The following is a 129,253-nucleotide window of genomic DNA, read 5'->3' as shown; positions in this document are numbered from 1 at the left end:
ATATACCAAAAATCAGACCTCTAGCTCTATTGGCTCGCTCAAAATTAGATATGCGCATAATTAATGAGGTACGATATGTGGCGTCATAAGGTGTCCCATCATACCATACATGAAGGCTGTAGCACTTGTGGTTACTGAGTTATGGACAAATATGTATATTTGAGGTCAAAGGTCACCGAGGTCACGTGACATTTTGTCAAAAAAATTGTTTTGCTAAGTTATCCCTATATACCAAAAATCAGACCTCTAGGTCTATTGGCTCGCTCAAAATTAGATATGTGCATAATTAATGAGGTACAATATGTGGCGTCATAAGGTGTCCCATCATACCATACATGAAGGCTGTAGCACTTGTGGTTACTGAGTTATGGACAAATATGTATATTTGAGATCAAAGGTCATCAAGGTCACATGACATTTTGTCAAAATATCCGAGATATATGCGTGAACGGATGGACTTACGGATGGACGAACAGACGGACATGACCCAATCTATAAGCTCACTGGACTTCATCTGTGGGACTAAAAATTGTGTCACTGCATCCTTTTTGCAATATGAATACGATGAGAAACTAAATTTTTATTTTTCGTGGCCTTATACATGGGAATCTATGGAGATCTGCCTTTTACATGGGAGTCTATGGACGTGTAAACTAAAAATATGCAAATTTCACCACGATTTGCCCAAATTTGGGAAAGGTCACTCCTATGCACTTCCATACCAAGTTTCAAATCAATCGGACTTGTGGTTTCAGAGCAGGAGATTTTTTGACCAAAAATGGGAGAAAATTACAAAAAAATTCATGAAAAATAGCAAGTCCAAGATACTGACCCAAGATGTGCACAATCATTTCATGTCAGCTCAAAGTACTTACATGCTAATTTTTCATGTAATCTGCTCAGTGGTTATTGAGTTTTTTCAATTTTGACTGTTTTTACATTTTTTCACTTAATTTGCATATTTTTGGCAATGACAACTTCATTTGAACAAAATCTCATCTACAGCCCATCATCCATGTACACACCAAATATCAAGATGAAATGTACAGCGGTTTTGGAGTTTTTGATGTTGACGGACAGACATACAGACATACAGATGTACAGACGTACAGACATACAGACATACAGACATACATACATACAGACATTTCCCTAGCCTTTAAGAATAGCTTCCATTGCCATATATACATATGGCTATGGGAGCTAAAAAAATGTCTAATTCTTACATTTTACAAGTGAGTTGATACTCGATCAAGTTGCACACTCAAAATTTGTTCTGGCTCAAAATAAACAGGGGCCTGAAAATTTTGCCTTATCTGACAATATTTCACATTATGCTCAAAGACTGGCATATTGAATGGTTCTACATTGGCCAACAGTACTCTACTGGTACACAGTAATTAGTTCAGCCTTGAATGGTGGAAACTTTTATTCTGTGGAAATTGTGCACAAAAGTTTGTCAAGATCTCTCCTGTGCCTTGTCCTGATCAGGAAACATAATTCTCCCATACATGAACAATTGCTATTTAGATTATTGTGATTTTGATCAGTGATGCAACTCTAACACAATTATGATTTTTAAGAAGTCTCTGAAATTACCTTTCACTGGACTTAAAAGGATGCACAGTCCAACACATGGAAGTTATACCTGGACCAGCAATTTCATCCATCAGACAGTTCCTCCCCAGTGGCGTCATCAATACATAATTGAGGAAAAATAATAAAAGAAGTTACTCAAAAATTTTTGCAAGAATTTGTTGCAAGTCTACTTTAAACTGGGCATTGAAACATTTTTTAATCTGGAATTTTACACATGGCATGAATGCCAAAATTCTGATCAATGTAAATATTTGACGTGTAAACAAAATATGTTAACGCAAATGTTGCTGCTTTTCTTGACAAGTTTCAGTTAACACTTTCATCTGTACCTACTGGTCTAGATATTGAAAAGGAAATATATATATATATCAATTTTTCTCTTTAACAGTTATTTCTCAGTACATCTCTAACATTACCTTTGCTTCCAACTTGGCAGAATGGACAGTCCTGTTATCTTTGTCCTATTCATCTCTATAATGTCACCTGGATGTTACTAGCAGTTTGTCTCAAGTGGCGCTGCCTGGATATAATTGAGAAAAAGCACTATTAGATTATTGCTGACCAATTCCCTCTAGGCCTTTTAAGTAAAGATTGCAAGAGCTATCTGTAAGATGAAGGTCATGGTCTAGTGTAAAATCCCCATTGGTCTAGTGACTAAAATTTATCAGTAGACTGTGGCGTCTGGTGAGTACTGAACAAAATCATTTTTATTACACCCTTCCCCTCCCCCACGCTTTGTTTTAATCTAAAACTGTAATTTGGTGCAAATTTGTCATAAACATGGCCATAATAATGTACCAAAGTGCACAACATCTTGACCAATTTTTTTAAACTAAAGGCGCTTTCGGCAATCCCTGGGATTGCCTTTGTTGTTATGGAGGTGTGATAGCTTTTTGTTTTCCATTGAAATTGTCATCTGGTGGGTAAGGGGTTGCCCATTTGGTTTCGGGGGGAGGGGGATTTTCAAAAATAAAACTGTTGCTGGCCAAATGTTGGAAAAAATTTCTCTGCAGAAAGAAAAGAAAAAAAAATTGCTTCAAGGAAGGCTGCAAAAAATTTGCTGTTATGCACCCCAGGGTGGGAAAACAGCATTCAAGGTTTCTGGCAGTTTTGAACAAGAATATTTGAAAACAGAATTACATTGCAGCGTGTTCATTTTTAGCCGGATGCCGGCCAAATTGACCGGCTACTTTCGTATTTTGGCCGGCTACTTTTCAACACTGTTTCGCTCTCTGGCCCGGAAATTCTGGTTTTGATAACAATAATTAGATTTTTTGGTGGTCTTGCAAGCCGCAGATAATATTTCAGAAGTGCCGATGTGGCTATATGTAGTCTAGCAATTTACGCGGTGAACTTGTTGCTATCACTGTAGTACCGCAATCAGCGAACATGTTGTACTGTACACCGTGACTAGGAATCGCTCTCGAGGTCAACCTCGCTCGCCCGATCACAGCCCGAATTATTCCGACGTTCACATCGGGTATAGCCGAAAATTGGACTAACATACAATTACGTTATGCCCGCGAATAGCCGACCATTTCCGAATGAAGCCGACTTTTGTTTCGCTCAAACGCGGAAGAGAAAGTCGACGCTCGAGAGCTTTGGTTTTCTGCGTAAGAGTAGGGCCTAGTCTGATGGGTTTGGTAGGTTTTTGATCAAATCTAAAGCGACCACAAGTTACTGAGTCTCATTTTTCATACTTTCGAAACGCCACGTCAATCTATCCATGGTCGATCACGATGTCAACTCAAGTCGATCGACATCGCGTTTTGTGGAGGGCCGTGGTTGTGTGCATCGCGGAAGAGAAAGTCGACGCTCGAAACTTTGATTTTCTAACTTTGTCTGTTGGTTTTGGGAGGTTTAGATCAAATCTAAATAAACAAAAAATTACTTGGTCTCACTTTTCGTACTTTTGAAACGCTACGTCGATCACAGTGTCAAATTTCAGGTCGACCGATATCGCGTTGTGTGTACTGACTACCGGTGCTTTGTACACACACGGTGTAGTATAGGCTGGCGTTCATGTCGTTAGTTTGAGGTTTTATCAAACATGAACACTGAAATTTAGCTTTCATTTTCAATTATATTCAACATCAGCAAAAAATAATCAGCTCGCGGATTCGTTTTATTGTGAAATAAGTACAGTGAATTAAAATCACTGAAAATTGTGTTCCTATAATTCATTGAATTGAATAAACTCTTTGATTTTACTGTATCTTCAATCAAGTTTATTTAAATCAGTAAAACACTTTGTGCAGCCAGGCTGGTCAGGATTCTAGCGGATCGTTTTCTGGGTTGTGAAAACCCCTATTCTATGATGTATTTCAAAATGTTTGTTCAAGTCATGAGCTAAACATAATTCTACACAACAGTGTGGTGAAATTTTGCTATTATCCATGTCAACTGAATGCAGTTGACAGGCCCGAGTGATAAGCTTATCAACTTAATTTTTCTGACTTTTTTAAACTTTATCCCTTGAAAACATGTTGTAATTGGCAATGATAATGAATTATTCTGTATGCTGAAATGGTCTTAAATACTGTACAAGAATGCATAAAATTACTCCAAAATGTCATCAAAATTTAAAAATTTCTTGCCCACACACAGGGACGGGGCCCCGTCCCTGAAACCCTCTCCCCCTTTGTGTATGTTGAAATAGCCTTTTATACACTTGTATAAGAATGCATGAAATTGCTCAGAAATGTCTTCAAATTTAAAAATAATCCTTAACACTCTCATGCTGAAATGGTCTTTCCGTACAGTACAATAATGCATGAAATTACTCCAAAATGCCTTCAAATTTTAAAAATTTCTTGCACACAGGAAACCCTCCCCCTGTGTGTATGTTGGAATAGCCTTTTATACACTGTATAAGAATGCATGAAATTGCTCAGAACTGTCTCCCCCGCCCGCCCAGGGATTCTGGTTGCACACAGAAGCTAACCGCCTACTTTTCTGAATTTTCCGCCTACTTCAAAAATTTTTGAGAACCCTGCTTTGTTTTTGGAGCTGCGCCTATGGTGCCATTTTTAAATTTCTTATCTATAGAAGCAGAAACCTCTTCTCAGTAGCATGAATCACAATCACTCTGTGTGGAGTGACCGTGCATACAGAGTGACCATACATAGATGTATACTTGTATTCTGCTGCTGCACTCCCTACTGTACCGTGCAATTAATGCAATGCTGCCATTGTTAGAATAAACATGAGAATGTTTGTCAAGTCTATAAAAGTGATTGAAATCAATAAACAAATCCCATCATAAAGCTGTAACTCTTTATTAATAGATGTATGTCTATTAAAGTTTAACATTTGTCTCAAATTTTACTAGAAAACAAAACAACTGGTGAATGTCAATGTCATGTTTTATGCCATCTGATCAGATATTTCATGATGAAGAAAAGTATATAGATCTGCCAATCATGTCTCAGTAAATATGTATGATTTGTCATATTCATTTGGTGTGTAATTGCTTCAACTTAGTCTTCAGTCGTATTTGTTGACATTGCCTTGGTGGTGTACTTAAAAAAAATGACTGGAAATGTACAGATAAGATTTGTAATCTTCCTGATATGATCAAAATACTGAAGAAAACAAAACTAAAGAAAACGACAAAATAATGAAAAATAGACATTGCAAGATATCAGCTCAAAAGTAAGCAACACATATAAGGTCTAGCTAATATACCATTCACATGTGGCACCTAATTTGCATAACAATAAGGCAATCTTTATGGTAATGGCGCTATTGTTTACCAAAAATTAAAAATTAAATGTTAAAAAAGGCTCAATCTTGCCCAAATTATCTTGTAATTCGAAAAACAAATTTGCTTTGACTCTACTCGTAAAAGCTTGCTTTGAAGCAACCTCTTGAAAAAAAGTTTGCTGCCAGGGTTGGTAAAAAACAAAATTGTCGCCATAGGCCTACCCATTTCCTCCAGCTCCCCTCCCCAGAAATCAAATCGGCCACCCCTAAATTTTCTGAAGAGACCAATCTGTTTACAGACGGACAGATGGACAGACATTTTAGCGACACGGGATACCGTATTGGCCTCTAGTCGACAATCAAAAGGGGGCAGCATGCCACTTGCGATACTTCATTCATGTGCCATGTGCCTGCCCCACACAAAATACGTAATACATACAGACAAGCAGACATAGAAACTTAACGCATTCGTATCGGGTATTCGTATACAATCACTAAGATAGACGGTAATAAACTCACTTCTACTATTAAAGATTAAAAGGAACTCCCTCAGCAACAGTCACACAAGCTGAAAAAAGATGGCGCGTTTGCATTTCGCGGCACAGATGTCATGGTGGCAATGCTATTGTCAGTGACGTACGTGAAATACGACGTATGTTAGGTAGATATCGTCCGCGAGCATATCGACAAATGAACGTGACCCACACTTGGTAAATGACAAATGCTATTTCTGCAAAGGGTTTCAACGATTGAAAGGGTCGCTTACCTCAATGTTGTCATGTTTCCGACGATAGTCTGTTTTGAATTTCGCGGGCCGTATAATCTTTGTTACGCACAGAATGTCATTTTGAAGCACCCTATCTTTGCCAAAAAATGTACAGGTATCCCCAGGGACAAGATCGCGTGCATTACAGTGCATGCCCACAAGGAACAGAGTAATTTCGGTGTTTAATGGTCACATGTTGTCGTTTTTGTAGACGATTTATGCTGTTTAGTGTAGTTAAATTGAAGATCCCAAGTTTTTTCTTTACGGTGATTTATTTGCTGTCTTATCCCACAATCGCTTGTTTGCGCTAAATCCGTTTTGCTCCTTCACGCCCCATAGATGTGTGATACACCGTTACGTGTATATACATACGTCTATGAGGCGCGTAGGCGCAGGGAGGAATTGGAGCAAACGAGCGACTGTGGTTAAGCTTTTAAATAAGTGAAACAAGAAATTTATAAGCTGCCAAAGCTTTGAGATGACAAGATGATGGGAGTGCAGCGTCGTGTTCGTTCCTCTGTTTGGGGTCTACAGACAGCACCGGTGTCTATCCCTTCATGTCTACACACACAGTCGGTGTGTAGGCCTATATAGGCCTATATCCTGTAGGCCTATAGAAAAGAATTTACTGGCAAGAGAGACATCGTGTAAAAGTTTAGCAATCTACTTGCTCTAGCGAGCCAAATGGCTACGTTTCCAAATCAAGTATTAGAATGTCATTCATGCAATTCTCCAAGCAAGTCGCCCAATTTAGATCGCCTTGGCTGTAAATTGAGGAACCTTCTGATGAGATGTAAACCATACAAAGAATGATGTCACTGGGCTGATTAAAAGCTCATGTTTTTTTAAACAAAAGAAAAAGCACCATCAACATTACACATTTTCTCAGCATAATGAAGTAAATTTGACTTTACAAATACTAACGCCCCCCCCCCCCCAGAAAATTTACCAACATTTACAGTGCGCTTTTGAAATGTTGAGAAGATGTGATATCCGGGAGAGAACGAAACAAAGTCTGGCATAGAGGTTGCAAATGTTTCACAGATACCAACTATATCAAAACTCCACCATCTGAAATTTTTAAAGACTATTTGCATTCCAAGAAACTGTCGACAATGATGCATTTGCTTCTTTTGAACGCCAATTGCTTGCATGGCAAACCTGTAGTGGGCCGGCCGAATTCTTAGATATTTACAAGAAATATAGATAGTTTCATCTAACTTAAACCCTTCCCCCTCAATGAGAAGAGTGTCGTATATCAATGTTGCCGTCTTGTTCTCTTCTTTCGCTCGCTGCAAATACGGAAAAAGATATCATAGCTTTTTACGTACCAATGGCGAAAAATCTTCTGTAACTTTGAATTCAGAGTCTTTCAGCAAATATTTTGTTCTCTGCACAATGACCAAACGAATTTTGTGCGATAAAAACTTGACAATCACCCGCCTTTGCTTGTTATTCGTAGTTCTGTCCGGTAATCTGTGGGCTCGCTCGTCATCAGCATTTTCCATGTTCAGTTTTTCTTTCAAAAAGTTTCCTACTTTCAGTTCATACTCATGCCAGGATTCGCTTCCATTCTCGTTTTCCGGATTCCTTGTATAAGCTGAATTAAATTGTTTCTTCCACTCTGTCCCCGTAGTTTGGCGCACTAATCCACAAGCTGTCCTAATGTTTTACGTAACTGACTATTGTCCTCAAGATTCTTCTGTAGGTGTAGCCGTGTTGACCTTCAAACCTATGTATACTTGGGGTTTGGTAGCACAGTGAGATCAACTAAGTTTTTTGATAGCATGAGCTTTCGAAGACTACAGTCTCCTTCATCAGATGCTGAGATGGAATGAGCAGGCGAAGCAAAAGTCACAATATATTAGGGGTCAAAGCAGATGTGTGAAAGAAGCAACAAAAGGAGTGGGAGGTGTGAAAAACTGACAAAAGAGTGTCAAAATGAAAACTCTAAGCAAATCTGAACTGCTAAAAGCCAGTAAGATGGCAGTTATTTGTAATGTGACATGAAGCCATAGTCCCGGTTAAGTCCAGTATTAACACAGTCAAAATTGGTGATAAATAACAACTTAGTTGATCTCACTGTGCTACCAAACCCCAAGTATACATAAGATTCTTCTGGTCATTTTCTTGAAGATTAATGACGGATTCATTGCGATTACCGATATCACTTTTAACCATTGTCAGCTCCGACGGCCTTTATTTATAGATCTCTTCTAATTTTCTTTTTGTGTGTCCTTCAGTATTGCCATTGTCGATTCTCTACGACAGTTTCATCAACTTGGCTGAGAGCGGCAGGAGGTACGGCAGATTGCTTGCCTTCTTGGTCCTGGATTAAGTTCCACGTCACCACTTACTTAAAGGAGACGAGATATGTAGGGATTCGAAAAAGTTATAACTTGATAAATCGTGATGCTGTCTACATTTCGGTATGAAACTTGTCATGAGGTGTAGAAATCGAGTCGACAGCAGAGACAAAATTCAGTGTTGGTGAGAACCATCCTCTCGAATCTGCACACTGCACACACTGATTGAACCCAGCAATGCATACGTGGAAAGTATGACATAGCTGATCACCGTGCAGGAGAAAGTACGCCTGTACAAGTGTTCATTGAACGACGAAGACATGTTGTACGCGACTGTAATGATCAGGTGGTTCTGAAAGCCTGCCTAACCTGCTTGATCTTTGCAGGTGCACTAAATATCTACTATTTACATGAGAAACGTGTTGCTTATAACAAACCTACGCTGTTGTTAATGAACAATTCCTACAAAGATGAAAAATGGAGATGTGTATTCAGTAATAATGTTTTGGTCAGCGTCGCTTCAGAGCACCTTCGTCCACTTTATGAAATCGGTCGTACTGAACTACGCATCGCACGATCGATCATTTGAGGACAAATCGTCTCAATCTTGCATTTTATCGAATTTTGTATTCAATCTGGCACATTTTACCAGTCCAAAAGATAAACTCTGGTGGTATTACTCATGAATTATGCAGAATAAAGTATCACATAAGTTATGATATTTAATATGACTCTTTAGTATTACGTTTTACCTCTCCCTTTATGGATTGTATATAACGGATGTACTGAACGAATATCATCTCAACATGTTCACAGCTATCGAATTTGTGTTCGGTGTCCGGACAAATTTGTTGCTTTTGCGCAATTTCCATTTCGTAAAGAAGCTATATCTTCCAACAAGATAGGAATAAGATTGTCAGAGTAACACAACCACAATTTCCATCTATATTTCGGGAAAAACGAGCCTACATCGCTACCCTTTTAGCTGCAGTGGTTTAAAAATTACCATCAGATGTGTTGTAAACCAGTGACAATTACAATGTAACCAAATTTTCTTCAAACTTCACTTGTTAATGGAGTAAGCAGTTAATGCGGTATAGCCATAATGCTCACATAACTCGAGGTAAATATTTAAAAAGTACTGGTGTATTAACTTAGTGGTTCAGAATCCGACTGAGAGAAATCTCCAAACAGGCAGGACAGTTTTCCTACACATGACAAACCAGTAGGCCCAGAATACATTATGTACTATAAGCCGAACTATCGACTTTTGATTATTACGTTATATGAAGTGTCAATTCTACGTCATTTTGGCATGCATCAAGACAGTTAGGGTCAAAGTGTTGATGATACAAGTACTATCACACAGAAAACATAAGTACCTCTCAGAAACTCACACGTCATATACAATAAATTATCTCTGCTCAATGTTGATGATTTAATACCACGTAATCACTGTTACGACCTTGTTAAAAAAATAAAAAAGTGAATAAACAAGGGATATTAATTCACAATTTTTAAATATAAAAAGTCGCACGAGATTTTTTTTGCTTTACAGAATGTCCCTCACTGCTCTCATAGATAATGACTGACAACCTGCCGTACAAAGAAATGCATAAATTTGCGTGACTGTTAAGTGATGATCGGCTTGGCTAATTGAATATCTGGTTTGGCGAATAATTTTTTAGGGCTTCTAGCCAAAGCTTACACTGCCGCCCCACGAGACTCTATTTAATCTTCACTGGAAAATATGGTTCTAAAACAGCAGCCCATATTTTGGACTTAGTTTGTAAATTGTCAATTTGACACTGTTACATGTGTGTCGGTCTAGAGCACACCGTATGCGAAACGTCGCTTCACGATCGGTGCCGGTCTGTTTCTATCTGTGGTCATGAGAGTATCGCTGGGTGTCGCGACACGTCGCCGTTTCAATTTTACAATCAGGTAATCTGTCGAGTATCGCCTCAGTCGTTTATTTTAAGTCATGAAGAATCGCTTTTACGTGTAACTGAAGTTGATTTTGGTTTCATACGCGGGACATACAAATCACAGTCGAAAGCGAAATAGCGCACGAAAAACCCGGTATCATTCCTGATGGTGAGCAAAAGACTGCCGCAGATCACATGTGAAAACTACAAAAACAAGTGCGACTTACTCGCATTCCTTTAACTTCTGAACTACAAAATGTTTTAGAGCATCGAGAGTTGGTCGTCTCGTATTCGAAAGCAAGCAAGCAAGTGGCGTCCTGTATTATAGGCACAAAATCGGCGCTAAATGACAACCATTTCACACTTTGTACGTGCATAGATTACGGGCTATGAGACCGGAAGTCGAGCGCTTGCGAGCAAGGGAGTGCGCGTCGTCGGCAGAACGCAGACCTGTAAACCATTCCGGCTGTATTTTTTAAAGCTTTTCTAGTCTTGTAACCAGACTCTAACCGTTACCAAACAGTGTACCGTTAATATGATCGATTATAAGCTAGATACGTATTTGACAAACAGATTATGCCCTGGATTATCTTTCTAGTGTTTATCTTGTAAATAGTACCATGGAGGTAGTAGAGATAGTACCCACCGCTTACGCTGACCAGCCTCACGTTTCTACGCACAATTTTCATCATTTTTAGGTGAATTAATGTTCAGGACTTGTCAGAAATTATCAAATCTGATGCCCAATATTTAACCTAGACCCAGATCGAATGAACATTTTTAAAGGCACAAAAATCTGACTTTTCGGCCATTTTGTGTGAAAAATGGGACGTTTACACAAATCGATTTACACAATTTCTCAGTTCCGATTGTTGCTATGTATGCGCACCTTCAAATGAGTGTAAGTCGGCGACGCGTGGGCGGATTTCCCCAATTCTCCGCATGCTAACACTTCATGATTAGACCTGAAAAACTGAGTTTTAGATTTTTGATAACCCCCCCCCCCCTGAAGTGACGATAACTTGACAAACGTGAACAACAGACGACAATTTATGCGAAAATCCGACAGTTCACACTTCGAAGGCTCACTGTGCGGAAACAAAAGCGAATTTCAAAAATCCAAAACACGGTTTTTCCCCTAGTATATCCAGCTGTCTAGTGCCGTTAACAGATCACTCCAGGGGTCTTGCCAATTCTTACTTATACTTTTTTAAGTGAAAAAACTCAAAATCACATGTTTTTGACTTAAACAAACATACGGATGCATGTTTTGACAACTTAACAAAATTTTTACCTTCTTCAAATATAGACCTAACAGAAAATGTACCACATGTTAGGTGTGAGACCCCGTTTTTTATGTAAAACTGTTGATTAAAAATATGTGTCCACGAACCTGAGTCACTACCATTTGAAAAATGAACGGAATGAGTGTATGTGTATATATTGTTACATGTTGTATATCAAGCATTTTACTCAGTGTGAAGGCTCCCTAAGTGAACTGTATACCATGTAAACGCTACGGCGAGAAAACGATGGTCGCGTGTCAAGTCGCATGCCAATGATGAAACGTTGACCTTAAATGAACTGTGCATGTCGTTCACTGCAAACAATACCAGCCGAAGCTTCTTCGCTTGTTTGAAGGGCTCTTCAAACTGGACCATGCGTACGGATATGGAAGTTGCCCGAAGAGCAGATATTCATGAAATTCCAGCGCTAACTTTGTACTTTTTGTCTATCAATTCTTAAGTTCTGCCATTATCATGACGATATTTTGAAGGGAGAGGGTTGCAGAAAATTGAAGAAGTAAGTTAGTACTTATCAGATGAACGTCGTTAACCTTGTTTCGGAAAACTAAACAAAGCCACTACGCGACGATGGTCAGTGATTGCACTGGTGATCAAAAAACTGTGTCAAGTCATTGAACAATGTCTAGGTCAGTCTCGTACATCAATTCCATTGTCAATGCGAGATGAGCCTTTCTAATTAGCAAACTCGCTCGTTTCTCTTCGGATTGCGTGAAGTCTGCAAGTTTGAACTTGGGTCATACACCAGATGAGTAGAGTTGGTTATCTACATGCATTATTCACTGATCTCTGACTTGATGCCAGTGCGCATGCGTCGATTTAACTCATTCGTACCTACTGCTCTTGACGAGGTTACAATGTCATCGTTCATCGCCTTCGTCTACCTGTTGCTCGGACCAAATTCCCTCAAAGATTTTGAGGCAGACTCATCTCGTGCGAGTTTTGTTACGTACTTGACGGTGTCGCTCCAGCAGACTTCAGACATGTACCTGTTAAGCCTCTTCTCAGGAAAACATCCTTGAATCACGACATTCTCAAAAAATTGTCCTGTGTAAAATTTGTTGTTTTTAATAAAGGTATTGGAATTGGATAACATTGTTGGTAGTAGGTTGGCAAATCATGTTAGCCTTTCATTGGGTGATCCATCACAATTTGCAGATAGAGACGGCTACAATTGACACTAGCACTGGACGCAAAACATGATGTTTTCCTACAGCGAAAAACGAGATGGATGAACAGTCTCATATACATTACATTACTTTTTTGTACGAAACATACAAGTTTTGTAGATAACATCTTAGATAAAAAGAACCGACTCATTTAAGTGTCTGGATAGACCACACAAGGGAGTGCTAAATTACTTGTCGTGTTGATTGTAGAGACTGAAGTTAATTAGGACAGCACTCTGGCACTCTGGCTAACCATAAGACGTACTGATGCCAAGCTGTTTTTATAGACACACAAGAATAAACCGTGGAGTAAAGTGTTACTTAGACGTCTGTCAAGTTTTACTTCTTAGAAAATGCATGCCCTTCAACTCAATACATGAAAGCCAATATGTTGTGTGGTATCCATGGATCGGTGTTTCATTGAAAGTCTTTTTATTTAAACTTGCATATGACAGAATAAAAACCAGCATTCAAAAGACATTTCTATCTGACATGTGGTAATCGCTGCTTCATTCATTACTCTCAGAGTCTCACTATGTATCCATGTACGTGTCTCGCAAAAAATCCTAATCAGCATTTGTCTGCATTCATCGTATCATGTTTCGTCTACCTAGAGTGTTGACATAGACCGACAGCAAGCTGTTTAGATATCATCAACATGATAAGTATTTCGGCACCTCCGTATCCAAACACTCAAATGAGTCGGTTCTTTTTATCTACAATGTTATCTACAGAACTTGTGCGGGACGTACAAAAAAGTAAACGTAATGTATATGAGACTGTTCATCCATCTCGTTTTTTGTAGTAGTAGTTTTACTTGATCTTTACAGCGTTTGATACTGTGAATCACACTATTCTACTAAATCGTCTGAGGGACCGTCTAAGTATTTCAGGTAATGCTCTCAGCTGGTTTCAATCGATCTTATCTTTCAAATCGCACTCAGTGTGTTGTTGTTAATTCTACCAAACCATCGTTCTAGTCACTTGATACTGGAGTACCCCGAGATCAGTTCTTGGTCCAATGATTGTCAATGTGTACCCATTTTGAAATGTTACACTTTTATATTCTTTCCTTTAGCTGTTCTGTACTTGTGAACATTTCTCATTTTACTTGCGTCTTTTGCATTATACATGTATACATGGAGCCCACAATTGAATTGTGACAAGTATGGTCATTCTGTACTGAGACTATACACTTCGGCCAAAACCCGATGTTTTGCGGCCTAAACCCAATAGTGATTGAGGACCAGCTTGCAGGGCATGGACGTGAACACATTAAATTTTATGAACGTGGTGTGACCCAGCAGCATCATCTGTTATTCTCTCTCTCTCTCTCTCTCTCTCTCTCTCTCTCTCTCTCTCTCTCTCTCTCTCATCACTGAGACGGAAGCTGGGTTGTTGTTTATTATTACACCTCATGTATTATCTAGGTACTGTGATTAGCTGAGCATCACTCTCGTGAAGTAGAACAAAAAATGATAGAACATGACTTAGGTGATATAGCCGGCTACCACGTTTTGGAATACCGCGCGTCCTTTGTGCGCGTACCACATCATATTTATAGTTTAAACAGTCATGTGTTTTAATGAAATTGTTGACTTGTCAGTTTTAAGATAGGAATTTCAAAGTGTCAATTTGAAAGTTTGAATGAGCTATGAATGTATTTCACACCTTCTATGTTTAACCAGACCAGATGTTCAGAACTGTTGTACAGAAATGGATGTTAATAATTAATATCAAAGAGGAAAATGCAGTAAATCAAAAACTTTTGATTGGTGTTTTGACTTGCAAGCCATCCAATTAAATCTCCTGAGAAGCCATAGAGAGCTATTTTACCAAATCTGATGTGTGCAGTGTCTGACAGGAACTTTTAACATTGAAACCATAAAAGCACAGCTTATAATGGCGAAAACTGCCTTTGGCGAACTGTTATTTTAGTCATTAAAAAGCATCTTTTTTATTTGTGCATGTTGCTTTCTCATTCTGAATTCTCATAGAGAAAACAGAAAAGTATCAGGAATTTGCCATGCTTTCCATATGAACTGCAGATTTTATAATGGTACACTTTCACTTAGCAAACATCGAGATATCTCTGACATATCTCTGATTTATATGTATGATGGCGTCCGAAGGGCGCGCCGAAAAATGTGAAACATCTTGATATCTCTGATATGGGCCTATATGTCTGATATATTAAAGTCATGCACCGGAAGGGCGTGCTGAAAAATGTCTGATATGTTAAAGTAATGCGCTCGAAGAGCGCACTGAAAATTATTGAACATACATATATCTCTGATGTATGTGTGACTGATATACTTAAAACCAGAGCTTCTATTGCCTGGCAATTATTTCAGACTGATAACTGTTGCTGCAGGTAAGCGGCATCGAACACTGCGCCATTTATGTTGCAACCTGTAGTTTTGGTCGTAGCCTAAGTAAATTTACGCAATCGCATAGTAGCTGCAATAATTGTCGCCCACAGACAGTGCGCCGGCATTTCTCCGTGTAGGCTGTTTACCGCCGGCCTGTACCAAAGGCCGGCGCAACACAATTAATTTGCGAAAAACCGAGGCATTGCCCGTGGGTTACAATATTGCAGCTAATTAAAAGAGTTGTGTTTTCGAAGTTGCGTTATTTCACAAAATTTAATTTAAGGGAGCCGTCATTATTTACGGTCTGGGTCGGAGGAATGTGGGGGGGGGGGGAAGAGGTCACTCAAAATTTTAAAAAACTTGAAGGGAGGTTGTTCAAAATGTAGAAAGGAAGAAGGTGGTACTCATTTTTTTATGCGAAATAAATTGAACACCTCTGAGATTGCACCACTTCACACATCAATTTCTCAAAATTTTCGTGCTCTCCTCTTGGGGTGTTCTAACAGTTTTACTACTTCAAAGGACAAATTGAAAACACCTCTAAGATTGCACCAGAGTGCAGCATTGCACACATCAGTCTCTCAATTTTTTCACAGGGTCAAGGAAAAAAATAACTGTTGAATTCATCCTTCATTATCACAGAAACATATACTTCAGTTCAATAACCATTTCGACAACTAACCATACCGTATTCAGGCTTTAGAAGTTGGCTGCTGGAGAAATAACACAAGGAGGTCACAGATTTTTCATTCCTGCATATTCTTTTGTCTTCAATCTCTGGAAAAGTGAGAACTGTTTTTCACAAAATGTGTTGTCATTGTTTGGTAGTTGAGTATTGTGACTCAAACACTGATTATGCAAAAAACGTGACCAACAATTTTAGTGTTCAATGTAATTTTACAGAGTGCAAAATAAATTGACACACCTTTCAGTCTGCACCATTACACATTTCAATGTCTCAAAATTTTCATTACCAGAGGGGGAAATCACCCTCTCGTGCTCTCCCCTTTGGATGTTTTAGCAATTTTACTGAGAAAAAAGTAAAAACACCTCTCAGATTGCAACATACTGCAGCACTGCACATATCAATTTCTCAACATTGTCCATGCAAGATAAGGACAGCCCCCTCTGACGCTTTCCCCCTCAGCATCTCGCATGTTCTCCCTCTGCTGGTTTTATTTTGTATATTTTACAAATACATGTGTTGGTATTTAACTTTTCTAAGGGACTGGTCAGTTTCTTCGGCCTGGGGGGGCGGTGGATTATTTTTTGCCGACGTCAAAAAGTGGCTGACCCTCCTATTCCAAATTTTGAAAACAGGGTGACCCCCCGCACGCGACAACTGTAACACAAAAGGTGGACATAAATTTTATATATATATATATATATATATATATATATATATATATATTATATATTTTACATACATTCATACTTTAACAGTCATTCTGTGTTTTAATGAAATTGTTGACATGTCAGTTGTAAGATAGGAATTTCAAAGTGTCAATCTTAAAGTTTGAATACAGTACATTTTGAATGAGCTGTGAATGTATTTCACACTTTCTATGCTTAACCAGATGTCCTGAACTGTTGTCCAGAAATGGATGTCAATCATTAATATCAAAGAGGAAAAAGCAGTAAATCAAAAATTTTCACTTGCCAGCCATCTAATTAAATCTCCTGAGAAGCCATAGAGAGCTATTTTAGCCAAATCTGATGTGTGCAGTGTCTGAGAGGACCTTTTCTTGTAACATTGAAACCATAAAAGCAATGACGAAATAATGACGAAAACTGCCTTTTTTAACCGTTATTTTATCCATAAAAAGCATCTTTTTAGAGAAAACCTGAGACACAAAGGAAAATAGTTGCATCAATAAGAACGAAAGATATCTTGTCATTTTTCTCTCTAAAATAAGTCACTGTATCAAATATATATATTGTGAAATATTTGTGCATAATATGCTTTCTCATACTGAATTCTCATCATAGAGACTACAGAAAAGTATCAGAAATTTGTCGTGCTTTCCATATGAACTGTAGATTTCATAATGGTACACTTTCACTTAGCAAACATCGAGATATCTCCGACTATATCTCTGATTATTAAAGTATGGCGCCCGAAGAACGCACCGAAAATATGAACATCCTGAAAGTCATGCACCGGAAGGGCGTGCTGAATTATGTCTGATATATTAAAGTAATGCGCTTGAAGAGCACACTGAAAAATATTGAACAAACAGATATCTCTGATATATGTGTGCCTGTTATGTTAAGTCGGGTGTGCTGAAAAATATCTCTGATTATTAAAGTTACGCGCCCGAAGGGCGCGCTGAAAATGCAACTGAATGATATGTGGCTGACGCAATGCATTTTAGGCAATGATGAGCCTGTGTCAAAATTCAAAAACCCACTGACCCCCCCCCCCCCCATTGGGCATTTCAAAAACATGGTGACCCCCCTATCACCAAAGTCAAAAACAGGGTGACACCCCCCCATGAATCCACCGCCCCCCCAGCGAAGAAACTGACCAGTCCCTAATGCGCCCGAAGAGCCCATGTAAAATATTGAATATACAATATCTCTGATATATGTAGGTCTGAAAAATATGTCTGATTATTAAAGTAACACGCCCCAAGGGCGCACCGAAAAATGCAACTGAATGATGAAATTTGCTGCTGACACGATGCATTTTAGAAAAGTGTATGGCCCGTGTGGAAATTCAAAACACTCTGACCTCTATTGGGCGTTTCAAAGACATGGTGACCCCAACACCAAAGTAAAAAAAGGGTGACCTCCCATGAATTCACCGCTCCCAGGCGAAAGAAACTGACCAGTTCCTCAGTTTCTACTGGTACACAGGACGACTGCATTCATACGGCGAGATGCACTTTCGTTAAGATATAGAGGGCGCTAAAGAATACCATTGGTGTAAATTTTTCCAAGGCGTCAGACATAGTAATTACCGTCCACAAGCAAAACTTACGCGATGTATGGCCCTAAGGCTCGATGTGAACGTCGTTTATCTTTCAGAGTCAGTGATTACTGTTAAGTTGGAACGTATCACTGAAAGTATCCACGGAACATTTCTCTGTGAAGGATAATTGTTTTCTGAGCCAGAGACTTGCAAGGAACTGACGAGAACTGCACGCTTCATCAGATCCACTGCCGGGCTTCCTCTGTACTGTGAGTGACGGACAAGATGGCGGTGCATATTGACGATATTCAAGTGTATATACAGTGCACTGCGTTTCGGATATGGCTAGGAACGATCCAAGTTACCTCCCGAACATATTTCATTTAATGTGGAATCATTTTAGATATATCGTGCGACCAAACAGGAGTCGAAGGTGAGTCACAATAACAGTTTCCTTTGTGGCAATATAATGCTCAGTTTAAAATTAATATCTGGGCCATCGCTCTCAGAGTTAGACACTAAGACAGTAAAATTTCACAGCAGATGCTCCTGACGCAGCCGCTTATCGGCTAGTTAGTCTACTCCCCTCAAACGCGTACTCTGTGATTTAGGCTTTAAAGTAATATTTAGTTAGGACAGAGGGCAGAATACCGAGTTCAAGATCGATTGATGGAGCAGACGATCAATCAAGCAGACTTCCATACCCACAGAGTAGCTATGGCTCCTCGGCGTATGCTTGTTGAGAATACTGCAGCTCGCCTTAGCACTCCAGTTATACTGAATACAGCTTACTGACGGCCGTGCTTAGCTTGGACTCCAATCATTCTGCACAGCTGACTGATGGAAAATTGTAAGCTGCAACAAAGTAGAGTCAGAAGTGATAAATGAATGAAAATGTGTTTTTTAATAGTTATAAAAAAATATGAGAGAAAAATATCTGTAAGATGCTGTAAATGGTAATTATTGCATTCTTCTACTTCATGTACGCTTTTTTTCTTTATTAATTCTGTTTTGTTTTTGACTTTATACTGATTTTGCCTGTCTCTTACCTAGGCTTAAAACTCCTCATTTTCCAATGCCAAATTAAATTTCATACATTTAATTTCTGTTTGATAGGAGTTGCACCAGACCATTCTATGACAGCAATCAACCCTTACATTGTATAACATGTACTGACTTTGTGAAGAACTCAACCTCTCACAGAGAGCTGAGACTTTGAAACGTGACCTTGACGATCTGATGCAGAGTTGGACTAAAGTCATCTCACCAGTCAAAGAAATGAAAGACACACTGGACAAATCTGTGGATGATGTCAAGCAATGGCAGGTAAGAGGTTTAACCCTTTCACAGCCACATACATTAGCTATGGTAAAAGATGGGAAATACATAACACCTCAGGAGTGATAAACTAAGCTTTGTTTTTTCAGAGATAAAATTGATTGTTGATTCAATTATCAGTTCATTAAAATGTGATTTCAATTTACAATTTTAAACTATGTTTTTAATTTTCGCCGTTTAATTTCAGGTTTGTCTGATGATTTGACGGGATGTACTGACAAGTGGTGCATTTTCATAAGCTGTTGTAGCTGCTGAAGTTTGTCTGGCATCCTGCTGTAAGTTGCACCCAGCCTGTTGAACTCTGAATGCACCCCTTCCATTCCCTGTTCTCCATGGAGGCCACATCCAACACCTCGTACTTCCATCCATGGTAACACATGATCTTCTAGGATGTGCATTTTAGGTGTGACACTTTCGTTGGGGAACTTATTGCGGAAATATCGCATAAAGTCTTCTACGTTATGTCCTAAAAATTGAATATGGATAGTTTTTCTGAAAAAACTAAGGTTTTATACCCCCATCCTATAATCACTGATGAAAATAAAACTGAAATGTGTAAAATGAGTTTGTGTGATCTCATGATCATTTATTTCTTTCTTACGAGAAGGCCATTTTGCATGAGATTTTGTCATGTGTAGAATTACAAGGGAAAATAATCAAAGAAGTCTTGTATAAAACTCTGTTTTGGACTTAGAGAAAACAGGATGACATTTTTACAACCTAAACTTCTGAAATTGTATGCCATGCTATGTGGACTAGGGCTTCTATTATACACCTGCAATTTGACCTTTGGGCCATATGCTTTTGATGAAGTGACCTTTAATGGTGACCGTGCATTCGTCTGATGCATTTTATATACATACAATTTGAACTACCAAAGTGCATCGATTTTATGAAAGGTTTTCAGGTCAAGTACCTTTAAAATTATTCAATTATCACAGGGTTTCTTACATCAGCTTACTTACCAAACTCACTGATCTCACTGGGGGATAGTGGTCTACTGACGCTGTACAGAGAGTGACATCTACTGAATTTGAGCAGCAGAGGCTCAAACAAGTCATGGATCTCATGTGCCATGTCAATAAGTGATGGGCACATGGACTGCACACAGTTAACCACAGTCGCACAAATCTTGTTGATGTTCTTGGGCTAAAATAGAATTTATACGTGTTAAGGTAGCATATGTCCTATAAATGAAAGACTTCAATCTTAAATTTGCTCTGAAACTTTCCTGAGAGAAACTTGCAACCGTACTTTCACCAATTTGAGAAGAATTAAGAATCATCGGTCACCTTGCAAATTTTGTACTAGAGAAACAAATTACACTCAATGTTTATTGACACTTGAAATTTGAAATGGATAGAAATCCCTTTGTTAACTCAAGGAGGAAAAATACATTTTGAATTTTCACAAAACCAAGCCAGTGAAAACAATTCATACCCACAGTGCTTCAAAATAAACCCCACTCATGGTAAACCAGAAAAGAGTTGTAAAAATATGAGTTCCAATCAGGAGAATTTTATCAGAAGGTAGTGTCATGAGTTAAAAACAATGTTGTGGCAACAATGTTGTTTCCAAAAGGCCATTATGATACCAACCTTTAAACAAGTATCTACGTGGTTTCCAATGAAGCTCTTTCCATGATATGCCTGACGTTTAACATTAATACTCTGCAGTGTCATATCAATGGCCTGGATGATATAACCAGTCTCACTTGGCAAGCTTTTCTGTTTTGTAGTAATTTTTGTTTGCTACAGGAAAAAATAACAAGAATCAATATACTAGTACTCTGTTATAACTGTATAATCCATGTCATAATGCAATGTACATGTAATCACAAATGCATTCAATCTTCTATGCTAAAAAATGTATTGCATCAGCAGCAAGTAGTACCAAATTTCCTGAGAGTGAATGTCTTTTTCATACTGTATTTTCATCAAAACATGACTGCGTAGTTGAATAGCTAGTATCAAAACTGAGAATGACATTAGCCTACTAACCAGAGTTTGTAGCTCTCTTTGTTTTTCACATTTCGCAGCCTGCAACCAATTCATGTCTGTGCTAGTCTGTGGAGAGTCTGATTCCTGTTGGTCATCTAACATGGAAGAAATCATCTGACCATCTATGTCCAACAACTCCTCATCGATCTTTGCCATGGTATCTTTTAAAGAAGCTATTTCAACTGCTAGGGCCAGATAGGTGTTAAAATCTGCCCGGACCTGTGTTGCAGGTTGAGAGTTACTGTCAGGAGTGTTCTTGTGTATTTGAAGATACATTTGAACATCCAGAGGTATGCAGTAACTCTCTAGCAAGTTGAATAGCTTCAAGAAGATTCCAAGGCTTAGATGCAATGCTGGTGGGCAAACCTGTCAAAATATGCAAAGATGATAAAAGCATTATTTTCATTGTTATGTATTTGTTATCATTGACTGCTCTTAATGGAATACAGTACTGTACTTAAGTTGTTTTATATTCACCTGGCTAATTGGAATCATCAACATTGGCTGATGGACACAGTTGAAGTATTTGGATGCATCTTTTAATCTGGCTCCTGCTGCTACAAAACTGTTATTGAATTGGATGATATCTTCCACTGTTCGAGGACATTGTTTGCCACGCTCAGACAGAGGTTCCTTGGCCAGATCTTTATCTATGTTGCACCACAGGCAGAATGTTTACCTAAAATGAGATATACACAATTGGCACTATAATTTGCTTGACATGAACACAAACAGTCAGAATATACTTCAATAGAACAATCACTGAAATACCTGCCAAGATCAACAGACTGCATTAGTATATGCCCAATCACTTTATTCTATAGTAGCTTTTCTCTTAAAATTTTGATCATATTCAGATGAAAATATTAATTACCAAACTTACCAGCAGCGCCAGATAAGCCATACATCTTTGTCTCATACTCATAGTCACCACACATAACCACCTCTATTGTGTATTTGCTGCAAAATATCGAACAAATTGTTGTGTTTACATGTACATATAGCTTTGATTGAGATTACATTGTTTGCGCTCACTCAACTGAAAATATTACATAAAGAGGTAATAAAGGAGGTGGATCAATGAAGTTCATCTTTGAAGTCTGCAATCTGGAGCATCCAAATGCAAAGGAAAACACTGTATGCACAAACAACTGCTAAATGACTTAAAAGTGATAGACTTTGGAAAATATTTAATCCTTTGGCTTAACTTCACATAGAGACACCTTCATCAAACGGCTGAATCACAGTTACTCAATGACATGGCAAGACCAGTGTGGTATATTTTATGGATAATTTGCTTCAGACTTACTTCCATTTGTGTCCGTTCAAACTGTTGACAACCTGGGCATAGTTCTCTAGTGCCACTGTCGTGTTGTAATGACTGTCACCGGCCTCAAACAACAACCACACTACAGTGTTTTCCTTTGCATTTGGATGCTCCAGATTGCAGACTTCAAAGATGAACTTCATTGATCCACCTCCTTTATCACCTCCAATTTTAATTTGGATGATGTCTTCAGGGATGGTTCCACAATGCCAGGTTAACCTACCAAGTCTGAAATGCAAAATTATCTTCATCCCATTAAAAATTAGGCAGGGAGAATGGATGCACATGTGAATAACACTGACACGCTATGGTGAATGTATATTCTAAAATACTGATCAATGACAATGTAATTGTGTGGCATTGCTTTGCACATCTCTCTCTCTCTCTCTCTCTCTCTCTCTCTGTCTCTCTCTCTCTCTCTCTCTTTCTCTAATATATTATGGTACCTGTAAGATATTTTGTATTTATCTGGAAAGGCAAACTATTTACTCACTCATGATTGGCTGCTAAGTGTTGCTCAACCAGAGCAAGCAAGTCATCACAGCCAACCAGTGGTGCCAATCGTATTTCCATCTTTTGTTTGCCCGTAGATGTTTTGACAGGAAATGTAAATGGAAGGTATTCTGCATACAGTGATGGTGTAAGGGCAGCAAACTCCTTCCTGTCATGCACCTCACTTCTCAAACTCAGCTTCCATTTTCTCAGCCACCTTGATGAAAATAAAATGACCATGCATTAGTAAGTCAAACTCCACACAAAATATCACACAACCCTTATAGAATATATATTCTGTCAAGTCAATATTGACAACGTGTTTTTGAAAGAGACATACAATGTAAAAATGTTGCTGAAGCCATGAGAGTATGTTAAACTAATAACACAGACAGCAGTTACCACATGATTAAAAGTTCAATATATCAGATTTAGAGATGCTGGTGTTGTCACTTCCTAGAACCAGCCATATGGAAGTTCTCAAATATTTTTCATACTTGAATCAAGTTTTTACAAGTTTCAACTGTAAAGTTAGACATGTACTGAAAGACTACTGAGCTGCTTTACTCACTGTTTCAGTTTTCGGAATTGATACCAAGTCAGACGCATGTCTACTTTCATACTGAGACCATCACCAGCTTTCATGTCTGGGAGGAGACCAAGATTACTAAGGACAGCTGCCCTCTCTGTCTTATCAAGTGTCTTGATATCACAGGAAAACTCTTCACACAGTCCAGAATTACCACCACTGACTTGGTTCCTAAGTTGACAGATGACTTTACTTCTGTTTAACTTGGTTCTGGAGTCACTGATGCACTGTCTTTCCTTGGCTTCGTTATGCGCTGCATATAAATTGGCTGAAGAAATAAAAAGTGCATAAATGCCACTGCTGATTATCCCCATACCTTGTATTATGTGTATTCATATTAGGCCAGAGAAGAAAAATCTTGTTCATCGGATCTTTTGGACCAAGGCTCAGGAGCGGCGAGCAAAAAATCTTTTTTTTAGATATTTTTCCCTTTAAGGCTAACCAGAAATATCACAGACAAGATACACTGATACTGGTTATTGAATTCAACATTATATTTCTCAACAATATCATAGGAAATTACATATACAGTTGGTGTTTGCACACCATAATGTATGTGCTCACAGTGATATTGTTTTTCTTTTAATGGAAGTTATTAAGTAAATATCTGAAATTTCTGTAGTTTGGATCATGCAGTATTTTCTGTTACTTTTCATGATTGGTTTTGCTCACATATTATCATCAATCTACAAAAAGTGAGACTGATCTCAAAGAAGTGACAATAAAATCTAAAACTTACAGGACCACCTGTTTTAAAACGCACAGGAGCACCACTTTGTGAATTTGGTGTGCAGTCCACTTTCTCCTTCAGACATTTAGTGGCAAGGTCTTCAAAGCCAGGAATATTAGAAAGTGTGACGCCAGGCCTCAAAAGCACAGAAACTGCATTTTCGGTCTCACTCGGGGTCGTTGGTTTTGAAGCCTCAGCAGGGTTGACATCACTACACTTATGCGATTTTAGTTGACAGAGTTGTAGGGTATCCTGACAAGTTGGACAGGTCATGTACTTTTCCCCAAGACAGGTATTGAACGGGATGGCGCATCTTATTATACAGGTAGGTGAGGTGATTCCAAAACGACAAATGGGACATCTACTGACAGTTGTTGATGCCGAAACCCATTCACGGAGACACTCACTACAGTATATGTGACCACATACTATTTGTACTGGCCCATCGAGCACCTCTTTACATATTGGGCACATAAATTCAGTAGAAATCTGGTCAACAAATATGCTAGGTTGGAGACATATTTCACTGCCACCTTGAAAGCTCTCAGATTTTTCACTTTCAATTTTCATTAATATGTCATCTATGTTTGCTGACTTTTCTGAAGGGGGGCACTGTTGAACAGATTTTTTAAGTTCATTGGCAGAGCTTAGAGATGATGATGGTTGAGCTACATATTTGTGGGGGGACTTCAGTTGCTTCCTAGATCTGCCTCCCTTCTGGCTGGCCACTAACAGTGAACAGATGCAACACACCCCATTCCGCGGATGTTTAGACCAATGAAAAGGCTCTCCATTGAATTGATAGACCTTTCCCAGCAGTATGGCTTGCTTTACATGCAACAATTTTCTGTGACAGTTGCCACAAAAGTGCAAAGGATGAACCCGTTTTCATCGCTCGTAACATCAGTACTAAAAGTAACCTTGATATCTCCGACAAACTCACGTACTCTGTACCTACGACTTCCGGGTCTGTTTACATTGCCACAGCAAAGTCTACATCGTAACTCGATCGCTTTTTGATGAAGTTCGAGGTCAGCCACAACTGACATATTGATTAGAACTTCGATGATTGAGTTTTGTACCGACCGTTAGAAATATTAATTGGCGTAACAGGTTTAAAATCGTCGAAAATTGTAACATTTTTGAACGTCGTGCCCCGGCATCAGAGACTACGCCCGGACATATACCCATGATCAAACTTTGCTAAATTCAGCATAAAATACATAAAACTCATTTCATTAATGTTTAAACTCTGAAAAAATATTTATTCTGCTCGACAAATATGACGATTTTACAATTGTTGTGAAATCATGCCATTTACAGGGCAAGAAATTTGCGTCCGTCTTCAACGGTCGTCAGTCAACTATGGCATATGGTGCCGTTGAAATTTCTATGTAAACACAGTGAATGACGTAAGGGTATTCCCCAAACTCTCATGTGACATCACCATATAAGGTTAATTTATTTAAAATGGGCGGGAAAAGTGTGAAGAACGTTCGACCCCCCATGCTCTAAACATTTAAATATTCCAAATCACGAAATATCACGCGTGAGAATTGCGATCTCGTTTACCGCGTATGCGCACACTGATTTTCCGCGATCGACCGCAAATAAACAGACGTGCATAATATGTAGTAAAGCCCCCCAAAATATGCAAATGTATGCAAAATATATGCAAATATTTATGCAAATCATTCCAAAATGGCCACCATTTTTACCTGAATTTTGGAAAAAGACATTTTTACACATTTTCTACATGTTATTTCAATCAAAAGTGATCTATGATAAAATGTATGCACATCATGAAATAACTTGGAGAAAATTTGAGAAGAAAATATTAAATAATGTAAAAGCTATAGGTAATTTTTGAAATGTATAAAAGCAAGGCAAAAGTGGATGTCAAGCAGTCTTGGCCAACTGCGACATGTTTTTGACATGACGGTTTGCTTTTTTCTGTGACATATTGCCCGTTTCAATAATTTATCATATAAGTGTTCTCAATAGTTGTATTTTGTTTTACATTCCGTCCTTTTAATATGCACTTTAAATTATTCTATGCAATTATATGCAAATTTGTTTTGCACTCTCTTAGGAATAGGTTGGGATGCAGTCGCCCTTTCCACGAGAGCATCTCAATATCAAAGAGTATAGGTTTTGTTTGTTTAGGCAAATACTTATATGACATCACAAAAATTTAAGCACAGTTATGTCAACTCACAAACCCTATAAATACACAAACATTTGTACATACACATGTACACATATATACATACACAGACTATGGTATACATTTTATAAACGGAGAAAGATAAGTTTAATGTACCACTCTGGTAAAAGTGGAAACAGAAACATGATACTTCGCTTTTCTCATTAAAAAAGAAAGAATATCTTATAATATTTCTTTGTTTTCCTTATGATATGAACAATGTATTTGTTTTCCTGAGAAAAGATCTAAAAATATTAAATATTTACAATGATTCATTATCCAAAATTGGCACGTTCATGGGACTATGTCCTTATTTCTAACATGCATGTCCATGCAAACACAATTTAACAATGAACTTACACTCATTTTGCTGCAGTTGTAAAACTTAAAATTGGCTGAAAGTCTCTTATAAGAGAACTGCTTAGAAATCCCTGAGGTGAAATATCCTTCACCAGTATAGGTGCAAATTGGAACATAAGAATGTGTTTCAATGTTGAAATTCAATAATAAGTAAATGAAATGGCAAATGAGGAATATAAATAAGACTGGAACTTATACATCAATATTCATATCTGGAATTCAAAGACTCCTCTGTACAATCTTGACATAAATATTTGCATGTTGAACTGGCAAATGTTTCACACATAATAAGGATGACCAGCAAATAACTATAAAATACACAGTTTGTTGAAATTATGACCTGTACACATGTATGATAGCTTGATTCAGTGTTAGTACATTATCAAATCTACATCAAAACATATTTCACTGCGTTCAAACTATGATTTGTTTTGTCAGTTATGGGCTTGCAGATGACCTATGACCTTACATCAGAAGGGTTGTACAATAAACTTTGAACTACATCAAAACATATTTCACTGCTTTCAAACTATAAATTTTATTGGCAGTTGGGCTTGTGTGTCTGTGGCAGATGAACTATGACCTTATATCAGAAGAGTTGTACAATAAATTTTGAACTACATCAAAATATGTTTCACTGCTTTCAAACTATAAATTGTATTGTTAGTTCAACTTGCAGATCAACTATGATCTTACATCAGAAGAGTTGCACAATAAATTTTGAACTACATCACAATATATTTCACTGCTTTCAAAACAATAATTTGTATTGTAAGATCAACTTGCAGATCAACTATGATCTTACATCAGAAGAGTTGTATGATAAATTTTGAATTCCAAATCAAAACGTATTTCAAAGAACTCCGGATCATGTCAATCATCCATATCACATTTGAACATACCAGTATCATTATGGTATATGAAACTTTTCCCCAAATTTTATTATCTTTATAATTTATTTATTTACATATTTAAATGATGCTCCCTCTTTCAGCTGTGAGGCAAAGATGGATATTGCACACAGTGCACTTAGTTTGACATTTTATTTCCCTGCCCTGTGAAGCATAGCAGTGTCTACAGTTTTTTTCTTATATTTTCAATAAATGGCAAATGCATTTATTATTATTATTAACATTATTATTCGTGTTAAGTCTTGGTAATATGGGATTCTCTGAATTTTTCTCAAGGCCTGCAAGCTGTCTTATCAGTTCTTCCCTAAAGTCAAGTTGACTATAATCCTAGGGTCTCCTCAATTCATCATATTCTGGGAACTCCTCCCGAAACTGTTGAAATAATTTCCACCATTTTGTACATTTATGCACAACTCAATACATGCCTATCAGCTGATCTGATAAATCAACACCCCCATGTACTTAAACTTATTATAGTCTCTTATTGCAACTGGCTGGTTCACTTCAATTCTCTGAAACATTCCCTCCCTAGATTTTGTACGTCTCTGTACTATGGTATGTTCAGATGAAGTATGGATGGTTGACATGATACACACTGCCCTATTGTCTTTCCATTGCAAAGTAAGCATATTGTTTCATCCCTGTACCATCGCATTGATCCCCTTTCTGCAGTCCTTTCCCACCTGGCATCCTTCATACAAGCTGGAAAACCCCGTCGATTTTTTGTTATTGTCCCACACGCAAGAACACCTTGTTCCCTCAAATCATGCAATAACACTGGGGAAGTATAAAAATTGTCAAAATAAACATGGTAACCATTATTATACAAATCCCTACAAAGACCCATGACTACATCATATCCAAACCCATTCCTTGATGTGTTTGTTCCCCTCTTCCCTAAATAAATATCAAATTCAAAGGTATAACCTGTTGCAGCATCTGCAAGTACCCATAACTTAATTCCAAATCTCTTTGGTTTGTCCCTCATAAATTGCCTCACAGGGACCCTACCTTTTGCAGCCACCACACGTTCATCCACAGACACTTGCTGAAAATATTGTTTACAAATGTATTTCATATGTGTGTACAGTTCCTCAACTTTAGATGGTCTGTTCTCTGCATCTTCATGATCTGGGTGACTGATTTTCAAGAAAGCCATATAGCTTTAAATCGTTGGCGAGATGGTATGAAGGATCTTGCCCAGCAGCCGCTGTATAAAGACTGGACACTCCAATAAGAGTCGTAGTTTGGTAGCCTTACCAGACCCATAAAAATCAGCAACCCGATGAACTTGTACAACTCATCTGGTGTAAGGTCACTCCAACTGCCATCAGCTTCTCCATACCTTGGGTTTGAGATGACATTGTGATGGCCGTATATGTTTGTATATTCACATATACGGCCAATCACCTCCACAGTGAAAAACAGCATAAAAAAATTGTATACTCGAGTCATTGTGTGCACTCCCCGTCTGGTCAGCCGGAATCTAAATGCATTTGGGGCTGGGCCACCATCATCTGGCTGATTGTATCCAAAGTGAACCCTAGAAATAGAAATAAATGAGAAATAAATGAAACATGTTGTCTGCAGCAACTTACAAATAAGTGTATACATAACATTTTCTAGTACGTAATTCAGAACTTCGCCATTACAGTATGCAAATTCGAACACTTCCGGGTTTGCCATCCCACACAACTTCAGTGCGTAAGTACAAGTTTTAGATGTTCTAGAGTTCATCTGCCATTTTGCCATAGCCATCAGGATTCAGCTGCACAAACTAAATGAGACCAATTCATTGTCAGACAAGATTCTGTCCAACCTTCAAACCGAGAAATACTATCTCAATGGGGTCAACATGTTGTGTGTGCGTATTTGTTTACATCACACATAGCTTTCATGCTGTGGCGGTAGTACAGCGGACAAACATAGATCGACTTGAAAATACTCACTGCATTCAAAAAATAACTCTTAGCATTGAAATATCGGTAGTACCGGTAATTTAATTATTACATTGATATCGATTTGAAGCAAATTGACAGACAACGTTTCACCTCTAAAAACGTGTGCATACTGAAGTTGATAAAATAAATGGCGTCTGCACAACGGATTTCATTACGCTCAGCTAATGGCTGTCATTGAGACCCGACCTTGCAAAAAATTCCATACCAGCGTTGAAAACAATAGAACGTTGACTAAAACTACAAAAAAATTATTATGAGATATATTACAGATGTACATCTTTAGAATTTGACATTGTTGTTTTTAGTCAGTTTCCATCGATAAATTTAGCATTTGTTAGCTCATTCATTGATGAGGCAATGTGTAGGCAGACTAATACAAAAATACTGAGACTTCTTTCCCGAGTGTCTGCATGCAAGTACATGGGTCACATTTGTGGAGGGTGTCAAACAGTCAATTTTTCCAAATATAGCTGAAAAGTGACAACTCAGTATTACACAAATGCACAAATGACAAAAAAAGAGTTTGAAGTGATGTTGAATGAAGTATTACTAGTTTTCAGATTACTGTCACAATAATTTGTCTTGTACAAGATATACGGAGGTCAAACTCAAAGGTCTAATATACTAATTATATATTGTATACTGATGGATACCTCTCATTGGCTGTAGGATTTCGAGGGCCCTTGAGAATTGTCTATTCCTGTGCTGGGAAAAACTAATGTCACCAACAGGGGCAAGGCGATATTTTTGTGATGTTGGTAAACTTTAACAATGATGAATTGACTAAGTCTGGAATTGACTAGATGACATGAATAAACATATATTCCACAACAAAAAAAAAAGGAAAAAGGTTTCTTTTTTGTAGTTTTGACCTAGCTCCCATCTTTACTTCTGCATTCATCCAAGTATAACACCCCTGTTCATGTATAAGCCGCTCCTCTTCTTACATTGTATTTTTTTTTAGTTGAAAATCCATCTATTGGATCAAAACGTACGATTAAAATCTGTGGATTTTGTTTAAACCATGTCTACAAAAGAGTTGTGGGGACTAAAGGTCTCCGGTGACCTCTGTATTCATTTACTGACAGGATCTTTGAGAATATCTGTGATAGTGTACCGGTATATCCATTAAGTTTTAAATGACCAAATGCTCATTCATATCAGGATATTTTGTTTTCTCCATAGGATACTATACTTGTCAATCCTTGCAGCCTGACCAATCCCTGCCAGAATGGTGACTGCACGTTTTCTGTAAATCCATCACCACAGACTCTTACAAGAGATACACGTACATTTGGCAGTGTATAGGTTGCTGGACTGGTCCTACATTTGTGAGTACACATGTACATGTAGCAAACTTTTTTGTCACATTGTAAGAGTGAATCATCTACCCAAGTCCAAGGAAGTTCAGAAATCTGTTCAGTGATATACACTCTCTAAAACCTCAAAGATTTAGAAAAGGATGTTATCTGAGCAGTGTTTTATGTTAAGTTGAAAGGGCACTTTGTGTGCCCCATTCATCAAAATTAGGGGCAGACTTAACATTTTAGGGGGTAGTCGCTGTTGATGTTGATATTGCCTTGTGCTTACCAATACATCACAATTGTCACAAGTTAAGTTGTGTCATCTATGTTGCATGCAGCACCGTTGAACATTGATATCATGATGTTTGTCAGCTGTGATGAGCTCGGCTGCTCTCCATCTTCTGTGGATTTGTCACCCATAGGTTCTGACTCAGAATTGAGATATTTGTTCCCTTGGACACGATTTGGTCTGAATTATTGGGTTAAAGCCATGAAATTTGTGCCAATCAAACGATTGTGTTTGGTTGTGATCAAGATCGATTGTCACTGCAGCATGTCTAACAATATGCTAAAACTGGAATTTTAAATAATGTAGCCATTGATACAGTGTCTCAAGTTCTGCTTTCGAACTTTACCACTATCAAAACATGAACATCAGATTGCACTGGTATCTATGGAGACTAAACCACAACTGGGTCATTGGCTTTTCTTTTTCCATGTCATACATGTCGCTTAAGCTGAATGACAGGCGATAACATATTTCCCTGTAGTTTTTGGTAAAAAAATATCCGAAAATGTCATTTCTGTAAGTCTCTGCATTCATACTATGTGCCGATCAAACGATCAATGGGCAAGTACAGTAGGTAGCCATTGTTGTTTTCATTGTCTTCTCACTGACTCACGCCTGAGTATAATCAGGAATCGAGAAAGACATACGATCATAGAGGGCGCTATATTTCTTACTGCTGATTTTTAGTTATAACCTGTTCATGCATGCGGTGACGCACAGCATGTCAACTTTTCTTCAATTTGGCTCATAAAACAATTTTTACCTGCCCTTAGAGGGCACACTGATGGACATCTTTGCTTGCTGTGATTTGTACATGATTTCCGTGCTATCAGTAACTTTTTCAGGGCAGACAATGGCTAATAATGTGTAATTTGCAGAACTGTATACCCTGATAGAGAATCTCTATTTACTGACAGACAAAATGTTTGTACATATAACAAGGATATGTATAATGGCTAAATCAAAATATTTTCAAACCATCACATTCCTTGCAAAGTGTTTTTCCCAATGCAACATTCTAGCATCTTTTGACACAAAATTGAAAACAATGTCCCAATATAACAGACATGTAAATCAGGACTAGAAATTCACCGTAGTCCAGCATCCACAGATAGACTACTACTTTGGGGAACCAAATTGCACACTTTGTAGGCTGGAGCTTCCACAGACAGATTAAGTTTTTAGGCTTCCAAATGACACACTCTGTAGGCTGGAGCATCTAAGGACAGATTAAGTTTTTAGGTTTCCAAATGACACACTCAATATACTACTGGTACTCATGTAAATGTTTCATTTTGAGCCAAACATGTCAAATTTGATTTATTTTTTTTCATATGGAAAAACAGTTACTTTCTGTCATTGTTTCATCATGACTTCATTAAAAAGCCAACCATTGTGTATCCACTGGCCCTAAACACAAATCCAATGCTGAGACACATATTTAGCCCCACTCATTTGAGAATTAATATTGTAATATGATATTAACGGGACATAAATCATTTAAAAAGAACTAGCTTTTCACCTACGTTCCATGGATAGTGAAACAGTGAAGCGAACTTTATATATCACCTACTTGAACATAAAACAGTTAACCTGAGTACCAGGCTACGGAGTATCAAATTATACCTGTTGGTGACACAGCACACTGCATTGAGCATAAATGGAAATGACTGCACATGGATTTGGTCTGCCATCTTCACTTGCCATTGAGGTCTCTTGTCTAAGTAGCTTGATGCTCCCCAAAATCAGACCTTGGCAGAATGAGTCATTAGATTGATGTGTGTTTTAAAGTGCCACCACATGGTTGTATGTGACCAGAAATTGTGACACCCATAAGTGACCTCGAAGAATGTATCGCAGGCATCTTTTCAGACCAGAGTTTGACTGAAAGTCTAAAGAATGCAGAAAGAAAAACAGTTACTTTGTTACAGTTGACATGCATCGTGACTTTATTACAAAGACTTTACATCCACTGGGCCCTGTACTGGGACACAAATCAAATCAAATGCTATGTCATGTACTGCCCCACTCATTATAGAATGCAATTTAAAAAGGACTAAATTTTCACAATATGGACAGTGAAACAGTGAAGCAAACTTTATTTATCACCCACTTGAACAAGAAATTTTTTACCTGAGTGCTAGGATATGGACAATCAAAATGTACCTGCCAGTAGTACAGTACACTCTGACAGAAATGACTGAAAGTGTATTTGGTCTGCTGGAAGCTTCTGACATCACCTAAAAATATCAGCAATCCTAAAATTTTGTTTCAATGGTTTGTCGTTTGGTGAACCATACAATTATTACTCTAAGCCACCCATGCAATGTTCTTGTAGCTAAAACATCATCACATCTATTGGCTCGTCGATATGATATATTTTATTTATTTCTTCAGTAAAGTTTAAGTTGACAGCAGAAGTAAATATCATATCTACACACCACCAGAAGTGATGATAATTTTTGGCTACAAGAACATTTCATGGCTGTTTGGCCATGTTTGTGAGATTATTAAATGGAATTGAGATTTGCATTTCCTAAATGTTTGCCCAGTCAACTTTTTAGTTCCACTGTCAACAACACAGAGCTATTCTGATATGAGGGTTGATTGTCCTGGGTCCACCATCAACTTTACTCTTCTTCTCTGAAACTGATGCTGAGAAATATTTCATATGTACTGGTACAGTTCTACAATCACTCAGCCTGGTTGAACTTTGATTTGATCAAATGATGTGGAAATTTACACAAATGATTTACAGCTTTTTGTCTGACACCTGTGCAGGTTTTGATGTGCAGAATCATAGAGATGCCGTTATTTTAGTTATTGAAAAACACTTCAGAAACAGTCAATATGGCAGCCACACAGTGAGTGCACTCGGGTCAGTCACAATCAGGGTGCGCTAGATGATTTTCATTGTTATGGACATATAACTGCTATTCAGACTGATATTATATTGCTTATTTGTTTCTAATAAATAGTAATAGTTGTAACTAACTTGGTCACATAAAGAAATATTGCATATATTGTGCAGGTTTGGTTGTACATCCACAAAAATGCCTTTAAAAACTGTAAAAAGTAGCGTTATGCTGTTTCACTTCAAAATGTACTTAATTTCAAAATGTTTTTTGGAACACAGTGTTAAAATTGTGGAATTTTTAGCTTACATATGTTATTGCAGAATACCTAACCTTTCTTTCACAAGTTATTTCATGTGATTATGTGCATCGGAACAGAAACTGTGGTATTTTTATACCAAAACTGTAACATCGTTATGTTTTTTGTGTTTTATGACCATAAGTACATATGCCTTTAGTTTATATGTAGAAAAATGGATAAAATATTGTAATATTGAATTTAATTCCAACCTCAACATCCATGGCAAGCATTTTATACACCAAAATTTAAATAAAATTCATATTGTATTGTTTTGTGAATAAATGAAAATGGAGATCGTTGTGGTCGGAATTTCTTGTAGCGTCCGTGACACACTCATATCTTAAGGACAACAGGAGTTATAAAAGATCTGATGTCACAGGCCTAAGTGTCAATAGTTGCCTACCTTAAATAAACAAATTATATATTTACTCTCCCTTGCGTTCACTATTAATATTCCTAAAATATGGAAATGTAGCATCCGTGACGGTGTAGCGTCCGTGACGATGTTTACTACATAGTCATAATTAATAACTATTTAAAACATTTTAAAGCAGTTAATCCACTGAAACATATAAATACTAGTGTGTATTGTGTGTACATACATGGAGTTGGGTTACAAAATGTTTTCAAGGCATAAAATTGTAAATTTGCACAAAATTTATTTTTTAAAAAGTAATAAAACACTCAAAAAGTTATGTTGAGCCTCAACTGTAACACTTAGATTGGTGTTTTTTAAGAATGCAGTAATTATATTGAATATGTTATTAGAATTCTAGTGAAAAGAACAATGAATTCTGTGCTGTATATGCATTTATTATTGTGTATTCCATTTCAATTCATTATGTCACGGATGCTACAATAAAATGCAAACATTGTTTTTCAGATTATAAGCCAATCTAAATGTGAAATAACCACCACATTTTATATAAAGGAAAATGAGGGCAACTCCACACATCGGCTCTACCAAGATTGTTTTGTATTTCGATATGGTGAATAAGAGGATCATTCCATTTATTTTGTGTGGAATACATGGCGAGACACCGGTGAATCAATAGTGCTTTGACCCTAGTCATGTGATCTGGGTCCCCAATAAATCGGTTTGTTGATTGAGTGATTTGTCTTAATGGTGTTTCGGGACCAAAAATGGGGTTCCTTCATCAGTCGCTCTCTTGTTTTGTATCCCCTCCACTTGGTTATGTGATGAAGTCATCTTCGTCCTCAAGGAGGAGAAGCCAGATACGTTATTGAGAGAGTTAGCCTATTGACTGACTCTATAGTGAGCGATCCAGTGTGTGGTGTCATTATAATTAACATGACCCAGCATCGACCGGAGTTTCTGGGTGCTTATAAGGATTTTTGTTTTAGGACATATTTTGAGCGTTGCTAGTGCTCGTTATGTTAATATAAAATGTTGTACTAATCTGACAACGATTGCTTGTTTTAGGCATTTAAATTGATTAACAGAACTTTTGGTTTTGTGTCAATTATTCATGGACTTTGTAATAGATTCGGGTCGATATTGGTGCCTGCTTTACGATGTTTGAAAAGCATGTTGTGAAAGGCTGTTTCAAGAAATAAATCTTATTTCTCTGTATTTAGCCATTCTCAGGTTTCATGGTTTCGTTAACAATATTTGCTGTAAACGGCCTTTGAAATCGGTTTGGTCTGAGGAGAGTATTGGTTTATTTAATTCGTGCCGCCAACTTTGATTACTTATATGGCAGCTCTTTCAGTTCTTTATTTTCTTGCCAAATGATGTTTTCTGTATTGCTCAGCAATCTTTTCAGTTTGGTTGATTGTAGTACCAATTCGATGACAGATTGCATCTTGGTTTTATACGATAAGTTGTGGCATAAAATGGAGACAAATTAAAAAAAAATTCATTTTCCCCGTTGTTGAAACCGCTATCGTGAAACCTTTTAACTGTTTGAGCGATATGGGCAAAGTGTGTTTGAATTAACTCACCGGACTTTTCGGTTGTCGTTTCGGATATCGACAGACTGCTTACTCCTTCACATGTTGGTAAAAGTTACATAACGAGCTATGATTTTGTAAGAAGGATTTGTTTTTGATGCTCGTTTTATAGACCATGAGGAGTGTCGTTAGAAAACGACTCGAGGGTTGATCCCAGAAGTAAGCTCAGCTGCAGTGATTTTTTACTCCCACTGATTTTTGCAGTAGTTGCTATAATCGCTTTCTTGTTCAATTTAAAGAAATTGTCAATGTTTTGACAGAATTTTCACAATTTAAATGTTTGATAGAGAAAGGTTTTGGAGAAAAGAGAAAGAAAAAACCAGATTGTTAATTGCTTTTTATATTTCAAATTGACCTAACGTTCAAGTTTGATTTTGGTAGCGTCCGTGACAAAATTACATGTCATACTAAACAGAAAATATTTCAGAAAGAAGTTCATTTTGATTAGACTGAATGGTATTAATATTGTTGCTATAGCATGGTTACTTCATGACAATAAAACTTTTAAGTACGGTATACCAGCGGAAGGACATAGAGAAGTTGAAAGTCCTATTAAAAAATATGATCAATATTGTTGTATTTCTCACTAAACTTGAGGTTGTGTTTATTCATGGAAAATTAAGTACATCATACCAAGTATAGCTTATTTTAATGCCAATATGCATCTTTTATATTGTAATAACATAAGAAAGCATTAACAAATCATTCTTTAAAATTTTATTATGACATTTGTGTTTCATGTACAACATTTCTGTTGCGTCCGTGACACTGCGTCGACCATATAAAACAATGTGCACTGTGGTAAAACTAATGACGTTTGCTTCACCAAATTTTAGGAAGATACGCCCCATACCATAACCTTTCAACATATTATTTAACTGGACAGTTATCATGAACTTGAAATTTTGACCTAAGTGACACACTCTAGCGCACCCTGATTGTGACTGACCCGACTGTACTTGAAATATTTACACTTATTGACTTGCATTTTATTGTGCAATCATCCCGGTAAGCAACAAAGGAAAGTTAAATGATATTTGCTGAAATAAGTTAGAGCCTGATAGAAGCTGCTATGAGGAAATGATAAAATACAGGACAACAGTACTGTAGTCTAGAATGTCTAAACTTTCAGCAATGTGATTCTCTCTGTCATGCAAATATACAGTTATTGTCCGGTATGTTGTATTTGTTGCCGCTGACAACAATACTGAGTGCAATAGTTTTTTCTTCATGCAAAGTACCAAACAAATGTTGTTGCAGACAACAACTTTCTGTTTGTTTGGAAAAACTAACTGTTCACAAACAAGTAGGTAAGGTTTCAAAGTAAATAATCGCAATCATACCAATCCATAATCCAATAACACTAGGTCAAAATTTGTAAGACAGTAGTTGTAAACATAGACACAAAACAGCACAGAACAGACAGTAAATAGACGGTACACAAACAAAGTCAAATTCATGAAAGAAAGATATATGGACCTCTGGCCAAAAGACCAAGAAGTGATGTCAGGTGTTTCGAAAATAGTAAGCGCATCCTGCCCCACGTTATTGGCATATGTTGTTAGGCTAGTGGTACATGGATACACTCCAATGACTAATCCATCTCTAACACGTGGTGGACCCTTACACAGCTAATACTAAGTATGATTTAAGGGGATATCCTGTAACTAATCCATCTCTAACACGTGGTGGACCCTAACACCAGTTGTGAACCAAAGCTTGGATTATCTCAAAGATGTTGATAAAAGGACGTATAACTGCATCATCCACATTGCATTGAGAACTCATGGAGATTCACTTCCTACAGATGTATTTGCTGAAGATAAGAATTAATCTGAATGTGCTTGAAGCAAATAAAATAACATTTTCCCCTTATATTTTCGCACTTCATTTGAAAAAATGTTGTTTGACATTACAAAGGTCTAGGAGATTTGGGTGTTGACCTTTGTCAGATTTAAAATAAAGTTCATTAATTATAAGTCATTTTAACCGAGGTACCCAACTGATCACAGATCACTAGATATTCACGACTGTATCACAATTCACTGTGACATAGATGACTGTGATACAGTCTCTAGGACAATGACTTCATAGTTACAGTTTTCCTGTCTTCAATGACATGATCTCGGGAAATTTGAATTCATTGCTGTCAATGGAGTAGCCACTATAGTGTTCTTGCAACAGAACGTCTTTTGTTAAAGTATATGTTGTTGATTCTGGTCTTGGTTTGTCTAATATGCTGTGAACATTTAGGGTATTCTGTTATGTAAGTGTTTAGGTGTTCATTTCATTAACCCTTTGAATGCTGTAATTTTTCCCACCAAAATTTATTGTAACATTTTTCCAATTTTTATTATTTTTTCTGTCATATTTTGATAATTTTGGACCAAATATATATCACATTTCATTGACTACAGTTTTTTATCAAAATTTTGGCAAAAATCTGCAAAAAATTGACTGTGGTATATTTTATAAAGGCAACAAATATTGACTTTGGTGCTCAAAGGATTAAAATGGATGGTGTTGAGAGCCTGTACTCAGTGTAATGTTTAATCATGTCTAACAACCTAAGTAAATTCAACATAACCCAATTTCTCTTACAGAAACATAATGTATGTGTTTATACTGCTCTGATCAGTCTTTTGGTGTAATTTTGAATTGAAATCCAACTAGTCAACAATGGAATTATAATACTGCAAATATTGAGATTAGCAACAATATTTTACAACATTTCAATGTTAGGGACGATTCAGAATTTACTTCCAGGGGGGGGGGGGTGGAGGATTTTCAGGGGGGCCACCCATTTTCCCCAAGAAAATTTAGGGGGCCAGACAAAAATACCACAATCTTTTAGGGGGGCCAAGGAAAAAAATCATCAATTCAATATTTGCCCAGAATTTCTGATCTCTACAAAAGAGAACCATAGATACTACCTGGGTGACAGATAAACTCAACGTGTTTAGTTAAACTCCTTTAGCTGCCAAATTCGGTAATATTCACAGTGGTTTGTTTTATGCATCTACTGCAGTATCTTGTTCTCCTCCCTGAAGCGTCATGAAATGTCCAGTATTTAGCATGTCAACACAAACCATACAGTAAACAGTCGGGGTTGTTTTTGTTGAAAAGAGATCTCGAATCAAGTCCAGGCTAGAATTCATTTTCAACAATAACAATGGTCATTTATGTTCACACTGGTATGTTGCTAAATACAGCATTGGGTGTTCTATGTAGTGATAGAATAACAAACAAATGCTGATACACAGAGATGAACATTGAACAAATGCTAAAAATTACAGCAAATATTCAGCATCATCAGGTTGGGTTTACCTTGTAGCTTGTAAAGCAGTGTAAAGTTGCATGATAAAGAAGTGTTAATTTGTGCAAATGTATGCAAATCACCCGATTTCTTGGCTTCTTTTGCCTCCCAATTTCAAAATTTCCGAAGAATATAACTCCACTCCGACTGGGTCAAATTTTCTGAAATTTCACATTATGTTTTTTAAATGCTATATAACAAAACGACTATCAATTGGTTTTGTTTGGCAATAAAGCTCTTACATTTTTAAAAAGAGGCATTTTGAATAAGAGGCATTTTAATTTTGCTGATCATGATTTTAATCAATTATTAGAGTGTCAGTCTTTAAACCCCTACAATTTTAAAATGAGGATGGATAATGCCAAATAAAATAGTCGTTTTATTCTACATATACTCTCCTTTCAAGTGAAATACTGTCTAGTTTTTGACTTAAATTAATTTTTATCATTAATACCAAAATTGAGGTTTTTTACCCCAAATATACACCCACTTCATCCTTTGAGTAACTACTGCTACCATACTAAACTTTAGAGTCTCTGCTTTTTGAAAATATATGGTATGAGGGTGTTTCCTTGTCATCTTTGATGAGAAATATTGCTTTGAAAAAACTGTGTTGGCAACATGCAGCTCCACCTTAATTCAAAACAAAACGACTTGCTACTCTGCCACTTCTTAAAGTAACATGGTCACGTTGGTTCTCTGGGATTTCGTCAGTTCAGTGTCTGTGTCACTATTATATTCAGAACCAACACCATCATCATCACTCTCAATGACTCCATTGACAGAGATTTCCAATTCAGAGTCACTGCTATCTGACTCTGACTCATCTGTGACATAAGTTGTTACATCTTTCCCTGACAGTTTTCTTAAATTGAATGAAGGTTGTGCATGTATATGTGCGGTTATAATTTGAACTTTTTCAGCTTTCAATTTTTTTTGTTTTGGTAATTTATGTTTATCAAGGTAGTTATCTAATTCTTTTACGTTTAAATTTTTAAGGTTCCCACTCAAGAGCAACTTTAACCAGTCATAGTCCTCGTATTTTTTATCCTCTCTTCTTTTCTGCTCCTTTTTCTATGTTTCATTCTCATCAATTTTACCCTTTCTAAATTTTTTAAATGTTCTACATAACTTTTTACAGTGCTTACATCTACAATAAAAGGGTTGATTTTCCAATAATCCTGTATGTGCATCCAGAAGATCATGTGGCTCTGCATCAATGCTATGGTGTCGGATTGTTGAAATATTGTGTACACAAGAAATTTGCTGTAGTCCAAGAAGTGATCTCAGTGTGTATGAGGCTAGGAGAAATATGGATAGGCTTACACATTGTGTATTGATGCTAATACTTTTGTGTCCCATTCATTCTGATATGTATAATCAAAGATTTCTCAGTGGCGGCTGGCAGAAAAGGCAAAAAAACAAATTAATATGTATTGTTTCACGTCATCTGAAACATGCGCATCATGACTATTTTAAGATTAAAGTTTGTTAAAAAATTTGGAATATGAATGCTCTGTCAATTTTGAAAAATACTGCTGACAAAATGTGAACTTTGACTTACACAGGGTTATCTGCATTTTAATATGAACATTGGATTGTTAATGGAATGAGCAGAATAACATGTGAATTCATGTTTTTGATAAGGTGTTTTGTTCAAGAAATGATCTAAAATATTCCTCAGCATTGTTGCTTTCCGTGGCAGCTACTTGGTTTTATGACAACCAAATTAGAAAAAAAGAGAAAATTAAAAACAAGTTGGCTTTCACCAATTTTAATTCCTAATGTTTAAAACTTTCACCGTGAGTCTGCATTCAGCATCATCAAATGAAAACGTATGCTGAACTTGTGCATGTACATGTACATCTTACTTTCCAGAAATATCTTGATATCTGCAAATGATGTACAATTAAACTTCTAGATATATATCACTTTGCCAATTATCTGCTCCTCTGATTTCCTGTTCACCATTTCTAACTGACATCTTTGCTTGTCTTTGTGTGCATCATATGTATCAGTGAGATATAACGAAAAACGTATTCATATTTAGTAATTAACTTTTCTTCAGAAATTTACAACCAGATATGTTTATTGCTACCCTTTCCAAAAGTGTGCCACTTGCAGTCCCTGCAAATCATTCTTTTTATAGTCACATAACCCTGAAATGATTTGTTATATCATCGATTAAATGTCCACTACAGTTCCTGCAACTTGTTAGACTGGATATGTCTATAGTGTATAAGCATGCATGTATATATTAGGGGGGGGGCCATGTAAAAAAAACACGAAAGATGAGGGGGGGGCCATAGATTTTTTCTATAATTTACTAGGGGGGGCCGTGGAAAAAAATCACCCAGAAAATAGAAAATCCTCCACCCTCCCCCTGGAAGTAAATTCTGAATCGTCCCTTACTGTAGTACTTTCAATCTCCAAATAGAAGTTGCTGAAGTACAATAGAGGGCGCTCTTCAAACAAAAACTGGCAAGAGAAATTGCTGTTTCAATAGTGTGTACTGTTTGAAAATTCAGTTTGTTTACAAGAAGTTTCTTTGGTATTCTGAAGTGTTATTACAATGGTTATTGTAATTATATAGCATTTAAAAAACTAGTACTTTCAATCTCCAAGTAGAAGTTTGCTGAAGTGCTATATTTCTTCAAAGAAATTGGCAAGAGAAAATGCTATATTTCAATAGTGTCTAGTGTTTTGTTTGATAGTTTTCAGAAACAAGTGGAAGATATTTGCCAACAATATTCAAAGTTTATACATTTAACAGAATCTCTTGCACCAACACAGGTACACCACATGCAACTACCAAAATAACAATTATGATAGCAGGAATCTGTACAGCCTTGATGTCATGGTTACTAGCATAATTATGATGGCTTTCTACAAGACAACAAAATCTGGTGAATTGTAATTGGTGTACAATTTTACAGCCATCACATATTTCCATGATTTGGCAAGATATCATAAATCAATGTCTATATGTAACGTAATAGTGCAACAAATTCACCCAACAGACCAAAAAAATAAAAAATTGTTTCCAGTCTGCATGTGTATCTCTTCAAAACCCCTGCATTAACTCCCATTAGGGTGTTTCCAAAGGTTCAAAGTTTACCAGCAGTTCCATTAAACCAATTTCCAAAAATATTAGTTGGATACTTTGTGCAACTCATTGCACACCAAGGGGAGGGTACTGCCACAGCAAGGGTATGTGATTTTGTAAAGCAGATTTGAAACTCCACTTTTTTCATCATGTAGGTAGACTTATTGACCAAGGAAATGTTGATAAAATGCTGACTTTTGACCCCTATTATTCCTCAAGGATGATGTTGACCAAAAATTTTGTAGAAAATGTAAAGTTATATTGCCAGTATTTGGACTTTTAAGTAGACTTTTACCCAAGACTTAAAGTAGAACATGCCTCAGGCACAGATATTCAGGCTCTCAAACTTTTACATTTCTTTTCTGATCTACCACTGGGGGTGGTGGGGGGCCTCTTTTTAAAGCTCTTGGTGTGAGAAAATGTTTCACCGTCTTAGATTTTCGAAAATTGATAATTTTATTTTTCTCCATAGAGTTAACACAGGGATGTTGGCCATTTTGAATTTGAAACGTTGATAAATTTAGGTAATTTGTTTATGTGATACCAAACTTTGCACGGTGACCCCTGATTTTTATTCTGGATTTGGTGAGAGAAAGCTCAAAAGTTTCATTGAGGAAAGTTTAAGCAAAAGTTTAAGTCTTTCACTTCTGAGGCACATACTACCTTAAAGAAAATTTGAAGAGTTTGTGTTTCATAGTCCACTGGGCACACCTCTACCTGATTTAAGGGTGAGTGCCCTAACACCAAAATTACACATTTGTTATTATCAGTGAAATTGTCTGCCCTAACATTACTCATGTGCCAAACTACAAGCAAAGTGTATACCTTCCCTCTTGAAAGCATTGCACATAATGGTGACCGTTTGCAACCTATCTAAACTAATTGCTGCAGGGTAAACATATAATCAGTAGCATGTAAAACAGCATGTAAAAAGTGCAGAGAGTGCTATGTCAGTGGTTTATGCTTGATACTGTATACTGGTATTAAAGGCCCATGAGCTACAACTCTGTTAAATTTGTCTAACCTGAAGGTACCTCCAACTTCCTCAGACATTTAGGGACTGGTCAGTTTCTTCGGCCGGGGGGGGGAGGGGGTGTCACCCTTTAATATATCAGACATATATATATCTGAGACACCTGTATGTTTAAAATTTTTTGGTGCGCCCTTCAGGCACATTTCTTTAAAATATCAAACAACATTTTTCAGCATGCCCTTCAGCTGCATGACTTTCATATATCAGATATGTATATATATCAGATATACCTGGATGTTTAATATTTTTTGGCGCGCCCTTTTGGCACAGTAAATTAATATATCAGAGATATATGTCAGATATATCTTATTGTCTGTAAATTGAAAGTCTGTTTTGCAAAGTGTACTAATCATTATGAAATCTGCAGTTCATATGAAAAGCATGACAAGTTCCTGATACTTTTCTGTTTCCTCCATGAGAATTCAGTATTAAAAAGCAACATGCACTAATATTTCACAATCACATTTTTCTTACAACAGTTCTGGACATCTGCTTATGCATAAAATGAGTGGAGTACATTCACAGCTCATTTAAAATACTGTATTCAAACTTTAGAATTGACACTTTTAGGTTCCTATCTTAAAACTGACATAGCAACAATTTCATTAAAACACAGAATGACTGAATGTTTAAATTATATATATATATATATATATATATATATATATATGTGTGTGTGTGTGTGTGTGTATACACACACACACACGTACACACACATATACGCACTGAATAATTCAATTTATATTCCACCTTTTGTTTTACCTTTGTCGTGCGCGGGGGGGGGGGGGGGGGGGGGGGGGGGTCATCCTGTTTTCAAAAGTTGGAATATGGGGGGTCAGCCACTTTTTGATGACGGCAAAAAATAATCCACCGCCCCCTGGCTGTAGAAACTGAAGTGTCCCTGATTGCAATCTGCAAATTGAACTACATAGTCATTAACTATGCCTGAACAACATTTCCTTGTATCAGAATAGGCAAAAAGTTGAACAATTTTGTTCATTTTCAAATTCCTGCCATTTTCAAAATTTTGCAAAAACAAAAACGGAAAATTTTTTGTCAAAGTGGAGTGAATCCCTTTCCCATCCTTTCAGTCGGTTGCACCATGTTGTATTTGTAAAGATTCAAATATGTACATGCGTCATTTACGCTGTTTATCAAGTAGTTGTATGGAGGCAGCCATATTTTGGTGAGGCACCCGTTTGTTATTTGTCTTACTGAAACCTCCCCATGCAGTCCCACTCAGAGGATAATTATACTAAGAACATGTCTATGAACTCATTTTAATTTAAATATAGAGTCATGAAAAAAAATGTCATCGTAGATGACACAGTCCCCACTTGTTAATGGGTACTTTGATTACAAGTCCTTAAAGAGGATAGAGTCCTCTTCATGAATTTGGTCTGATGTCCTTTTACTAAGTTTGAATAAAATCGGTGAATAAAATCGGTTGAGACGTGCCCTAGTTTGGCTAAGGACATGAAAAAATTGTAACAAAATGGCTGCCATGCAGCCATATTGGATCATATCATGAAACAAATTGACTTACATATGTATGACATAGGTTAATGTCCTTGTACCAACTTTGAATAAAATCGGTTGAGATATGCCCGAGTTATGGCTCTGTACATGAAAAAATCATAACAAAATGGCCACACAGCAGCCATATTGGATCGTATCACAAAAACAGATTACCGTGCATATGTATTACATAGGTCAATGTCCTTGTACCAACTTTGAATAAAATCAGTTGAGATATGTCTGAGTTATGGCTCTGTACATGAAAAAATCGTAATAAAATGGCCGCCTGGCGGCCATATTGGATCGTATCACAAAACAAATCAATGTGCATATGTATGACATAGGTCAATGTCCTTGTACCAAATTTGAATAAAATCGGTTTAGATATGCCTGAGTAATGGCTCTGTACATGAAAAAATCATAATAAAATGGCCGCCTGGCGGCCATATTGGATCGTATCAAAAAACAAATCGACGTGCATATGTATGACATATGAAGTAATCTATGTACCAAGTTTGAATGAAATCGCTTGAGGCGTATCTGAGATATCTGCGTGAACGGACGGACGCACGCACAGACGGACGCACGCACGCACGCACGCACGCACGGACATGACCAAACCTATAAGTCCCCCCGGACGGTGTCCGTGGGGACTAATAATGTCATAAGTTGCAGCTCTTGTGACTTCAAGGGCTAGTATCTATATCTTTCTTGTTTTTAATGTCAACCAGTTTCTTGTAGTTGTCTCCAAAGCATAGGGAGATTGATACATTGATATACATTGATACATACATATGTAGATTGCATTGCATTATTGTTGAAAAGTGAATTCTTGTCTGGACTCTAATTCAACTATAAACAATAATAACTGCATGTTTTGCTTATAGATGCAGTGTTTGCAAGTTAAATGATGAGTTTCAACATGCTTTGGATAGTAGGACATGAGCCTGTGATTGGCAAGAAAATTAAAAAATAGTTAAAAATTCATCTTGTCAAAGCTAGCTTCTGGTCCTCACAGACAAAATGTGACAGCAAACTATTCCAAAACCATTGAAAACTCAGTAAATCAGTCTGTGTCCAAACCTCTCCTGATATCATTCTGTTATAGTAGTCCTAAATTACAAGGAAATGCTGAAGTGGCATATAGAAAAAATAAATGTTCTAACTGTGGCTGTTTAGGGCATAACACGTCCCAGCCATCCTTGAAAACATTTTTAAGTACAGACACCTCAGTCAGCTCTGTCAACAAAATATGTAATAAATTTTTAATTTAATGTTTCCTTTTATACAAAGTTGAAAGCCATATGTACATGTAAATAGTGCCTCAGTTTTATTACTTTTGAAATAAATAAAATAACTTTAGATTCTAGTTCTTCCTGGTACGCCTCCTGCTTGTACTTTTCTTCCTGCATCTTTGCAATCACTGCACTCGTATTTACCCTGGGGTATCACTTGTAGTTGAACACAAAATTGATACAACCACCTCCCCTCACATTGAATACAGGCAATTGGGCTAATTTCTGGACTGTTGTTTATTGTGCACTTTTCATTCAAGTCACATGGTGCTGGACGCATACCTTTGGTTGTGAATACAAATATGTGTTTTTTTGTTCCCCCCAAACTCAATATACATGTGCTGTCCAAGCAGTGAAGGGTGGGCCCTGCACTTGCGAAATTACTTGGTGCCTTGTAAAAATCTTTTTTTTTTTTTCAGGGGATCCAGAACAACATGCATGGAGAGGATGGATGTGGAATGGGACCAGGTTCTTGCATCAATTCTGTCTCTTGACTGTAGCCCCCATATACCATTAGTTTTGTCCTCAAATGCAAATGCCCCTTACATGGACAAGTAGTGAGGAATGGTCTCTGGTAAATGTACAGATCTCACAGTGCAATTGTTTCTGGAATCTACACTGAACAGTGTAGCTACATCAACTGAGTGTCTCTTGTAAGGATGCCCTTCCCTAAAGGTAACACCCCCCCACATAACAAATTGCAGCTGCAGTCGGTATATAAGTGGCTGAATGGAAACCATGTGGCTCTAAAGCTGGGGCATCCACTGTTTCCCAAGTGAGGCTATCTGTAAGCAAAAGATACAAACTTCCATCGATGGTGTCCTGAGTAAACTTTGGTATTCTAGAGAATTTATGCATCATTTCAATCCCCCCGAATAAAATTGCAGAGTTCTCTCTCCCGGTATTTTTGTCAAAGTACAGCCACAGCTTTGGAATGGTATTTTGCCATTTTGATGGAGTTCTCCAGGAATATGGACACTGTGGCCATAAGGGTCTATATATATTAGGTAGGTTGCTGAATTTCCCCGTACGTCAATTGTCACTGCCTCGTTTGTACAAAACAGTGATGTCAGATTGTAGCCACCCCATACCAGAAACTTTGTGTCTTCACCTAATAAGAGATTCACCATTGCTTTACTATGAAGGGGTGACATCATTGCACCTTTTCCTGTCAGCCTTTGTACACTGGTCAAGTCAGCATCATTGTCATCGACCAAAAAATCCAGCCTGTACAGCTCTTTTGACAATGGCCAAACACTTTCTTCCACCCATCGACCTCCTCCTATAGTGTATATTGACATCATACCATTACCTGAAAATATTAGAGAAATTATTCAACTACTTGTTTGATTGATTGATTTCCAACTAAAATGTAAGGGAAGTTAATACTACATATAAACAGCAAAACATGAAATTGAATGTAATGAGAAAAAATAGACCAAGTACTAGATACTGATAATAATAATACAAAAACATTAAAAACCTTTCAATAATCTCCTCTGTTTTGAAAAAGTCCATTATTTCATAAATTTTTCTCATTCTAAGTCTTTTACTTTTCTAATCTTGGACTAAATTGGAAGAAGTTAAACATCACATTTCAAGTACAACATCACTTAAGGGAAATCTCACAGAAGGGAAACATCACATTTCAAGTACTAGTTGCATGTCAAGTGTTTTGAAAATGCAGAAAGTAGAAATAACATCTGTAAGAAAAATAAAACAGCTCTGGAATTCAGAAAAGCCTTCATTATATTGAACGCATAAAAATGTATGCATATAATTATGAAAACACTATCACGTAAGTCTTTGTTTGTTCAAGTTCATGGCGTGAAAGAAAATTACAGATCCTTTGTTCCAAGGGAATGCATAGAAAATGAACAGAAGAAGTTGTTAATGTCTTTCAGTCTACTTAATAGCATAGTCTTTCTTTTGTCAAAACAACTAACTCACTCACCATTATCTCTGATTGTACTCATGTGTCATTCTGCAGGATAATACTGCATTTCAAAAATCTTTTTCAGGTCATTTTCCTTTGATCTCCGGTGCCTTTAATAACCGGGATAAAACGATATGTGGGAGAGGTCAGTCGTCATAGCTGTACACCAAAAATCAAATCCAATTGTAATGTACAAGATTTGAAGTAGGCACTCGGTAACTTGCTTTCTCATGCAAATGATGAATCTAAATAGGCAGGAATTCAATTTTTCATGTATGCCAAATGGCCACTGCAGCAAGCCAGGTACACACGCGATGGTCTACGAAAGGCATATGCTAAAAACGTTCTATTGTAAGTCCAGGAAACCAAACTTTAAATCTGACGTCATGGTAACTTTTGCGCATGCGTGAATCCGCCATCTTGGATTTTTACATTTCGCTTGTCAGAATGTGTTTTATACTTTTAAGAAAACCCAATAAAATTATTAAATACAAAAACCTGTACAGGTATTGAACAAATTAGGAAAGAGATGGTAAAGAGGTAATATTGGGGTTCAACAGACTTTGCAATGTTTATCTTCTACATGTACTTCACTTTTGATGCATGGATTCCCATACTAAAAAAGTATTTAGAAAAAGATAATTACTTTTCTACATGTAACATAAGTCTCAAATTGCCATTTTAAGTCACAGGGATCACTTTGGGGCGCGATAACGCAATATTTACGCTAAAAAATCAGAAAAATCGCATTCAGAAAAATCAATTGGGCAAAAAAGTCGCGCCGATAATTCAAATGGAGCATACGTGATACCTTTACGCTATCTAAATTCATCGGTAATATTTGGCAGGTTTTCAGTACAGAACCACTCATTGTGTCGCCGTAGAGAGCGCTATAATTACGCTAGAAAAAAGCTGTTGCAGAGTTACCCGTTTCAACTGCGTTTGTGATTGGTTGCAAACAGGAAGTTTTGCGTACATTGACAAATCATTGGAGTCGATACAGCAAGTGTTCATTGCTGATGTACAGTGTGTTGTCGTCGCTCAAAATGGCGCTTTCGAAGGAATATTCGTGTCCAGTACGAGTGGTAGTGCGAAGAAAAAATGAAAATGCACTATTCTGGACTACTGTACTTCCGTTACTCCTGCACTAGAAAGTATGGATTCGATCGCCTCCGATTAAAACTACACTCAGTGTGACAGTTTTAGGACAAGGTAGTGAATTTCGCCTAAAGTCGTTTCATAAATGACGATCACAACAAAATCTTATTATCATACCTTTCGAAACTTCATTGTGTTTATCCTCAAACTGTTAACACCGACAGAAGTGGCATTTAGGGGGTCATAGTTGCCAAATTGTTGCCCCCATGTTGAGTGCATGTAATTGGACTGCTATCGCAGTAATCGGACGTCATATTTTAATGTGATAAGGGGCTCAATATTGATATTTGGAAACTTCGAACGGCGAACCCCGATTTTCAATTTCGATGTGTTTAGAAAACTATATGGAAATATTTCTTGATAATTAGTTACGTTTAATCCATGGACGACGCAACTATATTTCAACGTGTATAGCGCTTAGATATCGGACACGGGCTGTCCCTGTGTGTTGCGTTTGACACCTCGTATCGTACGGTGTGGCTAACTTCACCAAGTTTGTAGCCCGAAATAGCTTCTACCAAAAATTAAAGCTGCAAGCAGCGTTGGCGGTGCCCAAGCCTAATATTACATATACACACAAAAATTGACCTTGAAATCGGCTATTTGAGAAAAGATTTTTATCGATAGTACTCCTCATGTACCAAAATTCGGCCCTCTTACCCTATTTGTGAGCCTAGAATTAGATATGCACATAGTTAATAAGGTCTGGGCACAATTGAGATTGGTAGAGTCTTTTACTTCTTGTTAAGAAGGAAATTGAACATGATTTCATAGTTACTGTTGGTTTTACTAGTAAAAGTAAGTTTTACGCAAAATCCATTATGGCGGCAAAACCGCTTGACAGATCAAAATGTCTTTTGCAAGCATGAAAGAGATCACTTCAAGGATGACATAAGTAAAATTTCGACTCAATCGGTGGTTTAGTTTTGGAAAAGTAGATTTTTGAAGATTAAATTGGTATTTTTCGAAAATCCAATATGGCGGACAAGTCACGTGACCGATCCAAATGTCTTTCGCAAACTTGAAAGAGATAACTCTAAGGATGACATGAGTAAAATTTCAGCTCAATTGGTGTTTTAGTTCCGCAGAAGAAGATTTTTGAAGATTAAATTGGTATTTTTTCGAAAATCCAATATGGCGGCCAGATCACGTAGCCGATCGAAATGTCTTTCGCAAACTTGAAAGAGATCACTCTAAGGATGATATGAGTAAAATTTCAATTCAATCGGTGTGTTGGTTCTGGAGAAGAAGATTTTTAATGATTAAATTGCGATTTTCGTAAAATCCAAGATGGCGGCCAAATCACGTGACCGATCCAAATGTCGTTTGCAAACTTGAAAGAGATCACTCTAAGGAAGACATATGTAAAATTTCAGCCTAATCAGTGTTTTGATTCTGGAGAAGAAGATTTTTGAAGATGAAACTGCGATTTTTGCAAAATCAAATATGGCGGCCAAATCACGTGACCGATCGAAATGTTTTGTGCAAACTTGAAAGAGATCACTCTAAGGATAACATGAGTAAAATTTCAGCTCAAACGGTGTTTTGGTTCTGGAGAAGAAGATTTTTAAAGATTAAAAGGGTATTTTTCGAAAATCCAATATGGCGGCCAAAGTCACGTGACCGCATGCAATTTTATTTACAAAATCTCAAGACCTTAGGTCATGCTTGCTATGTACAAAAATTCAAATTGACCAGACCCCTAGATCATCAGGAGAAGCCGTTTAAAGGGTTTTGGAAAATCCAATATGGCCGCCAGGTCACATGACCAATAAAAATTTCAAGGGTCAGGTGCACCACTTCTCATTGGCCCCCATCATTGTACCAAGTTTGAAATGTTTAGCATAGGCGTTATTCAAGTTCTAGGCTGGCAAAAAATTGACACAAGAAGAAAGAAAAATTCCAACGAAACCAATAGGTGCCCAAGCTTGGGCTTGGGCACCTAAAAATCCAAACGAGACGGCAGCGTCACCTGACTTAATATGCTGTAGCATGACTTGTAAAACGCTATCAAAACTGAGCAAAGTGAGTATAACGAACAGCATGTCATTAAATGTCTGAAAACTGAGGTCGTCCGAAAACTGTCTCACTGAGTGTATTGTTATGCAAATTAACCAATCTGCAGAAAATCAGGGAAAGTTAGGTCCGGTTCCCACAGACTTTGAAATTCTCCCACAGTTTTTTTTCATGTGCGATTTTATCTCATGCCGTTCTTGAGTCAGGGTAATCCCTGAGTCAGTCAATAATTTGTATTCAGGTGAACAATGTTTTCAGCTGAAATAAACCAGTCTGAGAATTCTTTATTATCTCACTCGTCATTGCACACGATTTCTCAAGCATATGCTTTTCTTAGAAGTTAATAAATTCGGCAAGTCAATATTAAAACAAGTAATCCATTGATCATCTGATGCATAGTTGTTTGTTTTTTACTCAACAGGCTTGTTTGGAAAGACAACTAAACATTCTGGCTGCAAACTGGTCAAAACTGCAATGACTGCCTGTCTATTTGAGCAATACATGTACACCATTATTGATAGTCTGAATAAAACATTCTGTCCTGATTCATAATGAGTCACAAGAATACAGGCAACCCTTGGACTTTACTTACACAGGGGGGCCCTGCTATCAATCCATTTGTACAGATATAAACAGACAAGATATACCATTTACACAGAAAAATGAGAACGAGTGAAAAACCCTTAAGTGTATTCGTTTAGTTATGAGCTCTACCACTTTGGTCTACAGGTAGACATGCAGAGATGGATATAGACAGATGGACAGACTGACAGACTGAAACGCACAGAGACAGCAAGAGTTATGACATTGGCCCCATAGTGATTGTGTCTTGTGGCCTGGTGACTTTTTAATCTTTCATAAATCTCTAAATCTCTATGTTGTAAACCTGGTAATATGTATGTGCATTTTCCTTTATCCTTCCTTTCCTATTTCACTGATCATGGAGATATACTGTGCATACTTTCTCAACATTTACAACTTTGATGAATATTGATATGTTCTCTGGACAAATTCCAGGAGCATGCACATTCAGACAATGGTTCTAATTTTCTGCAATATTATTAGGTGCCCAAGCCCAAGCTTGGGCACCTATTGGTTTCGTTGGAATTTTTTCTTTCTTCTTCTTGTGTCATTTTTTTGCCAGCCTAGAACTTGAATACCGCCTATGCTAAACATTTCAAACTTGGTACAATGATGGGGACCAATGAGAAGTGGTGCACCTGACCCTTGAATTTTTAATTAGTCATGTGACCTGGCTACAATTTTGAAATGAAAATGTTTTTTACTGTCCCATTTCCATAAAATTTGACCGATCCAAAATCTTTTCGCAAACTTTATAGGCAATACTACCTAGATGCTATATATGAAATTTCAAGGAAATTGACCTGGCGGTTTTTGAGAAGAAGATTTTTAAAGTATTATTTTTCTGATTTTTCAATGACCTTTGACCTCCCCTATACTTCTGCAGCTAAGCTATATCGATGGCTTATTCTGGCCTATGTAAGAGTCATATCTAATTCTGGGCAATCCAATAGACCCTGAGGTCTGATTTTGGTATATAGGGATAACCACGGAAAACAATTTTTTAAAAAAAATATCACATGACTTCCATGACCTTTGACCTCAAACATACATATATGTCCGTAACTCAGTAACCACAAGAGATACATCATTCATTTTGGCATGATGGCAGACCTTATGATGACACATCATGCACCTCATTAAATATGCACATATCTAATTCTGAGCCAGCGAATAGAGCTAGAGGTCTGATTTTTGGTATATAGGCATAACTTGACAATACAAATTTTTTGACAAAAAACGTCATGTGACCTTCATGACCTTGACCTTGAATATACGTATATGTCCATAACTCAGTAACCACAAGTGCCACACCCTTCATATTTGGTATGATGGGAGACCTTATGACACCATATCCTGTACCTCATTAATTATGTGCATATCTAATTCTGAGCCAGCCAATAGAGCTAGAGGTCTGATTTTTGGTATATAGGCATAACTTAGCAATACAATTTTTTGACAAAACGTCATGTGACTTTCATGACATTTGACCTTGAAAATACGTATATGTCATAACTCAGTAACCACAAGTGCTACACCCTTCATATTTGGTATGATGGGAGACCTTATGACACCACATCCTGTACCTCATTAATTATGTGCATATATAATTCTGAGCCAGCCAATAGAGCTAGAGGTCTGATTTTTGGTATATAGGGATAACTTAGCAATACAATTTTTTTGACAAAATGTCATGTGACCTCGATGACCTTTGACCTTGAATATACGTATATGTCCATAACTCAGTAACCACAAGTGCTACACCCTTCATATTTGGTATGATGGGACACCTTATGACACCACATCCTGTACCTCATTAATTATGCGCATATCTAATTCTGAGCCAGCCAATAGAGCTAGAGGTCTGATTTTTGGTATATAGGGATAACTTAGCATTACAATTTTTTTGACAAAATGTCATGTGACCTCGATGACCTTTGACCTTAAATATGAATATATGTCCATAACTCAGTAACCACAAGTGCTACAGCCTTCATATTTGGTATGATGGGAGACCTTATGACACCACATCCTGTACCTCATTAATTATGCGCATATCTAATTCTGAGCCAGCCAATAGAGCTAAAGGTCTGATTTTTGGTATATAGGAATAACTTAGCATTACAATTTTTTTGACAAAATGTCACGTGACCTCGATGACCTTTGACCTTGAATATGCGTATATGTCCATAACTCAGTAACCACAAGTGCTACACCCTTCATATTTGGTATGATGGGACACCTTATGACACCACATCCTGTACCTCATTAATTATGTGCATATCTAATTCTGAGCCAGCCAATAGAGCTAGAGGTCTGATTTTTGGTATATAGGGATAACTTAGCAATACAATTTTTTTGACAAAATATCACGTGACCTCGATGACCTTTGACCTTGAATATACGTATATGTCCATAACTCAGTAACCACAAGTGCTACATCCTTCATATTTGGTATGATGGGAGACCTTATGACACCGCATCCTGTTCCTCATTAATTATGCGCATATCTAATTCTGAGCGAGCCAATAGAGCTAGAGGTCTGATTTTTGGTATATAGGGATAACTTAGCAATACAATTTTTTTGACAAAATGTCACGTGACCTCGGCAACCTTTGACCTCAAATATACATATTTGTCCATAACTCAGTAACCACAAGTGCTACAGCCTTCATGTATGGTATGATGGGACACCTTATGACGCCACTTATTGTACCTCATTAATTATGCACATATCTAATTTTGAGCGAGCCAATAGAGCTAGAGGTCTGATTTTTGGTATATAGGGATAACTTAGCATTACAATTTTTTGACAAAATGTCATGTGACCTCGATGACCTTTGACCTTAAATATGAGTATATGTCCATAACTCAGTAACCACAAGTGCTACACCCTTCATATTTGGTATGATGGGACACCTTATGACACTACCTCCTCTCCCTCATTAATTATGGGCATATCTAATTCTGAGCCAGCCAATAGAGCTAGAGGTCTGATTTTTGGTATATAGGGATAACTTAGCATTACAATTTTTTGACAAAATATTACGTGACCTCGATGACCTTTGACCTTAAATATGAATATATGTCCATAACTCAGTAACCACAAGTGCTACAGCCTTCATATTTGGTATGATGGGAGACCTTATGACACCACATCCTGTACCTCATTAATTATGCACATATCTAATTCTGAGCCAGCCAATAGAGCTAGAGGTCTGATTTTTGGTATATAGGGATAACTTAGCATTACAATTTTTTTGACAAAATATTACGTGACCTCGATGACCTTTGACCTTTAATATACGTATATCTCCATAACTCAGTAACCACAAGTGCTACAGCCTTCATGTATGGTATGATGGGACACCTTATGACGCCACTTATTGTACCTCATTAATTATGCACATATCTAATTTTGAGCGAGCCAATAGAGCTAGAGGTCTGATTTTTGGTATATAGGGATAACTTAGCAATACAATTTTTTTGACAAAATGTCATGTGACCTCGATGACTTTTGACCTTAAATATGAATATATGTCCATAACTCAGTAACCACAAGTGCTACACCCTTCATATTTGGTATGATGGGAGACCTTATGACACCACATCCTGTACCTCATTAATTATGCGCATATCTAATTCTGAGCCAGCCAATAGAGCTAGAGGTCTGATTTTTGGTATATAGGGATAACTTAGCATTACAATTTTTTTGACAAAATATTACGTGACCTCGATGACCTTTGACCTTAAATATGAATATATGTCCATAACTCAGTAACCACAAGTGCTACAGCCTTCATATTTGGTATGATGGGAGACCTTATGACACCACATCCTGTACCTCATTAATTATGCACATATCTAATTCTGAGGCAGCCAATAAAGCTAGAGGACTGATTTTTGGTATATAGGGATAACTTAGCAATACAATTTTTTTGACAAAATATCACGTGACCTCGATGACCTTTGACCTTGAATATACGTATATGTCCATAACTCAGTAACCACAAGTGCTACACCCTTCATATTTTGTATGATGGGAGACCTTATGGTACCATATGTCATGCCTCATTAAATATGCACATATCTAATTTTGGGCAAGCTAACAGAGCTAGAGGTCTGATTTTTGGTATATAGGGATAACTATGGGATACGATTTTTTTCACAAAATGTCAAGTGACCTCGATGACCTTTGACCTCAAATATACATAAATGTCCATAACTCGGTAACCACAAGTACTTCATCCTTCATATTTGTTATGATTGGAGACCTTATGACGGCATATCATAAACCTCATTAAATATGCACATATCTAATTCTGGGAAAAACAATACAGCTAGAGGTCTGATTTTTGGTATATGGGGAAAAGTATGGGATACAATTTTTTTTTCACAAAATGTCACATGACCTAATTGACCTCCAGAACCAACACACCGATTGAACTGAAATTTTACTCATATCATCCTTAGAGTGATCTCTTTGAAGTTTGCGAAAGACGTTTCGATCGGTCACGCGATCTGGCCGCCATATTGGATTTTCGAAAAATACCAATTTAATCTTCAAAAATCTACTTTTCCAAAACGAAACCACCGATTGAGTCGACATTTTACTCATGTCATCCTTGAAGTGATACATGACGAGTACTATAAGATAAAAATCTTTTCTCAAATACCCGATTTCAAGGTCAATTTTTGTGTGTATATGTCATATTAGGCTTGGGCACCGCCAACGCTGCTTGCAGCTTTAATTTAGCTTTACTTTACCAAGACAACACAACACTATCTATTCCTATGAGTTAAAGAGCAACGTTGTGACATTAAGATTTTGCATGGTTTAATAGTCAATGTCAAAACTACTTGTTTCAACTAAATTAGCATTTCAAATGGGAAATTATTATCAACAAGACATGAATACTATAAGTACCATGATGAAGAGAAGTTTGGGCCTGCCAGGTAACTCAGAAACCCTACCGGCACAACAAAATGCATGCGCAGTGCTGTGTACACATAAACTAGTACATGGCTTCATTTGGTTGATAGTCAAATGGATCTCTCATCATTGCAGAGAATTGTAATTTGAGATTCACACTTTTAAATGGATCAAACAGAAATGGCACTGCAAAGTGGTTGTTTGGGAACACTAGCTGGCAAAACAACAACAGCAAAACAGTGACTACCTATGCAGTGACTGATTGCACAAGTTCATTAACAGCCACACCAGTCTAGCTGAAACTTTTGAAGCATAAGAAACATTTGAATGCAGAAACTGACAGAGACAATTCAATCAGTCTTATGATTGAAACTGATGGTAATATTCAGACAACACTTGAAGAAAAGGTTCAAAAGTCGCATATACACTACGAATCTCCTTGAAGACATTATAACATAACAGTACAGATGGAATCTGTACACATTGCATTGAAGAGTATAACAGTAGGGAGATTGAAATCTACCAAACAACATACCGGTACTGGAGGGTATTCCATGAATGAGAAAACCATTTGAATAACCACCGTTTGGATAAAAGAATCGGTCTTTAAAATGAAGTCATGAGACTGCCCTCTACTGGGTGTATGTGAGAACACTGACTTGGAACACTGAACTGTCATGACCCTAAGAAATGAAATGAACTGAACATTAACTTCTATTATATTATACCTGTATATTGATGTCCCAAATACAGCAATCTGATTGGTTGAGACGCGAAAAGAACCATGGTATATTGGCGATATCGGCTGGCATGCCCGCGAGCTCTCAGCGTGAGCAAAAATCCATTTTTGACGTTCGACGCCAGAATTTCAATATACTATTATAATTATGATATAATAGCAATAAATCACACCCAGCTACAGTATGCCACTCAATTCATGTCATATCGCTCATGTATATATGTTGTGAACTGATCAAAATCTACCATCACTGGGTGTGCTTTATTGTGTAAATATGTGGACTGGCATGAACCCTGAAAATGAACTTGGAACTTTGAACACTGAACCGTATAATCAAAAGAGCATGAGTTTTTTAAACATGAAAGTTAAAGCAGTTTTTGATAGCGTGATATAATGTACTGGTGAAAGTGTAATTTTCAATTATTTTATTTGGAAAAGTCTGGAACAACTATCTTAGCAAGATAGATTGAGTGTACAAGGCACACAGAGTAGTTAACAATGCAAACCCAAACTTCTGTGTGTCATAATGTTTAAAAGTCACAAATTTTAGAATGTATTCTAATAAAGTCTCTGGCTGACATTTGAACTCACTGGTAGTGTTAATGGTTTTGTAATCAATTGGCCAGAGCAACTGAGGAGGTCAGGCTGTGATATCAATTTTCTCCAAACTGTGCTTGCCTTTATTAACATGAAAACTGACGCCTTCCAAAATCAGAGACATTTCTACCTTCAGCAGAGACACTTCATGTCACTGGACTCCATACAGATATTGCACTGTCTCTCACCTTAGTGTTATGTTTCACTGTATGTAGCTAGCCAATGTTTATTATTTGACTAAAGTCCCAATTGAAAACTAGCCGTATATTCTATAGAATTTGACAATTGTGTCTCCCGACTGCTTGCTCAGACCTGGTAATAATTCCAAACATAATTGTTGAGCTGTACATGAGCTTTCACTTTTAACACTACACTAGGAGAACCCTACAGCTTATTGTGTGATTGGATCAGTACCGGTATACTTTTCAATAGGGGTTGATTGGTAGGGCAAATCAGCTCTGGCTAGTTATAGTCATGAATATTTCTTTATGTGGTCAGACCTATGGGTATGTGGCAATGGTATTTCAAGTCACACAGAACCTTGAAAGTTGTTTACTTGTTCAAAGAATTATCAGGTATATGCAAAGCCACTGTCACCATTACAGAGCTATTATTGCTCTCTAACATTGTGACTTCATTTAAATGACACAGTGTATTGTAGACTGAGTGCACTATGGTATGCCTACAGTTTGCATTGCCTACAAGGTAGCATTATAAATGTATACTGCATTAACAGTAAATTTACTTTGTACTTGTACACACAACATTTTCTCTACCAAAAAATTTCTAAATTCTCTTGACTACTTCTCTGGATCAAGTCAGATTCGCTAAACATTTTCTTATCATATGATTCCACAGCAATAATACAGAATTGGTCAGAGGTATGTTGTCAACTGAGTCAATCTCATGACATACATGTACATGTACATCCGCGATGTCTTAATTTGTTGCCTCAACTCTATCATTGGTGCTCTGAAGTCAAACTCGCAAATTTTTGTGCCTTCCATTGTTATCACCATCAGATCATTTATCACATCTTCGCTCAGACAACTACCGGTATACGTTTCGATGTTTTAATCGTGTTGTGGGTACTCGCGAACCCACATTCACATGGGACAGATGAGACTGATATCACGGCTGCAATTCTGGCTGACTTTGTCGCCATGGAAACATGGAAACGTTGAAACATCACTGCTACTCGATGCCTGGCTAACGTCGCTTGATGTTTTTTCTCCTTCCACATTTTTCGATGGTGCAAAGAAACTGTCGACGGTCTTACGTTTTGACATATTTTGGAAGTACTGACTAAACTGTAAATAGCAGTTGGAAAAACTATCGTACCACCCTGATCAAAAGTGTAGGCCCAGTGTACGCATCAGGCACAATGGAAAAAAGAACATTTTTTTGAAATAAGGACAAACTCTATTGAACATGTTAGATTGTTATTGGTACAGCCTTGAAGGAAACAATTGACGCCATGTGATTTACAGGATGTAGGACAAAATGTTGCAAAATCATGAACATTTTTTATAAGCAAACATTTAATTTTTAGTCATAGATAAACTACGCATAGGAGGGAAACCACGTGTCCTTGGCATGTCTTTGTTATGGAGACTGCGTTTTTTTCAATGCGTATTGGATTCTGCAGACGTCAGTTTACTTTGCGTACTTCAAAGTAATTATGTGTGAAATACGCAGGATTTTGTTTTATCGGAAGTTTTTTGTCATGGTATCATAAATTTTGTCAAAACCTCCAGAAATTTATCATTTGTTTTATACTTTTTGAAATTATCATTCTGTAGGTCATCATGCTCAATGTTTCACGATTCAGCTAAATGTACATGTAGCAAGGAATTCATATATTTCACACTCTCTCAATATCACCCTTTGGGGCGCTCTTCAAATGGTTGGAAATGACCTCATTGACCCAACTGGCTTTGCATTAGCTCTATCAGCATAACAGATCCCAAAGGTCAGCTGACGTATTTACAAATGATAAAAAATGATGAAAACATGGCAGAAAATACGTCAAATCAATTTTAACCCTTTGAGTGCCAGAGTCAATTTTTGTCACCTTTATAAAATATAACCCAGACAATGTTTTTCAGGTTCAAACATGTTTTTTTTAGATTTTCCCCAAAATTTTGACCCAAAACTGGCGTCTATGAAAAGTGCTGTCAATTTGGTCCAAAATTTTCGAAAGAATTACAGAAAAATTCATAAAAATTAGGAAAATGTAGCACTAAAATTTTGGTGGGCAAAATTTTAGCATTCAAAGGATTAACAACTTGACAAGGATTGTGACATCAGGTAAGGAAGAACTCAGTGCCACCACAGACTTTCCAAAATGCATCATAAAAATGTAGCATCAAAACAAATGGATGCAGCTCTGTGCAATATGTTTTTAGTTTACTGTAAGGTCGTCATACAACTAGTTCAAGAGTTTCAATGTCAGGATTCCTATAACACTGGTAGTTTATACCTTTTATGTATGTCAGTAATCTTCAGACTTAATTCTAGGATGCGCCATTACACAATTCGCGCAATAAAATCTCGAATCTACGTTTGATGCGCCACTAAGGGCGCAACATTATATGAATGGGTCGATCACGCAGAATTTACGTAGTTCATATATTCGCGTAGCTCCCTGAAGGTCATTACCTCAGTCCTAGTGTGACATGTAAAACAATTCAGTTACCCATCAACCTTTGCAATTAAATACCCACTACAGCATATATGGTGGTACATAGGAAGCTGGGTAGAAAGGACTAATGTAGGGGCAACGGTGTATTGGAGCCGTAAGCATGTTGCATGGCTGATGAATGTAAAACAACAGTACTGGCCGCTGCGTAATGGTGGAAAGCTAGTCGCCACTTGGATTTTTAACGCCAGTATAGTTGATGAACCCAGGATGATCGGGCAGTCCCTTAAATTGAAGCGTTTGCAACGTCTACCATCCATACAAACGAAACGTTGAACACTGCAAGGAAAACATCCATGATCGTTTTGAAGAGCAATACATTTTAGGTCGGACACATCTCGTTTTCCAGAGTAGCAAGGTCTTGGCATAGAACAACACTGCTGTGTAAAACCCTTTTTCTAATACATACGAGTTATGTTTAAAAGTTGATGTTGACTTTATTAAGGTCGTATGCAGTGTTCGCGCTAGGATTTTTTTCAAATTAGCCACGGTCTGCTGGTGTGGCTAATTGATGCAAAAAAACATTAGCCACAGCGAAAATTGATTAGCCACGCAAATATTTTACTAAAAACACAAAGATGTGCAACTGATGTGACTCTGTTATTCAAAGTAAACAATGTTTGTGGTCTGCTTTTTCTGCAGTTTTTGCGTTTTAAACCGTTTCAAAGGTAAATAAATAAATAAATAAATAAATAAATAAATAAATAAATAAATGTTGGACGTCACTGGAACATTTCTAAACACACTTCATGAGCAAATCATTTTTTAGTCATAAACTCACTTGTTCCCGGGCAAGAAGACAAAAAAAATTGCTAGCACAGCCAGTTTCAACTGGCCTGCCTGTGACTTGAGGTTTCACTGCCTGCTCTTCAGCTGCAAAATGTGAGGGAAAAATTGCGTCTGACATGAAGATTTTTTACATAAATTTACGAAACTTGTGTACCAAAAACTATAGCAAAATACCACAGACTTTTTCCTCCTTGTCTTTGCAGATACGAATCAGTCTTTTTTTTAGCGTAGAGCATGACCGTTTACACATGATATAACATTGCAGTACCTGATCTGATAACAATACTATGCTTTTGTGCTTTCCTACAACCTCGGGAGCTCCACGTGAATTTCTGTGTGAATACAATACCCTATGCATTGGAAGCATTCTGCTCCTTGATACCCATGTAATAATTGCGGAAATAATGAAAGTACAACAACAGCAACAACAACAAAATCTACACAAAATAGCATGTCATGCGATCGCAGTGTCCGATGCGACGATGGTGGTTGACTCCCACATGCATGTGTTGTATTCAAAAGCATGGACGGTCATGATGAGCGCACTATTTGTTGAAAGGGGTTAGTAAATATCACAGACTTTTACAAACCCATTACGTTTGATAAGATTACCTTACTGATGAAAGAAAGCAATAGACGATAAGCAAGTAATGGAGAATGGAAGTTCAAGTGACGGAACTGCGAGTAAAACCAAACTTATTTGTGGTATTTTTAATCCTCGGTCCCTCTTCCCTAATAGAAGAGTCCTTTTTTGATGTCATATCCGCCATACCTGTATGCCAGTCCGGTTGTCTCAACGTGGCGATGCGCTGCGATGGACGATTATTTTCTTTCTTGACAAGAGAGATTTCATGTGTCACAGCACGATCCGAATAAATGACCCTTTTATTTGAGGCATTTCGCTCATGACTACAACAAATTTCATTGTTTATTTTTATCTTTGAAAGGTCTGTATTTTTGCGTGCTGCTACGGCCAGATCACAGTGCATGCATGTACTGTAGACCCACCTCAGTTGAATTTTTACGGAGCTTGACGTCAAATCGTATGGTTTGTTTGTCTTTTTTCCGAGATTAAATTCAAGCTGCAATTTCCTAGAAATTCGTCTTCTTCATCCCAGAATTGCATACGTTCTTTGAAATCGAACTTGGATGAGAAATTTCATGTCAGTTACATAGGCTCAGAAACGTCCGTCTCTGTGTTCATTTTGCTGCAGGCAATGCGTTTCTACATGTCGTTTGCTCCCGATCGACTTTGCTACTCTCCTCAGCTGTCTCCTACATTTCATACGCTAGCCGATCGGGCTAGTAGAGATACCAAAAGTTACTTGCCCGGCGGTAAAAACTGCTTGCCCGTGAGTTCGGGGTAGTGAATTTGCTCACCCCTTATAATAAAATATATACATTCCTATTCTGGTGAACGGAGTATTGCGTCGCTTCCAGCCAGCACCCGGAAGTAATAGTGCGGAGGCGATCGTAGTTGAGTGATTGATCCGATGATGTGTCCAAACAATTTTGGGGCGAAAAATTCAATTCGCAAGCGTGGCTAATGACTTTCAAAAAATTTTCGCAAAATGAGAGTTTTATTCGCATTTTGCGAGTGTGGCGAGCGCTAGCGCGAACACTGCGTATGGGTTACACTCTCGTGCTGTATCACTATCAGTGTATGAGTAATTGTCGATGCGTGCAAATCAAGGGCCACTCACTTTGATGCATGTTCATGTAGTTCATCAGGTTTGTAGCTTTCCAATCAAGACTTTGCCAAATACTGTTTGGTTGTGTCTGTACAGTCACCATTTTAAAATTTTGGAATCTCAAGAGATGTTAATGTTGTGTATGGGAACAGACTTGTTGTATGGGTCCAATACACCCAGCCACAGACTGGTTGGCACCCTCCCTTTAAACTTCCATGTTGATACTCATACTGTTGACAATGCAGCAGTTTTAAAAAACAATATCAAAAATATTCTTTCAGAATACTTGAAGTTGAGAGATTATATGAATTATCAAATGATGATACATGTAATAATTGAGTTCATGGCTTATTCTTATTATTTAGAGTTTACTCTGTATGTATAAACTTACTTTTGACATTCATGCAGAATATTCTTTTCTGATTTCTGGAGCTATGTTGTGGACCAGCTTTACGAAGAGTATCCATACCACTTTTCGTAATCTACAATATTCAAAAGGAAGAAAACTTTGTTAATGAGAATTGGAGAATTAAATGGCATAATTTTGATCAATCAATTCACTGCGTAGTGTTTTTGATTTAATATGCACTCTCTTCATTTTGTAGCAGCTTCATCCCCCAAAACTAAAGACTAAAACTTTGCTCAAACTTTCCTCAGACAAACATTCAACCATTCTCTTTCAAAATCCAGAATAAAAACCGGGGTCACCATGCAAAATTTGGTACTAGAGCTACAAATTACCCAATATTTTACAATATTTAAAATTCAAAATAGCCACCATCCCTGTGTTAACTCCATGGGGAAAAATAATATTTTTGATTTTTAAATAAGGTGGTGAAAAGTTTTCTATACCAAGAGCTTTAACCCTTTGAGCACCAGAGTCAATTTTTGTCACCCTTATCAATTATACCTCAGTCAATTTTGTCAGATTTTTGCAAAAATTTTGATAAAAAACTGAGGCCAATGAAATGTTGTGTTAATTTGGTCCAAAATTATCAAAAAATTACAGAAAAGTTCATAAAAATTGGTAAAATGTTGGACTAAAATTTTGGTGGGAAAAAATACAGCAATCAAAGGGTTAAAATGAATCCCACAATTGGTAGATCAGAAAGAATTGTACAAGTTTGAGAGTCTGAATATCTGCCCCCCCCCCCAACATTTTTGTCGCATTGAGTATTTTACACAAAATACCCCTGAATTCTAAAATGCTAGACTTTAGAAGGGATTTTTTAACCTTTTGCGTGCCAAAGCAGATTTTTTGTCACCTTAAAAACATGTTACCAAGCCAATTCTTTTGATTTTTCCCAAAACATTTGATCAAAAACTGTAGTCAATGTAAATTGATGTCCATTCAGTCCAAAATTATCAAAAAAAATTACAGACATAATCATAAAAATGAATAAAATGTTACACTAAAATTTTAGAGGGAAAAAATTATAGCACTCAAAGGGTTAAAAATGGGACCATGTTTATATTTAGTCTTGGCCAACAATTTTATTTGGAAACACTTCCCGGCGGTGGATCTGAAGAAAGATCCCCTCCCCATGATGATTTTATTGATACAGGCCTTTAAGAGCAGCAAATATGAATTCAAAATTCATCAGCATTCACAGGAATAGGAACCACCAGTTGAAAAAGCTTGTGATTATGCATGTAATCACTAACTGAAATGGCGCATATGTATTATTCCACACTAGGCGCTTTGCTCGTTGCTTCTTGAAGCCCTATGTGACTGAATTTTCTTGTTTGACGCTCAGACGCACGAGAAAATGAATAACAATTAGTGAGATCCTTACAAACGAATGCAAAGGATAGTGAACTTATACAAAGCTGCAGCTGTCTTCATTCATGCAAACTCATACGGTGTGGGAATGGTGTTTTTTAGGTAAAGTGGTCGAGATACCTTTGGCACAGCAACTGTAGCTGCAGTCAGTAGCTCGAGGTTTTGCCTGGGTTTTGGGTTGGACGGCAAAACCCGTATCTGGTTGCTGTGCTCGGTAAGTACATGTGTTTTTACTGTAAATCGTATGGTTTCCGACTTTTGTCTTCGACTCGGACGACACCGTGATTCATTGATCTATTTTCGCGATCTTTAGGAAAAGCGCAGTGTCAGTATTATAGTCCCTTTAGACTTTCTCATCTCAAATGATTCGCTTACAGCTTCTAAAATTGTAATGAAAAGGCATATATATGTATGATACATACCGAGTAGTGCACCCTCGCTCTGAAGTTTCTCAAAGTGACGTGACAGACACTACAGCCCGCAGAGTTCTGGCTGATCAGAACTACATGAATTTCGGAAGATCATCGGCTTACAGAGGGTAAACAGGAACATTGTAGAATTGTGAATTCATTACAGAGTCCACCATCACCTTTTCAAGTCTGGGAACGGATCTCTCTTCTCCGTAACACAGTGTGAGACACGATAATGACAGATTCACACCTCCTCATGCAGAACAGTATGAACTTTATATACGGATATACCAGCGCATGCGCATACTATATGCTCGTAAAATGCGCTTGCGCGTGCAGCCATAGGGGTTGCTTAAATATCCGTCCCCAGGGGTGGGGCATGTTGGGTGGGGGAAGGGGTGTCTCGGTCTCAGCGAAGTCTTCTTCTTGCTATCGCAGTATGAATTCTACCTCAGACAATCAAGAAACAAATAATAGGGCTCGTTTGTCTTCGAAAACGACAAAGTGACAACCTCAGGTGCAATTGGGTACGAGTTGCTGCGCATCTTGGACGAATGGAGCATGTCTAAGGCCAATAAATAAATAAATAAATAAATAAATTGTGCTGTTCCAACATGGTTTTCAAAAAAAGGGTAGGTAGGTCGGCAGGATTTTTTTTCCAACATTTTTCTATTTTTAAATATGCATTTTTCAGGCGTTCAGGGCCGCGGTCAAATACTGGCCTACAACATTTCCAGAAAATGTATCACACATATAAGGGGGGGGGGTGATAAAAGACATCCTCGTTCAAACAAAAATCAAATGCCAAGTAACGAACGCGTGATTTTACGGGCTTTTTCCTTTCTTTTTTTACTTCCGTGTTTACGTAGCTCTAAAAATTTTCGGCAGGTAAAAATGGGGTAGGTCGGGTTATCGGAAAAGCACAATTTGTTTTTGTTCGGCCTAAGCTTAAACAATACGCATATCGAGGACATCGCCATCGAGAATTTATAAATAAGAGAGCCTTCAGTTATTATGACGGAGTGCCGGGTGGGAGGAACTGAGAGTGATCATCCATCAGGTAAAATGTGGATCCCGACCCCCCCCCCCCGTTGCCCCTTTCTAAAATATGACTTTCCCTCTGATGCCCCTTTCAAAAATGAGACACCCCCTCCAAACTCAAAAGTTCGAAATGTGTATATATTAGCTTGATAGAACTACTGGCTTTGTTATAGGGCCAATTACAAGTAAAGATATTAATATAAGGCCATTTGCTGTAAACGTTTGTCATACGTTAAGTTTTCTTGTGCTGTGAATCAAATGCTGTTTCCTGTCCAACTCCATAGCATGTGTATGTCAACAAAGCCTATGCACGTATAATGACTATTGTTATTGTTGACAAATGAATTCCAGTCCGGACGTGAATATGATTATCAACAACAACACTGCTGACTGTACTATGCGGTATAATGGTAAAGTGACACCACGCTTAATATCCATCATTGACAAAAATACAGAGATGATATATCTTAAAGGAAAGATTCATAATAAGATAGAATCCATGATGTGAAAGGTAGACTGAAATGCCGGTATTATGTATTAACGAATATATGAATAGTACCAAGTAGTTTATATACGAAATGGTAATTAACCTATACTTTGCTAGCCTGATTCGTGAACAATTATGTACAGCAAACCATGGATCTTTTTACCTCCATATTAAAGCAAACTTATCGGTGCAAGACAAAATATATACGTCATGAAAGAAGTCCCATCAAAAAATAAACTGGCCTTGAATGTTAAAAGTTATAAAAGACTCATGTCAGAGCCTCCGGAGGTGGGAGGCGGCGTAGCCAAAGCCGGACACTCTCGCCATACTCGTAGCGCTGGGTACAAGCCAGAGTATGTCCTGTAAGTACCTAACATAAGATCCTTACGGCCAATAATAACAGTATTATTACACTGAGTAGAGTGCTAGGCACAAGGCTAGCCAGAGTTTGTCCGGAAAGTAGTATAAGATCCTTACGGCCGCCAATATGATTACACTGAGTAGAGTGCTTGCGTATCAGATCGTGACCGGACAAAGGTAATTAGCGCCTCGAAATGAAAGACTTAAAAATTTTTTCTCAAATTTTCCTCAAACAAACTTTTTACCATTCCCTTTTCAAAATCAAATATAAAAACCGGGGCCACCATGCAAAATTTGATACTAGAGATATTACCCAATTCTTTCCAATATTTGAAATTTTAAATTGCCGCTATCCCTGTGTTGTCTCTACCACTAGTGGAGGAAAATAAATTGATTTTTACAATACTAAGCCTCTGTGAAAACTTTATTTACTCCATAAGCTTCAAAATAAGCTCCCGCAAGTGGTAGGCCAAAGGAATATTTTTAAAGTTTGAGAGTTCGAATATCCGTCCCCGAAGCGCGTTCTACCATAATAAATGCAAATATTTGCCGGCTCAAATAAGTCAGGCCTCTTGTTGCGATTGCATATACATCTTCGACTGTGTACACTACTGACTTCTCGCAAACTAACAATGCGAATGTTGGTGAAGTTCTTCGTAGCTCCACCAACTCTAATTTGTATGCAAGGCCAACTACGGCCAAGAAACATCGCCTGCACATCAACTATGAGCTACGATAGGAAAACCTCGATAATGTCCCTCAATTTATTCGAAAGTCCAGTCGTTATTAATAGCAGCCAACAAAGATTGTTTGTCTCTGTGATAGCATTTGTTTAATAGAGCCCGCCCTCCCTAACAAGCTAAGTGGTTATAGCTTGCTGCGATGCATGTTGATTGTTTGCAAATATGAATAAATGACGTCACAGGTCTCGTTGAAGTTTATGTGAACTTTTCTCTCGTAATTTAACGGTTCTTTTACTTCCGCGCTAACGACAGGCGTTAGAAAAAGTTTAGGGTCGGTTAGATGGGATATCGGAACCACATGATTTTCCCCCGTATAGGCCTAGTAGCCTCATTGACTTTTAAAATTTCTTCTGCTTGTATACTCATGACAATGAAGATCTGCGTGTACAAGCAATGTATATGCTTCTTACTAACGTGTGAAAAATGCCATTTTTGCAAAAGGCGCATCAGAATTTTTGATCAATTTGCCCCAACCCCAGTGGTTTACACCGTAAGCCATCGAAACTATTGTTTGCTGCCCTCTGCGACGAATCACGTGACTGTGATTGTTCTCTTGCTTTCATTCTTCGAAGCTACTTCGTTGAACGTACGTACGCTATGTCGTGCTCACTGTGGACCGTAAAGAAAGTCCGGATTGCCAGAATGAAGAAAGTCACTGTGAGTAATGAACTTGTTAGACATTTCAATTTCCTAAGTATTTGTTTGTTTAGTTTTTTTATCGGAAAAGTTTTACGTAACTAGAGTTACATGTGCAGTCTTGCACTCTTATCCTTCTGCGGTTCCTATATTTTCACTTTCCCTTAGCCGTCAAACATTCATCTTAGGCCTAATAGAGTTATTAGTGTAGAAATGATAATGACATGTCCCACATAAACATAAAAAGCGCATTCTTCAACCATTTATCGAGTCTCCTTGTAGAGGGTTGGCTCAAGCTTAAAACTTTATTGAAACGCTTACGGTTAGAATTTCACTGTCTTCGGGTGACAGCTTTGACTGGCGTCTAAGACATGAACTACGTATCCTGTGTTGTTAAATTAATTTATCGATAGTAGCATCGCATATTGTACACAACACGTTATGTTGGCAAGACTAAAATTTAGCATTTCAACAGACTGTAGGCCGATTTTAAGAATAAACATATACTTTGCAAATTGATCATGACGAAAATATTATCCAAAGTCACGGCTGTTGTTCCTGTATTAAAGTTGGACCGCGCACCGGGACAGATATTCAGATTCTCAAACTTTTGAAAAAAAACTGTCCCGGTCCATATCTTGTATGCCCTTATTTTTAAGTTCTTGGAGTGAGGATTTCACTTTTCTTTTTAACTGAAACTTAATGTAGCCCAAATTTTAACACTGAGATAAAGGACATTTTGAATTTCAAATGTTGGTAAATGTGTAGGCTAATAGTTTGCTTGTCTAGTACAAAATCTATCCGATGGTCCCCGGTTTATATTCTTGATTTTGAAAGAGAATGGTTGAAAGTTTTTTGAAGAAATTTTGACTTTCAGTTTCGAGGTAGGGCCTACATGCTAACTTAAGGCAATACGCGCCTTGAAATTGAATTGCTTAAATTTTGATGAAATCTTCTTCCATGAAACCTTCAACCATAATAATGAATGAAAATAAGCTTAATCAAAGAATTAGAGGTAAGTTTTCATGTGAAAATTTTGGTACTAGAGAAACAAATCAGGCTCACTGTTCTTGGAAATTCAAAATGACCGATATCCCTGTGTCAACTCTAAAAGAGCAGCAGTGTTGATTGATACTAGTAATATCACTGGAAGGAAAATTTTTAGTGTATAGGTGATACAACATAACTTTCTTCAAGTACAAAAAGTAATAGTATGTATTATTTGAGTTTCATAAATCTTCTTAAGTAATTTACGGTAGTATTATTATTTATAATGCTCTGTTTTTAGCATCGTTCACAGTAATTTCCCCAAGAGGAAATCTGTATGGTAATATATATATATATATATATATATATATATATATATATATATATATATATATATATATATATATATATATATATATATATATATATTCGACTGTGGTTTCTCAGGTTGTCCCCAGTGTTGTCGGTGGCGTGGTTATGATACATTCGTTTATAGGGTATTACACACGTACCAATCTGCTGGTTCAAATATTTTATTATATCTGCACAACGTTTCGTCCTAAAAGTAGGAATTCCTCAGGTGCTACAGAACAAAAAGTTTCAACGCGGATTGAGTTACAGTGGTATTTTTCGTAAGAACTCCTATATTTTCACGATACCGTCCCATAGTATTTACTCTGACATGTAAATTTTCGTACGAAATATACCACTGTAACTCACTCCGTGTTGAAAGTTTTTGTTCTGTAGCACCTGAGGAAGTCCTACTTTTAGGACGAAACGTTGTGCAGATATAATAAACTATTTGAACCAGCAGATTGGTACGTGTGTAATACCCCATAAACGTGTGTGTGTGTATATATATATATATATATATATATATATATATATATATATATATATATATATATATATATATATATATATACATACACACACACACACACACACAAAGATATTCAAATGACAGCTTTTGTATAATTTTGTCATGACAATTAAGCTTATATAAATGGAAGGAAAACAAATGTACAACTTACATCTTCCAGAATGTCGTCGCACATCTCATCATGGCCCCTCTACAAATTTGTATCTCACATACAGCCTACGTAATTGTGGTGGGACCGCATTCCAATACCTATACCTGTAACAGTGATTTTGAAAAGACTATGTTTAAACAATTTTTGCGTAACACATTCTCGGAAGTGCATATATATACTGGGCCCTGTGGGATACTAGGGTCACCGTGTGCCAGGTACACGTCTATGCGTGTCGCACAGAGCATGGATGTAAAAATAGACATCCATGCACAGTATCTGCTGGCTTGATCACACTAGTTTGACAAGCTATATCGGTACAAATCTGTGATGCCTTCGTTGCTTGCGTGTATATGGTTCTATAAGCAACACAAACTTCGTCGAAATTTGTGAACAAAATCGTCGTTTCTTCGTGCAAGGGGAGGTTTTTGGGAATATTTGTCATAGACCTTGATCGTGTCTGTTTGTTCGCTTCAATGCTTTATAAATAATTTTTCCGGCCCTATTTCATTGTCTGTGCTTTTCATTCCTGATTACAGAACTTGACAGGCGACGTGAAATTCTAGTATTTACATGTTGTAGAATCCAAAACGAGTACTCGATCTGTCCACTTTTGATCAAACTGCTGAATATAGATCGTTCATGGAAAAAAGTAATTCACGTTATTTTGTTCGAATGTCTCCAAGAATATTTCTTCATACAAGCAAGTTTTCTTTACCCCAGACACTACCTTAAGCCAGGGTAGAGTAATCGTCGTGTGCGAAAAGAAAAGTTTTCGGAATGTTTACCCCCAGATGCTGATCGTCTATGGTTGTTTTGACGGTACAGTAATATCATATCATATCATATCATATCATTTTGCCTCATTTAGTATCTCTTTGCTTTCGACATTATCAGACTTGCAGACGATACGAAATTCAAGTATCCACGATATCTCGCTATTGATCTGTTGTCAATCTCGTGGATATAGCAGATATAGGTTATATCACCTAAACGATGTATAGGGTGATCAACAATCTTGTTCACTTCACATAATGAGAGAAGAGGTGCAAACTCAACTTTTGAGATTATCGATCTTGTGAGGACGCCGTTTTGCGGACATTAATAGGGCCTAGATCGCTTAACTTTTGCTCCTTCGGTGTACAGTGTATTCGGCGTAAAGTAACATTAAAGAATGCGGTCGTCGGAACTCTGCTCAAAGGTTGCCAGAGACCCCTACGATCGATGCAAATACTGTATCTAGGGAACGTTGGCGTTTATGAAAGTTAAATATGTTTGTTGAAAATGAATATTTAAATGTCGCAGGTAAAACTTGAAGTGATGCACCTAAATATCGTGCACTAAATTGTTTGTGAACAAGTAAGTCGCACACTCGCAGTTCCGATGATTGCCTCCCCTCGGGCGCCTGTATCCACAGCAAGGCCCATCTGCCATGACAATATTGATATGCAGTTGCAAACAAGTATGCTCGAAACTAACGCGTAAATTGCCATTCGAGAATGGTGCTGTAGTGTTGTTCACTTTTAAACCCTCTCTATCCAGCTATCCCCCCCCTCCAATAACAATGGTTTAAACTCTGTGTGCGTCATCAAAAGTGAACCATGTGACCTGATTGTTTACGGCCCTGTATGGTGTTGCTTTCACTTAGCTTGGTTGAAGCATGATGTCGAAGACTAAGCGAGTTACAGGTTGTCGCAAAAAAAAATCAACGATGAGACTGTAAGTTGTTGAAATTTAACATATTTTAAATTGTCTTTGTGCTTTTTGTTAGAGAAGATTTTTATAAGAATCCTCATCCGATCGATTCGCTTGACTCCATCAGTCACAGGCTCTTGACTCAATGCAGGCGAACCGCTAGCCGTCACAATACAATAAAAAAAGATTTTTATTGTATCAGTGACGGCTAGTCGCCTGCATTGGTTCGCCTGCATTGATTTTTATTGTATCAGTGAAGGCTAGCGGTTCGCCTGCATTGAGTCAAGAGTCTGTGGACTCAGTCACCTTCTGGATGTCTCAAGTTTCCGGAAGATGTTTGCAGTTTAATCCCCTTCGAGTCCGGTTACTCGCCAATTAATTATTGATGAATCGCTGAAAGTCGACTGATCGTACAGTTTTGGCGCTTTGTAACTTTCTGCCGTGTGTTAAACAGGATTCACAATTTTTCTGGGCCCGAAGCGTTTGTCGATACGGCATCTGTACTTTTCTATCGCTGGGCTGTACTTGATAGATTAATATTGAAATCATATTCGCATAACTTTCACATTGATGACTTTCGGTGCATGCTGTCACTGTGTTGACCTTCGTCGTCGCGATCGGCTAACTTTGATCAAATTGTTGTCGTGAAACAAAGTGAAACATATTTCATTGACCCTGTTTATGCCGAGTCACATAATTATGTTTTATAGATTCTCAGACTGGAGGAATTTGATCGAGTGGTTGTGTGCGGCAATTTCATGTTTGGGTAATTCGGTACTGTAGTGCAAACTCCGTGGCAAAACAAAAAGTAAAATGTAATACTTTGATAATTTCCTTCTGTTTATCAACGACATCTCCTTATCCTACTCGTTATCAAGCTAGTACAGGCCTTGGCACAAATCTTACGAAAAATGACGTTGGAAAAATGATCACAAAATTGTTGCTGACATTATCGATTTAGCAAGTTCCAATTCAAACGGTATTACCGTTGTAAGGCATAAGAATCTCATGCAAATATGTCAGTGTTTTCTGTATGTAAATGTATTCTATGAGAATAATCAATAACTCGTGTTTTTATGACTACCGTAGACATATTTGTACTAATTCACTTTACAGCCACCTTTATACCGTCTAGTGTACGTTATCAATTCAAAGGTATGAATAATGCATAGTGCCTGCTTTGTCATCAAATCAAGTGACTTTCAATAGAACCTTCCATCCAGTGATTGAAGTTTAGGTCATAAATTTTAACTCATGACCCAGAGATGAGGTTTATGCCTATCACCCCATTTCCCTCTCTAGAGCCTAGAGGTCATACTTTGTCATAGAAAACAATGGGATTGGTTCAAACCACAATAGCGAAAGGATCAATAATTTCCTATGTTCACTTTACATTGGTTTCAGACAGATTACAGTACCTGTAACTTTTTAAAACATTGTTTCCACCACTTCATATACAAATTATTGAAGTGGAATGGATTGATCAGTAGATGACTAGTGATCACACACATTTATTGCAAAAGGATATTTTCCAGTGAAATCCTTCTTGAAATTGGAAAGTGAAGCCTGTATTCCACAGGAGCAAGAATTAGTTATATTGAGGCAAAGTAAAATATGTATGTTTTGGTGCACCCAAGCTACCCTACATACCATCCTCTATTTTCTTTTCTTAAAAATCCAATATAATTTTGCCAAATGTTCAACATGTCACACTATATTCAACATAAAAAGTAAAATATGTTCCTAACCATGTATTCTTCCTATGTTCTGAAGGCATGTTGATGGAAATGCACATAATTTAATGATGGCTGTAGCTAATAAATGATAGGCAACAATATTGTTTACCAATGTACCAATGGCATAAACAACAGCCAATAATATTAGTGTGTTTATCTATCTACCTGTCTGTTTGATCAGTAGATTCATTAGGGAAGGATGTTTTCAGGAAAAAAATGTATTCTATGAGAATAATAGTTCTTTATATAAAGCCAGATAAAAAAATGTGATTTGGTAACCCAACCTACTCTAATTAAAATCATCTGACTATAAATCTAATTTTGCATCTTTTAAAAAGATGTATGATTTTGACAAAATTTTTAATGGGTGGCACCCAAGTAAAACAAAAAGCTGACAACCAACATGTATAGCTGACTTTGTCTGCCTGTCTATCTTATCTGCTGTATGTGCTATTGTATTATAGTTTTGTCAATACCAGTGAATTCTGTGATGTTATTGCTCCAGATTATTACTAAAAAGGTATCCGATTATCCAGTATTGTGGCCTCAGATGCTTTCTACATCTACAAATTCACTGGCAATACTAAAACTATAAAATAAGAGAATTTATGTACTTCTTCCTGGCCAATAATGGATTTTCAAGAGCAAACTATGCATTCTATGATGTGCCTTGTACATTAATCATCCAATGTTTGCTTTTGTTAATTATGGGCCGGGGAGGTGATATATTATTGCATCAATATCTGTCTTAGATTCTACAAGCACACGTCTCTCTGTCCAGCCAGTGCATTGTTCTATTTCTCCAACCATTCATTCCTTTCCATAAGATTTAATTGTTGTAGGGAAAGTAGTTTCAGCTCAGCCAAACCCGCTTTAATAATATAGCAATTTAGCAACTCTTGGTGTATGCACTGTTCTTGTTCATCTTCCAGAAGTTACACACTGAATTGAACTGATGTTCAACATGGTGGATGTTGAATCAGGTTCAGAAACTGACGCCATCCAGCCAGTCCCTTGGCATGCCAAGGTAAGCAAATGTACTTCTCTGAACTTTTTGAACCATTTCACCCCCCATCCCACCAGAATACAGATCCATGATCACAATTGTAATCAAGAGAATAGAAAACATGATAGTAAATGGGTTAAACTCATACATGTAGAAATCAGAATGGTAAAAGTCAATAGAGACACAGATCATATAAGATAAACAATTATAGTCGTTTATTAAATACATTCTGTATGTGTTTGTTCAGTTAAGACTAAGAAAAGTGACATTATCTCCAGGTTTCTCAAATCCAAACAGAAGTAAATACTGTCAGTCACCTTTTGTTTAACTAAATTTTCACATTTTACATCCATTTTGTAAACAGTCACAAATTTTCATGATAATGTGTAATTCATATGTTAAGCCGTTTATCAACATTGTTTGCACTGCATAATCAATTTTGCACCATGTTACTATATAGAGGTCAAACCCCCAGACAGAATTCCATAGGATAACACAGCAAAATTTGTATTGATGACACACGTTTGCATAATCCTGGAGGATGGTTTGTAAATCTACTGTAATTTTACTCCACACAGGTATTGGGATGGATCAGAAAGAACCAGTTATTGGTTCTGACAGTTACCGGGGTGGTGCTTGGCATCATCCTTGGACTGTCGCTGCGAACAGTTCAACCATCGGAGACGGCCATATTGCTCATTGGATTTCCAGGGGAGTTACTGATGCGTATGCTGAAACTCCTAATATTACCCCTCATAATATCCAGCCTGATTACAGGTATTGTTAGTTTTTTTTATTATTACATGTAGCTTGTGTACTGCTATGTACTTGAGTACATCTATGCAGCCCTATCTCTATAAACACATTGATTTTCTGTCATTCAATATTCAACAAATTCAGCACAATACAACAAAATAGGGTCAAGTTATTACAAAACACATGAACAGAGAAAATTATTGTGATGAGACAATACACAAACTAAATTATTCTGTGATGCCAAAATTATAGGTCATGGAAAGTATTCCAAGGATATCTGAAATGAAATTTGGCCATGACTAACACATCAGAGTTCGCTTTTAACTTTCAGTAGAAAAGTTTTCCATGCTGGCAACTGCATCTGTGAACAGTGCCCTCTACATGTATGTACAAGCACGTCAGTAGTGGTCTGGTGGTTGCAATGACAATTTTCTCTGCAGAGCCATAACTGTTAGGCATTAAAGCAATACTAAGATGTGAATACAGGAAAAAAATTGCATTATGATACATAAACACTCCAATCGTTGACTTGAGTTAAAGTTTTGTAGTGTATGACTAGTGCAATAGGCAGCAAGATCCCGAATTCTTTTTGTGTTGTGCTTGTCTTAGGTTTGGCTCAGTTGGATGCCAAGTCCAGTGGCAGAATGGGAAGACGTGCCTTGGTCTACTACTTCTGTACAACTCTGTTTGCTGCCATACTGGGAATTATCTTGGTGGTTTCCATCCATCCCGGCGACCGTGAAAAGAAAGAACAACTGGACATTGAAGAAGGAGATGAAAAGAAAGTGGACACCCTTGATGCCATTTTGGATTTATTACGGTATGTCCAAGATTTTGATCCAAGAAGTACAAACATAATTTCACAAATATGGCTGTTGAAAAAATTTTCATAAAAAGGTCTGTTCTTCCAGGCAAAATTGTTTGCAGAGATTACTTATGGCAGGTCTCTCCCTTAGCAGGTTTCAAGGGGGCTATTCTGATTCTTTTGATAAATCTATTGATATGTTCATAAGCATATGCAATTCTCTATTCACACTAAGGCTAGTCTACAATCTGTGTGGATCGGTTATAAGGCTTATGGTAAATGTCTAATTTCATAGGAAATATAATAATAGAGTCAAGATTTATGAAATATGATATAATAGTCAAGATTTGTGAAATATTATAATAGAACAGTAAAGGTAATTTGTTGTTGAAGATGAGGAAGCTGGCATCATATCAGCTATGTTGTCTTGCATTTCCTTCCAAGACTTTATAAATCCTCAGAAGAGTTCAGAAATTATTGTTTAACTGCATATAGCTATTTATTTTCCTTTTCAGAGCAAATTGCATTTAATAATTGAAAGATTTGTGTATACTAGTTTTATTACGACAATGTGCTTTTTCACATCACTCACGTCTTAAACTTGTCTCTTGCAGAAACCTGATCCCGGCAAATTTAGTGCAAGCTTGCTTCAAACAGGTGAGTAAAAAGAAGTGCTGCTGAAAGATAAGTTATCTATCCTTATGTGACCCTTGAACCCTACCCATACCAAACTTGCCGATCTGCACTTAGCTGTCACAGATCATTTTCAGAGCTGTGGCAGTTCAATGCACCTCAAATGCTGATCTGCACAGAATATTTCGAGCTGTTATGTGTCTGCTGTAGACTCAAGTATCTCCAAAAGACGAAATTCAGCTTTGTGCAGCTCTTGGCAGATTGAGCAACAACCGTGCAGCTTAAAAATCATCTTAGGTACAACTTTGTCGACACTACACGTATCCACAGATCATGGCAGCTCAAAGCGGCTCTATGCAGCTCACTGGCAGCTGACAGCGAGCTGGCAGAGGTGGCTGATGAGTTCGTATTTGGAGTCTAAAAGTGAGGTACTGGTATACATGTATTGAATGAATTCACTCCATTCACAAATGGAATTTCTATGTGTCTGTTTTTGCAATCTCAGCTCAGAAAATCAATCGTGAGTAAATTGTGAATCCACGTAAAATAATCTGCCGCGTATATAGCATAACGCAGGAAAGCCGAGCTAGCTACAGTAGCTGTGTTTAAGTTAGTATCAGTGTGCTTTCCTTCAAACAACTGTTCATTCTATGTCAGTGTTTATATGAAAAGTTTGCTTCATTTTACCTTTTTAATTTGTAGTTTCGAACAAAAAGCAATTCATGACAGCTAGGTACTTGGTCCGATGGTCCGGACATTGGTGTACACACATCGTGCATGCACCAGTGAATGTTGACGTGTATGCAGTCAGTAACAGTGACATCGTGCTCGTGACGTCATTTATCATGTGATAAATGACGTCGAAATGAGCACAGGTTACAAGATACAACAGTTCAAATGTCTGCCAGCTTCCGTGTTTAAGCTGAGGGACTCAAGATCAATTCAACCGTCTGATGGTTAATTGGAAATACATATAACTAGATGGACATGAACCACAAGTTTGTAGGCCCTCACAGTCTAAAAGTTAGCAGTATTTTGTTTTTGTAAAATGTGGTCCATCATCAGTCATTTGTCTGCCGAACATGAAGTTTTACTGTTTGACTTTGCAGACAAGTAAACTCTCAGCTCTGCTTGTAATTGTAAGGTTAAAGCCCCAATAGCTGCTAATTTTATGCATTATTTTTATGATTTTATTTTCAAACCAAAGTTGGTTCATGTGAATGCGCTAACTAAAGGACGTGTATTGAAGTATCACTGCTCGCTGATTTTGACCATGCCTACAGGTTTTAACAGGTTTAATAATAAACGGGTGCCGCACCCATAAAATGGGGCCCCTGCGGGAAAATACAAAAAACAATATTTCCTGCACATACACATCATGATCATACCAGAAACAAGCATGATACTATTTACCTGAATGCACAACACACGATGGCCAACATTTTGTTGTTGTAATCTATATTTTTTCTGTCATATGATTAGTTTTTGAAAATGGCGGGAAATCTAAAGTGACATTAAAACCTTTGAATGTACATGCCTATTTTGACACTCATGGCAGCATTATACACTTTTAGCTACTATAGACTATAGTCTATAGAAGCTATTGGGATGGGTATCCGTCCGGCGTCCGTCGTCAGTCTGTATGTATGTATGTATGTATGTATGTATGTATGTCCGTTTGTGAGGCGTCCGTCCACTCAAATATCTTGAGAACCGCAGTACTTACTGATTTGATATTTGTTGTGTAGATGAAAAATAGGATTTTGAGAAACTGTTTTTTTTAATTTTTTGATATTGTTGAAAATAGGCAAATTAATGCCAAAAAAGGCGTTTTTGGTAAAAAATCTTCTTCTTCATAACCGCTGGTCAGACAGCTTTGTTATTTGATATACAGGTCCCTAGGGATAACCCAACTTAGATTTGTTCAAATTGTGATGAAATATGCAAAGGTGTATTTTTAAGGAATTTTTTTGTCATTTTTGGTCAAAATTTGACTTACATTGTATGTAATTCTTGTACTGTATAAACCCTATCAATTCACCCAGAAAAAAATAATTAATATGATTTTAAATAATTGAATTAATTGGGAAATCATCAAAGCCAAAATAATTTTAGTGTAGAATTATCAGAAAGTTCAACTTTTTTTGACAGTTCATAGTGAAATGCCTACCATCTTGGAGGATTAAAACATTTAAAGGCAACTTTCCTGAATCCCAACTTTGACATATTCTGAACCAACATTTATTGTGCCATGTATGTTATCTAAAAGAAATTGCTCATAATAGTTTTGTCATGATAGGGTGGTCAAATAAATAGAGATAGAGAAAGTTCTAATTTCCATTTATGGTTGACTTGGTAAGGATAAAATAAAATTACTCTCTGAGGAAAAAAATAGAGTGGTCAATTAAAAGAGTGGTCAAAGTGATAGAGTTTTTATGGTAAAGCTGGGCTGTAAGATTCCTCATGTGCTATTTATAGCAATTATGCAATCTATGTAAACAGTGCAATGAAAGTGTTACATGATTCCTTATAATGCTTTTGATGACCTTGAACTTCTTAAGTTTCAAACATTTGTCTCTTCAGTGTGCTTTCTCTGAGTACATACAGTCTCAACTTATTCAACAGAACTTACTTACAATGTTAATTTGAAAGTTAAAATGTGCTTTGTTAATAGGATGGAAATACTGATAAAGATAACCAGCTTAAGATTCTTTATAACCTGACAGATACATATATGCTGGTTTTTTTTATGTAAATCTTGATTTAAGCAAGTCTTGTTTACTTTGATTAGAATGTAATTAACTCTCGTTTATTAGCTACTATAGACTAATATAGTCTATAAAAGCTATTGCGATGGATATCTGTCTGGCGTGCACCGTCAGTCTGTATGTATGTATGTATATATGTATGTATGTATGTATGTATGTATTTATGTATGTATGTATGTATGTCCGTTTGTTAGGCGTCCGTCCACTCAAATATCTTGACAACTGCAGTACTTACTGATTTGATATTTGTTGTGTGAATAAAATATATGATTTTGAGAAACTGTTTTTATTAATTTTTTGATATTGTTGAAAATATGCAAATTAGCACCAAAATTTTTGGTAAAAAATCTCCTTCTCCATAACCACTGGTCAGACAACTTTGTTATTTGGTATACAGGTCCCTAGGGATAACCCAACTTAGATTTCTTAAAATTGTGATGAAATATGCAAATCTATATTTTTACGGATTTTTTTTTTTCCATTTTTGGTGAGGCCATCCTGAAATGAGCTATCAAAGATATCCACCTTCTTCATCAATACAATATGTGTCACAAAAGGTCATTCTCTACATAACGCAGCAGAGCTCTGTCAACTGTTGAGTTGCTTGTTTTTTCAAAACCGCTGGTCAGACAGCTTTAATATTTGGTTTACAAGTCCCTAGGATGACCATAGTGAGATAATTTCATACAGTCATGTATCCATGTCTATAGTAGCTTCAGGGACTTTGGCCCTATGTTTTTAGTCTCTAATAGGTTTTATTCAAAGAAAACTCTTGGAAAAGTAAGGATATTTTGGGATCGGTTTAGTAAGCATTTGCAGCTATTGGGGCTTTAATGATGTAAAATTAATGAAACACTTTGTAAAAAAGTTCCTCTATATATCTACTGGTGGCTGTTGCTTTTCTGTGAACTTAATTTGCAGTCCAGCCATGCTGCGGATGAATATTTCTCCGTATTTTCAACTCAACAGACACAAACTACGTTTGAACCTGTCCCCATCCTTGCACAAAGGACTATCAACGTGACACTTGATGAGACAGCGGTTGCAAACTTGACGGACTTAGACAGACCTGGAGTATATCATATCAATGGAACAAACATCACATACGTTGAAGAGACCATCACCTATGTAGTTGGTGAAACGACCAAACGGAGCCTTGTTTTATCAGACGGAATGAACGTGCTCGGTTAGTATGAGTTCCAAACACTGTAAAATTTTTGGTTGAAATATTAGAAAGTTCAAGTAGCATACAATATTTGTCATCTTTTTTCTGGTATGTTTATCTTGCTTCATATGATCTACTCCCCAAATCATTTTAAAATATTGTTAATTCAACTTAAATCAACACAGCCTGTATGTTTGAAGCATTGTTTACCGCCTAACTCTAATCTTGAGTGTAGTACAATTTCATAAAATCATATTACACATAGTGTACAATGCATTCTGTTGAAGGCCAATAATTTGAGGAAAACAAGAAATTAATCCGTATGTACTTGTATTCAGAGCACAAGCAATGAAAATATTACTGAAAAAATCTGTAGCTTTTGTGCTTTTACTTTTCAGGCATTGTCTGTTGGCACTCATTTATTCCTCTCTGGATATGTTATGGGAGAGGAGGGGAGAGAAACTTTATTCAAAGTTTAATACAAAGGGCAAAAGGTCTACTCTGCTTTGCTTTGTTTTTCAGCACTAGCTGCAAGGAAAATTTGACACATGTTTGCAAAGTAATATACATCTCTATGATACCCTGAATGATGAACATTCTATGGACAAGTCATCGTGATGATAGACATCTTGATTTATTGAGAAAATGTTCCATTATTTAATTTTTATGCTTCATTCTATCTAAAAAGAAAACTGGCAAAATCATGATTCTTGTGACTTGCGTATTGATTTTCTCTTTTTTCTAGGATTGATTGTGTTCTGCATCGCCTTTGGTGTCTTGATGGCCAAGATGGGCAAAAAAGCACATGTTATGTGTCAGTTCTTTGTGATCCTGAATGACATTGTCATGCAGATGGTTCTGATTGTCATGTGGTATGTACCAAGAAGAATTTTTATGCTCAGCTGTCAGCGACATGGGGCTTGTCAAATACGTTGATTGTCCATCATCGTCTTTCAGCAATTGCCAACTTCTCTGAAACTGTATGTCCCATTGCTTTGAAATTTGATATGCATTTCCATTGGGTATTGTTTCTCAAGAACTATTCATCTGATAACTTTGATATTTAGTATACAGGTTCCTACAGATTAAATATATATGATACATTGGAATTCTGATGAAATCAGCAATTTTGTATTTTTGGGGCGATTACTCATCTGATAGCTTTGATATTTGGTATACAAATTTCTAGAAATGATCAAAATATAGTGAAATTATGATAAAATCTGCAATTTTTTATTTTTTTTTGGGGGGGGGGGGGGGGGGGGGGCGGTTTTTGCCATTTTTGGTCAAAAAATTGGTATCTCAAAAACCATAGCTTTGATATTTAGTATACAGGGCCCTACTGATTAACTTAATGTAAAGTATTGAAATTATGGTGAAATGTTTAGTTTTGTATTTTGGGGCAATTTTTGCCATTTTTAGCGACAAAGTTACGTAACTGAGGAAGCTTATAGAGTTGGGAGAAGCAAAGTTGACGTCACTTCCATCAACAACTTCTGTAAAAATATTTTGTCACACCACGTGATCAGTGTTATCTAACGACTACAGCATACCATTCACGCTGCACACTCACTATCAGCGAAAATAGTATCGTGTTGGATTGACATTATAATTGAACCTAGAGCGTACGTGTGAGTGTATTGGCTTACATGAAAATGCGATAGACAATGATGCATTTACGTTAGAACGTCCATGCTCGATCAAATTGTTTTTGTTCTGTCGGTGTAAATTACGAGATTGGTGGATGTGGATGGACATCTTGCGTGCGTTTGGTCTTTGTCTGACATGCATGTCGTTTCGATCTCCTTTTTACTTTGCAGGGGAGAATGAATTATGTTTGTCATGGGTTTCAAATATGTAAAAAAAATACGAAGTTTTGAGTGGATTTACGATTTCGTTTGCAAAATTACGAGCGAAAATTTCAGCTTCCCATTTCATCGGCGCGACCGTGCAAGAAACCTCAGTCTCCTACTACCTCCATGATCACATGTTGTACTAGCCCTGCGTACGATGCTGTGTGTTCCGCTACAGCTAATCGCCCGCTCACCACAGCCCTGCAAAGACCCGTACGTAGGGTCGGTGACTTCAAATCCATTTTGGGACTTGACGTAAAAAGCCAAATTACTGCCGAAATTCAGCATTCTTGGGCCCAAGTCGTATCCCAGCCTACCTCAGCTACTCGATCGCTTCCAAAAATGCCAGTCTTTTATTCACTTCTCGTAAATAACCGTCGATGTCGGCAACTCTCTCGCTAGCCCTGCGTACGATGCTGTGTGTGTGAACTACACCTAACAATAAAATGTTGTGAGATGTTGAAACAGTTTACCCTCCTTCCTACAAAGTTGCAATGTATTGAAACACTTTACTCTCCTTTCTACAAAGTTACAAATCCCCTGGTACGTAAAACAAACACTGTTGCTGTTCGATACTACAATACATCATGAACGTAACGTCCATGAATACACTGAGGCCTGCTTTGCCTCTGTGAGTCCTGCAGGGTCGTCCTTGAGTCTATCAAAAGTGTTACCTACTTTGCTGTATCAAAATTTGGCCTGCAACTACTCAGTTTGATAGTAAAACCATTATTTCAAAGGAAACTTTCAAAAATAGAGTCATATACAAAGGAAAAGGAGAAAAACTGAGGTTATCTGAAAGGTCAAGTCTAGGTCATCTCATCATGTGATGTCAGGCATGAAGACCCCCTAATTACGCAATTATGGTTCACAAGAAACTACCTACGGTGGTCCAATAGGTGAAAGGTAATTTTGCTGCCTTCCAATTTAAATGGCATTTTGCTGCCTCCCAATTTAAATGGCATTCAGCTTGATTGACTCCCATTCGGCCTACTTTCAAACTGCTATAACTTTAACAAGAAATTATGTGATTCTGAATGATTTTAATATTATTGTAGATTCCACCAGTTTAATGATCTAGAAGTGAACATCACCAGACATTTCTTGATGATATCAAAATATCAAATGAAATATATCTGGGCTAAAACTTTTGAGACTGAATTTGTAAATTTACCAAGAATTTTCGGAAGCTAGAGGGGAAACAGACATAACAGTGTGATGGGCGGACCAGAAAGTCCATGGAAATCAAGCAGGTTGTTCTTACATGAACATTGCTGTTTGGTGTGTTGATTTGTAACATGTACACTATGCTAACATGTTTCAACACCCAAGGAAACATTTGCAACTTTATAGTCAATGCGACATATTAATAAAATTATTTTAATTTTGTATCGGAATATCACAAAACAATGTTGTGATCATCGCAGTCCAGCTGTTATGAGTAAGCATGTGTACTTGGCTGGACCGATCAAGTTTCTGCAAAAAATCATTTCACTGTCATTGACAAGCTAAAGTGACGTCTTTAATAAATGTGTCCAGTCAATATCCAAAGAAAATCAAGGCCATCAATGACACGAAGAAAGTTTGTCAGTCCCCACGGACGAAGTCTGGGGGGACTTATAGATTGGGTCATGTCCGTCTGTGCGTGCGTGCGTGCGTGCGTGCATACGTCCGTCCGTCCGTTCACGCAGACATCAGACTGAGACATGCCCTGGTCAGTTTCTTTCAAACTTTGCACAAGGATAGTACCCTACCCCATACAGATGCACGTCGATTTGTTTCACAATGCGATCAAATTTGGCCGTGTTAGACTTGGAGGACTTTTTAGTTTACACCTCCATAGACTCCCATGTATAAGGCAGTCCTCCAAAGACTCCCATGTAAAGGCAGTTCTGCATAGACTCCCATGTATAAGGCAGTTCTCATAGACCCATGTATAGTCCGTAACGCCCATGTATAAGGCCAAGAAAAATTAAAATTTAGTTTCTCATCGTATTCTAGTGCAAAAAGGTGCAGTGACACAGTTTTTAGTCCCCACGGATGAAGTCCAGGGGGCTTATAGATTGGGTCATGGTGTCCGGGTCATTGTGTCCGTTCGTCCATCCGTTCGTCCATCCTTTCACACAGATATCTCAGACATTTTGACAAAATGTCACGTGACATTGGTGACCTTTGACCTCAAATATACATATTTGTCCATAACTCAGTAACCACAAGTGCTACACCCTTCATATATGGTATGATGGGATGACGCCACATATTATACCTCATTAATTATGCACATATCTAATTTTGAGCGAGCCAATAGAGCTAGAGGTCTGATTTTTGGTATATAGGGATAACTTAGCAATACAATTTTTTTTGACATGTCACGTGACCTCAATGACCTTTGACCTCAAATATACATATTTGTCCATAACTCAGTAACCACAAGTGCCACACCCTTCATATCTGGTATGATGGGAGACCTTATGACGCCACATACTGTACCTCATTAATTATGTGCATATCTAATTCTGAGCAAGCCAATAGAGCTGGATGTCTGATTTTTTCGTATATAGGGAAACCTATAGGATAGAAATTTTTTGACAAAATGTCATGTGAACTTGATTATTTACCTAAAATATACGTTTATGTCAATAAATAAGTCCCACAAGTGCTATGTCCTTTATATTTAGTAGGATGGGAGACCTTATGACAACACACACTTTACCTCATTTATTATGCACATATCTAATTCTGGGCAAGCGAATAGAGGTAGAGGTCTGATTTTTGGCATATAGGGATTTATTAGCAATACATTTTTTTTCTCAAAATGTCACGTGACCTCAATGACCTTTGACCTTGATTATACATATATATATGCATATCTCAGTAAGTTCTATACCCTTCAATTTTGATAGGATATTAGACCTTAAGATGTCACATCTTGTACCTCATTTATTATGCGCATATGTATTTCTTGGCTGGCCAATACAGCTACAGGTCTGATCTTTTTTCCCAATTTAGAACAATAACTTAGACATGCCTCATGTGTTTCAAATTGGGAACAACGACATAGACCTATGTGCCCATAGATCTCAACATATCAATCCAGTGATACTTCTTAAAGGCAGGGGGAGCCTATAAATACCCCCAATCTCCCTGGGCATTTATAATCCAACATGAGTGGCACATGATAACAGTGTCAACGAATGCTCCCGAAAATCTGGAGCTTTCAACAACCATGGTGTAAATTAAAGCATTGTTCCAACATATTACGTTTTGTGAATACTTGTGGCATCACCTTGTTGGCGAAATTCTCTCATTTTTCCATTTTAAGTTGATTTTTGATGCCAAAACTGCTTCGATGCTGTGTTCGAAGCGTCCAACAAACAATAGATGAAAGCATTCAAACAGCTGCCAATCACGAGGGGACGCGCAAAGGTGCAAAACGATCAAACATTTGTTGTGTACATCCGCGGTAGGAAAGGTCAGTCCACCATCTGTCAAAGTTGTTGATCGGAAAAATCTTCACTGTTCACAAACTACATGAGTGGCTGTTATAGTTGTATACGTAGTTCCATGAGCTTTCCACTGTCCCTTGTTACGAGCTATGTTCAAAGTGCGTCAAGCTACGAATATTTTCATGTATGGAGTTACAGACATCGGTGAAGTACCGGCTACATTTTGTTCAAAACCCCTGTCTGTTTGTTCCTCGTGTTGTTTTTTGTGTCCCTAACGTCGACTGGCTCTATGTGCGTACAAACATAGCAGTCGGGATTAAGATTTCCTGGATAAATAGGTACACTCATCGTTTATTCCGCCTCTGACGCAAAGATACACACTATTTTACATGTACCACTCCTAGGCCCTGGGATCGATTTCCATACCTTTAATGACCATATTTCCCTGCCCCATCAAGACTAATACTCCTATTACTTTGTCATTGTCAATGACTTGTTTAGAATTATATTTTCGTTTTAAACTACAGTTCTTTGATGCAGTGTGGTCGTCTGGCAATCCATCATCACGGCAGATGTAGTGCATCCAATACACAGTCCACACTGTCCAATCATGCGTGCATGTTTTCCTGTTATAATTCAATAGGGTCAGAATTTTGTAGCAAGGAACATACAAAATCTTGCAGATAAATCAATTTGGATGATCTATGTACATCTATGCAAATTCCAAGTTTGGTGGACATGTGAAAATTATGTTTTTTGCCTTCATGTACAAGATGGAATGTTTACCAAGCTGGACGCTCACTGCTAAAAACCAATAGGTTTTATTACAGTTTCACATTTCAACCCTTTCTTTGTATCTTTCTCAGCAACATTCCCCAAACCTCTCTCCTTGCATCCCTACCGCTAAATGCACTGAGGAGCACAGTGTCATCATTGACGCTATTTTTTGTCAAAAAATTGGTTTCTGGAAAACCTCTTGTCTGATAGCTTTGATATTTGGTATGCAGGTTTATAGGGATTATCTTAATGTGATATATTAAAATCATGATGAAATCGTTAATTGTGTAGTTTTACAGCTAATTTTGCCACTTTTATTCAGGCCATCCTGAAATGAGCTATCAAAGATTTCCACCTTCTTCATCAGCATGTGTGTCACAAACAGTTATTCTCTTCATTAGACAGTGGAGCTCTATCAACCATTGGGTTGCTTGTTGTCCCTGATATATGAATAATAAAAGTTGCCTAAGATTTTTGACAGCCTGCATGTGTTTCTGTGCATGCCCACTGGTGTCTGTAATACACTGGTGCAAATGAAGTAACGAATAACAAAATATTTGTTGTGTCTTGCTAAAAATTGTATAGTTTTACTGTAAATATCTTATCATATTTTGTTTATCAATTTAGAAAATATATCTACTGGTGTTAGCTTCTCAAAAACCTCCCAAAATATTGATCAAGTATTCACTTCCTGCAAATTAATTCATGTTCAGGGCCACTTGGTAAGATTCCAACTGTTGTATAACACAAAAATATCACTGCTATTTTCTCATCTCCACAAATCAGATCACTGTATTTTTGTTATTAATACACTGGTCATCTCCAGAGGAGATCAGAGTATTTAGGCAAAATTCACACTTCTTTCTGGAAAAGATGGTCTCAAGATTACCTCAACACATTGCGTGAAAGAGATCGGTGTAATATAATTTGGTTTGGAGCTCACATTGACACAAATGTTATTTTCCTGTAGGTATTCACCAGTTGGTATCATGTCCCTGATTGCTGCAAAGTTGCTATCCATGGGTGATCTGGAATCTGTACTGGCCCAGCTTGGCATGTATATGTTGACTGTGATTATTGGACTCGTCATTCATGGATTCATGGTACTTCCAGGACTGTACTTTGTGATGACCAAGAAAAATCCATTTGTTTACTTTTTTGGAGTGCTGCAAGCATGGATAACTGCCCTTGGCACAGCCTCCAGGTGAGTTATTTATCAATTTGCACTTACAATAGAAAGTCTTATGATGTCTCGATTTTGTGAAAATCAAAACTTGTATCCTAGAGTTACCATGTAGTAATTGGCAGCCATTTTTAATTATGTAGGGCTAATTAGACCTTTTGGTCGCATCAAAGGTTAAGATTGGAAATTTTATTTCTATCTGAAGATGTACAAGCAAGGCTGACATGGTCAATGATTGTATTGATTCATGATTAGTAATAAGATAGAATAAAATAGAATAAAAATAGAATTAATTGTTACTTGCTATACACATTAGTAGGACCACTATGCATTGTGTAAACAATTCAAACATCAAGTTTATCCTCTGGTGCGAGCAGCTCACATGCTAAAACCTGGGCAGGTATATATTCTGTTTAGTCTGTCAAAAAGTTGGACATAAATTTGCAATTTTTACCATAATAGCAATTAACTTATAGTGTCACTGTTTAATAACGGACGTGACGTATTATGCTATCATTATCATGTTGCAATAGCAACTGTACTGCCAACTTCCATGAGCAAGCTGACAACCAGCGTTTAGTATAGGAACTGGCAATTTTTGCATCTAGCCATTGACACAGAGGGCGCCCTTCAAATTCAATCCCAGCATTCTTGGTGTCATTCCCTCATTCATATGCACAACAGATTTCTCTCTCTTTCTGTTTTTAAGGCGTGATAGTAAAGATATTTTGTTATCAATTACAAGGTGGAAAATAATATTTACTTGCTAATAGTAGCATTATATTTTATCAGAGTGGAGTTAAACAATAATACTTTGCACATTTCTTATTTGTTTCTTTATATGCACCCAAAAAACCTGGCAGTGCCCATGAATTTAATTGGGTACATTGCCGGTTACTCGCATAATATATTGAACTGGTGCATGCGTAGTCAGCTGCTGGCGCGACTATTAATATTGAAATTTAAGGTAACATGTTTTTTTAATTTAATTCATTGGAACCCTGTTTTCATTCTTGATTGGTTTAAAGAGAATGGTAAATTTCCTCCAGAAATGTTTGAGAAAAAGTTGGAAAAAGTTGGAAAAATTTTTCATTTCAAGGCACCTAACTTGTAAGACCAGGTTTATGTTTGATTAAGAAACAGTATTTCAGCATTGACTTAAAGCCCCAATAGCTGCAAATTATATGAATTTTTTCATGATTTTATTTTCAAACCAACGTTGGTTCGTGTAAATGTGCTGACTGAAGGACATGAATAGACGCATCACTGCTGCCTGATTTGGACCACACCTACGTATTTTAACAAGCTAAATAATAAACGGGTGCCGCACCCGTAAAATGGCGCCCCCATAGAAAAGTATAAAAAATGCAGTATTTCGTGCACATACACATTGTACTCATCCAAGAAACAAGCATGATGCTATATACATGAATGCGCTCACACGATGACCGACAGTATGTTGTCGTAATCTTTACTTTCTCTGTCCCATGATTGCTTTTTGAAAATGGCGGGAAATCTAAAATGATGGTAAAATGTTTGAATTTACAAGCCACTTTCGACACTTATGACAGTGTTATATACACCTTTTCAGTTTTTAACTGGTCATATTCAAAGAAAACTCTCGGAAAACTGACGACATTTTGAGATCGGTTTATTACACATTCGCAGCTATTGGGGCTTTAAATGCAAGAGAAATCAATGATTCTTTCTGTCATATCAGACATTAGGTACAGGATTTGTTGAAATTGAAAGAATGAAAAAAATTAATATTGCCATGAAATCTTCAGTGTATAATTATAAAGATTAGTGGTGGTGGTGATGAACATTGATGGGTTCTTTACAGATTTCAGAGTTGATGCTAACATGATGTTAATTTTAACTGTTGAATAATTTACCAATGGCTCACATGGCCACCAGCAATACTGTAGAGGTGATTGCTCAGTATGGGAGATGAATAATTCTATTTTGTACCTGTATAGTTCTCCACCTATTCTGAAAACATGGAAATCTGAAAGTGTTTTCTCTTCAATCTACACAACAAGCTACTCTCTGCCAGCAATTACTCCACAATGACTTTATAAAAGTAACACACTGTGTTCATACAAAGCAATCAATAATGTTCATCTTTTTCATCTCACACAAGTGCGGGTACTTTGCCGGTGACATTCAGATGTCTGGAGGAGAACAACAAAGTTGACAAACGGGTGACACGCTTTGTCCTTCCCATTGGTGCCACAGTCAACATGGACGGTACTGCCTTGTACGAAGCTGTAGCGGCTATTTTCATTGCACAGATGAATGGAATAAATCTTAGTGCTGGATCCATCGTAACTGTAAGGTGTGTATTAACTATACAGACAAGCTTTTTATTTTGGCTGGTTATGTTTTAATATATATTTATTTGAAGAGATTTATTCCAAATGAGATCAAACACAAAGAGTTGTGTCAATGAAATTCAATTGAAATGAAATACTTAGCACGTTATTTTTCTCTTTTCTGTAGTTTGACTGCCACCTTGGCAAGCATTGGAGCTGCAAGTATTCCAAGTGCAGGATTGGTTACAATGTTGCTAGTTCTGACAGCAGCTGGATTACCCACTGGTGATGTCACTCTTCTTTGGACAGTTGATTGGTTACTGTAAGTGTCAAAGATCATGACCTATTGACCTTAATGTTTATCATGCTTGACTGCAGAGTGACATCAGTAGGTGAAACGTATGTGAGCTAGGTGAATGAGAGATCAGATACAGAAGAGCAAATGATGCAGAAATTGTGTGAAAAAAGCAGAACTAAAAGTTTTGTCATTTATGTATGTTGAAACTTTGAATATTGGTTTGGTGGTTAACAAATACTTACTTCAATTGTTTTCACTCACTGCACTGTGATGCAAAAATGACGTGAGAACCTGCAAGTACCCAGATGGCCACGAAAGAGAAATTTTGCTTCTTCCAAGTAATTTCCCAAAGCATAAGCTTAATGTAGAATTTAATGTGAAAGATTTAATTTTCTCAAATTTTCTGCCACAAAACTTCCAACCATACTCTTACCGAATCAAGTGTAATAATCAGAAGTCACACATTTTGATGCTAAAGAGACAAAAATACCTGACATTCAACAATATTTCCAATTAAAAATGGCTGCCATTGTTGTGTTAACTCTAAGGGGAAAAAATAAAGTTTTGATTGTCACTAAATTGCAGCAATTGAAGTTTTCCTTATGCTCAAGGGGCTTCAAAACAACCCCCCACCCCTAGTGGTAGATCAGAAAAATATTGTAAAAGTTTAAGAATCTGCATAAGTGTCCCAGAGGTGCTATTCTATTTTAACCCATTCATTACCATGGTTTGCCATAAACCCATTGTTATCAATTGTGATTCCAAGCCACTTTCCAGCGAATTGTAGCTGAACAGGTCAAGAGGAAAAAGCTGTACTTTCAAAGTATGTTCCTTTCACAATTAACCAGAAAACCAGAAAACCTTTCCCCATAAGGGTATCTCTTGTGTCAATAATAGAATGTAAATAGCTATGAAGGGATTGTTGACAATGAATAGGAACAAGCTGACATATTTTGCTAAGTAAACAATCATTAACTGAAATGGTTTGATATCTTGATGTGTTTCTTCTCAGGGATCGCTTCCGTACTTCAGTGAACGTGTTAGGTGATTCCTATGGTGCTGGGATTGTTGCTCATCTGTCAACTGTTGAGTTGAAAGACATGGATATGATGGAAATGGAGGAAGGCATAGACAGTGATAGAATTGCCGACTCAGATGACAAGTCCAAGTTACAGCCAAGTGTCAGCAAGGGTGACTCTGATGACAAAGTCAATGGTATTGTCAATGCTGAAGATCAAGAGTCCATCACCTTTATCTCAGAGTGATATGAGTGAAAAGGCATGTCATATTGTAACGATGCCTGGCGTTACAATAAAAAGAACTTGAAGTGGCAGCCTAGTTTATGAATAAAATTCCCCCATTTCATGAACAACTAGGGGTTCCATTGTAACGATGCCTGGCGTTACTTGGAAAAGAAGTTTAAAAAGAGCTAGCTGTAAGTTTTATAGAATTTCCCCATTTCATGAACAACAATGGGTTCCATTGTAACGATGCCTGGCGTTACTTGGACAAGTTTAAGAAGTGCTAGCATAGTTTTGAAGAAATAAAAAATGATTAATGATAATATTTTGGTCCAATGTGTGTGTGACTAATGATAAAATCCAAGACTACATATAGAGTGTCACTTTAGTGGATTTCAGACCTTGATCATGTCTTCATAATTTTAGAAAATGTTTGAAATATTTGGAAAAGGGTATCAGTCTTGTACTGTGTTTCATTTACAGCGAATGTTTTGATAAAATGACATTGACATTGTAGAAATTGTATACATGGAGATAGAAGTGTAAATTTGGCCACGATGCACAGAAATAACATTGATGGGTCATTTTCTGGTAACCATGTGACCATCATGTGACCATGGCAGCCTCCTAGTGATAGAATAATATTGATGGGTCATTTCCTGGTAGATCATGTGACCATCACGTGACCATGGCAGCCTCCTAGTGACAGAATAACATTGATGAGTCATTTTACGGTAACCATGTGACCATCACGTGACCATGGCAGCCTCCTAGTGACAGAATAATTTACCTTTATTGCAACAAGTCGACAAGTTTTAGCCTTCAGAAAAAATGCATAAGAAGCAATTTGGATTAATCCCTCTACCAAATTTTGTTGTGTGGTAAAAAGAGAATTTGGGGGAAAGGGTTTTTATATGATCATTGGCAATCATGACCTCGCTATTGAAAATGGCGGACAGTCTCCAGAACCCTAACATCTGTATGATACTGTTACTATGATGAGGATTGTGAAAATGAAATACAGACCCTCTCACTCTCAGACTGTTCAAAATATAAAATTCAAGGACACCTCTCTCTCATTGAAAGTTTGTCCAACAAAACACATCAAAATCAAGTTATTTTTTGGGTGATGGGAAAAAATGCCATAGTGTACATTTATGTGTATTTTACAAATTTCTTTTTATTGCAAGAGATTTATTTTACATTTATTCTTGTATTCCTTGATTCTTGTGTAAAAGTTTACCACAAATGCAAAATCTTGTATTACTGGCAATTCTCATTGTAAGTATTAAAATTGAGGTCAGAAAATTTATAAAATGTAAATTAAAGTGCTATATTTTTATGTAAATTATTGTTATCATTCTAAACTATTAATGTTTACTTAGATTTATATTTTAAATAAAAGTATATTTTTAATACATATCCATCATAACTCATATTTACATAGTCAGTTGAGTATGTCCCAGTAGGTTAGAGTATATGATAAGACACCATCAAATCTACCTGGTTAGACACGTTTTGAATGCTACACCACATGATTGCAGGTATCCATGAAATATGGCATAAAACTTTCATAATCTAGTGTATGATAGTTGTCATGACAACAAGCAGGTCTTTCAGTAGCCATTCATGTTTCCGGCTGGAGTGAGGGCTCTTTATTGTTAGTTCACAATGTAATTGACAAACCTGTTACAGAAGGCTAGAATTTTTATTGCAAACCAAAGTAAACAAAAAAGTGATTGAAAACATTTTCATTCATTTCCATTATCACTTGTTCCAATATTTTGTCTTACACTTGCAAGTTAACAAATTGCCATTATTTTCATCAATACCACATGCCCAAGCAGCGCTCTCACTGACAAGATGTGCTGCAAACAACCCAAAATGGTTAACTGGGACACTTCCAACTGTGGTGGCGCTCTCACTATGAAAGTGGGAATGACGGTAAAATTTCAAAAAAAAGATATACTTTCCAAGTTGATGGGCCTTAAGGTAGTACACGCCTCGAAAGTAAAAGACTTAAACTTTTGTACAACTTTCCTAATTGAAACTTCAACCAGTCTCTTACCAAATCAACAATAAATCGGGGAGGGGTGGGAGAGGGGTCACAATGCAAAGTTTGGAACTAGCGAAACATTAATAACCCAACATTTTGCGATATTTGAAATTGAAAATATTCTCCACCCCTGTGTTAACTCTGTTTGGGAAAATTGAATTTTCGATTTTCGAAAAACTCAGAGAGTGAGAATTTTCACAACACAAAGAGCTTTAAAATAAACCCCCACAAGTGGTAGATCAGAAAAGTTTGCACAAGTTTGAGAGTCTGGATATCCGTCCCCGAGGCGCGATCTACCTTAAACTCAGTCGTATCCTTGAATTGCATCATTGACAATATATTTATTCTCTTCTCAAAGACCGTCTGCTTTACAGAACATTCCTTCGTACACTTTTTGTTTTCTTTCGTACAGTTATGTAGTCTGCTTCTAATACATGTTGATAATGGATATATCTACACCTATACCATCAAAAGTTTATTGGCGAGTAAAATTATCGTACAAAAATAAAACAAAACGTGGGAGTACAAATACACAGAATAGTACATCGCCCGAAGTTCATGAGTCTGCATGTTTGGTCAAAGACACATACTAATGTCAAGGCTACACATGGCTCAAAAGTTTATGTTGTTGGGAGCATATTTGCGTACCAGTGTGTTTATGATTCATTTCTGCAGTTGAGGAAACAATTGACATTGTAGTAGTTTGTGGTGAAGTTTTCGAAGTGTTGCAGTTTTCTACAACACGTAAGTTGGAAAATGGAATCATGACAGTTGTACTCCTTTATTTTTTGTTCATGTTTCTGTAAGGCCCTGGTTTTGATTGCCCACTCCTTGACATATAAGCATTGTCGAATCTAATAAACAAGTTAGTAATTCTGAATTGACAGTTTTCCACTGTTTGGAACTAATCTGTACACATAGAGGAGAAACCTAAAACGAAACGTCAGGGTGTTTGGATTTTCACCCACTTTACCCACGTTTGTTCTGACGATGCCGGATTACAATTATTATTATTAAACTTTATTTCAGACAGGTACAAGGACCGTCCAGAACCACAAAAGCTACACAGTACACCAAAAAGTACAACACCAAACTACAAGAAAGTACAAACAGATTACAAACACACATTAAAAAACAGGAACCCTGAGAGACAATAAAAAGCAATTCTAAGACTAACGATACAGAAGCTGTCTACAATAAGATTGCAATCCAGAATACCTACAGTCTGACAAAAGTAAAACTCTTAGAAGACTGTTGTCGTTAATCCGTTTACGTGGTAAACTTTTTTTATAAATCATTCATTTCGGAGTATTATGCATATTCAGTGCAGAAAGGTCAAAGTTAAACAAAACCTTCATAACAAGAACACTTGAAATATAGAATTCTGATATTCGGGGAGTACATTGGAACCGTCCGTCGAAGGAATTGGTCAGAAATTAGGTGGGGGGGGGGGGGGGTGGTCAGGTGTTTTTGAGGTGGGTCGCCATTTTTCCAGTAAGCACTTTAAAGGGTCATGAAATTTCATGCATCCCTTTTGGGGAGGGTCATCTTTTTTTTGTGCAACTATCGCAACAATAAGAAGGCAAGATGTGGCCGATATAGTGCTTCACCCAAAATTCATTGGAATATACTGGGCAAAATATTAACAATATTCCCAAACAAAACACGCCATATCTGTACATTTATATATGTTTGACAATTTATGAAAATGTTCTTTGCTTTAAGTAGGATATAAAAAGTGCGTGTGTGTACAAGAAATTTAATTTTTGGATTCCATCAAAAGTGTTGATTCACAATACATGGTTCTCTAGAAAACTTTTCATAGACCTCACATGTCAGCCCTGATTGCGACAATGCCCCTGCCAGCTCTAAAGGTGTATCCCCTAAGGCCACAAATCCATCAATATCAGTATAGTATGACCAATCGGTGAGGTTGGAAAGATTTATGAAAAATTCCGCCGGTAAATAAGCTTATTCAAATCACTTTATTTCATTGCTGTTAGTACTATATCGCAAAACAAATCGAAAAATGTTAGTCTCTCATATTCCCATCCCTGAACACAGTCTGCAAAGGAAACCACGCAATCAATATTGCTGAAACATTCTTAATTTATAATATTTCGTCATAGGTTATGAAATACATTGATAATGTTACTTATTGACTATAAAAACTTCTTTATACATTCTTACATAGTTCATACTTCTGGAAATACATTCGATCAGTTGTCTTTGTCACATGATAACCAGACGTCGCGTACGTGTAGCACAAACGTTCGGAACGTCAAACGACACTTCTTCGTGTAATAATAATTACGAGTAACATTTTTAGATATTCTTGATTGTTTCTGTAAATCTAGACACGCAACCTCGTAAAGTATCGTTGAAATTTTGCAAACATCTTTGATATCAGAAAAGTTGTAATTCTTTTTAGATTAAGAAGTTATGTACCACAACATATTTTAATTTTACTATACAAGGCTTTCATTCAACCCATTCTTACATATGGTCTGGAAGTTTGGGGTAGCACCTACTCATCCTACCTTAAACCAATTTACATCACCCAAAAATGATTGTACGAATCATCACATTCTCTGGGTTTCGAGAAAGTAGTTCACCTTTATTCAAAAAATTAGGTTTGTTAGATATATATAAACTTCACTCGTTACTTTTAGGAAAGTTTATGTTTGATTTACATCATCATAATTTGCCACAAAGCTTGAGTGACTTCTTTGAAAATGTAGATCATTGTCACAAAACACGTTTCAAACAAGGTTCAAATTTGTATCTGCCAAAAATGCGTACGAGAACTGGTCAGTTTGCAATTTCGTACGCAGGCGCCAAACTCTGGAATAATTTACCACGTAATGTAAAAGCAAGTACTTCAAGAAATGCATTTACACATTCCCTAACAGAGCATCTTTTGAATATGTACAATATCACGTAGATATCTGTCTATTAATTTCTTGTGTTAACATGTTGTATCTTTACCAGTAACTGTCTCATTTAAGCCCTCGTATTATATAATGCAATGTAATGAGAGATGGGGCCAGACTCGATTAGCTGTAAGCTATTACTTCTGGCTTCCAATATTGCCAGTGTTATTTATAAATGCATATCGGATTTATTACATGTTTTGTAAACAATTTAAATTGGCAATAAAGTAAAGTAAAGTAAACATTTCGTAGAGTTTGCACCAGTACAAGAATTACTTGCTATAATTTCCTTACATGAACGAAATGTTGTAGTCTCAGTCCACTTTTTATCTGACGCCAAGACAAGATTTGTTTAATGCCCATGAATACTGTATAAAATAAAATCGGTACTTTTAATTCGAGGGTACAACGATCTAGTACCAGATATGAACTGAAAATGCTCACGTGTTTCATTATATATTGCAGTTATGTGTAAACTTGAACCTTTGCCACATGTTTGCAACTTCATTGAAAGTATTATGATCAACATAATGAACAATAATCACCGTCGATTAGGTCATGAAGTATACAAATATGTAATTAGCTGGAATAATGACTTTCAATAATATTGTATTATAGTGTCATTAATGTACATAGCAAGTTTCATCAATTTTGATCAAGTCAATTCAGATAAATATCCCTAATTATGAAAATTTATTTAATATGCAAATTAGGAATTGGCTGAAGTAAAAATGTCTTTTGATTTTCAATAATGTTATATCACAGTATCTTTGATGTATATAGCAAGTTTCAACAAGTTCAATCAAGTTAATTCAGATATGTATCCCTAATTGGGAAAGTTTATTAAATATGCAAATTCGGAATTGGCTGAAGTAAAACTGTTCAATGACTTTCAATAATGTTACATCATAGTATCTTTAATATACATACCAAGTTTGGTCGATTTTGATCGAGTAAAATCAGAAATATATCCCTAATTAGGAAAGCTCATAAAATATGCAAATTAGCAACTATCTTTCATGTCACCCCTTAATGGTCCCCACTGCTGATATATTTTGGTGTGATCAACATTTGTAGCAAATCTCATCAAATTGTGTGAAGTCGTTTTTAATGTATATCCATTTTTTCTAAAATCACTAATTATGCAAAGGAGCAAAAAGTATGCAAGCAACACCCACCAAAAACTAATCAGTTCTTGCCATTTGCTAACTGAATCTATGTACCAGATTTGATTCTGATCTGATCAGCCGTTTTAGAGATATCGGACCAACAGACAGACAGACAGACAGACAGACAGACAGACAGACAGACAGACAGACATCGCTGCGATGACCGGGTTTCGACACAAGTGGCAGCATTAGAGCAAAAGAAAAATTAGATCTGCAACTACCTAATGAATAATTGGCACATTTGTTAAAATGGTACTAAAAGTCATCCTTTCAACCTGGTAGTTTTGCATAAAACTTCTATCAAATACTTATGCCAGTGTACCAAATATCAGACCTCTAGCTCTATTGGCTGGCTCAGAATTAGATATGCACATAATTAATGAGGTACAGGATGTGATGTCATAAGGTCTCCCATCATACCAAATATGAAGCGTGTAGCATTTGTGGTTACTGAGTTATGGACATATACGTATATTCAAGGTCAAAGGTCATCGAGGTCACATGACATTTTGTAAAAAAATTGTAATGCTAATCTATCCCTATATACCAAAAATCAGACCTCTAGCTCTATTGGCTGGCTCAGAATTAAATATGTGCATAATTAATGAGGTACAGGATGTGGTGTCATAAGGTCTCCCATCATACCAAATATGAAGGGTGTAGCACTTGTAGTTACTGAGTTATGGACATATACGTATATTCAAGGTCAAAGGTCATCGAGGTCACATGACATTTGTCAAAAAATAATTGTATTGCTAAGTTATCCCTATATACCAAAAATCAGACCTCTAGCTCTATTGGCTGGCTCAGAATTAGATATGCGCATAATTAATGAGGTACAGGATGTGGTATCATAAGGTCTCCCATCATACCAAATATGAAGCGTATAGCACTGTGGTTACTGAGTTATGGAGACATATGTATATTCAAGGTCAAAGGTCATCGAGGTCACATGACATTTTGTCAAAAAAATTGTAGTGCTAAGTTATCCCTATATACCAAAAATCAGACCTCTAGCTCTATTGGCTGGCTCAGAATTAGATATGCACATAATTAATGAGGTACAGGATGTGGTGTCATAAGGTCTCCCATCATACCAAATATGAAGGGTGTAGCACTTGTGGTTACTGAGTTATGGACATATATGTATATTCAAGGTCAAAGGTCATCGAGGTCACGTGGCATTTTGTCAAAAAATTGTATTGCTAAGCTATCCCTATATACCAAAAATCAGACCTCCAGCTCCAGAGCAAATAAAATTCCAAGTATTCCACAGTATAACTTAATCGGCTGAAAAATTTCTTTCAGTCACTCGAATCCGAAACCGAATCCGAAACTGAATCCGAAACCGAATCCGAACCAAGTCTAACTTCAGCATCGTTCTAGCCAGAGTGTAATTTGGGGATAGCGCCCTCAAACCACAGATACCGGCTTCCCATAGACTACCATGTATCAGAAAAATTAAAACTGTGATAACTTCATTAATATGCAAGCCACGCCCACCAAACCTTTTCAGTTCTAGCCATTTGAATTCTGAAGATGTCTACCAAATTTGACTGAAATACCTTCAGCCGTTTTTGAGATAATGGGGATACAGACACACACACAGACAGACATGGCTAAACCATATGCTCACGTGTGTGAACACGTGAGCAAAAATGAGAAAAGTCCTCACGTAGAGAAATTAACATTTTGTATGTTTCGCTTGTTTCTGATAAAACATGCAGCAAATTTTTCGGGAACGCACAACTAATATAAATCAAACAACTTGAGTCTCACGTAAGCGTTGGCTCGTACTCTTGTGAACAGCGAGGCTAGGTCTGGATGCGATGCACTTTAAAGGAACATTTGAAAAAACTACGCTGAAAGAAAATTACCCTGCATCCTGAAGTCTGGAATTTGTCATATCTTACTATGAAAGCAGAGGGTATAGGTGTATTTCCATACGTTACAACTCCAAAACTCGGAAAGGCTAAATGTTTTTATCATGTTTCTTATCTACTAAACTCAACCAGCATATCACATTTATAAAGTATGTATATAGATACGATGATAAGAACTTTAATTATGGTGTAGTCCTCAAATGTAAATATTGAGCAAGTTCCGGATGTACCAATCTGCACAAAGTTCGTAAATGTAGTATACGAAGAAAAAAAACTGGGAAGCTTTGTAACATCATGCATATTAACTGATATATCATTTTCTTCTTTCATCAAATAAATAATACAGAAAATTCCATTTTTTTAAATATACAATGGTGAGCAAACACTTTGATAAGAACGAGTGTAGTTTTTTAATCTTAAGCAATTTTAGCAATTTTTGTATCCTCTTCTGCGTACAGCGATGCAAGAAACGGTCAACACCCTTCAAGTCTGCTGTACTCAAGCGCCACCCAGTGTGGCACTATTATAGTTTTCTGATGTATCGTTAAAGCCCCCACTCAATTATCAGATTTATCTAATATAAATATTAGTTACTTGATGAAATATTCAATGGAAAACAAAAGAACGACAAACTGTTAATTGGCTATTGACACATTCGCTAATGCGAGAACCTGGGATTGAGAAGGGCGCCTTTAAGTCAAAGTTTGGACATCAATATTCATATAGAAATGACGAGACTCGTCATTATAAGAATGCTTTTGATTTTCTAAATTGCATTGTGGGTAATAAATATTGTATGGCCAAGGTTAATGCAGAAATGTACTTAGGAATTCTATCCAAGAGAAAATCTTTGTGTTTTAGTAGAAGTTGATATGAATTTTAAATCAATACAGGTTCCTTTGAAAAGGATAAAACAAGGCCGATTCAAAGAGCGTTGTCAAGTGATACAGGTGAGTGTCCATAACTATCCATTCGGCATTCACTGGTCACAGTGATGTTAGCCCCGGGCTTTTCCTAGCGTATTTGTATCACTAGATTGTGCGTCTCTCTCCAAACAAATAAGGCGTTTGTCAAAGCCGCGGGCTACATTACTACTGCTAGTCAGAATACAGATACCAAGATTTATGAGAGCTTCTTAAAGAATGCGAAAACAAAGAATAGATACCGATCTTTTTGAGAAACCTATAAAACTTATGTACACGCATGATTTTTCTTACCTTTTTACATAGACTCTCGAGTTAAAACGAGGGTCTATGTTGTCAATGTCTATGTCGATTGCCTATGTATATATATATATTTTATATAACACGTGATTCCATGACCACCTGGGTAATGTTGTGAAACGTTTGGCAATAATACAAGGGAAAGGAGGTAAATGGAGTTTAAAGATAATATCAGTTTCATTTCGTGATCTGCATAAAGCCAGTAGAATATTTCGCGATATTGACTTTACTTTCGGTCCTGGTTACGTACGTATCACTGCTGCCGAAGAAGTTTGCAAAGTGAACTAACAATTTGAATTTTTAGAAATTTCTGCCGACTTTCTTGTAATTATTTTCATGATGCAAACTAAAAGAATCAGATGAGATGTGGCCTGTGCATGTATCCCCTTCATTTACTCATTGAATTCGATGTGATTAGAATCCAAAGATAATTTCAAAGGGCAAATAAACGCACGAACACTTTTATTTCCATACAACTCTTTTTAAGTTTACACTTTTGTGGAAAAAATTGTATCTCCAGCTGGATTTTGATTTCAGGTAAGCGTGAGAGATATAGATTTATAGCTTTAATATATGCAGAACACCTACCCGTATCTGATAACACATTTCTTCGCGTGTGTTTTAACAGAGCTATAGAACTCAATAACGATTATTTTTGGTTAATTCACTTGATAAAAGGAATTAGAAATTTGTACATCATTTTTTGTTTTACTCAGTCTTGCATAAAATCGTACGAAAATGATAAGACAATGCTGTTTGTAACTCATCCCATCTCGCGCAATTATTCCATACACCTTCGATCGCGTACGAAGGAAACAAACAACAAAGGCTTGACAAATGACATGTCAACATTTATTTTCCTATGTGACCCTTTGAAGGTTCTGAGGAAAAACAGTAACTGCAACAACACAAACTTTTTCGTCATTTCTGACTTTTCGTCCCGACATTTAGGGTTCTTTTCCCTTACTCTTCGTTGTCGAGTTGAACGTTGAACACGCTTCGGCACCTGTAAAACACAATCAATTAAACACGTGAAAACTAGTTAGTTTCGCAGGGAAGCTTGACAGGGCAACTTTGTTAGTGTAAACTGGAAAATCCCTAAGTGTGAGTTTGAGTGATAACTGGAAAATTGAGAAAGATATGTCTGCAAGTGTTTTTAAAGAGATAAAGATGCTGAGAAGTTTGATGAGGACAGAGTGTGTACCACAGCAGGAGACGTGTAATTTTAGGACTTTATGAACACTGAAATATAAGAACTTTTTTGCCTAGAAGTTGCATTTGTTTGTTTATTTGCTTTTTTTCGTTCACTTATTCACTTATTGTTTTTGCTTGCTTTGTTATTTCTTTGTTGATTGGATGTCTGGTTGGTTGGTTGGTTGGTTTGAATTTACGGTTGGATCTACGTCGTACCAGTGATAGCTGCGATTGAGCACAGTTAAAGGGACAAAGTCGGCCATTTTTCATGATTTTTATTGATACAAGATACTAGCTACTCATATTGTTTGACATGTTTAAAGATAATGAATGGGTGACCATGCATATATTTGATCCCGGTTTTAGACAAATTGAATGAAACTATCGCAAAAATGAATTAATGGTCATGGCCATTAATTCATTTTCGCGATGGTTTCATGTATCGTGTCTAAAACAGAGGTCGAATATGCATGGGCACCCATTCATTCAGTATCTTTTAACATGTCAAACAATATAAGTAGTATCTCGTATCAAACAAAAATCATGAAAAATGGCCGACTTTGTGCCTTTAACTGTAGAACAACGATCACAGTGGTCAAGACACGACAAAAATATCGACAGGAGAGAGATAAATAGTACGAAGCTATCCGCATGATAGTACCTGTTCAACAAGTCATTGATGACGTCGGCATCACTTATCCTGGTGACGCTTATCATAGTTACAATGAATACATGAAGTAATAATCTAGCACACTCGTTGATAGTGGTGTCGACCTCAGCGGGAAAAGCATCAAAGTCAATCTCGGTCAGCCAGCAAGGGTATGTCAATGCAACCAGAACCGTTGAATTGTACGCCATCCTTGATACATAGGCAGCAGGCATGGTCAACCTGCCACATGAACATACACATAAATTGTCATGCCATGTCAGTAGTCCGTAAGACACAGAGCAAGAAGTTTTAATAAGTCGGAAATTGAGAAAATTTGACAAAGGTTGCATAGATGCCTATAAAAATACACGGCACGAAATAAATATTAGGCTATTGAATACTTGCTATAATGATATATTGATCCCAGTACAGAACATCATCTATTGCTTTATATTAGACTTATAGCACTAAGAGCAGCGATATTGCTACTACGTTACTACTATTACTAATACTACTATTGTGTTTGTTGCTATTTATGTCCAGTTGTTGTCATCGTTATTCTTGTTACCGTCGATATCGATTGTTTGTCAACAATGACTTTAATTACTGATGCTGCTCACCTAGACATCAGAACTTTCCCCAGGACATAAATAATCGGAGAAAACGTTCCAACCAGGTTGAAAATTGCTTGTTTCGCACGCAGTAAACGTCCATACCCACTTTTAGATTGGTGCTTTTCTATCATGGTTAAGAAAGGAGAACAAGTATTATTCAGACGTGGTCAAAATACACCTTATTGCGCCCTGTTTTCAAAGAGGGGAGATCAGATATCATTTGTGTTGTTCTTGGCGAAGAAAATCGAAGAAATATCGTGTTCTTTTCATTATTGTTGTTAATATTATCTATGCTCTTACTTATATTTGATGATTCAATGTAAGTTGTCGTTGCAAATGCATGTTTTGAAACATTAAGCTCATCAATGGGCCACCTTATCAAAAGCGCCTTCTATGGAGGAATATGGTATATTATTACACCTCACTCATTCAGCGTGCACTGCCATTGGTTAAACACGACTCACGTGACATGTAAAAGAACGTGATGATGCCCTCTGCGAAAGTGATGATGCCCTCTGCGAACTTGATGATGCCCTCTGCATTTGATATTACATGGATGACGTCAGTTTACTTACTGCGCAACCTTTCTGCGCGTAACAAATTGTCGTTCGCTTGCAGGCCTACTTGCAGTCGGCAACTATGGCTGCAAAACGTCATGCAGAGCTGTCACCGGCACAGTTAGACGATATTTTGATGCAAGTAAACAGCAAACGAACGAAAATAGCAACAAGGAATGCAATTTCTGTGTTCAGCGACTATGCAAGCAACAAATTTGGATACGCCACCGAAGAGATCGGCAAACTTTCAGCGGCAACCCTAGACTTGGCACTGACAACATTTTACGCTGAGGTCCGGACTCATGCAGAAAGGCGAACTGTACTCGAAGAAGTTTGTTCGGTGTAATAAAAATAATAACACATGAGAGCGAGGGCAAGATCACGATTTTTTGCCTGCCCTCGGGCTGGTGGTCATGATCGAAATATTGATGATGCCCTCGCCTACGGCTCGGGCATCATCAATATTTCGATCATGACCACCATCCCTTGGGCAGGCAATAAATCGTGATCTTGCCCTCGCTCTCATGTGTTATTATTTAACTGTATCCTTTTCTCGCACGCGTAAGTTCCTGTGCACACTCATGGTCCCCCTTTCCACGTACAAAGAATGTCAGTGCAAAGGCGGAGAGTGAAGTAAAGAATGATTAAGATCACAGAAAAATCACGGTACTGGTCGACAGTGATAATGATACACAAGTAAAAAATAGTGTTCTTGAACTTGAAATCCCGACAACAACGATTTTGGAACGTGAAGCCTGTACTGTGCAATAAAGGTCCGAATGCCCTAGAGAGAAAACTAGAGCGAGAAAGGTCACCAAGAGATGAGAGAGCCTGGAATTACCTATTCTAATACTATAGGTGTTGCTGTAAAACAATTATGAAAAGCACGGTCCCTCCACAAAGGTGGAGGGAACGTGTGAAAAGTAACAACAAATAGATTCAATGAAAACAAACACTGATTTACGGATGCATTGCATGACTCACCCAGGTTTGTAATTTTTGTGGCGATGTAGTCAGTTGTTCCCGCAAGAGACATTTGTAGAAACGAGGAACATGCCGCTACAGAGATCGGGTATCCGTCAAGGTCAAACTCAAACTCCAAGAAGTCTTCAAAAACCCTAACATAGGCCAGAAAGGTCATCGCCATAGCCATCTATTCGAATAGATATCAAGGAAGCAAATTATTGCATTATTCTTTCATTAGAGGTCCACTATGTCAGCGCAAACATGATTATGCCAATCCTAGAAAATTTATTGGCAAATTACTATACCTATTCTTCTAGCGAAGACATCAGCGATTAAAAAACCGTAGACTTACGTTCAGTTAACAAACGCATACTAACAAGTGCAGAAAAGCGGTAGAAAGTGCCCGCTGTCAAATTGTTTAGTTAAGTTCAATCTTCACACCACTCTTATCATACAGTGATGAGAAATACATAATTGCGATGATAGACATTGTCTTCTACCTATCAAAACATACTATTATCATGATATGATATGATATGATATGATATGATATGTATGACATGATGCGATTCGATATCATACGATATGATAAGATATGATATGATGAAATATGAAATATTGTTTTGATTATTTTGTCCAATTAGATAGCCTACATTTTCGAGCGAGGTCAGAAATGCAGAAATTGTCACGAATAAATTAAACTTACCATCATGACAAAGTGGGCAAAATAGCTGCACAGTGTAGAAGGCAAAACACGTGCCCATGAGATTTTTTCAGTCAGAAGTCCGGCTGCCCGATGGTTCACCAAGCTGTCATCAACCTTCAACTGGTTAGCCTGGACGACATTTTCACCATTATGAACACTGTCATCAAATCTAGTCAACATGCAGCGAGGAACAAAGCAATCTGCCTGGAGGCTTTCCGCAGAAGACTTTCGGCGAGGAATTTGCTTTGGCAGGTCGGGATATGACTTGCATTTTGCCATCCTTATGTTTATGTTTATGACAGTAAGTGTTTTCAGGAGGTCGAAGTCTTCGGCTGACAGTTGGACACGGGGCACAGAGTAGCGAGGTCCGTAACCATAGACCCTTAGATGGGGCATGGACGACTTCTTACGACCAAAAGAGGGAAGCTTTGCTCGTTGTAGGTAGGGATGGGATTTGGATTTTGGCACGATTGGGAGAGCATGATAACGTTTGGCGCTGACGTCACTCTTACCGACGGCTTGGTCATCATCATAAGTTTCGTTCACCGGATAGTCCAGGGCTTCGTCACAAACGGTCGGGGAATCAGCGATGCGTTCCAACACAAAGTCAATCAGACCGCTTTCTCCGACCAGCTGATCGCTCTGGTTGTTCCAAAGAGCAAAGGCACTGACAAGCGGAGTTGGCTCGTGTCGGACAGAACCACCAGCGGCAAGGACCTCCAACTGCCTGTCCAACGGTGAACCCTTAAATTCAATCGGCAAAAGGTTTATAAACGGCAGCGGAGCTGGAGGCCTGACATTTTTCCTTGGTCGATCGACTCCAGTTCCTGACCGTGGACTGATGATCATCCCATGTTGGTCACGGGGGAGGAGATGCAAGTGAATCACTTCAACTTGTTCATCCGCGTCCCCTTGGTCTCTGGAGCGTACCTCCAAGACGGTACTTCCAGCATCTAGATCGGGAGGGAAATTAAAGAAGTAAAACACATTTGAAATAACATGATATACTTCAGAATGATTATAGCAGTTTGTGCCGTCGTATGAAAATTTATCATTCGGGCTTATAGATATTAATAATGTTCCTCTAGGCTATTTCAAGGTACATGTAAAAAACTGCAGAAAAATTGCAATCACAGTGATTCATATATAAGATACTACTTTTAGTATGAGTACGTACAAATTAACTAAAGGTTTTATTCGCATAGCAAAGTCGGGTATACCACACCGGAACATCGAAGCGTTCCGATAGGAAGTGTCATATGACAAGATTGCGACTTACTGTCCTGTACTGGCCATGGCTTGCCAGTCGTACGATGAAAGAGAAAGGTAAGATAGCTGATGATAGTGAAGAGACCCATGTCTCACACTATTAAAATCATCAGTGACTTAAACGAGATAAAGCGGAAGGCGGTCATCCTTGGATGAGAGCACGTAGGCGAATGATGCTTTTCGTTGCTGTAGAACCTTTTCTATGCTCATTGTGACGTCGAACGCGCGGACACAACGCGCGCGTCTTTGTGACGCAACCAATAATTCGAGTGGTGCATGATGCCTACAGTCATTATCAATGGCACTGTGACGGATACCATCATTGTGCATCATCTCACGAGTTGTCACTTGATAAAACATATTCTAAACAGTACCCGTTTCTGTGTAAATCTCGATTGTTACGTTTTTATACAATTTTCAAACAAATTAGTTTTGAAAATTCGTTCCTCGTCCCTTTTACAACGCCCTATGAAATATTTTTGACAATGCGATAGTCAGAGTAGAATTAAGCAATAACCCCCGCCGCAGGAGGCTATACACGCAATTTTGGTACAATGCGCGACATATAGCACGAGCCGATAGGCGAGTGCTATATGGAGCGAATTGTACCAAAATCGAGTGTATACCCGACTGCAAAGGGGGTTATTGCTATTATATTATATCAACTTGCGTGTATTTGTTGTCTTACTTGGGTATTTCAACAGACAATGTCTCTGTCTTTCCCGTGAGGCGAGGTGAGGTGAGGTATGAAGTATACAGCTCCAGCTATATCATAACATCTATTTTTTACACATATGGTCAGGCCGAAAGTAGGAGTTATACTTGTAAAATATTAATTTTAGTATCACTCAATACAGCAAGCTATAGGTAGTCGTCAATCGAGCGAAGTCTTACGCCGAAATGGCTTCGACCATTATCAGCCTTTGTGCCAGGTGTTGGCACAACGAAGCCTCTTTTCAGTTCTGTTGTACCTAAGTGGTGTCAGACGTTGAAAAATCAATAACTTTCACGAAACCACAGTCCCTCTTGGATGGACTGAAACGAAACTAATATTCAATCAAACTTCACAGGGGAGTCACACACTACCTTGCATGCAAATACTGCTGTAGCAGTTTGATTTTGGTATTATCGGTGTCAACATGATTCGCAACGTCCGACTGGCGGGAATTCTGGGGTTCCATATATGGCGAGTTAGCATCGGTGAAGTTGTAATGAACAGCTCTGATCAAATTTCTGCCACATGATTGCTTCTCAGTTTTTAGTAGGACCGCTGCAAAACTACACTACACATACAGTACACGATCGGATGATTGGCAAAGCCCGATAGAAAGGGTGAACTTTCGCGTCTGACGTAAACACAAAATTGTTCGGGCTTCGCTCTATGGGCAATCACATACACGATCCCTCAGACAGGAGACACTACAAAAGTTTTTGTGATCAGTTTATTGATTTCCATTTTCACAGATCACGGTTCGAGCGCCTGAATAATACCACTCCGGTCGGGAGCCGCCATATTGATTTAAGAAAGCGTGCGCAAAGGACAGTGGTATCGGCCGAAAATAATTCGAGCAAACACATATAATTAATTCGCCCAAACACATAATTAATTCGAGCGAACACACATAATTACTCCGACCGAACACAAAATTAATTCCAGACACAGGTAGAAATTAATTCTAGCACACATTAAATTAATTGCAGCACGTGAAAACATTTTGAACCCAAAATTAATTGAAGGAATTAATATATTAAATCTAGACTACATAAAATTAATTCCGGCACATAAAAAACATATAAATAATTTGAAATGTAAGCAAAATTAATTGTAGACTACATGAAATTAATTACAGCAAAGATAAGCAGAAATAATTAATTGGAACACATAAAATTAATTCGGCATGACTACACAAAATTAATTAAAGCATATAAAAATTAATTAAAAGAAACATACAAATAATTCGAAATGCTAGTATTAATTCCAGTCTACATAAAATTAATTCTAACATAATAAAATTAATAAAACATAATTTTGACCAGAACGGGCCCCCATAGAGTACAACTGTTACAATAGTATCCTTGAATATCAGGAAGGGCCAAATACTTGAACTTTTCAATATAGAGTAACTGGGCAATTGAACTAACCGGAAACTGCGACTTACAACTATACCTATGGTGCAATCAATGGATATAAGTGTTAGTTGTATTATGGCACGGACATTTGATTTACTTTCTTCATTTCACGTGCGCGAATCTCGGATATTTGACACAGTATCTATCTCTGTGCCTCATTGTCGAGGTGGCCCTATTTCGTTTTAATTTTATCCCATCAAGATCTGATCATCAAACGTTTGCGGAAGAGCAAAATGTGTCAGTCACAGCAGGAAGTGACGTACATGATGATAAATGTTAGGTATCCTAGCGAATGGATGAGGTCGGTTGCTATGCCTACACAGACTTGTTGTTATCGGTCAGAAATGTGATCGCTGATTGGTCAATGAGGGAACGCTACAACATTGATAGTGACTTGGTCGGAAATATACCGTTAAAAACCACTTGGTTTGACAAGATCAACACCAATTTACTATTACGCAATCGAGTCAATATCTTCAACAAACGATATCAGTGATTTAGTAAAATTTCAGTCCCTTTCTAAATGTGTTAGGCTACGATATCTTGTCGGAGAATACGAATTGCCATGCGACACCATTTACCGGAGAGAAGATGTACTTCTGTGTAATGTGCGCGTATCTGCCTTTAATAATACATGACAAAGCAAATATTTAGGTTTTATGATTTTGCCTTTGACACATCATGACGAAATAGGTTGTAATTTTGTGCCGCGTTCAACATAGACGCAATGTTAATTAACATGACACAAAATGTTTTATCGAAGCGTTGTAGTTTGACATGAGGGAAATGGTAGAGTACAGGGCCATATTTACACCTTTTCATTGATTTATCATCAATGTGACCAGTGTCATAGAAACAAACGCAGCAAAACGTAAGTTCTCACCCTGGCGTCATTTCACTCCACGTTTTACTTTCAAGCAACTGGGTAACTATGGTTGAAAGTATAAAGGCGTTGGCATTTGTATACAATGGAATGCGAAGACCAGCACGCCATCAATTTTAAATAGATGTCTTTTAGTCATCTCAAAACCACTAATATTGTCACAGTTTTAACTCGAAACTTTGATTTAAAGATCAACGTGACGCAATACAGAAAACAGATCTAGAGCGCTTTGAAGGGTCTATTGTACTCTAGCTGCGCATATCAATAAATATATTGGATAAGTTTAAATATATGTAACCTCGGCGGAAATATAACGAATAGAGCATCAACACGGGGACATAAACATGTATGTGGAACTTGTACTAGAATAGCTTAAAGTACAAGCTTGGATCTATGTGGAGCGTTATAAACACGAAAAATTGGAGATTTGTCCCTTCTCACAACACACATTCCATTCCGAGAGGAAGCAACAAGTCAAATTAATAACAAAACGTTACTATCATCATATATTAATTGCCTGTTTCAAGTGCGATACAATTGCCAAATATAATCGAGACTTTATTATTATTCAATGCACTGTAAACCTCGGCCGCTCACACTGAACGACATGTAAACGCTGCCAGGGGGAAATGACAGCAACAGCGATTACCTACTCCCTCCTGATACGATGAACCATGTCAATAAGATAATGGATGTGTAAAGACATGTATTTACAATAAGTACAGGTTAGTTTATGGTCCGCAGCACGTTTCTGCCTTTTATGGGTGAAATCGAAAATGACAAAATATAATAAATTTAACCAACTCGCGTGCACATAAACATCATCTTAATATCTATTACAAATCCAACGATGATATCTGGACATTTGAAAATGTTCGCAAGATCTCTTTTCCAGCATACAGTTATTCATTTATTCTCTCTCTCTCTCTCTCTCTCTCTCTCTCTCTCTCTCTCTCTCTCTCTCTCTCTCTCTCTCAAAGACATAAAATTAATGCAACAATTACAGATAATGGAAAATAGATCTTTGTTCTTTTGTGTGTAGATAACTCAGTGAACGCTAACTATTGTCTAGGAAGCGCGGCAAATGAATTATGAACGGTTTATTCTCACTCAGACAGATTGAGTTAATAGTCGATTGGCTCATTAAAGGGCAGGGTAGTCGTTGGCGTGGTTCGCGGTATAGTAAATGATTGGGCGGATGTCACATCTTTTACTTTTGTTCATGAAAGAAAGTTAAGATGTGATGGTAAATAAGTGTGCCCTGTGACGAGTATTTCAATACCATTGGAATTCAAACAAAACACTTTACAACACGTGCGAAGGTTAATTTGATGTAAATAAATATATTGAAAGACTTGAATGTTGATAATGCAGTTAGTGCCCTTTTTTCTTCATACCGACATCTCTCGAGCTCAGTAAACCACACTACCATAAACGATCTACAATAAGCTTACAAACTGAATAGATTTTGTCGTCACAGACATGCGCTGTTCAATCACAGTCACCGTAAACTTAGAAATCGAAGTTACGTATACACAATACAGTCTTGTCAACGCATGGATTCAACAGAGTGCTGACTTCATAATAACCTTCACAGACGTTTCCTATCTATATTTACCGACAAGATATGTCCACTGCGGATGGAATTTCACAAAAATTGCCCCCACGCAACAAATACCGTAAATGAGAATAAAAATCAGTAATCACTATAAATAGTTTCAAATTCCACTGACTTAAAATTCCTTGTCACATACAGGCAGTGATACACCATAGCTAGACTCAACACATTCTTCAGTGATTTTAGAGAGACACATTTCAGAATAATTAGAGAAATTGACACAACCCCTTTCCTCTGGATCTTTGCTATTTCGTTAAATTTACAAAATGTATATTACTCATACATGCCTTTATGTCAGGATGGCAGTCCAAAGAGATCTACTTAGTCAAGTTAAAACTGTTGTCAACGAATCACAACGTCTAATGTACGAGAAATTTGAAGAAAACAGGAAGATCACGTATTGTTTTATAGTTGGATGACCCTTTTTAATAGGACGAACACGAGTCATTGTCAGCCAAGGCACAGGGGATAGTTTACATGTCCATCCCCAGGGGTTGGGGTATCAGGTGTCTTGATGTTAGGTTTCTTCTTGCCATTGTTTATTGCTATTATTTTATTTTAATACGTTTGACTATGATATGATATTGCCTATAAATATTATACTACAAACCTTGTGTCTTGATCTTATCTCTTTCACTGTGTCATGTGTTTGTCCTCTGACAATCTTACGCGAAGTTTTATCACTGTGTTGTCTGTTATCCAATGTGTTTGATTACCTAATGCGCCAAAGCAAGCAAGGGTGCGTTAATAATCTGTGCCCGTGTCACCAGATAACCACCCGTTTAACGTTGACAGAGTCAACAATGAACGAACTTGCAAGGGTATGACCACAGTCCCTCTTTAGAGGGACCATGGTATAACAGAGGAAATAATGGCTGTCAGCTGTGCAGATCGCATCGTTTTGATTTGTCTCTCTGTGAAGTAATGGTCGTCGGAAACATATTATAATTATGCCATCCACTATGATATTATTTTTAATCTAGAAGAATCGAAATGTCTTACGATTATTCCAGTTGGGTTAATATCCTTCCTATCCCCCGTGTTTACATTGATGAAACTAGTTTTTCTTTTTCGATAAGCGTTTCTATCTTGGAGTAATTATAGATTTCATGGGCGATGATAACGATGACATTAAGCAACGTATTAGGTCTTTCCATGCTAAAGCGAATTATTCGTGAATTTTAAAACTGTTTTCAGCTTAACTTGTCAAAATGACGCTGTTCAAGCTTATTTTTAGTCTATATATCATTCTCACGTATGGAGTATCTTTACGAAGAATACATTGATAATGCTCGCGTTGCTTTATAGCAGCGTTTTTCGTACACTTCAAAGTGTCGATCGAAAAAGTCATCATCTGTAGTACTTATTTTAATTGTAATATAATTACTTTTGAAAGCAAACAACGTAGGTTTGATCTGATATCGAAACAAAGTGAAAGTATCGTAATTAGTGCTGCTTTGTCTATGTTTGTGCGTGTTAATAGTGCTTTTGAAAAAAAGATTTTGTAAAACTTGCGCTTACAGTGTTTTTATGTATATTTTGTTGTTTGCAGTCTTGTTTTTCTTTTTATTGTTGTCATAAGAGCTCGTACTCGAATTAAAGCAATATTGCGATTGCTATGTGACAAACTTGTCTGCAAGTGGCTGTTCACAAGCATGGCATAGAATAACAGAAATGTATCAATTATCAGTCACTGAACCCTACTTAATTGTATTTCGAGCAAAAATTCCGGCAGAGATATTACTCTGTGATCGATATAAAGTAAATAGAACTTGAACTTTAAAAATCTATTCTTGGCAGCATCTGACATCATCCGAAAATAGTACTGTACTGCTAGACTACTTGAAAAAAGAAACCTTAGCTCCTTGCGCAATCCACTTTTCGCGTAGGTATATCACTTATGATCATATCCCGGACGTTGCAGGTTGTTTGGTATCATGCTCGGGCGCCCAATGCGGGTCGCGCGCTGGTCATCTTTTTGGAGCAGTGTCTGGTGCCCTGTCTCGAACTGACCGTCTTCCGACCAATACGCTCCTTGCGCTCTATCTACCGTTCCACACTATCTCCCCACCGCCACCCTATTTTTTTGCTTTATTTATACTTATGACAGCGAGAAAATTATTCACAGTGAAAACATGTGCAGATTTCCTATCAAAGGAAACAATGGAGTGTGAAAATGAAACAAAAGACGCGTTAAAGTTTGGAATAACTGCAAACCACACATTACTTGCAGGACAGTTTTTGTACTTTGCAAGAGACCCTGGTAAATGTTGTCAAATTGGTGATGATTTTCACTGTTGTTTTATTGTTTATCGCTTTTCGACACCGATAGATGTCGGTATACGCAGTTTCCATTATATCTGAACCTGAATTTCATTGTACAAACTTGCGAATTGGCACATGACTTGGATATATTTTTTGTGATTACTTTTGTCTGAGCGAATATATGTCGTGCACGTGAAACCATAGACGGTAGTATGGTGAAACAAAGCATAACTTTGTAGAAATTACAGCGAGTGGCCTGAAATGAAATTCTGGCAATTTTTCCTTCGAAAACGAGCACGAGGGCGCTCCCTGCCATCGAGGGAACCGATAGCAGTGAACGCCCAACCATACCTAATACGATTGAATGGTTAAAGGCGGAGCCTCCCTTTAAAAGGACGCCAAGCTATGGCGGCGTTCATTGTGTAAGTGGACACCAAACAGGCAACACACGGGCACACACTCCAGAAAATGCCACTTTTTAGTTTTCTCCGGCTGCCAAAAACACAGACAGACTGCCAAGCGGTCAGCTCAAAGTTGCTGCTGATCGAACTCTGTGGTTATATTCAAGGTCTAACGCGACTGGAAGACAATTTTTTAGGAAATTCGAGCGTTTGTGGTGGGGAATCAATGACCGTTGGCGATTTGAACCGACCGTCAATCAAAAGCTTGCATAAACTCTGTTTGCAGGATTAGCAAAATGTGACAAAAGGTTGAGATCAGTTTGTGTAATTAATGTTATAGAAATCAAACATCTTACTGGCCAGGTGTTTGACTAGGAGGAGAACTCCACTAATGCGAGAACCTGGGATTGAAAAGTGCGGTGTACATATAGGGAAATTAAAGCTACTGGCCAGCGTCTTTAGGAACAGCAGGGCATCTCCGGCATGAAAACTGCTGGTCTCGGGCCATCGGGTTACCGTGAATTTCGCACGCTGGCAATAAGACATTAAATTAAAGCTGCAAGCAGCGTTGGCGGGGCCCAAGCGATTAACATGGTGTCCAATTCTTGCACTGATTACATTATGTGCAAAATTTTAGCTTGAAAACAGTCAAGTTCTTGTAAAGAAGAATTTTGAACATCATCTCATATTTGTCTGTTTCATGCAAAATACGATATGGGGACAAAACCATGTGACCGATCCAATTGCCTTTCACAAACTTGAAAGAGCTCTCACTAAGAATGACAAAAGTGGAATTTCACTTCCATCAGTGTTTTGGTTCTGGAGAAGAAGATTTTTAGAGATAAATTGCGATTTTCGCGAAATCAAATATGGCGTCCCCTGAGCACGGTGACCTACCAAAAATTTGTTTCAAAAGTACAAGACATATATGAATTAGATGCTACTCAAAATTGACAATACTGGAATTTAAAATATTCCATCAAATGAATGTATTCATCTCTGAAATTCAGGCCGTAATAATTGCAAATTTGGTTAAAAATAAATAATTCCATTTAGTCATATATTTTTTCATTTCGTCTTTACTGTCCAAAGTTTTACCTTTGTATAATTTTATGACAAGACTGTGAAAATTAGAATATCAAGCATGGTGACCCTATCTTTTGTCTTAAATATTTGATTATTCTCATATGCCAGAATTCAAAAATTTCCATGTGTTCTTCCTCTCTGGCCTGATCTTGTTTAGGTAATGTTTCACTATCATGAACGTCATTTGACACAAACTCTTCTTCAACTACCATGTATATCAGAGTCAGAGCTATCTCTGTCACTGCTCACGTATGCAGTAACAGTGACACTACAGTAGCAGGGCGGTATCTGATAGTGACAGTTGCCAATAGGCAGTAGCTGTATTAACTTTGATAATTTTGACAATATTTTTGTTCAGTTTATTATACAACTGTGTTCTTGTTCTACTCTCAACAGCATGTTGAACTGTCCAGTATTCAGCTTGCTAGCACAGCCTGTGTATGTGTACCATGCATCAGTGCTGACAACTGACTGTCAGTCTGGACTCTAATTAAACTATCACCTAATATATTTTATATACAGGCTTTGTCGACAAACTGAACATTGTGTGTTTGAGCTGCTGTAGGGACACCGCAAGAAACTGTAGTTGACTCTATTGGATAGAGATTGCAAAAATCATCAACGGTTGCAGCTTCTGCCCTGTTACTAGGCTCGTTTGATTTTTTTTACGACAATCACACATGTTTAGATTTTTTCGAGATAAAAGTCATGGAATGTGACAAAATGGTTGTAGATTCTGTTAAATTATTACTAACATTACAACATTTGAATGACATAAAGATGGTATTCATTTTTCATTAAATTACCTACAAAAACTTGGAATCGGAAAATGTAAAACATAAAAGGACCACTAAATTTTTAAGTGCCCCCCTACAGGTAGAGCACAATTTTCAAACTCCATGAATTTAGCAAGCGATGCTCGGACAGCGCACAGCGTATCGATGACACTTGGGTCAGGGGTCATGACCAAAACGTCAGTGCGTATTCACGGCCAGCTTGAATCATGCCACGTATCGCGGAAATCACGGATCATAAATCCAAATGTTCATGTCTATTACTTAAACAGAACCCTAAAATATAAAACACATAATGTTTTGATATGGAATAACATCTTTTTGTTTCACTGGCAATCAAGTTAAATGCTCAAATATCGCGACAAGACTTGCGCATTTGCACGACATGAATGTGGATCGTACCGGTACGTCGACTCGGCAGATGAGCGAGCGCCTTCTTAAAAACCTGATTACGATATCACATCACAGTACACTGAAAATTCTTGCGAATTCATCATTAAGGAAGCCAATTCACACATGTTTGTAACGTCAGTAAGGATATATGCTTGTTGGCAGCAATACACCACCAACATTTCGCCGTTCAGGAGTGCCTCACTCGGTCTACGTTGTAAAAAAAGCGATATGCTTTTGCCGTGACCTAACTTTCCAAATTCACGGTAGACTTTCCGCAATAGTCGTTGGAGATTTTGTTCAATATATCATGCGTGGTGGAAACCGCAATATCCATAATCACACAGGCACCTACAGCCAAACACGGATTTCCAAACTTATCCGTAACTTGAACAGCCTCTTCGAAACAGTTCAGTGGCTCCAACCTGTTTGGTGGGTCAACGATCACATCAGAATGATCGACACCCGTTGCACCATAGGGGAAAGAAATCAGTCCCCTGGGGTGGGGAGGGAGGGTTTTTTTGTGCAACGGTTTACCTTATTTGATTTTATTAATTTTGACTGTGATATTTCAAATAAAGAGTTAAACTCCACACCGTCTGTTTTCTTTATTGCTACAAGTAATTTTATTAATTTTGACTGTGATATTTCAAATAAAGAGTTCAACTCCACACCGTCTGACAGCTTTATATATTACCGACAAGTCCTTATCTCCTCTCCAACTTGTGTATACACCGCTGTAATTACTCCGAAAACATTGCCAACTTGCTAATCCGCTGTCGGTATCAGCGGATTAAGTGATTGAGTCAACACCACAGCCGTCCCACACGCATTAAAATAAGGAAAGGGTTGAAGATCACAGACACAGTGTCACGATGTCGTCCGTAAAACTAGTGGACGCTTAAATATTCATGAATTCGTAAATAAATAGGAAGGTACACAACTTATTATTCATAAATAAACGGTAAAGGAGCTCCCTAGTGACCGGCCATTGAGAGAGCAACAACCTCGCGACCGGTCGTGTAGACAAATGTTGGCAAAAATTCCACACTTAACACTTACAGCCACGACCTCACGATCGGTCACTGAGAAAAATTATCGGGAAAAAAAAGAAAAAAACCTGAAAGCCATAACCTCATGACCGATCATTGAGAAAATTTCGGGCTAAATTCAACTCTTTATAGCCACGACCGGTCGTTGAAAAAAATTACCGGGGAAAAAGTCAAAGCTTGAAAGACATAACCTCATGACCGATCGTTGAGAAAATGTCGGAAAAATTTAACACTTTACGGCCACTACCTCAACCGGTCGTGGACAGAAAATGAAGTCGAATACCTGAAAGTCACGGTCGTTGAGAAAAATGTCGTGAAAATTCAACACTTTACAGCCACGACCTGGCGCGATCTGTTGTGGAGAGAAAATATTGGGAAAAATCGGAAACCTGAAATCTACGACCGTGGACGCTTAAACTATTCTCGTTCAGAGAAATTGAAGCCCTTTGTCTGTGATGAAATCAACTAGGCTACCGTCCGACCGATCAGGAGAGAAAATGTAGAAAAGTTAAAAAGTCACTAACAACAGCCATGTGGAGAGACAGCTCAGAAAAAATTAAAATACATGATCTGGATTGCCTGAAGGAGAACAGCAACGTTACAACATTTTTGATGACATAGGTTAAGTTCCTGACTACATTTTCCTATACCCTAGAACTTTAAAAAGCTAAGTCCATCCTTTCAGTTCATTCAGATTATGTGCTGTCGTCGTTGAGTTGCGTGTTTGAGGAATGATAATGGTGGAAAGTGCATAACAATACAGCGAAAATATATAAAAGTCAGCGTGGACCCTCTGTTGTGCCGCGCATCAACCTAAACGCAGCCGCTGACGTTTTTACAGACAAATACACAGACAATGTGGCGAATACCATGAAATCGTTTTTATTGAAAAGGCGTGCTCACAGTACCGGCAAAACTGAATAAGAAGTTAATGATTTTATCCATCTAGTTCTCGGGAACTGAAGCGAGGGCTGTCCGTCTTTTTGGGAAAATACTATAAATTACGCTACACATGGACGCGGAAGTGAAAAACACACTAACATTTTAAAACGAGAACGGGCAAGAAAATGTCAGTAAATTCGTAATCCTGGTAATAATTGGGGTTAATATTAGGAAGTCTAATCGTGTTCCTTGACATTCAAGATGTTTTGTCGATACGATGTGCACATTGTGGAGGTTCTTTTGGAGTACGTGTAGGTGAGAACTTCATGGTACGGATTCTTGCTGATGTATTAGCGGGGAGGCCGGGCAAACGAGTCAGTCACAGTCGATGACAGTGTGCTACGTTTACGATAGACGCTATTGATGTACGGTGACGATGGTGGCATCGAATAATATCTATCTGAATATGGATAGTGTATAATACTGGCATACACGATGTCGTACATCAATCTATATTGAGCTGCCTGCAGCGGTGTTCGTTCGATTGATGCTGTCTGAGCCTCGCTACAAGGAGAAAAATTCTCCTTGTCTGTGGCTGTTGAAGCTACCACCTCGATTGACCAAGGAGGTTTGTGTAGATGCAGAGGCAGGAAACGTGATACCTCGCCCTTCAGCTCTTTCCGTGCAGGATTTACAGAAGTTTTGGTCATATTCTTTAACTCATCGTTAGCAACATTTTGTGACAAAAAGGATACAAATTGAATCCTTGTTTTTATTTTGTAGGATTGATTAAAACCAGTCTTATAAAACTTTTGCTCATTTTGAGCATGATGTACTAACTTTGACATTATGTAACATCAAACGCATCATGGGAAATATGTTTACTTCTGGATTGGAAATAAACAGGTTTGAGGTCAAAAGGTTCTACTTCCGACTTCCGCTCTTACGGACGACATCGGACCATGACCGACTCAAAAATGTAGGTTGGTTTTCTGGCTCAAGATGACCATTTTAGACGGCGTACTTTGGCATGTAACAGTTCATCGGTATAGCGATGCTTTTTATAGTCGTTAAATTTCGATTGACTTCTATATCTGCTCAGATTTGCGTTTTTTTGTGATACTGTGTCTGTGATTTTCAACCCTTTCCTTATTTTACTACGTGTGTGACGGCTGTGGTGTTGACTCAATCACTTAATCCGCTGATACGGACAGCGGATTAATAGCAAGTTGGCAATGTTTTCGGAGCAATTACAGTGGTGTATACACAAGTTGGAGAGGAGATAAGGACTTGTCGGTAATATATAAAGCAGTCAGACGGTGTGGAGTTGAACTCTTTATTTGAAATATCACAGTCAAAATTAATAAAATCAAATAAGGTAAACCGTTGCACACAAAAAAATCTCCTCCCTACCCCAGGGTCCTTTCATCTGTTCCCTATGGTTGCACTGATACATTGTCATCAAGAAGTTTTCTTATGATTTCGTGTTTCCTTGGCTGCCGCCTTTAGTAAAACTTGTTATGTTGTCGACAACTCTGGTGCGTTCTCGCACTGGTCTGTCACCGGCTGTTAGGGGGAGGACACAGCGACATTGCACTTTTATATGATATCCGATAGTTTACGGCTAATAGACTATACAATATCGAAGATAGATTGGCTCGGCTAGATCTATTAGGTGGTGAAATCTCCGATATAGGATATTTACCCGCGATTAGACAGAATCTAGTATCGCCTAGTGTCGAAGTCAGAGTCAGTCCTTGGGAGTCGGGTTTGACCAGAACAGTAAGGTAGTGAAATCTTCGATATATATCGGATATTTACCCGCGATTTGACAAAATCTAGTACCGGTATCGTCCAGTATCGAAGTTAGAGTAAGTCCTTGGAAGTCGGGTTTGACCAGAACTGTAAGGTGGTGTAATCTCCGATATATATCGGATATTTACCCACGATTTGACAGAATCTAGTATCGTCTAGTGTCGATATTAGAGTCCCCAAATCACCGATAAATATCTGGTAAATATCGGCGATTTCACAAACCTTGCGTGCCGAGGCACAGGGCAAGTCATTCTAGTGTCGTCTACTATCGATATAGAGTCCCCAAATTGCCTATAAACATGGAGTAAATATCGGCGATTTCACAGATCTGGCGTACCGAAGCACAGGGCAAGTCATTCTACTATCGTCTAGTATCGATATTAGAGTCCCCAAATCGCCGATAAATATCGGGTAAATATCACAGATTTCACAGATCCGGCGTACCGAGGCACAGGGCAAGTCATTCTAGTATCGTCTAGTATCGATATTAGAGTCCCCAAATCGCTGATAAATATCGGGTAAATTTCGGCGATTTCACAGACCGGGCGTGCAATGGCAGAAAGCAATTACAGTGAAATACGATCAAGCTACAGAACTTCATAAAACAAGGTGTTGTTTTAATCGATGTGTATCAGCGATCTTTACGACATAAACAGCTGGGCTTGATGTGGTCTTGTTTACATCTTTAATTAATCAGCTACATGCTCTCAGTTACATAACGCACAAGGGCCACTCCATGCATGTCTGATAGATAATCATAAACAAATCACCACACCTTGCAATGTCATGTATCTTTCTTTTTTATTCGTGATGAATAAGTGAGCGTGCATTCAGACACCTACATATAAAATTACCCGAATAGCTTCATTTATGATCCTTGACACTCACATATCAGCTGTGCGTACCGTAGACCCCAGTAATTGTGCCCTGGTGGGACCTTGTCCCGCTCTTATTCAGTCAATCACACCAGTTGGCCACCCCTTAAAGCTAGTGGCACACTCCTCTAAGTACTTCCGTAGCAGTATATTTGACAACGTCACCTGGCGAACAAAAGCTGGTCGCCAAAGTTGCCTTACACAAGGGCCGAGATTAGGGTTCGTGTGACTGCTAGCTGAATTTGACAGCGGGCATTGCAGTCTGTTGTGCCGTCTTTGACTTTCAAGTGTACAATATAACATACATCACTGATCGATCTTCTGACTGACGATGTTTTAAACTGCAGCCTTATGAACATTGAGGCGACTTAACCGATCCAAATGCCTTTCGCAAACTTGAAAGTGCTCGTACTAAGAAAGACATGAGTAAAATGTCAGTTGAATCTGTGTGTTGGTTTTTGAGAAGAAGATTTTTAATGATTAAATTGCGATTTTCGCTATATCCATTACGGCGAACAAACCTTCTGACTGACCCAAACGCCCTTCGGAAATTAAAAAGAACTACCACTAGGGATTATGAGTGTAAAATTTTAGTTCAATCTGTGTATTGGTTCTGGAGGAGAATGTTTTTAAAGATTAAATTACGAGTTTTGCAAAATCAAATACGGCAGCCAAACCATGTGACCGATCCAAACGCCTTTCGCAAACTTGAAAGAGATCACACTTTAGATGATATACATAAAATTTCAATTGAATCTGTGTGTTTGTTCTGGAGTAGACAATTTTTAAGAGTAAATTACGATTTTTGCAAAGTTCAATATGGGGGCAAAGCCAGGTGACCTATCCAAATGCCTTTCACAAACTTGAAAGAGATAACACTATAGATGATGCATGTACAATTTCTGTCGAATCGGTATGTTTGTTCTACAGAAGAAGATTTTTAAAGATGAAATTACGATTTTTCGCAAAATCCAATATGGCGGCCAAACCGAGTGACCGATCAAAACGCCTTTCGCAAACTTGAAAGAGATCACACTTTAGATGATATATGTAAAATTTTAGTTCAATCGGTGAACCGGTTCTGGAGAAGATTTTTAAAGATTAAATTGTGATTTCACAAAATCCAATATGGCGGCCAAACCACGTGACCGATCGAAATGTTTTTTTGCAAACTTGAAAGAGATCACTGTAAGAATGACATGAGTAAAATTTGAGCTTAATCGGTGTTGTGGTTCTGGAGAAGAATATTTTTAAAGATTAAATAACGATTTTTTGCAAAATCCAATATGGCGGCCAAACCACGTGACCGATCCAAACGCCTTTTGCAAACTTGAAAGAGATCACACTTTAGATGATAGACGTAAAATTTTAGTTCAATCGGTGAATTGGTTCTGGAGAAGAAGATTTTTAAAGATTAAATTGTGATTTCACAAAATCCAATATGGCGGCCAAACCACGTGACCGATCAAAATGTTTTTTGCAAACTTGAAAGAGATCACTGTTAGGATGACATGAGTAAAATTTCTGCTTAATCGGTGTTTTGGTTCTGGAGGAGAAGATTTTTAAAGATTAAATTACGATTTTTGCAAAATCCAATATGGCGGCCAAACCACGTGACCGATCCAAACGCCTTTCGCAACCTTGAAAGAGATCACACTTCAGATGATATATGTAAAATTTTAGTTCAATCGGTGAATCGATTCTTGAGAAGAAGATTTTTAAAGATTAAATTGTGATTTCACAAAATCCAATATGGCGGCCAAACCACGTGACCGATCAAAATGATTTTTGCAAACTTGAAAGAGATCACTGTAATGATGACATGAGTAAAATTTGAGCTCAATCGGTGTTTTGGTTCTGGAGAAGAAGATTTTTAAAGATTAAATGAGTATTTTAGAATATCCAATATGGCGGCCAAGGTCACGTGACCGCATGCGATTTTATTTGCAAATTCTAAAGACCTTAGGTCATGCTTGCTATACAAAAATTTCAAATCGACTAGACCCCTACGTCTTCTGGAGAAGCCATCTTTAGGTTTTTGGAAAATCCAATATGGCCGCCAGGTCACGTGACCAATCAAAATTTCAAGGGTCAGGTGCACGAGTACTAATTGGCTCCTATTAGCCCTGCAAGTTTGAGAAGTTTTCGTTCAGCCGTTCGAGAGATCTAGGTGAGCAAAGAAACGGCAGAAGAAGAAGAAGAGGAAGTCAGTAGAACTTGAGCAATAACAATAGGGTCCCAGCCGTCGGCTTGGGCCCCTAATCAAGGGTACGTGGTATAGTGCCACCACAACTCAGTAATATAATTTTCAGCCTTTTAAACGAATTATATAGTCAACTCTTTCGTGAACAAACCCGTCGCCAGTTTCCTGAGCTCTCGACCATCGAAATCTACGCACTTTTGGTAGATAGCTCCTTCGCACTGTAAATAACGACATAATTCCCATTTACAAACATTTAATTCCAATCCACGCACTTTTTGTACGGAAGATTTCGCCCCTAACAATCTGGCACCCTGCCGTCTGTTGCCGGCCGCTGGCTATTGAAACAAACCATGGAGGTAGTCTCTCTTTCTACCTCCATGAACAAACGTACTTTTTGTACGGAGGATTTTCAACCAATTATCAGTTACATCTGGATGGGTGGATACATCTGTTGTCTGGTGCTCACCGATGGCCATTCAATTCCACGCACTTGTTGCACGGAGTATGATCAGTTTTTGGCACCCCGTCGCCTGCTACACGCTGACAACCATCCCAATCAGTGTGCGAAATTAACGTCGGTCCGACGGTCCGAGACCGACCGATTTCTCGTCGGGCCGAAAGCTTTTAGCAACATGTCGGTCCTTATGACCGACTGGAATTTGGAATAGATGATGAAAATTTCTCCGTCAAGACCTGTAACAGATGCAGATGATGACTAACTTTGAATCATATGATTCAGACTTGAATGTCATGCACCTATCAATGTTTTCCACCGTGGGAGTGCGGGGCAGCAGGCCGCATGGAATATTGATCGCACTTCGTGTCCTGGTAGTGCGGAATTCGATCTATGGTACGCCAGACCGGGGGGAGGGTTGACAATGTCGCAACATAGGAATTTTCTGTCTTGCGACGTTTTACATTTACGAAGAGTGTTATCGCTCCGATCGACGCGCACAGCACGGAGTAGCTGATTACATTCAGATCAGTATGAATTACGTCCGTGCATGCAAATTCTAGCAATGGAATGGATTGCTTTTGGTGCAACAATGTGATATAATATTATAATAATACTCGTCTAGTGAGTGTAACCCTGGCTATGTTAGCATATCTGTGTCATATGATAACAACACCCAGAATCACTTCACTAGTTCCACAATTTACATGTACACAAATGTACATAATACAGACCTTCATTTTATAAAACTGACTCCGTTTTCTTTGCTTTGATTTTCAATTGAAGAGTTCAAAACATAAACGGTTCATAGAAGAGTTTAAGACAAAAACCTACTGCGAAAGCGAAACATATTTGGTTTTGGATATGGAGGTATTTTTTTACCTCCATGGTTTTGAACTACGCCCGATACAAGGACTAGATGTTACACGACAGCCCAATTGTGCTACCTGCAGTCGACAGTCAAGTTCACGTTTCGCTACGTTTGTTTGTGGGCCGCCAGAACATCTTGCTTGCTCGTTGGTCTTCAACAAAAGTTCACAAGGCCGACTGTTACCACTATATATCGACGTGATAACAAGTGTACATTTTATAAAATACCGTCAATGACGCTGTACCTTCTCTAATGTGTGGCCAGGTCAGGTAATTGGTTGTTGGCATGGAGTTGTTGGTAAATAGTTGATGATGTAGGGGCATGAGGTGGGATATGGACCCAAAGAACCCAAAAGATGATTAAATACATCAATCAAAAAAATTCTAAGCTACAGTATAAACTGCCTAAAGATAGTTCAATGTGGAAAAAAGTTAAACAATTCAGAAATAAGAATTAACAGTCCAAAATAGTAATGACGCACTTCCCTACTGACCTGAGTGCATGTGAAATACACAACCTGGCATCTGTAAATTAAATGTATACCAAGTGATCATTTCCAGTCACTTTTAACTGTTTTTAATGGATTTTCCAAAGAGTCCTGTGGAAATGATGAAAAACGCTTATCTGGTCTTGTGTTTGTATAACCTCATGGCTGATAATTGTCATAGTATTGAAAAAAAATTGAAAGTGAAGAAATTACAGTTTTTAATAGGCATATTTTCCTTGAAATACATGACCGTGTAAAGAATATATGCTAAAAGTGTTTAAGAGTAAATTTCTTTTCAAAAAATAATTTAATTTGTGACCAAAGGATTTTTATTCTTTGAGTTTACAAATTCAAACATTGCAATTTGTTCAATCATCTTGTGCAGTGCAAAATTTATAAAATGACTGAAAAACAAAAAAATTGGCAGAATTACAGTCTTTGTGATGTAAAATTATGGGGTGACATCACGATAACTGTTAATCTGTTTGAAGTACTAATATACTATAATTTAAAAAGAAAAATTCATGCAGAAACGGTAAAATATATTGTCAGCAATGTAGTGTTAATTTTGACTTGACATCAAAATATGCCTTTGCTGGATACCAAATATATAGGGCGAAATATCAGCCATGTTCAGCAAAATCCACACAACAGCATTGATCCTTTTCTAATTTGATTTGATTTGCTTATGTTATCCTTGTATGACAGTCAGTACAATATGGAACTTGAACACAACACAGTGAATAAGTATGCTGTAAATGAAATGGTGTGGCTGCATCCACATGCAGCAATAGGAGTGCCTTTGTCTCTCACCCCTCATTTCCAACCTGTCCCATCCCTGAAAAATAGTTTGGTCTTATATTTATAATGTTAATAATTTCTGTATTTGTTAAAATGTGCGCATCTCAAAAACTTTTGATCATAAACATTTTCATTGTTTTTTATAGCTGACCAATCAGTTAACCTGTTTATTTTGAATATTTGCGCATTTTTCCTCAGTATTTGACATTTTCTGAATACCTTCTTATTCAGTTTGTCATTTTCTAAAAGTTTAAATGCTCCATTGTGTGGTCAAGCTTTCCACAAGCATCAAATGTGGTACTTCATATAGGAGGGTCTGCCTCTAGAGGGCGGGCATCATGAACACTCCTGTGTTTGTTGGTTAATTCCTCCACGTAAACTTCTGATTGTACTGTAAACATTGAACATGGCCGACGTCCGATTTTCCTGTCTAAAACTTTCACTCATTTTCGTTCATATGACTCTGAAACTCCAGGAAACGATTGGGAAGAAAGGGTTATCTTGAAATATTGAGGTACTCGCCGATATTTTGCAAAATTAAATGAGAAAAAATGCAAGGAAAATGCCGACAGGCTTACACAATGACAGTTTTCAGACTCGGAGGCATATGATCATCTCTGCAGATTATGCAACAGGCCCAGATCACGTGAGGCCATGAGGGGATATCCACGCAACTCAGTACCAAACACTAGCGCTCACAGAGTGAGCAAACACAAAGTGAGTACCCCTAACGTAAGCTCAGTAGTCTGTAATAGATTGTAGTCAACTAAGAAACCTTGGAGAAAGGCTTAACACTGTGGCTATGCCGCTAAGTCCCTTTTGATTTTTGTCACAGCTCAAAATCGTTCTCCCACACCTCAACCTGAGCCACGAACACCCCCACCAGTTTATGATATGACCCATCACAATGGCATGACGTCAACGGATCTTGACAGACGGAAGTCTTGACAGACGAAGTTCTTGACAGCCGGAAGTTCTTGACAGCAGCATATTGGTTTTCAACTCTAATACCTTCTCTGTCTATAAATAGACACGAGAAGGTAAAAACAGAGCGGCCTTATCATAACAGTTTTGTAACAGTTTTGTCGAGTTGCACGATCCGTCGTGTATACTCTCGGAGGGCGAAAGTAGGGCTTCAAATTGTTTCGATGTATACCGTTTTACGACAGGCATGCAAAACTCACCGTCATCCTGGGCTGTAGGCCTAAATGTCGCAAAAAATTACGTCTTTTAAGATTTTACGGTATCATTGAAGTGATCGTGTCGCGATCGTTTTCAGCAGCATAGAGTGTCTGTCAAACTTTTCAGACTCATTTTAATAACTTTAAGCTTTCAAAGGGCGATGAGACCCAGCAATCGCTCAGGCAAAACCTTTTGATCAGAAAATATGCATTCATGTCCGCGAGTGGCGACGTGTGCCATTCATGTTGTCTGCAATTTCTATAATCGAGAAAAAGTTACGATACTTGTCCTTTTAATTAAAAGTATAACTTCATCTGTTTCTTCATGAATGCAACAGAGGTCACATTTAGGCATATTTCTTTTTTGAAAATGTTGAAAGTAATGCATACGTCATATCAAAATACGTACCAGATATTTTCTTCCTTCTGTTTTACATTACAATAAAAAAGACGTAGTGATCAATGTTTGTATAAAAAATTATTCATACACTCCCCTTACTCATGACTGTTTTCATGGTACTAAGCTATTCACTAAGTCTTGTACTCGCGTTGGCTAATTTCAGAAGTGATTTTCAGCTCGC

General features: G+C 37.6%; 3 protein-coding genes and 3 long non-coding RNA genes across 6 annotated transcripts in view; 2 read left to right on the top strand and 4 right to left on the bottom strand.

The window, feature by feature from the left end:
- LOC139146375 (uncharacterized) overlaps positions 1-6,132 on the bottom strand; it is a 9,166-nt gene extending 3,034 nt beyond the window's left edge. The window contains exons 1-2 of the long non-coding RNA XR_011555135.1: positions 6,071-6,132; positions 1,600-2,119 (exon numbers count right to left, since the gene is read on the bottom strand). This is a non-coding gene — a long non-coding RNA (uncharacterized lncRNA). The remainder of the gene's footprint in view (positions 1-1,599; positions 2,120-6,070) is intronic.
- Positions 6,133-18,102: 11,970 nt separating this feature from the next.
- On the top strand, positions 18,103-19,965 carry LOC139146374 (uncharacterized). The gene is made up of 3 exons (XR_011555134.1): positions 18,103-18,496; positions 19,180-19,389; positions 19,589-19,965. It is a non-coding gene; the product is annotated as an uncharacterized lncRNA (long non-coding RNA).
- LOC139146373 (uncharacterized) lies at positions 19,384-21,264 on the bottom strand. The gene is made up of 3 exons (XM_070717760.1): positions 21,000-21,264; positions 20,367-20,550; positions 19,384-19,867 (listed from the first exon to the last, which is right to left on the bottom strand). Exons 1-3 carry the CDS (start codon positions 21,081-21,083, stop codon positions 19,557-19,559), a joined length of 579 nt encoding a protein of 192 aa, XP_070573861.1. The 5' UTR covers positions 21,084-21,264; the 3' UTR covers positions 19,384-19,556.
- Positions 21,265-26,888: 5,624 nt separating this feature from the next.
- On the bottom strand, positions 26,889-66,568 carry LOC139145910 (uncharacterized). The gene is made up of 3 exons (XR_011555044.1): positions 66,316-66,568; positions 64,502-64,592; positions 26,889-29,559 (listed from the first exon to the last, which is right to left on the bottom strand). It is a non-coding gene; the product is annotated as an uncharacterized lncRNA (long non-coding RNA).
- A 6,668-nt stretch (positions 66,569-73,236) lies between these two features.
- Positions 73,237-94,588, top strand: LOC139145909 (excitatory amino acid transporter-like). The gene is made up of 11 exons (XM_070717358.1): positions 73,237-73,307; positions 75,952-76,046; positions 76,604-76,802; positions 77,391-77,601; positions 78,201-78,243; positions 81,957-82,173; positions 82,898-83,024; positions 89,199-89,432; positions 91,555-91,749; positions 91,914-92,048; positions 93,037-94,588. Exons 2-11 carry the CDS (start codon positions 75,975-75,977, stop codon positions 93,287-93,289), a joined length of 1,686 nt encoding a protein of 561 aa, XP_070573459.1. The 5' UTR covers positions 73,237-73,307; positions 75,952-75,974; the 3' UTR covers positions 93,290-94,588.
- An 8,865-nt stretch (positions 94,589-103,453) lies between these two features.
- LOC139146371 (uncharacterized) lies at positions 103,454-105,125 on the bottom strand. The gene is made up of 3 exons (XM_070717759.1): positions 104,993-105,125; positions 104,385-104,612; positions 103,454-103,535 (listed from the first exon to the last, which is right to left on the bottom strand). The coding sequence occupies exons 1-3, from the start codon at positions 105,115-105,117 to the stop codon at positions 103,493-103,495; spliced, it is 396 nt and encodes a 131-aa protein (XP_070573860.1). The 5' UTR covers positions 105,118-105,125; the 3' UTR covers positions 103,454-103,492.
- Positions 105,126-129,253: the final 24,128 nt, after the last annotated feature.

Source organism: Ptychodera flava, chromosome 12, assembly GCF_041260155.1.
Source record: "Ptychodera flava strain L36383 chromosome 12, AS_Pfla_20210202, whole genome shotgun sequence".
In the NCBI taxonomy this organism is placed as follows: Eukaryota; Metazoa; Hemichordata; class Enteropneusta; family Ptychoderidae; genus Ptychodera; species Ptychodera flava.
This window is presented reverse-complemented; position numbering and strand designations above follow the sequence as displayed.

Excerpts from the sequence above, each read along its gene's own strand:
- LOC139146373 (XM_070717760.1), bottom strand. The coding sequence starts at position 21,083 with ATGACACTGCAGAGTATTAATGTTAAACGTCAGGCATATCATGGAAAG. Across the intron at positions 20,551-20,999 it reads ACGTAGATACTTGTTTAAAG|CCCAAGAACATCAACAAGAT; the intron begins GTTGGTATCATA and ends ATTCTATTTTAG. Across the intron at positions 19,868-20,366 it reads CAGTGAGATCAGTGAGTTTG|GACATAACGTAGAAGACTTT; the intron begins GTAAGTAAGCTG and ends TTCAATTTTTAG.
- LOC139145909 (XM_070717358.1), top strand. The coding sequence starts at position 75,975 with ATGTTCAACATGGTGGATGTTGAATCAGGTTCAGAAACTGACGCCATC. Across the intron at positions 78,244-81,956 it reads TGCAAGCTTGCTTCAAACAG|ACACAAACTACGTTTGAACC; the intron begins GTGAGTAAAAAG and ends TCAACTCAACAG. Across the intron at positions 91,750-91,913 it reads GGATCCATCGTAACTGTAAG|TTTGACTGCCACCTTGGCAA; the intron begins GTGTGTATTAAC and ends TCTTTTCTGTAG.
- LOC139146371 (XM_070717759.1), bottom strand. The coding sequence starts at position 105,117 with ATGATAGAAAAGCACCAATCTAAAAGTGGGTATGGACGTTTACTGCGT. Across the intron at positions 104,613-104,992 it reads GGGAAAGTTCTGATGTCTAG|GTTGACCATGCCTGCTGCCT; the intron begins GTGAGCAGCATC and ends TTCATGTGGCAG. Across the intron at positions 103,536-104,384 it reads ATCAATGACTTGTTGAACAG|GTGCCGAAGCGTGTTCAACG; the intron begins GTACTATCATGC and ends TGTGTTTTACAG.